This window comes from Fringilla coelebs (assembly GCF_963513975.1).
Source record: "Fringilla coelebs genome assembly, chromosome: 9".
Classification (NCBI taxonomy): domain Eukaryota; kingdom Metazoa; phylum Chordata; class Aves; order Passeriformes; family Fringillidae; genus Fringilla; species Fringilla coelebs.
This window is the reverse complement of record NC_140067.1, coordinates 6,535,923-6,663,543: the sequence shown is the minus strand read 5'-3', so window position 1 is coordinate 6,663,543 and position 127,621 is coordinate 6,535,923. Positions and strand designations below refer to the sequence as shown.

The 127,621-nt window shown below is 41.3% G+C and overlaps 1 protein-coding gene across 3 annotated transcripts; it reads left to right on the top strand.

The window, feature by feature from the left end:
• Positions 1–11,212: 11,212 nt before the first annotated feature.
• ELAVL4 (ELAV like RNA binding protein 4) lies at positions 11,213–72,419 on the top strand (the record flags this gene model as incomplete). 3 transcript variants are annotated; one of them, XM_084211800.1, is made up of 7 exons in its annotated part: positions 11,213–11,329; positions 33,026–33,266; positions 55,632–55,735; positions 65,701–65,854; positions 66,215–66,440; positions 67,840–67,878; positions 72,092–72,419. In XM_084211800.1, 7 exons carry the CDS (start codon positions 11,213–11,215, stop codon positions 72,417–72,419), a joined length of 1,209 nt encoding a protein of 402 aa, XP_084067926.1. The 3 variants fall into 3 exon arrangements, with proteins under 3 accessions (XP_084067926.1, XP_084067925.1, XP_084067927.1); XM_084211799.1 differs by having other exon boundaries at positions 72,071–72,419; XM_084211801.1 differs by lacking the exons at positions 11,213–11,329; positions 67,840–67,878 and having other exon boundaries at positions 33,032–33,266.
• Between the last annotated feature and the right edge of the window lie 55,202 nt (positions 72,420–127,621).

Below are 127,621 nucleotides of genomic sequence, written 5' to 3'. Positions count from 1 at the left end.
TTCTCTACCCTGCTTGTCTGTTGTTCATGTATTCCCTGCTTAATAGATTTCTAACCCACTGACAAGTCTTCAACAGATATCAGAAAGGTGGAATTTTCAAAGATGCTAAACTACCACTGTTTTTGCAAAACCAAACGTCCAAAAAGGGTCTTAATTTGCTCTCATCTCTTTGGGAATTGCACAGCAGCAAGACTGGATGCTGGAACCTTAGTAAAGCATTGTTTCCACAGGACAAGGTTCCTACTAGCAGCCTTAATGTGTGGGAGATTCTCTTGTCATCATGGCATGGCAGAAATAAAGCACTTTGTATACCCTTACTGGCATCCTAGGTAACATCTCATAATCCAGACAATTTACTTTTGCTTGAATTGAGATGCTTCTTGGTGTTCACAATACCAAGCTTTCTGTTAATGTACTCATTGCTGAATTCCACTGCTCTAAAGAAAACATCAGCTTTAATTATGTCTTGGAAGAGTTGTTCAAATTCTGTCACTCAGGGCTGCTCACTGTGGTTTGTACTGTGCTCACTGGGGCTCTTCTTGGTCTCTGAGCAGCATGAGCATGCAATAGCACCAGGATTGTTCTCTGCAGCTCTCCTTGGATGTGGCACCAGCCAGAAGAAGTTAATAAACACAACAGATGAAAGCAGGGAAGGAATCAAAGATGAAAAGAGATTGGTAGAGAAGGAAAAATGGCATTTTTGGAAGTAAGTAGCATATTAAGCAGATTGGGTCTGATTGGTTAATTTTGCTTTTTTTCTGTTCTGAGGAGGAGGCATGATATTTGTTGGCCAGAAAAGCAGATTCTGGAAGAAATGGCCTAGAAAGAGAGGACTAAACCTCAGCATGCTTAAAGATGGTTGCTGCCTGTTTCACTCAGGGATGGGATGTATCTTTACTGTCCTGTACTCCCTCTGTTCTGCATCAATTTTCTGTCTAGGTTTCTCCTGTAGGAGCCAGCTCAAGGATCTCAGACTTTTGTGCAGGTAGGAGGAGCCTCCTGGAATGTCCACCAGGCGGCTTGTCTTAGCAGATATGTGATACAGAGGAAGGAGCAAGAAGCAACAAATACTTGATATTTGGAATGTAATTCCATGTCATGCTGGGCACTTTTCAGTCCATCAGATAATTTACACTGACTGAATAATGTCAGGAGACTTCACTGTTTCACATGATTTGTGAAGCCTCTCTTTCCCAATACGTCAGAGTCCTGTGATATCTGAACTGGACTTACCCTGTCATAATAGGACAGCCAAATTTCCCATTTCACCAGTGGGACCTTAAGAAGAAGAGCAGTTGCCAGTTTGCATTTGCCACAGCTGGCAGAGTGACTGGAGAGGTGAGAAACTTCCTCTCCAGCCCAAATATCTTCCTCTGGCAGCAGTAAAGACAAACTGATGCCAGATTTCTCTCCACTTGTCCTCTGCTGGTATGTGGGGGAAGATATTAAGGTCAGCCCCAGGCTCCGTGTGCTGTGACAGCGTAGGTTGTTCCCTTTACACAGATGGTCTGGCTAATGAGAGTACATTGCTGAACAGTTCTGAATCAGGGTTATTAACACCCAGAACTAACTACACTTCATGGAACCACAGAGTTAAATCATCTCTAGTACTGGGATGCTCTGTGTGGTACAGACACTCTCTTTGTGTGTGCCTCTCCGTGCATCTTACTAGTCTTACCCTGCAAATGTCTGACTGATGAAAATCCCAACCTGAGATAAAGTATTGGAGATAAGAGCTGGAGCTAAGCTGCCTATTGCCTGTTTTTCCATCCACTTTCCCAATGGTAAAATGGTCTGCTTAGAAACTGAAAACTCAGTTTTGCCCTCTGTGCCCCAGCCCTGAGCTTAAATGGAGCACCTGGATTGGGGTGGTGGTGGAGGCTGCAGGTGGGACCCATCAGGGCACTCAGCCCTGGGAGTACATGGCAGTGCCATGCTCCCAGCTCTTCTTCCTTGCCTGACTCCCAGAATCTCATGTTGCTCTCTGCAGGTCACTCTACTGGAAACCTGTTTGAAATTTTGCCAGGTTACGTTGCTTTTTGTAGTGTTGAACAACACATTTGGGATCTTCTTGCAGTATGGGAATGTCATTGGCTGATGTGCTTTTTCTTTTCCTCCATCCTGTTAACCTGTCAGCTCTGATGCTCAGCAGTTGCCCTTCCACAGAATGGTGAGGCTGAGTTGGTGGGCAGGATAGGAAAATGCTGAAGAGCAAATTTGGTACACTGGAGCATCTGGCTTGTTCATCTTAATCTGAATCTTACAAGCAGTCTCTTGTGTATAAATTGTAAAGGGTTTTTTTCTGGATTCTTAAATAGATGAATCAAGTGAAGCCTCCATTAAGCTTGATTGCGGTGTTTTTAAAATTATTTCTATCTGGGTCTTGTGGAAGCATTTGGAACAAGATTTTACTGTATACACTTACATGTTTTTTTCCCAACATTCATTTTTAGTATCTGGTCTTATTTTGGTTTGCATAGTTGATGTGACTGTATCTGTGAGATGTTTTTTTCCTTCATTCATTACTTAAAAGCTTATGAAATGTGCAATAGCATCTAGTTTTGACAGATTTTTTTTTTATAAATTACTGTTATGATCCTAATGATACAGAAGGAGAGGTTGGCTCTGCTTTCCACATGGAACAGCAAGTTGATGAAATTCAGGGAGTTCATTACTGGAGGGAATTCTGCATCTGTCAGCAGCATGTGCAGAGCTGCAGTCCTTATCATGGCAGTGTTCATACCTGGTGCTGTGGGCACAGGCCCTGTGTATGGGGGAGCCTTGAACATACTAAGACCTGACTGATGCCAGTGGAAAGAGAAAACAATATCTTTGTGTGTGTCAAGTCATCCAGGTTGCTGAGGAATGTTCTTTGCTAGTAGGAGTTTCCTAAGCATCCAAGTCTTTGTGCCCATGTGGCAGCTGAGAAGTGACAACAGCAGGAATGGATAGAGCCATGTCATCATCCTCCAGCCTGGGATAGTCTCCCAGCCAGCTGAAGAGGGTGGCTTCCTGAACAGATGATCACTCCTAAATAATTGGCCTCATTTTCTATGTTGACAGTCTTCCAGTTAACAGTGAGGTCATTGGGAGTAATTGGTTAATAGCTTCATTGTGTCTTAAATTTAAATAGCACCATTAACCTCAAAGGTCACAAGCTGAAATTTCCACTACCAAACCACAGAATTTTATGGTGTGCACCTATACTGCCTTGTTACTTTGGCAGAAAGCACAAAAATTATGGAAGTAGTCTGGAGAAAGACACAGCACCAACATGCTGGAGGGATTTTGCAATTTGTTGCCAGCAGTTGAAATTCCTTGTCAAATGTTCCACAGCGTCACTGATGTCTGGCTTTCCTTTACCCACAGAAGTAGGACCCTCTACCACAGGAGAATAAAATCTTATCCTTTAACACCTTTAAAAAAAAGTAGACTTCTTTTTTTGCACACTAGGTCTATGTTGGTTATCTGTGCTTGCTTGGAACATTTTAAGTGAATTTTTTAGGCATGGGACTATGGAAAATGTTAAAAATAGAGGACTGTTTTGTTTATTATGTGATTTTAAAGTTCCTTCATTGTACGATGTCAGAAGAACAATTAAGTTTTATCTGAGCAGAGCAGGGTGTCCCTAGGTGCAGGTTACAACGCATCCAGTGATACTGTTAAAAGAAAGATTGTTTGTTGTTGCATTGGGGAATCCTTATAAAACATCAGGAAAACTGCCTGGAAGAATATAAATGTGTTCAGGCAATGGAGTGAAATATTCTTAAACTGCAGGGTGATGGCCTGTAGCTGGATAGGTTTTCAGAGCAGCTGTTTTCATGTGATTGTTGCTTTTCCCAACAGTCATAAATTGGATGTACTAGAACCCTTTTTTTTCTTAAGGCTTTGCTGTTCGGAGGTCCAGAATCAAAGCTTTTGTCATGAAAGTGAGATTATCTAGCCTAGAGTTCATGAAATAAACTTTGCTGGTTTTTTTTTTCCCTTTTGATGAGTTGTTTACATGCTTCCAAGGATGTTAGGCTTTTTCTGTGTACGTACCAATGTAGTCTTGCAGGATTTGCTTTGTGTAGCTGTTATGGGTGCATTTAGTGTTGGCCTTGGTGTGGGTCCGTGTCTGTGCTAAACTTGCCTTGCTTGAATTGCTACTCACTGAAGTACTTATTTGTCCTCGTGAACAGCTGTGCTGAGTTAAATGAAGGATTGCACTGTGGTTTAAGAGACCCTAGTGTGGCCCAAGTTCATTTAGGTGAGGGTCAGTTGGAGACCATCTGCTTTGGTCACCTGGTAAACCCATGGTGGGTTTGGGCTGACCAAAGGTGGACTTTCTGCTGGAGCAAGGCTCCCCTGGTGATCATTGGAGACCTCCTTATTGTGCAGCCAGTGAAGACGAGCTCGATTTATCTTCCTCTCAGAGACTTGTAGAGCAGGACAGATGAACTGTGCCTTGGAAGTGACCATTTCCTAGAGCCTCCTATACACAGGGCTGGAGACAGTCACTGCCCAGCAGATGGGTAACCTTGGGTGAGGTAAACTCATCCCCACTGGCTTCTAGGACTGGCAAAGCCCATCCTCTCACGTGCAGCTTTTCTCCTGACTGGAGAAACCACAAGCAGCCTGGCTGCTGCCTCATCTTCTACTTGCCTGTTCAATGAAAAAACAAATCAGCTGTGGCTGTGGAAGAGAGTTAAGCACAGAAGTAAACTCACTCTTGGGTGCCAACCTGCCAGCTTCTCCAGCTGGGCTGCACAAATCCCTTGAAGCCCTAGCACCTAATATCTAGTGCTAGGTAACTGTAACATAAAATTTATTAGGAAGGTTAGGCTGCAGAGCAACTTTTATACCTACTAGCATATTTTTATTTTTTTTAAGAAGGACAGTATTAAAAATACCCATTGTTCATCTGCCCTATTTTAAGGGAAGTTAAAAATCATCTGCTAAGGTATGTTGCACTTAGCAAAGACAAGTTTAAAGAAATCATAAATCTGCATGAAAATCTGAGACCTGGGTAGGAAAGCTAGAGTCATCCTGATCTCAAGAGATGAGCTCCAGGAACTCTAGAGGGCAAAAAGAAGAGCTACAGATGATTTCTTTCAGTTGTCTTTCTTTAGCCTCTCCCTGATTTTGTGTCAGTATGGAAAGTTCAGTGTTGGCATTGCTCTTCTCTTAAATACCACATCAGTTCTGGTTTTTATACCCATTACTGTCTCTGTATTTTACCTTATCTTCCTTATTATAAATTTGTCATTTCTGTAATCTAAATTGTATGCTAAAGACCTCTGTTAGCCATGTTCACGAGGGAGCTGTTTATCCCTGAGATTTGGGTACCTTGTTTAGGCAGCTTACTTAACCTTTATTTCTTAAGAGGCAGAAATAAAACAGATGTACTCAGGAAGCTTCTTGGAAGTCCTGGCACTTGTATATACAGGTGTAAGCTTAGTAAAGCCATTTTAAACTTTTTCTCCTTTCCAGCATCCTTGGCTTGGGGATAAGTTACATGAAATGGTTTACCCAGAAATTACTGAGGATTGGATTTTTTTAATGTATGAAATTGTAATACTTATTTGCCTTCTGCCTGCTGCTACTAAAATACTCTGTGTAAGTGCCAGCTGCTCTAACGAGAAGTAATTTGGACAATTAATAGCTCTTGATGCTTTTTGTTGTCTTCATTCTCTTTTGTATCTTCCCTGGTTCTGCATCCTTCCTGTGTAATTGCAAGTTGCAGGAGACATAACCCTTCTGCATGCTGCTCACAGGTCTCCTTTGATTCCTCCTGTACCTCTGTTCTGATCCAGCCACCTCGCACTCGTCTCCAGATCTCTTTCTGATCACTGTCTCAAAGCTTGGAAACATCAGCACATTAATCCCCTTTCAGGTTTTTATCTTTGTTCTTGTTATTGATATTATTTGGCCTGAGTGCAAGATGTATAGCACACTGTTTTACAGATGGGCTTAAAGCAAATCCATCAACTGTTCTAAAATTAGGCAATGCTGGTTGAAAGACCCTTTTCACATTTTTTATGAAGGTTTTTGTGCTTATACATAGGCACATTAAAAATGGCTGAACTCATGTAAATCTCCCTGGTAAGTCTGGAGTTCTTCAGTGTCTAGGTCCTTTCATTATTTACAAGTAAATACATTTTAAAAATGCAGTCATAAATCTTTGAAAACATCTTCATTTGTGCTCAGTTGAAACTTTGCTAACTGTATTATACGAAATTGACAGCAATGTAGAAATGTTTTAACTCTCCCTGTAGGTAGGATTGAGTTCTGCTTGTAGTGATAGGAAAGCAAGCTGTAGGATTTAGGATGTCTGTCGCATGCAACTTTTAGTATCTCTGAATTTAAAAGGAGGAAAACAAAATCAGGGGACTGAAGGCATTAAAATCTCTATTCCTGAGCCAAAAGTAAAAGAACTGGAAAGGGGAGAAAGAATTACTGGTATCTTACTGCTGTGTTAACATGTTTACCTGCAGTGTATGCTGCCTTTTGCTTTTCAGTCTTGCGGTGCTGACAGTGGGTTCTTTAAAATGTGCTGAAAATTGGCCAGGCAGGACATACTGGGACCGAGTAGATGCTCTGTGTTGCAGAGCAGCAGTTCAGAGCTGGGAGAGGAGTGTGGGGCCAAGGACATTGCTGGCCTTCAGACTAGCTGGGAAGGTGCTGAATCATCTTCTCCAAACCCTCCTTGCACTGCAGCAGAGCTGCTGGCCCTCTTCCCTGGCTGGCCTGTGCCCTGACAGTCACAGGAATCCTTTGCTGAGGTTATTCACTGGCACACATGCATGCCTAAATCTGTGTGGCTGCCCAGCTTCCAGTTGTGGCACTGAGGATGTGGTTCCTATCACTACTAAGGCTTACTCTCACCATCAGAGCTATTTACATCTATTCATTTTGTTACCTCTGTGCTCTGCTGTGCCCTGGAGAGTTTTGTTCCAGTCTCCTGGCGTTCAAACATAAGTATCCACAGTGGGGTTTGCAAATACACACATCTTTGGAAAATTGGCATGTGATACTTAGAGCAGCTATGCAGCATCCAAATTACACATCTCATAAGGCATGAAAAAGAAAGTGGGCAAGCAACATTAAATAGCATATTTGTGCAAAAGCAGCTGAAGTGTGATTTCTGTGGGAACTGTGACTACTTGCCTAAGCTTTGTGCATCTAAATTCCTCATTTAGGGTTGTAAGTATTTAGGAAGGCTTTCTGTCTTGTTTTGTATCTAGTGTCTAGCTCTTTAAGGAGTTAGAGCTCTGATTACTCTTGATTCTTCTCTGGGTTGGTGTTTTTTTTTTTTTCCCTTCTCTCTTTTCTGGGTTCAGATCCAAAAGGTGATAGTTTTTCTAGGTGGCCGTGTGTTATGCTTCATCTCCTTGGCATCAGGAGGCATTTCATTGCACCACACAGAACATTGCATCGGCAGCAGGGCTTGTGCAGCTTGTCAGTGGGCTCCACAGCAGGGGCAGGGTAGGAGGCAGGGACAGGTTCCTGTGTTGGAGTGGATCATCAAATAAAAGAAACTAATAAAAGCTCAGGACCATGTCAGTCATCTTTTTCAACTAGTGTTTTCTCAGAAATTGTATGGTGGTTTGTTTTTTCTTTATATGGCTAGTGTTCAGTTATCAGGACTTACATATTTTGCAGTGAAACCTTTAAAATTTGACTCTGCTTCATGAAATACATTAATTCACTAACCTTTAAGAGCCTGAAAAACATTTTCAATGTCATGCAAGGTTAGTCTCAATCACCCACTCCTGCTTGATTTCCACGGGGCAGTTAGTAAGGTGTTTTATTTTGCTGGTTCTTTTTTGAATTACTCAGTAGATAAACAAATTATATACATATACACTTAATTGTAAGCTATTCAAGTAACAGTGGAAAAAAACCCCTTGTTGTGTGAGTAAATAACCTGTTTAGCTATTGTTTCTCTGTCTACCCCCCAGTCCCTGCCACCTCCTGCACACATGTACAGCAAAGGGCAGTCAGCTTAATTGGGCTGGCTTCTTTTTTTCTTTCATGTTCTCTTAGCTGAAATCTGGCTTTGGGTTAGATGCCATCAACAATTCAGCTCTAGCTTTCTCCTCTGAGTTTGTGACTGTCAGCATCCTATGAATTACATGTTTAGCTTTTCAGTTTCTTCTAATTTCATGGAGTTTTTAAATTAGTTAATTTCTTCTCTCTGTGTATATTTATAAGGGGTTTGCACACCTTCGTGTTCCTGTTTTCTCCTAGTGCACTTTTTTAGTCAGTCATGCAGTGCATTTGCATGGGGTTATAGGTGTTGGAGGATATTTTAAATTATTATGAGATCTTCTGATGAAAACACTGTGTGAGCTCAGTGTTGCTGAAGACAGTGTTGATGTGGTATCTTGAACTGGAGGCTGTTTCCACAGAGGTTCTTGAATTACTGCATAGGACAAACCTGGGTGCTTGCATTGTGTAATGTCCTTTCCCTGCCCGTTATCTTTATTAAATCATTTTGTACACAAGATCCATCTCTTGCTCACACATGCCTCTCCTTGGTTCCTCATCTACCTGCACCCTCCCATCTGTCAAACAACAAAATAACTCTTTGATAAGAATTAAATATTAATTTTATGAGAGGAATGTCTTGAAAAAGAGTAAAACTGTTCCAGAGATAAATGCTTAGATCTCCAGAAGAGTAGAAAATGAGGTGATGGAAAATGCCAGGTTGTAGTTCACAGGCAGCAGCATTTAAATGGTTTGCTATAATCATATTAGGATAGAATTAAATTGAGTTCTTTATTTTGTGCTGCAGTGGAATAGGACTGTTACTGATCATTTTCTCCTCCCTCTTGCTTTGATGATTAGTGTGAAAACTCAAGCAGCAAAAATTACAGGAGTTCTGCAGCAGTGCAGGGAGACAGTGGTGTGAGGAGGTCTGACTTGGAGTGTGGTGTCCTTGCTCATGAGAGCTCTGGTGCTTCCCTAATAGACTGAAAATGAGACCACTGCTGCTTTATAAGAGGTCTGCTTCAGCCACATTGCTCTACAGTTTGGCAGATGGTGGCATGTGAATGGTTTCATATTGATTGGATGGATTTGCCTCGGGGTAATAGGAATATGGGTCCTTAAAGATGTAATTCTAGATAGTTTTTTCTTTTTATTTGAAAAACAAAAATCCAACAAAAATGTGCATTTGTAAAATCCTCTCTTTACATGAGAGGGGCATGTGGTAATCAAAGCACTGAAGTTACGTGGAAATAAAAAGTCCTTAAAAAGATTATCGCAAAGACCAAAAAGCCAAGAATACTTATTTACTAAGTGATTACGTTTTTACATTAGTAGAAAGTGACACTTTTAATTAGTGTTCAAGGCATATGGTGAACGAGAAAATAAGCTTATTTCATGCAAACAGAAATCGATGCAAATAACCTTTCTCATATAAAAAGGGATGACTTGAAACTCAATACATATTCAAGAAGGTTAAGTCATTACTGCATCACTTTAATATTAGTTAAAGGCCAGCAAAGAAAATCACTACTCTGCATATACTTACTCAGCATGGATTGCTATAAATGAAAGGAAATAGGTGATGGTGCTTTTTAGGTGGTAAATCTAAAGAAGCCCTTGTCCATCTAATGCATTTATTCTTTAACCTCAGCAAATAACCTTTTGGGTTCTGCCTTAGCACAGGTAGTTGCCAGATATGCTCTGGTTCCTCCAGCAGTTCTTCCCAGCTGGTAAAGACATTTTGTGATGCTCTTTTATTGTTCTTTCTCACACCTCTGCTTTGTGCTTTCAGTCTTGTAAATGTTGTTTGTAAATCCTTCGGTATGAAATGACTTTTCAAATGTGTTTGTACAGCACCTAACACAAAGATCCCAATCTCATTCATGCCTCTGGGTGTTGCTGTAGAGCGCTGAGTGAATTGGTATTTTTTATAGTAATGGAAGTATTTCTTGAGGTATTTGACCTTAAATAAAGTGGAGAAAAAATACTTAAATAGCTTGCAGACATGATGGAATAGGGACAGTTTGATACCTTGGGAGACTTAGGTGCTATTGAACACTGGATCCTTTCCGCGTATTTCAGTCTTGTGCTCTGATGCGTGCAACAGTGGTTTAGTAAATGAATTTAAGCCACAGTAAGTCATAGCAGTATCTTATCAAGTTGCCTTCAATTTGCTTGAAGGTATAGTTCATATTTTCTAGTAGAATTATTTAGATGCTGAATTTTATCTTCCCATGAAAGAACCCTCTTGTGAACATAATGCTGATTTTTCTTCTGCTGTAGTACCAACCAGTTAGTTGGGTGTGCTTTCCCTTTTAATTCTACTTTGTTCTCAGAACTGATTGGATTTTACCACTTTTGCTGAATGAAAAAGCTCCTGTATAAATTTTAAGGTCCCTTTAAAAAAAAAAAGTGTTAAAAGCTAAGTGACTTTAGGTTTTTGTTCATGGGCTTGATGCTGGGGAGGAAAGGGCATAAAACAGTGACAATTTTTTTTCCTCCTGCTTGATAAGTGTAGGGGGAATTTACGTTGTATATGACAACCAGCAGCTATTCCAAGAAAAATCTTTAAGATGGTTACTTGGATCTGTGTACACTGCCCACCTGGTGGTTATGGAGTGAACTGTTACTTTAAAGAATAGTTTAAACAACAGCCATGTTTGGGGCAGGCTAATCTTGCAAAGAGAGCAGTACATATAACAGGAGTCTACAGTGTGATAAGGGGAAAATTCAGCTCACTGACTAGATGTTTTAATGTGCGAACTCTAGGGAAATAACATATTGACTATTCTGTTGTGCGCAAGAAAATTGAAGAACCCTTTGCAGACAGAGGGCTTGCAAAGGATTCTTTCTGTTTCTCTTAACCAAAATCTGTGGCAAGATGTTTGAAATCAGCAGGACGCTTAATGCTGCTTTGTTAAATAATGAGGTAATATTTTGTCACTTTTTCTGGGCAGCATCTGTTTTTTCTCCTTTTTCATATGTTGAAGGATTCAGTTTAATCTTATGCAAGTAAGATTTTTTTTTTTTAAATCATTCTTCAATTTATTATTTTCCTTTTGATGCTTTTGGAGAATTGGGTTGTCTTTTATTTGCGGTTTCAATCGGCTGCTGTTGCCTAGGACATTATGCCACGTAAGGCTTCTAAACTGCACAGAGTAGGTAGTTATTAACGCTGAATTGGCTTCTGGTATAGTCCATCTGGGCTCTGTATGAGAGAGCTTGCTAGCGGCTACTGATGCTAAGATACCCGCAACCTTTGGGATGTATGCGTGGTGGAGAGGGGCTCAGTGATATGAGATCACTTCTTTTAAGGGAAACTGTCATTAATGAGTCAAGAAACTGCTCATTTATGGTAAGGAGAGGGAGGGGGGGGGGGCTGGGAAACAACCCTCTGATTTCATTTTGATATTGGATTAGCTGTTTTAAGACAAGTTTCTTTTTGTGGGGATGGAAGATTGCACTAAAAATATGCTTTGCTCAGGGGCTTGCTGGCTGATGCTGGAGAGACTGTATAGACAATCTGATGCTTTACAAATGTCACCACCGTGATGCGGTGGTCAGTCCCTTTCCCTGAAAGATAAATGATACTATTGGAAACACGAGAATAAGGTTGACTTTTTCAACAATAGGATTCTGCCTTTGTCTTTCCAGAGAGAGGCCTCTGAGGATGTTTGAGCATTTGTTTTAGTGTTTCTCGGAAAGGCTGCGTGTGTGGGGTGCTTTTTGGGAAAGCGGTCAGTGTGCAGAGTACCTGGATTTATAGATGGATAAGATTAGCTAATTTTTGAGAGGAGCAGCATGTGATTGTTTCAGAAAAATGGCTGAATCTTGATATGCACAACGAATTTATAGTAACAAAGTAGGCTGAAGTTGAAAAGACTTAAAAATAATTTCTGGATGCCTTCTCTGGTATTATTAACCCCTGAAAAGACCTTAAGTAAAAAATATGCATTACAGATCTAACTTTCATATTTGATGTATGCTTACACAGGAATCTGTGGTAATATACTAGCTGTTGTAGCATTTTGATGTCTGTGTGTTCAGTCTAATGGGTCACCTAAATTTGAGTTAGTAAATGTATCTTACAGGCTACTTTAATCTATGCTGGTTTTTACTAAGCTACAAATGTGCTCAGAGAGATGCGTGGTGAGAGAAATCCTCTGCAGCCTTTCACATTGTTCATATTTTAATTTAATTCAGTGCTCATTCCACGGATAGATTGTATGATGTTTTTTAAATGTGATTTTTCTCCTTGCTTGGTTTGTGTATTGCTGGATTTTATGAGCTTTACTACATTTCATACGTTTTATTGGTGTGTTTAGTCTCTGTGTGTGTTTGAGCGTATCTGTGGTTTAAAGAAATTTAAAACGTACTGAATGTCAGTCCCCAGCTTAGTAGTGTGGAGGGAATATTTATACTTTTTAAAAGATGAAACTTGTAGAACAATGATGTGATTTACGTGTTTTGAAAATGGTTTTGGTGGTTTGTAGTCAGGTTTTCTTTCTCTAGGAAAGAGCTAAGTGAGCTTATAATGTGGCCCATCCTAGCTTTCTCGGTTTTCAGCTCTTACATTTAAAAACGTTTTCAATGGTGCTGATTTTTTTTTTTTTAAGAAAAGTATTTCGTTGTTGAAATGAATCTGTGGATGGTAAAACTAAACCATCCTGTGTGTATTAGTAGGGTAATACTCGGTTGCTTTAGTTGAGATAAATGTAAATTCAAGGTTTGCTGTAATTACAGAGTGCTATGCCTTGTTACTTAGTACAGAACATGCTTTAGGAAAATACCTCTCAAGTAAAGAGAAAGCAATGAATGCTTCCTAACTTGTGAGAATTCTTACAGAACTTGCCGTGGTCGGAAGGGGGTAAAATATTGCTGTTTGGAAGTGAAGTTTTGTTAGTTTGTCACTGGCAGCGAGCGGAGGATTAATGAGTGTGCATTGTTAAGTTAAGCACGTTTCTCGAAGGCTGGAAAAGAAAATTCTTTTAAATGCCCAAAGTTCGCTGTTGTTTTATTTCCTGTCGAGCTGAAGAATAATGAAGCGAGGTGGCAAAATAATTCTGAAATACTACTGTCGTTCGGGGGGAGCGCTCGATAAAGAGGTGTCTGCTGTGCCTTAGACATTGTCAAGTGGCAGCAACATCAAATCCACTCCTTTAAAAATACGTATTTTAAAAAACCTCACCGGGCGGAAGGAAGGAGAGATGGGTTGATTATTAAAATCAATAGTACCTGAAAATAAATGCAGCTTTAAATGCACGTCAAAGTGCTTTTGTTGTGCCTTTAAGCCTAGAGGCAGATCATTAAATATGCATTTCTCCGGAAAGCAACTGTCGAAAAAGATAAGGTGGTTAAAATACGCCGGACCTGGGAGCGGGGCGCGCAGGAGGTAAGGAGATGTAGGCACTGGAGCATGGCCGAGGTATGGCACCGCCGGGCCCAGGGGTGGGAACGGGGGGAACCAAAAAAAAAAAAAAAAAAAAAATTAAGAAAAAAAATACGGGGCTGCGTGTTGTTTCTTCAACCGGGCCTTAATTACTAGACACAAGCAGCAGTTCAGAAATCTGGTCTCTGTTGTTGTAGAGGTCACCGCATCATTAACATTGTCAATCTGGCAGCGGCTAATTTCAATAGCACCTGATGTCGCAACGCCTCCCCCCCCACACACACCACACACACCCTCCCTCCCCCCTCCCGCCCGCCCCCCCGCGCGCGCGGCGCGCTCGGCCAATCAGCGCGCGGCGCCGCTGACAGATGGTCCCATAAATGGCGGTAAAGGGGCGACGGCGGCCGCCAGTCGCAGCAGGGCCCGCGCCGCTCCGCGCGCTCCGCTCCGCGCGTCCCGCCCCGCGCCGCTCCGCGCTCCGCCCGCCGCCGGCGCCGCCGCCCTCCCGCCGCAGCACCACACTGAGACAACGAGATAATATACTTAGCTATTATTATTATTATTATTTATTATTATTATCGCTGCCGCTATTATTATTTTTATTATCGATAATAATTTCTCGCTGCACAAACGTCTAGCAGTGTGCTTTGTGGCTCTTCAAAAAAAAAAAGAGAATAATAATAATAAAATAATTCCCTGAAACCTTAGCAAAACCGTTAGAAGAGTTGAAGCCTTTCAAGACACCCAATATTTGCCATTAAGAATGGTTATGGTAGGTATTAGTAGTTTTAAAATCTGATCGTAGCGGGTTTATATAGAGGTAGATATAGAAGCTAACATACAGGTTTTCCCCGAATCTGCATCATTCTCAGTCTGTGTTTTCCCATTAATTTAGTTTTCTGCTACTGATCTGTTTGTACATGATCTCTCCCTTCCCCCCCCCCTTCTCTTTCCCCCTCTCTCTCGCTCTCTCTCTTTCATATTTAATGTCTGCGTATCCTTTAATAAAGGATGTACTTTGTCATTTTAAGGTAATTGCGATTTCTCTCAGAATAAAGAGAAAAGCTCATTTCTAATGCAAGGCTGGTATGTGGTTAACTGAAATGCAAAAGGAAGAAGAGGCTTTTTTTTTTTAAGGGTGGGGGAGAGTTAATTTCCACATTGACATTTTGGAGATACAAATGCAGAGCAAAATCCTTTGGGGGGGGGGGGCAATGTTAAAAAAAAAAGCCTCGAGATTGGTAATTTTGTTTTTGGTGGACTGCGCAATAGGTATGGTAATTTTAAAAGAGGGTGATTTATATGAGCTTCAGTAAATGCTGCATATTGTATTTCAAAGAGTTTCCTGTCGTGACCTCATAAAAAGAGGAGGAGGCTTGTATGTGTTGCAGTGCCGAGTATATGTCGATTTTGTTGCATCGTTGGGCAGCAGCGCTGTAAGAAGGAATGTCAGCTTTTACATAACGCTCTTTTTGCTTTTGACTCTGTGAGGGGCTGTAAGGGTCCATCTTTGTGATCACAGATGGAGTGGAATGGCTTGAAAATGGTAAGTGAACGGGGAGAGCCTGCTCGTGGGGTTTTGTCTCGTTTCTCGTGTGCCTCGCGAATTTCTTTTGTTCAGGGCGGCGGATCGTGAGTCATAAAATAAAATTAGAGAGCCTTGTTTATTTTCTTTTTTTTTTTTCGGTGGGATATGTCTGCCTGTGTGTGTGCATATGTATCTGTACATCCATTTACCGTGCCTAGCTGCGATGGCACTCCACAGCGTTTCCATTGAACGTTGCGTTTCAGTTGAGCGCGGATGGTCTCTGCTGACAGTCACGGTGTCATGGTACCGCGTGTGCCTGGCGGAGCGGGCGGCCGATGATGCCTTTTAATCTCCGTTCCTATTACACCAGCCTTAAATACAAACCTAATAATCGCCTCTAAAAATCCAGGTATCGCGTTTCCCATGGAGCCGGTGCTCTCGAGGATGGATGGGTGGATGGATGGATGGAAGCAAGGGTGTGTTTTTTTGTGTCGGGGTGGGGGCTGGGGTTGGGGGGGTTGGGGGAGAGTCGTGTTGTTTTGTGCTTTTTTAAATGCCGGGAGAAGTCAAAGCCATTTATGTGAAAAATAGTATTTCTATTTTTAGCCCGTATTCTCCTGGCGGAGGAGCCCGGACGTGCTCATCTCGTCCCCTCTTTTGTGCTTTTCCTTACAGATTGTGCAAAATGGCATGATCAGACACACAACTGCGGGCACCGGGGCTGCGCGGAGCGGGGCGACCCGGGTGGGGGCTGGGGCCGCCCGCACAATACCCGGCCCTCCTGCCAGCCCCGGGATGGGGGGGCGCGGGGACCCCCCCCTTCCCCCTAATTTAACGTTTTGCAGACTTTTGCCGCGGATATTTATTATAACCGGGGAAACAAAGCGACGGTCTTTTCCCATTCTTACAGGATTGTCTTTGTCTAGCTGCTTGTTTTGATGGGTGTAAAACAAATAAGATTAGACTGAGCAGCCGAACTGAAAGCGATAGCTGGGAGGAAAAGCCAATGAAAGGTTGCCGGGGAAACGAGCATAGGGGAAGCTGAGTGGGGGAGCAGGTGGCAATCATGTGGGAATACTGCAAACAGTGTAAAAAAAAAAACTAAAAAAAAAAAAAAGCAGGGGCTACCTCGATTATCTCTGCTCTTCTTTGTGGCAGTCACAACTTTAATTATTCTTTATAAATAGGTGTTAATTACATTTCTGGCTCAGGCTTACAGTGATTTCTAGAAATCTGGTTTTAAGCATCTGTTCTTTCTCCTTTGCAAAAGAGGGTTATCTTTTTTTTTTCTTTCCCCCTCCCTGCTGTGAAATTGTACGTGCAAAAAATTGCAAGGAATCCTGTGAGGCAGTATAAAAAAAAATGTAAATTATATTGAATGAAGTTGACAGAGGTATAATAGTGAACTCCCACAGCTGATAGCTTCTGCAAATCATTTCTTAGAATTTTCCAGCAAATGTCCCTATGAGAACAGTAGGTAGAATGAATTTACCCTAAGCAGTGATTTTGTGTTAAGTGATATTGGTATTTTTACGAAATCAGATGGTTATATGGCAGAATAATCAGTTCAGGGGAGTTCACCATATTTTAGGGTTTAGGCACTGAGAGGAATTTACAGAAATACTGAAATTATTCTTCTCTTCATCTCCGGCCCCACCTTTAGCCACAGTCTGTTCTATATCTGCTGGAGCAATATCCACTTCCAATGTCGGGCTCCTTGTGGCAACTCCACTTTTTAAACCAAGGCTGAATATTTTGTTAATCGTGATGGTCTCTTAATTGTAGTGGCAAACAATAATGGGAAATAGCTGGTGGTGCTAGAAGTGTTAAAAAAGCGTAGTAGACTAGTAAGTGATAGACGGTAGCGTAAAAGATATAAAAATGTGGTTGCCCAGAAAACGTTCATCTATCACACATCAGGAGGCATAAGAAGCAAAGCAAGAATATAGAACACGCCTTTCTTTCTGTCTTCGGATTTGCAGATATTTTTACTTTATTCCTTTCTCTGGTGCAGGGTTACTTTGAATGCGAATTCAAGCAGGGATAGTAGTGCTTGGTTGAAGTAGGAATTTAAAAAATTAAATATCCTTTTTAATTTAAGTGTTGTCTTTGCTTCAGTCCTTTCTGTGAAAAAGTGATTGAATGGCCCTCTGAAAACTGCGCTGCTTTACAATGTAGAGGGGGAGAAAAAAAAATCTTGAGGGGGTGTGTGCGTGTGTAAAATTCGGTATTTTACAGTCTGTGCATGTGCAGAGATGCATTCTGACATGCATTGTAGTGGTACGTGAGAGTAAAATAATTTTTCTTCTGTCCAAAACAGAGATACTGTGTTCTAAATCTGTTAACTTAGTCATGACAATAAATAAGGGTGCCTTTTATTATACACAGCTGCATTGTTTGTTTTAAGAGTCATCAGCTAGTAGTTACATTTTCATTTTCTGTTTAGATTCGTGTTTCTACAAAGATTTTAAAATAATGAAATCCTTGTTTTACGGTGCACGTGTTCCTGCCCTGGTCTTCCTCTTTTCTTTGTTTTAAGATTATATTAATGAATACAGCCTGCATGTACATAGTGACATTTTCTTTCTGCGTGTAAAAGATTGCATTGTAAATCTTCCTATAGAAAAATAGCTATTAAGTTAGTGAAATAGAATTAAGATTGCTAGCAATACTAAATGATGAAAATGTAAAACCTTTCTGTTGAGACAGAAAGATGCAGAAAATGTAGTTGTCCTTAGACATGGCATTTTTCTTTTTTAAAAAACTGTTGTCTTGGTGCACTAGTCAGAAAGGAGGCAATCTTACAATTGGATATTGATGCAATGTGAATACCAGCCATCAGTTTAAAATCCTGTCCTCATGTACTCTGCTAATCAAGTTCCCATGTTAGATACAGGGATGCCTCTCCACTGGTGACTGGCTTGGTTGCCTCCTTTGCTTTCTTCCTCTTTATTAATTTTACCTTTTTGAGCTCTCTCAAAGTGAGCCCGAGCTGTTGTGACAAAGGATGGTTACAATGAGCTGGAAGGGGTATACTTAAAAATCCCATTTGAATGGGTTTGAAATAGTCTTCATCATCTTTATTTGGTCCTGTTAAATATTGTGACTCTATTGAAAGAAAATCTAGTTGCATTAATCTTACATATATTTAATAGATTTTTTTTTTAAATAATATCTTCTAACTTACAGGGAATGGTTTTTTTTCTCAGCCTTCCTATTTGGTATGCTGGGAGTGTGCTAATTAAATGCAGGTTATTTTCTGTGAGTGATTGTCATACTGTTGGTACATAACCTAGAGCCACTCTACACCCTGAGGTTTTTCAAAAGAAATAAGGTATGATTGCGTCCCAGATTCTAGCAGGGGAATTTGGTGTCTTCTTTGGGAGCTTGGACTTTGAAAATAATTCCAGCAAACAGCCCAGACAAGAAATGGACAGTGGCAGAGGATATTATGGAGAGAGAGATGCAGATAACTTGACAAATTCACTTGTCCGTTTTGGCCATCTGTGTCCTCTGGACACCTCATTTACATGCCTGGACACATTAAAATGTACATTTGTTTGTCTGTGGGACAGCTAACTGGATACACTCCGATGCACTGGCAAATACTGCAATGCAGTATTTTTTCAATGTCATTGGGGTTTTGGGGGAGAAGTGGGCACAGACAGTTTTATTGCAAGTGAGGTGATGTTATAAAGCATGGTACCTCTGTAAGGGATAGGCCAGTTTTGCAAAATTCGCTAATCTGTGATGGAAAGTCACCCTTCCCCCTTGCACTCTTCTTCTCTGCCTCTTTTCCTTTCTGTCTAGGGTGGAGGAAGAGATGGGTACATGTGTATTTGTGTGTGTGTGTTTGTGCATGTGTATCTTCCCTTCCCATTTGAATGGCTGTTAAGAAAAACGCTGGGATTTGGATGAGGAGGAAAAGGGCGTTTGTGGAATGTAACAGTTCCCAATTGTTTCTGTAAATGTCCAGTTACCAGCGGTGTAGGACTTGGAGCAACTTTAAAAGAAGGCACATTTTTAATTTTCTAAGGAACTTTGTGAAGAGGAGGGCAGCGTTGCAATTCAACAAGTATGATTGATAGATTAATCCTAATAAAACATGTTTAAAGGGTACCTGTACCTCGCCTTTGCCTTTGGGTATGTTTAACCGTTTGAGATAATGTAAAGGGAAGATGTTGGAGAAACAGATACTTTGAGTCTCCTTGCTTGCTTTCCCCCTCAAATGATCAGTCTTTACTTTTTTAAATACTGGAATATTTTAGGTGCAAGGGGCTTTTGTAGGTCACTGGCTTTACAGCAAGAAAGAAGAAAGGGGGGAGAAAAGGTCTCAATGTGTCAGAGGCAGTAATTGTATAAAATTAGCCATCTAGAAAAGGTAGGAAAGGCTTGGAGGAAAGAAGGAGGCACTAACATGTGAAACAGCACTGTGCTAGTCGGGGAGATAATGAGTGATAAATTTGAACTGGTGCAGTGGTGTGATGCCCATTAATTTCTCAGAACCTTGACTTTGCAGGTTTGTTACTCCGTTGTTCACACCTTTAATTATAACTAGTTTTGGATGATAGCTTGGGGCACTGAAGATGAGACCTTTTGTTTGTTGTTTACTCATTTCAATATTCAGAGTTTGCAATAGCATTGGAACATCAGTGTTAGAAATTACATACTCTAAGATGAGATTATAATAAGAATGCAGTTAATTCTTGGAACTGCCTAACATTGTCTTATTTGTAGCATTTACATTGCTTGCATGAATTCATTAAGAATTAGCACAGCAATATTAGGTTGAGTTTTATTTTCTGTAGTGAAAATCTGTGTGCCCTAATGGAGCTCTTGATGCATTATTGCTTATTTAGAGCCCCAAAAAGTGGGGAGGAAGTGGAAAGCCCGTCTTAGCTATTGTTCTACCCTTGACAGTGCCTTACATGAGGACTTTCACCTCAATGGCTAAGAAAATCTGTACAAGTCAGGAAGTGCTGAGAACCAGTTAGGAATTGTTAATTAAATGGGGAGAAAAGACAGAATATTAAGAAAATAATTAAAATGAAGGATAGCTAAACCTTTGTGTGTCCTCTCTGGAAATGAGATGTAGTTGCACAGTGTAAGATACAGACCTGGCTTTGACAATATTTAGAGGCATGATGTATAGAAAATGCTGTAGTACGCCTTCGTTGCTAAGGCACGCGCAGTTGCGTCAGCAATGCTGTCGTGATGGGAAATTATTCGTCCTTGAATTCGGGGGGAAAAATAAGCTTTCATTTATTTTATTCTTTTAAAATTAAACTTCTCTAATTGCTGTAAAATTCCGTATATGTTGCTGCTGGTAGTCTTCCAGTTTGGAGACGTGCGCCAGCATTTTTTCGGCGTCAGGGTGGTGACATTTGGTGGCTTTGGAGCACTGGGGACCCTTGGAGCTGAAGATGGCGCGATAATGTGTGTTTGTTTCAAAGCAGACGCCCGTGACTATGGGAAGTGGCTCTCGCTTGCAGTGCTTCGAGAAGGTTCCTCACGTAACGCGTCTGTGCCCACGTAAGTGATGTTGGTGTTGGCAGAGGGCAGCAGCGCCACTGGAGCCTTTCCAGTAGCTCCAGCCCTTCAGATCCAGCCGTTCCGCCGCGCACCTGGCGGCGCTCGCCGAGCCGCGCGAGGAAACCCAAACCGCTTCCCCGGGTTTTCGCTTCCTGAGGGACGCTTGGTGAGAAGGTCCCACCTGATCTCCATGTAGAGGCCCCTAAAGGTTGCTGCTGGAGCAGGTAACTGTGCCCCAGTCCTACCTGTTGGCCTGTAGTTGCATGCACTCCCCTTTGGAGAGGCTGAGTGGTTGCCTGAGCACTTCCAAGTATTTTCTCCCAGGCTGAGTGCTGTTGAAAAGCCTTTGTAGAGACATGAGGGATGAAGGACGCATGTCCTCCTTGCTTTTCTTCTTTTTAAGAATCTCTCATGGTTGCATTCTAGAAAACTAGCAAAGACAACAATTTACTCACAATTTATAAGTGAAGGAGAACTGCCTCCTCTTGTAATGTTATGTCTAATTGCCCAGCAAGGACATGGAATTTCTGCTACTGCTGGTCAGGACAGTTGCCGGAAGTCCTTGTTTCCCTACTGTTATTAACAGCAGAACTGATGTTTGTGAGTTAGAGAATTACTGTTGCTAGACTGAACTTCATTGGAAGGTTTGACAATGAGGATTTTTTTGTTTAATACATGGATTAATTAAGACTCTTGATGTCTATGAAGCGCTTGGTGTGTGTGGAAGTCAACCTGGTTCTAGTATTCTGATTAGAGAGGGTCATAAGCTACATGGGCAAAATACTAACAAACCTTTTTAAAGAGTTAAATGCTAATGTGGCGGGGAGGCCAGGCCTTTTTTCAGTCCCCTTCAGCTGATATGTAGACGCCCGTAGTCAGCAGCAGTTTAATGTTAGATAACGTGAAATTTATGACTCAACGGCATGAAATAACCCATATTTAAGTCACTACACTGTGGTGGAGTGTTAACGCTTTCTGCTTTGGGGATCAGAGGTATTTGGGGTATTTGGCTTTTCTGCCTGCTTGAAGGGTTTATAAATGTGACTGTTAATTGCAGTACTTGTATTAATCTTCTCTTGGTCCTTCTTAATCTTTTAATGGTGGTTGGTGACTTTTTCCTTTACTATGTGCAGAAGATCTTGTGGGCAAAGATGTTATTTCTGTAAAGCAGAAGGCACAGTCACGACTCCGTAGAAGTAATAATGTATGTAAATAAATGCTTCTTAAATAAAAATAGTTCTAATATATCTTTGTTCCAAATGAAGTTACTGGCAGTAGATGAGTAGGGGGAAGTTGATTTTTAGCAGAAAGCATGAATGCTGGAAATTCTTCCTAATATGCCTGTGCCAGCTATACTGTGACAATGTTGCTGTCGATTCCCTTCCTGTGAGAGCAGCTGTTCAGGGAATTAAACTCTTTGCTTGATGTGGAGGGTCCTAAAAAATTCAGTGTGCAGCTACGGTGGTGGCTGTGGCCATTTTTAGTGTGGCCGTTGATAGGAACTAACTCTGTGATCCAGCACAGTAGCATATTGTTCTTTAGCCTAACTGGGCCAGGACAGAATTATCATTCTGTATTTCGTGTGCTCTGTGAGAGATTCCGGAGAGCACTTCAGAATTTGACATTGTGTTTGATAATTTATAGAGCACAGTTTATATTTAACTGTAGACATACTAATCCAGGGAAAAAGAGTAGTATATTTTTAGAATCCTTTTTTTATTGTCTGTGCTTGTCATCACCCAACTACTGAAAGAAGTGCTCGCAAATGTAAATGCTCAGATAGAAATTGAGTTTAATTTCCATCGTTAGTCTTTGCTAAGTGCAAAAGTGAATATTACTCGTGTGATGTTCTCTGTGGTGATCAAGGAGCTTTGCAGCCGTACGTAGATGATGTAGCTGCTGGAAGAGCCACGTTCTGCTCCAGCATTTCAGCACCAGGCTGGACCAGGACACTTGGGCTGAGTGCCTCCATGGCCAGGGTGCTTAGGTGATGTAGTAGTTTCAGTAGTGACAGTGTGACGTCTGTCACCAGCCTGTTTGAGGTGAAATGGATGGAAATGGATCCAGCTCCAGGTTTAAAGCACCTGCCTATGGCTGCTGTGAGTTGCAAGGAAAGCATAGCCAGTAGAGGATGGTAACTTGGCTCCTTTGACTTTTTTAATACTCAAGCATTAGTTCATGTGTGTTTAGGCTCTTAGGACATTTCCTCCTGCTGATCTCTAATAGTGGATGTTCTATTTCCAGCTGCCTTTTTACATCTAAGTGAAATGTCATTTGTGGGGCTTGGAGTCAGGACAGCCCGGGTGGTCTGTGTTCCCCCTGTCCCCAAGCACCTGAACCTGAACAGGGACTGAGCTTGACAGGGCTCCCACTGGGTGCTTGAGCAGAATTGTTTTAACCAAGGGATTGTTATCCATGAGGTCTGCTCACCTTTTTAAGAGGAGTTTTTTAACATTGTACATTTCTTGCTGTTGAGGGTGTGTTTGTTAATTTACATTTATTAAGGAAGGTGTTTGGTTTGGCCCGTGGCATGCTTCTCTTCTGTAGTACAGAGATTATTAGTTTGTCTAGGATAGAACATAAGGATCTGTTAGCCCAATCTATGACAGATATGTACTTGATATTTGTCCTTTATTGATGAAGAATATGTTCCTAATCTCTAATAAATCTTTGAGTTTAGCACAGATGCTTTCATGCATGAGATTATTTGAATTTATGCATTACTGAGATATTTATCCCATGCAGTACTTTAAAACTTAGGCTTGTTTAAGCCATTTTGTAGGTGGTCTTGTGAGACCATCTGAGTAAACAGCTGCCTCTGTTCTCTCAAAGGTGATTTCTTATTATTTTGCTCCCAGAAGCTTCTCAAACTTAATTTCTATTATCTGCTCGCTGTCTTTAAGATGGTGATGGCATATTATTTTCAGTAATTTTGTAACTTTGTCTGCCATAGGTATGTTACAGAAGTAAGAATGCTTATGTTTTATGAGAAGGTTATTTCCATAAGCAGTGTTAGTGTAATACAGAGCTGTAGACTAGCAGGTCAGTTGTGGAAAAGATGTAAATTTATTTTTTATTTTTGATCTAGTAGAGTTTTAAGAGAAGTACTGATAGCTTGCAGCAGGCAAACATTTCTAATGATGGAGATAGGACTTAGCTGAACATCATAGTTTCTATTTTGGGGTCTGTCTCGCTTAGACCTGCAAGCTGCAGTATCCATAGAGATGCTGTTGCCAGCAGTTGAGATGTACACATGTTGATTAGTGTTTCCTAATTGCATTTAGCAGTGTGTCTTCATTAACATCCTGTTGAGGACAGAGCCTTAAAACATCTTGGTTGGGCCGTGTGTTTCACTAAGCCATCCATTCCTGCCTAATATAAGCCTGGCTTTGCATGAAAAATATATGGGCAACATTTTCAGAAGAGCTTATGGCTTAGGAGCTGAAATCCTATTGCAGTGAACTTTAATGAATATTAATTGCTTAAGGGCTTCTGAAAATTGTAGCTTTTTGTTTCTAGAACTTCAGTAGAAATAACAGCAGTGGGGGGTTGGATGTTCCTAGGCTTCATGGAGAGCCTGCACTGTCCTTGCTTTGCTTTGCCTTCTGGTAAGTAGATGTTCTTAGGTTTCAGTATGGCTCATAACACAGGTTTCACTGACTAAACTCTGGGGTTGCAGATGATTCTAGATTATTTTCTTAAAGGGAGGAAAACATTAAAGTGGAATTGTGACAGGTCTACAGCAGCTGAAGACTTGCAGCTGTCTGCTTCTTTCATGAACATGTACGTCCCCGTGGGAATCTGTGCGTCAGTACACAGTGCTACATGCATATTCCCAAGTCAGTAATAGAATTCAGTTACAGATTAGCAATATATAACTCAGTAATAGTCAGTAAACCAAACAAGTAAGTAGTGATTAGGAAACAAAACTGAGCTAAAAATAAAATTCAGAAAGTAACCAGAAATATAAAAAGACTCTCAATTTCCTTTGCTTTCATTTCAGTGTATTTTTAGGCTGCATGTCCTTTAGACTGAGAATCTGTCTTAAGTGTTGATCTGTACCATGTTCTTACTGTCTAATATGTAGGCTTTTGAGAGACCCTCTTCAGTATTTCAGAGTTTTCCTCACATCCTTAATGTTTTTGGTGGTATATCTGTTTTTTTATCACCCTGTTAACACAGATTTCAAACATGGTTTCTCTTAGTGACAGTCTCTTTTTTCCAAGAGGGACAATGTAGTCACTGGGAGACCCCTTGCCTTTGTGGTATCTAATAAACTCTGCAGCCCATGGAGAAAGAAGATGGTTTCATCAAATCTTGGCTTGGAGTGTCAATCAAAGAGCTCTTTTTGCTGAGACTTGATTTTTAATTTTTTTTGATTCCTTTAGCCTTCGTATGCATCTTGAGAGAGCAAGTAGTAGCCTCAGTGAAAAGACAGGAGGGAATAAGAAGCAATCTGGAATGATGAAATTACAAAAATAAAGCCCTTGTAAAATTTTAGGCACAGGGTTGCCTGGTATGAATTTGGCAGAAGTTGAAGTGTGATTGAAGAAGAAATAGATGTTCCTTCAGAAGTGAAAGTCTGACCGTGTTGTCTTTATTTCAGTCCAAAAATAGTGCAGCCCTTTGAGCAGAGGCGGCGGGTGACCCCCGGAGACGCGGGTGGGCAGGAGCCATCGGCGGCCCTGTCCCAGGACAGAAGTAGGACACATCCCTGCCACCAGCCTCTGTTGCAGTCCGTGGCATCCAATTGGTTGTAGGGCTTTTTAACCTGAGCTGCTTGGGTCCCCCATCTAATAGGCTGGACACATCTATTTTCCTCTCCCGGTGTTTTTGGTGATGCCTTTCTCCAAAGCTGAGTTCCAGAGTGGTGTTTGAAATCTGTGAAATCAAGGCAGTGTTTTCTCATCTCTTCATATATGAATTGTGTTTAATGGTAGAAATTATCATAAACTCTGGTGAAGCCATTCTAAATAAAGTAGGGGATAACTAGCTGGCATTTCAAAAGTCAGTTTGTCTTAAGGAAAAGGACAACTCTGATCCAGAGACAGAAGGAAACTCCTGTGCCCATCACCTATTACACCACTTTATTCCCTACCATCTCAAGTGCTGTTGCTGTGGACTTCAGTAAAATACTGGGAGAACAATGAAGAATAGAGCCAAACACCTCTGAGGCTTCCAACAGGCATAGTTACTTGATAATCTTTGCAAGAGGCAAAGAAAAAGCTGGAAATAGTTGATGGTAAAGCTCAGAAGTTGATAAAGCATCTCACATTTTGTGAGCTGAGGTAATACACAACACAGAATTGTAACTATATTTTGCTTCTGGACAAACATTGTTGTCCTTATAAATGTGCCACGCTTCCCAGAGACTGCTGTGCATGGAGTGCTTGTCTGTGCACCTGCTCCTTAGTCCTGTGTGCTTCCTCTGAGCTTTGCAGAGTGCTGAGCTGTATGAATGATAATTGTAGTTCTCCTCCTCCAATTTCTTACCCCCAGAGTACCTGCAGGAAGAGTAAGAGATTATGCAAAGTATGTGATATGGTGCCTTTGTTCCTATCTTTAGTGTAGTTATTGGATGTGTAGTTCCAAGAGTGTTTTCCCCCTACTGCTCAACTAGTAGCTATTGATGTTGAAATAGTTGCAACTTATTTTGGTGTCTGCTTTTTGCTCCCTACTCATTCCCTTTTGTTCTTAAAATCAAATACAAAACTGTAGAGCCCATACTTTGTGGGAACAGAAGACATTTGTCTGAAACTCTCAAAAAACCTGCAGTTTGGTGCATCATTATTATACTGGTTTTCTTTTTGAAAAGGTTGCTAAGAGTTGTACCTTATCAGGGGGTCAGGTTTGAGGGTAGGGTGGTGCATTACAGGGCTGTCTCAGCTTCCTGTGTAACTTCAGCACTTTGCGTAGATACTTTCATCTGGTTTGACTTTTTTTATTTCACTTCTGTGAAATCTGGAATAAAAAGTAACAGGTTTTGCCTGCTTTTTTTCACTGTGTTGGTAGAGCAGCAATCCCTACCTTACTGCCCATTTGTACAGCACAACTTGGTGCTGCCATGGGTTATGTCCTCCTGTGATAACAAGTAATATTGCCAGTAAACTTTGCATTCATTTCACTGCAAATTGGCACAGAATATTTTAGTTTAGCATATTTATGCAGAAGCCTATAATGGACTGGTTCAGGATAAATTTAGCTATTAAAGAAAATAATTTTCTCCTTTATTTGAACTGAGGCTTGCATCTTAAAATGAACGCATTTGTTGTCTTCTCCATTTGGATCACTTTTGTGCTCTGCACAATTATTGTGGCACCCATAAATGTGAATTTGCTGAAAATGTTTGAATGCCATTTCAACCTGAGTGCAGCACACTCTGAAAGCAAGTTAAGACAGCCATATCTGTGCCATGAGAGCCAGAGATTGCCAGTTTTCTGAGCTGAGACTTTCAGCTGTTTCTATATTTAAAATATTAAATGTGACTTTTACTCCAAGGAAGGTAAAGATTGTAGCATGTAGAAGTGTGTGTGAGTGGGGAACATGTCAAAGTACAGAGGGTTAGATAATGATTTGTTTCTGGGGTATTGGATTTGCCTCCAGGCAGATAGACTAAAAAGCTTCGTTTTCCTCCTTTATTTCATGTTCATGATGTATTTATTAGGTAAATAATAGCAAAGTCTAGTTGTGCAGTACGTAAGCTTTAATAAAAATGTAATTGACAGTGAAATTTGACAGTTGTTATAGTTAAGAGAACCTGTACTGGAACTGCGCACAGAGCATCGTTTGCTGCTCCCGAGGTCACTTCAGAAAGCAGCCCACATGTGTCCAGGTGCACCTGCTTCTTGCTCTTGCTGCAGTTGTGGTTTTGAATCAGGGAAGGCTTAAAATCACTTTATGTTCTTTTCCTTTAACACTGATGGGAAGGTGGCATGATGTGTCCTGAACATTCTGTGATCCAGTGCCTCCTTCTGCAAAAATGTGCTAAATCCCCATGGAGCAAGTAACCAAGTAACAGTTTGGTGCATTTTAAACTGGGGTGGGGTTCCTGGGCTGGAGCAGGGCTGAGGGACCTGGATGTGTTTGTGTGTTCTGCTCCATGCCCATGGACCAACCTCCTGGCTTTGGCATGGCTATTCATGGCTCAGCAGATGGCAGGGCTGTGCATGGACTGGTCAGGCAGCCCCTGTAAATGGGGTTTTTCTCACCTACAGAAAAGTTCTAGGGGAACAGACTTGTACTATGCTGACTTCCATTGAAAAGAGCAGATATGCAGGGAGTTAAAGCCTGTTCTCATTGTATGAGGGAAACCTTTGTGAATCTACATTTATTTTCCTTGAGAGGTTTTGTTTGTTTCTTCTTTTGTCATCATTTTTCACGAGATGGCTGTGGGACCTCTGCCATGGCACCATTTGTTTTCACTTGTAAAAGCAAACAACTTGCAATGCTAATTAAAGAGCTTTTTTAGATAAAGTAAGAGCTTTGCATTATTTATCTAAACTCTTTTTTATGGGAGAATGTTCTGAGTTTGTTCATTAATGAACACTTAGAAATAATATAAAATTAGACCTCATGAATTCTTCATGAGGTGTAATTTGCCATGATCTTTTTTCTTGGCATTTAGGTGCTGTGAACAGTTCATTATTCATAGCTAACTTTTTTGACTTCTGAGTCCTCAAAATGGATATGTCTGCATGAATTTTCTAGGGTTTAGAATTTTTTTCAGATTTTGATTTTAGGAGAAGATTGTTTCTGGTGTGTTTAGAAACACTTCTCTTTAGTGCCTATAAATAACACTTAGTCTTAAGATTCTTAATTGTGATTTTTTTTTAATACATACCAAATTAGTTTCTGTTTATTGTGGACTGTGGTCAGTGGATTATAGATAATTCAGATAGCAGGAATTGGTGCTGACTATTTGCTGAATGCAAGCTCCTTTTGCTTTACATAGGTGTCAGCCTCAGTTCAACATTGCAGACCTTCTTTTAGACTGTTGAGAACGAATTTTGTAAATATAAAAAATGTATATTTACATTTACCGAGCCATTGGCTATTGCTTATGCATGCAATAGGGAGATAAGGCTGTCTTAGTCTGTGGGTAGTTTTCCAAATGATTCATTAACTGTGCTTTGTAATGGTAGATGGATGTCACACATTTACTGTAATAAGTGAAGATTAGTGTCAGTTACTCTGGCTTGTAATAGTTGGTAATTGTAATAGTTCTGTTTATACATACAGGTATTTTTGTGTTATTGTTGGAGCTAATATTTTAGCAGGAATAAATTGAAATTAGTTGAATTAATTGAAAAAACAATGAAGATGTGATGGAAGTATTTCTGAAACATTAGTAATGTAGGAGTAGCTTTAATGGGTATTTGTGGCAGATACTCTGTGGGAGAGGTTTATAGCAAGCCTTTTGGTAAGCAATGTTTTGCAAAACACTGGCAAAGCTTGTGTTGTCTTCCCCAAAGCATTTATTTGTGAAATTTGTCAAACTAAAATGCCTCATACTTTGCAGATACATTACCATAGTGAGAAAAGTAGTACACCAGGAAATGGTCATTTTTTTTTAAGCAGCAGTCTGATGAAATATATGCACAATTTGAAACATGTAACTTACAATTTCAGTGTTGAAATTCTATCACAGATAGTATTTGTCAGCGTTAGAATATTCAGATTATTGGTGGGTAAATGATCAAATGTGTATTAGCAATAACTGCAGTTTATTCATCAAAGATGCTATTACCCTATATATAGAGTATCATATTGCAGTATTGGGAGTTTGGCAAGTTATTGCCCCCCAAAAAATAAAATGCCTCTTTATACCAGTAGCATGTGAATGTCATCACACATGACATTTGCACTGTAATATTTCAGGACTGGTAGTAACTGCCTAAATTGGGTCAGAAAAGGTCTACAAAAAGTGATGCTGCTCAGAGCAGAGATATTGCTAGATTTACTTGCTTATGGAGGTTTAAGAATACCTTCAGGGATAACAGTATATTTTGTTTTTAAAAAATTAACGTAGGTGTTAAGTCACTCTCGAATTTTCAACATTTGTTTTGCCTATATCCAGATAAGCCCTTGATGAGTTAGGCAGAGCTGGAGATTTCTTTGATATTTTGGTAGAATTTAATTGCAGCCCAGTACTTTTCTGTATTTAAAAAAAGTTATTACCAGTAATTAAAACACAGAAAGTTAACTGTGTACCCTAGAAACTGGAGTACTGATTTTAAAAATATTCATATTGTGATACAGGAATTGAATTAAAAATTTAAATCTTAGTGTTGTGGATAGAGGAAAAAAAAACATACAGCAACTGTCATGTTGAAGTCTATTTGAATAAATAATATTCCTCTTATGTAATGTGCTGACTGATGTGGAATCAACTTAATATTAAAAACAGTGCTTGACAATAAACATCCCAGTGCATGCACACTGAACTCTGCCCGAGGTTTGAGCTTCAGGCGTGTCAGGGACAGGACCAAATGTCTGGGAAGGAGAGCCAGGGCTTACCTTTTGGTTCCCATTAATAATGTGAGTTTCTGCTCGTGGCAGGAGTCAGTATGCACACCTAAAGTGTTATTCCTCTGTGCCCGTGAGAGCTTCGAATGCAAGCTCTGCTACAGAACTGCTTTTGCACAGAAATCACTCTGTAAATGGAGAATTAAAGTTATGCAGTAAAAAAAGAAATAAAAATCTGAAGTCCTTTATCAGAAATGCTTTTTAAAATTCTTCAACATTTCTCTCTATCCATTATCTTTTTTTTTTTACTATGTATATAGCAAATGGATTTTCAGTAACCTATGACTTGGCAATAATTTGAAGGGCGAATAAGTGCCTTGGTTTTCTGTTCTCCCATTAAAAAATCAAGAAAACCTAATTGGAGCTGAGAGTAACTAGGAAGAAAACCTGGCACCTGGTGCAAAATTAGTTTATGCCAAGACACTTTGAAGTATATGAGGAAATGTACTTGTTCAGGAACAGATTTTTTACCAAGCAGCTTACTCTTAATGTTCTGAATATGTTAAATGTCTTGGGTTGAATTCTGTTCCTTTGCTTGGTGGGGAAGGTATGAATGCTGAAAATTTAAAAAGCATTTGCAAAATGCCTAAGTAGGACACCAACCAGTTAGGAATTTTGCTTTCTTTCACAGATTTTAAAAGATCCAGGGTTATTGTCTACCGCGGGGAACTATACATAGCTTTTGAGTCTGTTGCTAATAATAGATGATGTACCTTCCTCGGTGTGTTGTGCTGAAGTCCTGCTTCTGCTGAAACTGAAACCAGAGGTGTGGTATCCCTGCCGGCTCCAGGGGTCAGGATCAGTCCCTAAAACCGCAGCTTGTCTTGTGGGTTTTTACATTGGGAAGAATATGGTCCAGTGATGTAAAGGCGGGCGGGAAGCTGCCGTTAACCATGTCAGCTGCTTCACTCATCGTCTGACTGTGCCTGAGCGTCAGAACTGGGATTTTTTTCCCCCAAATTTCAGCCGGGTGGCTGCGGGTGCAGCCCGTAGGAGCAGGCTGCGCTGAGCGGGAGCGCGGCCGCCTTGGGGTGCCAACCCCAGCCCCGCAGCAGCTGCTGGCAGAGCTCGGAGCTGTGGGGTCGCGGAGGTGCGGAGATCAAAGGATGATCTTCCAGCTGGAATCCCGAGCTAAACAGATTTAGCAGCATCTGAAGCGTTTAAGTAGTACGTGTGAGTAAATACATGGATGGAATTAGCTTGGAGAAGGGAAGGAAGTATGGCCGATGCCGGGTAGAAGGGGGAATCTTGAAGGAAGAGTGTGTGGGGCTGGCACAGCTTGGCCAAGGATGCCAGCAGTACTTGGTGCCACGTGGCTGGTAAAATTGGCAGGGGGATTCTGGTTTGGATGTGCCCATGTCTTTCAAGAAGTGACTATTTTTGTGCAGTTTATTTTCAAAATGATTCTGCTGTGTGGTTTTAAGGCATTTCTGTTAAGCACAATGTGGCAGGGCTTCTTTTTATTTAAAAGCTGTTAAACCAAGTAGCTATTCCTGGGCTTGATAATAAAAATAATGGTAATTCAAAACTTATTTCCATTGATAAAAAAGAGGTTTATTTTCTAAATGAGGCATTAAACTAACACTGAAGCGTTTCAATTAAAAAAAAATGGCATGACCAGAATATAACCTATTTAGACTTTGAGCCACCCTCATGCAGTTAATTTTAGAATAGACACCCCTTTTCTGGTGTATGTGTGTCCCCATCCTCCTGAATTACGGGCCTAATTTGTCACAATATATACCTCCCTGGATTTAAAAAAGATAGCAAATTAAGTCTTGAGTAATTATAATAATTACGGGATCGGCAGAATACCAGGTTCAGAGTGTGTGGTGCCTTAGCCCTCTGTTCTCCCGTGTTTGTCACTGTCCCTGGGCAGTGGCATCTCCTGCCTGGGGCAGCAGTTTGCATCACTGACTCTCTGGTGGAGGGAAGCTGAGCCCATCTGAGGGATGATCTTCGATTCCAGTGAAGCTGCACATCACAAACCTCACAGTAGGCAGCAGAAGCCACCATTTGTGTTGCTTTAATTTATCCAGAATTGAGGCTAAGCTGTCCCTTCTTTTGGCAGCAGTGGGTACAGTGAAGACTGGCTAGAACCCACAGTAGTGACAAATTATGTGGAAAAAGCTCAGGTTTTTCTGCTTCCTTCTGCTTCCTGCCTGTGCAGTTTTGGGATGAAAACTTGTGTTCTGCAGATAAACATGCAGGCAGCTTTGCTCACGTGACGGGTGACACTGGTGACAATGGGGCTACTGTCCTGCAACACACTTTGCTAAGCTGGATTCTTATTTGTTGCTTTTTGGAAAGGTCTGTTTAAGTCTCTTCCGTGAAAACTGGAGATTTGTGTTTCAAGATAGATGTGCTTGTTATAATTGCAGCCTTCACCTGTGCCTGATAAGCCTTTCTTTGATTAAACCTTTTTGAGTCTAGTAAATATCTGAAGACCTTTGTATCTGTGAAGATTGCAAATCCAGGGCTTTATTATTTAAAGAGGTGTCAGTTTATTAGTGGAAAATATAGGCGGAGAATATAGGTCATCACTGGAACCAGTCAGTGGTATGTCTTGGGACACCAAGTTTATTAATTGAAAGCAAGCTGAGTGACGACATGGTGCAGATTGACTGTGCCTGGTTAATGTTGTTGTCATTGCACTCTGTGATACAGTTATTAAATAGGTAAAATATTTTACCTTTTCATATAGAGCCATACACTTACTTCATCTGATTTAATGGAACTATAATTTTAATTATGATTATTACCTTAAATTATAATTAAATTTATGTGGTTTAAATTTACATTTGTGAAAATGGCTGCGTGATGAAAGCAGAAATCAGCTTCGCATTAACAAAAAAAGGTTTTTTTTAACTGCATCTTAGTATATGCTCACAGCCAAAGACTAGCATGACCTACTTTGCAACAATAACAGAGGAATCAAGCCGGGTTTTTTTGTTGAAGTATCTAAATTGGCCATGAATGCTACCTACTCATTCGTTTGTGAGTATCTTTAAAAATAGCTATTGTATCTATGAAACTTAAGGGTGGTTTTTTTTCCCCTTTCTCTTATTTTGCTGTAGATAATTAGCACCATGGAGCCTCAGGTGTCGAATGGCCCTACTTCCAATACAACCAATGGACCCTCCAGCAACAGTAGAAACTGCCCTTCCCCCATGCAGACAGGGGCTGCTACAGATGACAGCAAAACCAACCTCATAGTCAACTATTTACCCCAGAACATGACCCAGGAGGAGTTCAGGAGTCTCTTCGGGAGCATTGGTGAAATCGAATCCTGCAAGCTCGTGAGAGACAAAATCACAGGTAAGCACTTTGTGTTGTGGGTTTTGCCTGGTGAGGGTCAGCCTGTGTTTGGGGTCAGCAGAACCTTGGTGCTGCTGTATCACAAGTGCCAACACAGGGAATGCAGCAGATGCAGTGCTTAACTTCAGGGGCATGCCTTTCGTTTTCAGTGCTGCACGCTGGATCTAGAACAGCTGAGAGGCCCCTTGTCTATCAGCCCCTACAGATCTGGGGGAGAAGCCAGTCTGCATGTGTGTAACACACTGTGCAGCTTCTTGCAGGAGAGCTTAGGGGCCTTGCTTTCCTCTTCATTCTCATTTTTATTTAACATGGATTTCTCTGAATGGCTTGAGCTGACTGATGGATCCCAATTCTGATTCTGCCATTTGAGCTTCACCAAACCTTCATTGAATTTCTGCCTGTTTAAGAACACTCCAAAGTGAGGTGGTTCTGCGTGTCCATCACAGCTTATTGGCCATGGTGTTCTGGAACAGCAGTGGGCTGTACTTGAGACACTGCTCTGGATTTCATTGAGACATCTGTAGATAATAGTTAATTAACATGGTCCCCAAAAACATTTTAGTTTGCAGGGATCCTTTTTCATATGAAGTAGCAAATGTTGGTAGGTGCCTTCAGAATAAAAGCCTCCCATGGCAGATGCTGCCTGAACAAGGAGAGGTCTGCACTGTCACTAGAGGAGGTGTGGATGGGTGCGGATGCACCTGACCTAATCCACATCCTTGCTGCTGCAGCCAGCAATCCACTGGTGCACAAGATGGGATGAACAATCAGCTTTTATAGGTTAGTTTTCTAGGTTGTGTGTCTACTCGCACTGTAGGTGGGAGCAGCTGAAATTTCACTGCTGTTCAGTGCATCACCAGTGCTGTTATGTTTAGCACAGAGAGCAGCAGCCTTGGGAGGGAAAGGGTTCCAAAAAAGGAGTCAGCTCCCCTCAGAGGCTCTCCTGGCAACTTGGGGGTGTGCTCTGTGGGAAGAGGCACCATGGGAAGATGAGGAATTAAAATGCAAATCTTCGTACCTGCTTCTATAACATCCTGGCAGCCATTGTACTGGCAGCATTAGCATGATCTGCTTAGTGCTTTTCAACATGCAATGTTTCTTTTTTGTTTACTTCCCAACACACAGCAATGCTCTGGTTGAACACAAGGCACATAACAAATGGCAGTAGCTGCAGGGCAGCTTGAGTCCTCACAAGTGTAGTCTAGCAGAGCCTTCTTTAGCACGTTGACCATGATGTATCTATTGCAGTAAATCTTCTGATTTGGCCACAGCTTCGGGTGTTCTGAAGAGAAGATTGAAAAATGGAATTGACTTTTATTTACTTTGGTTTTTTTCTGCAGGCCTTTGTTTTTCTTCTAGGCTGAAAATAATCTGAAAAATGTAACTGCAGGTTAGTTCAGTTATTTCACGCAGAAGTGAAACCTTCATCTACAGGAGTCTAGGGTGCCTAGCTTGAATTTTCATCTTGTGTTTCATGAGCTTTTACCACTTAGTCTATTGCTCAAATTCACGATGATGTTCTTACAATATATTTTCAAGACTTAAGATATTCAGTATTGTTTTCATAGGGAATGCCTTTGGACAGAGAGCCATTACTTCATCAGCAAGGAACAGTATTCTTTTTGTTTCATTCCATCTCCAGGCTTTTGTCTTTCTGTTTGAAGATATGAGAAATTTGCTATATGATCTTCTGACACATTCTTGGGTAATTTTTTTGCCTATGCTTTTTTTTTCCATACAAGGTGCATAAATCTTTGATCACTAAAATACTTTAAAGGAACCATTCTTAAAAAAAAACTTGTGCAGATGCCTTGAGGACATCACCCCTACATGTTGTTTTAAGAGGTGATACAAGTACAGAAGAGCCATATTTGCAAAAAAAATAATTGTGCTCCAAATTATCTGTGCTGATTTTGAAAACAATTTAATCTGCCAAGGTTTTCAGGCCTGTTATCAAGGCATTGTGCAACATTGCTGAATTTGAGGATGCATATTCATTCCTCACATTGAATTCAGAGTTAGTAAATCAAATGCAGTCCTCTGCCAGAAGCAGTTCATGTTTTTAAGGTTCTTAGAACATGGAGAGTAACAAAATGGAAATGCACTGAGGTCATACCCAGCTCATCTTTCTGGATCATCCTGTAAGCGTGTTCATTAGGCCCCTGGACTGGTTTTTTGGGAGGGGAGGGGTGGAGGTATGCCAGTAGGCTGCCAGAGGAATGACTGGCTTTTCAGGGGTTCTTTGCTTTTTCCTTATTAAAAATCAATAGAAGTATTTTTTCTGACAGTGAAAGCTGTATTGAAAAAAAAAAAAACCCAGTGAATTCTTAAGCTATTGCTTTAGCAGTGAAGATGTGAAACAGTTTAGATTTTGCCTGCTTTTAGGCTTTTCATTGTTTCTGTTGAAAACTTTGGGGCTTTAATAAATCTAAGCTAAGCATGCTCTGTTTGTTATGCCTTTAAACAAATGTGCTGCTCTTTCTGTTAAAAGTCTGGTTTGTCTTCATATATTGTAAGTTTGCTTCCTTCTTGCTGGGCTGAATTATCAGGCAAATCAAAAAAAAGTCAGAATAAAAAGCTGTAGAGAGCTTGCTTCAAGAAAAATAGAAAAGGTCATAAACCAAATCATGATTAAATAGTTCTCCTGGCAAAACCATAGTAGAAAATCTCAAATGTATTTCTGAAGCTAGGTAGCATTGAATTGGCTCATGTAAAAGATTCTATTTCCCTTGTCAAGGAGCTGCAAAGTTTTTTTTTTTTTAGGATAATGTTGAGCCTTCTGAAATGTTTTTTTCAAGGAGATAAAAGGTATAGAAAGTCTTTTTAAACATTCTGGATCTCTCCAATAAAATTCATGACCTGAACTCTTTTATTCATTTTAAATTTGGTTAAACAATGACAGGAATAGTCATCTGCTCCAAGTCTTTTTGCAGTCTTAGAACAGTAGTAGGAGTTTTATTAAAATTGGTTTATGAAGTTGCCCCCTCGCTTTGGGAAGGCACATGTTAAAACAAGCATATTCCTTTACTAAAAACCTATGCTAATTTGGTAGTACACTGCACTGAGTTGAATAGGAATGACAGCTTCGAAGACAGCCTTTAATTTGGTATTCAAAACCAAAATCGTAAACTTGGGTTTTGTTTGGTAGCTTCTCAGAACAGGCAGGATATACAGTAGCATTTTTTAAAGATGCTAATGACTTGAGAGAGGAGATGGAAGTCAGGCATACATTTTAATTATGGGGGAGGGGTTGCAATAGCAAAAATGGTTTGGTTTTTCTTTTTTTCCACTGCAGAGATTTTAAGGGTATGAGACAAGGAAAAACAGACTGAAGATAGTTGCCTTCATTTGGCAGGGGTGTTTAATAAAAGCAGAACTTGTGGTTGTAAAGTGTGCTTATTAAATTCTTCATTTACACTACCTAATTAATTCTAGCATTTTAAATTAACAGTGAAACTGGTCCCTGCTGTACCATTTCATAGCTACAGCATATTTCGTCCAACAACCCAGTTGTTCAGGTTTAATCAGCTGCGCTCAAAAAATGAGAAGGAACTTGGGTTAAAAAAAACCAGCTAAGTGGCATAAACATTTTAGAACAGCATTAGATGAGAGGAGGTGACTTCAGGGAGGAAACCTAAGGCTTCAGATGGATGTGAGTGAGGCTCAGCACTAACCAGAAATGCTAAGCTAGAGAGTATTGCAATGCTCTTTATTTCTTATTTTGTCTGAAGAAAACCAGTGACAAATCTTCATCGCTTGAGGGAGAGGGCTTGAATTCATGGGAATTTTCAGAGAAGAAATGCTGAACTTGTTTTGTCCTGTGTTTGCAAACAAAAGATCCAGTCAGTGTAGTGTCCGTCAGATACTGTAAGTGCTGCTGACCCTCTGAGTTGTCCTTGTTGACATAGTTTGTGTGTGGGAGAAGGGCATGTTTGTTACTAATTTTTTAATTCATTCGGTAGCTTTTTTTTCCCTTTTTCTTTTTGTTTCTCTGTAACTTACCCAGGAACTTACCTCTGAGTCTTCAGATGACTGGTATCCAAAAATCTTTGGCTTGCAAATCTTTTGCATCTTCACATGATCCAGGAACACTGTAAAGCAGAATATTTATTGATACAAGATTCCTGTGCATCCCTTAAGTTATGGCAGGGTTTGCATAATTCTAGTGTGTGGTACAATTTGATGTTCTTTGCATGAATAATCAGAAACTTTGTTGTTCCTCTCCCCAGAATGTCACTCTGTTGGTTTGGGGGTTTTTTAATTGTTCTTTGTTTAATTTTCAATTCCTTTAAGATTATGTACAAAGATTAAAGCCTTTCACTTTAGTTTCAGGAATTTATAATATTACTGATGCAGGTTTAGATTAAAACTGCCGTTCAGAAATAATAATGGCATTGTAAGTATAATTTAAATATCAATGAGTGAAAAGGAGAGAAAGAAACACTGACGGCTTTACCTGTAGCCTTCTCTAGGAGGTGTGGATTGTCTACTCCTTGAAGGTCCACTCCTTCAAGCATATGATCCAAGAACCAAAACCTACTAAAATGGCAGAATCAGAAATCATGCAGTATTAGGAGAGTACAGGAAGGTATTTTTGACATGAGTGTGCAGTGCTTATTCCTCTCTGGAAACCAGTAAATTGTTGACCCGGGAAGGCTGTTCTGCTCCTTCAATCCAGAAGTTTGTCCACACTGAGTTGGTATTGTGTGCCGTCTAGAAAAAATTTTTCCAACTTTCCTGTAAAATAAGAAGCCCGTATTGAAAAGCTGCTGCAAAAAGCAAAGACCCAGATTTTATTTAACTAAATGATGGGGAGCTAGTGTGTTTCTATCTAGAACATGCTGTTCAGAGCTGCATGTTTGCAGTTTGCTGAAATTTGGAGCTTAATTAAGCAGCTTTAATTTCAGCATCTGCATTTGGAAAGCAAGGGATGGAGATGGTCTGTATCCTCAGGAGCAGAAGCCATTAATGGCACACTGGTGATGCCCAGGGAGGCAGGAGAGAAGGCAGGCAGGAAGGGTAGTGTTCTCCAGGAGGGAATTTCTGGGGTCTAATGGCAGATGGGCAGTAGCAGGAAAACACTGAAGCTTTCCCTGTTAAGCAGACATCACCCAGCATTGACCCAGTGTTGGCAGCAGCCAGGTTTTATGTGTTTTAATCGGAGGTTTTGAGGCATGATAGAGTAGATAACCAGGAGGTCCCAGTGGGTCCATCTGGGTTGGAGTCAAGGAGGATTCTGGAATCTCATCATAATGTAAAGAGACAAAGCAAAAATGGGACTAATGGTTAAATTTAGTTCTATGGAACACGCCTTTGGTAAGGCAGTTTGTGACAACAGGTAACTATTGCGTGGTTAAGTCTGCAGGTGAAACACTTGAGCTGGAAATTGCAGAGATATTAGTGAAATTGGGCTGCTTTGTCAAGGGGAGAAAAGATTTATTTTTATTTAAGGGAAATAGTTCATAGCTATTTATGCTTAGAAGCTGCAGATAGAACATGTATTCACTGGAAAATTCACATACAAAGGCTGGCAGTGTTTCATCTATCTTTTCTTTAATACTTTTTTAAATGGTGTGCCAGAAGTGTCCTGTGGAAAGGAAAAAAAAAAACTCCATATGCAGAATGATATAGTTTACAGTGAAACCCAGCATTAAGGTACCTAATCTGAGCTAAGTGGAAGTCTAACCTGAGCATAAACTACTTCTGCATTTGATGTCCAATTCACTGATTGTGCTCTGGAAGTGCCTTCCATTTTGAGATATTACTGGTTCCAGCGGTTTTCCCCACGTAAAATGCATTAAACAGATAGGATTATAGAATGCAAGGATTATGTTAGATAAGACTTCTAAACTCTTTAGAAAGTATGTAAACACTCATGCCTCATAGCATAAGCCCACCTAATAACAGGGTTTAGGAGAAAAATACCTTGTAGAGGTAGTTTATTCCCTTGTTGACTTGGAAGGGGGTTTTAGTAATTCTCTGTAAAGCAGTGGTAACTAGTCACTGATCTCTGATCATTTATTTGGCACCGATCTTGTTGGACTGAGTGTTAGCGGCAATTTCATTGCTCTGGTAGAAGAGCATTAATACAGTCCTTCAGAACAGGGGGAAAAATGCTTTCATGCAGTGGTGTTCACCAGAAATTGAATATATATTTCTGGCATTTGGCTTGATTGCATTTAAAGGCCATATTTAGTAGTGCCCCTCAAATTGACTGTATAGGGAATCTCAATAAGAAGCAGTGGAGTTCTTGCATTTGACTTCCTTGAAAGCAAAAGACTTGGTATTTGCTGAAATAGGAAAAATATTTATACAGCAATATACTCAGCTAGGGTTCTTTTGTCTGAAAAAATAATACCAAATTAAATGAATTGCCTTATGTTTTTCAGGAAGTGACTGGCCCCACTGTATTTATTAGGTAAAGGAGATTTGTATGGAAGTTACTTCATTTTGTTGAATGCACAGAGAAATGCAGTGAGGAAAGAATGGTCAGAGAAGTGTTAGTGCAGCTGAAAGTCAAGTGCCCAGAGAAGCAGAAGTCTAAGATAATGTAGTTTGGAACTGAAAAGAAAAAATTCTTTCTGCTGATCAGATGAAATACAGACTATGCTTTATTTTTTCATTTTTTGCAGAGAATGAAATATTAAAAGATATGGAAAACCAGACATGTTTCAGAGTCTTTTAAATTTGAAATCTAGAATTATTTTTAAAGGACTAAATATATGGCTCTGAATGTTATTAAAGACCTTTGATAAATTGATCTTAATTTCATAGCCTAGTTATTTTTACAGCTTATTTCCTGAAGTATATTCTGTTCTGGAGCAGAGATAAACGTAATTTCCATGTTGCATATCCTATTTTAAGGGCTGCAGATTCAAGACAATCCCCAAATATTGATTATTTTAATGAACATTTGCATTAAGTATCTGAACTTAGCACTGTGGGGGAGGAGACACAGAAATGGTAGTGAGTGTCTCAGTGCTGGATCTCTAAAATGTTTTTTGTGTGGTTTGATGTCTGTGCTGAACGCTGAGGAAAATGGTCAAATTAGCATCCAGCATTTTCTTTATCACTTCTCTGCAGTCGCCTGGTGCAGACTCTGTGCCGGCGAACAAAAGAATTTTGATTTCTTGATTATTGGAAAAAAGCAATTGAAATGAGTGCTGGGGCAAATGGGCAGAGAGCAAGCAGGCATATGGCCCTTGTGCTGCAAAAGAGCTTTCTAATTAACTTCACTGGTTTCAGTCCTGAGGTGCATCTGCAGTGTATTAAATGTCTCTAATGCAAATGTAGAGTATCCTACGGTTTTTGCTGCTTGGTTTCAGTAAATACCATCACCTTCCCATCAAGCCCAGTGTGGAAGGATTACCTGGGTGATTTTCCTCAACGCCACAAGCATGCCTGCATCTCTGAGCTCATGACCTCCTGATACAGGGTTACTTGTGAGGCTTTCCAGTGTGTGTGCTGACCTTCTGCTCTGAGCCTTTCTTCCATCCCTCCTATCACCTGTGTTGAGGAGAAGCTGTCTGCCAGGGAGCAGCCAGTGAAATGGCTCTGGTGCAACCCTCTGTTGGTGGCACTCCATCCTTCACTTCTAGTGTTCTCTCTCCTTTTTGGATCACTCTGCCCTCTCCTCCAGAAGCCCCAGACCCTGTGCTTCAGCACTTGTGCACAGCTGCTTCTCTCCATAACTTTTTCTCTTCTTTCCTTTTAGCCCAAGGAGAAAGGGGAGGAAAAGAATATGAGTGCCAGAAAATCTCTGGGAGACTGTCAGCCACTAGCAAGGCACTCCCAGCTGAGGCAGGGTCCTGTGGGGCAGCAGCAGACAGCACACCCAGATACCTGTCAGGGCTCCAAGGCTGACTTTTCCCAGTGCTTCTCCATTCCCTGCTGCTCGAGGAGTTCTGTCCTCCAGCCACACCTATGAGCAGCACAGCAGTACTGTGGCTGTCACCTCTGCCTGGTTCCCCTGTGGTTTTGCTACACAGCTTGTCCTGAACAGAACTGACCTGTGTAAAAGCAGTCCAAATGCTTTGGAAAGTGATCTGCCTCCTGCTCTCCCTTTTCACAAAGCTAATTTTCACCAACACTGCAATTGGAGTTTCTTCTTGACTTTCGGAGGGTGTTCAGTAAACTCGTGACTGGGGTTACTTGACCTGCCTGCAGTAGCTCATTCTCTGAATCAGTGAGCCAGGGAGTCCTTGTCCCTTCTGTCTTGCAGAGCTGATCCATCATCAGTTGACTTCCTCCTAGCAAGCTGTTTGTTTTCTCTTCAGCCAAAAGAGTTTTGCCAAGGTGATCTTTACCTTGGCTTCTGGGAATGGTCAACGTGAGACCTTCAGACCAGTAATGGGATCTGCTGCTCCTAGGAGTGTGAATGTCTTCAGCATCCCTGCCTCTTGTCTGTTTTCTACCACATCAGTTCATGTGCAGTCCCTAAACTGATCAAAGTCATCATTCAGTTTCCATCCCCTCAGAATATACCCTTCAGATTTTTGCTTTTGGGGTTACTCTGTGACTTGAGGACAGACCCATTTACATGATCAAGCCAACCTCTTTTCTATCTGTTTGTCAAATGAGATGCAATTTGTCAAGGGCAAAATTCCTTTTGAGATATTTACTGCATGGAGGTCTTGCCTGGCCTTAAATCCTTTTTTTTCTCCTTTGTTTCCAGAAAACTTCAGAAGTTCAATCTCACTGCTTGGAAACTTAGGCCACTATTTTTAACTGACCTACAGTTAAAACTTCTTAACTTCTAATTTTACTGTTAAACACAAGGATATATGGAGAGGGTGTTTTCTACATCCTTAACACTGCTCACCACCTCTTTTCTCCTGCTTCTCCTGCATGGTTTCTCTTGCTGCCTGAGCTGGGAGCCCAGCAGCCTGTGTGCAGCTCCCTGGCAGTCCTGTGCTTAGAGTCAGCACAGATAACCATCTCGGGAATCTGGGCTATTGGAAGTTGCTCTGATGCACAATCTTTGCCAACAAATCTCTGGATTGCATCAGCATTCTCTTCATGTCCTGTGCTTCATTCCTGGAATAGTCATTGATAGGTTACTGCAGCCTCTAACTTTTCAAACAATTTGTGATACAGCCTGAGTTTTCTTCTGGATCTCTCCACATCTATTAAGAAAGGTTTTGCTCAGGTACCATGTTTCCCATTTCTGTGATGCCACAATCTCATGGTCACTCTTCACTCTCACTCCTGCAAAATTCTCATTCTATGAAAAGAGAAGAGAGAAAGCATCATGGCCAGTCCATTTATTTGGCTTTGCTCACTGGCACTGCTTTGGCTGACTCACTGCTGCATGTTGTTGAATTCCTGAGCAGGATCCATCGCTGACTTTGCAGATGTTGCTGCTTGTCCCTGCTAGGAATTTTGAGTGCAAGTAACTGACTTGCAGGTGCTGCTGGAGGCAGGATATTGGACCAGGCAGACCTCTGCTTTGACACAGTACTGCTGTTCTTATGACTCTCTCAGCATCTTTTTAATCAGTGGAATATATCAGCTTGAGGGGGAAAAAACTGGACACTTATTAATTTTATTCATAAGAGCCTAAGCTGCCTTTTTTTTCCAGTTAGATGGTTTTCAAGGGGTGTTGCAAAAGCAGATGGACAAAAAGCTGCGTCATACTCACCTGCAAGCAAACAAATGGCAGCATTGCCAGTGTGATTAATTGTTGCTGTACTAGAGGGACTGCTGTTCCTGCAGTACAGGCTCTAATCTCCCTGCTGCCCTGTTCAGATAATTGTGCTCACACACATTTGAAAGCACCTTAAGTTGGGTATCAACAGGATTCCTTCTGCTTGCTGCAGAATTCTAGGACCCAAAAAATGAGGCTGCCTCCTCCTTCCCTGAGAAGCTGTTGGCTGGATGGAGGGGGTGTATTGACTTTCCTGGCTGTGAGGATGGTAGGTAGGGCATGAGAAGATAGGACATGTAACAAGAAGTATTCTCCAGCAGTTCCTTTTTTAGACTCCTCTGTTCTCCTACTTGCTTTATCTGTGTCATTTCTATTTACCAGTGCATATCTTTGCCCAGTTCTCTGTTTCTTTAAACATTTTCCTGCTCTGGAACCTACTTTGTGTTAACAAAAAAAAAAAAAGAGAAAAACCAAAAACCCAGCCCCAAACATGAACAGCTTGGGAGCTTGACTGGTAACATATTTTTCCCTTATGCTCTCTGCTGCTTTGGAATAGCTGCTCTGGTGCCTTCATTTTGGTTGTTGGTAGTATTGTGGTACTCACTTGCTCCAGGTTAGATATTTTGCCAAACTGGAAACAAAAGGAACAAGTTTATTGACCACCTACTTGTTTGACACTGTGAAAAGCCTTTTATTAAAGTTTTGTATCACAGAAACTGCACTGGTTTTAGTGGTAGTCAGCCAACAATGGCAGAAATCTGCCATCTTGAAAAGGACAGAATTTTTATGCTGGAGAAAATTTACTGAGGAGCATATTCATACTAATATTCTTCTCCAAAAAATTACCAAGATTAATTGATAGAACTAAGTAGTATGTGCGCACAAAGTCATAATATTTTCTCCTTGAAGCGTTTTTCATTACTTTTGTTACCTGCAGGTACCTAAAAAGAATGTTATAAACATTTGAAAACCAACTTAAATTCCTGCTCTTGCTTTAAAAGTCTTGGAAGTTCGGTCTTAAAGCTGAAACAAATTTATGGAGAGGCTCCATGCAGTCTATATATCAGTGCATAGCAAAATTTTTATAGGTAGCATGTTTTGGAATATGATGTAGCTTTTCCTTTCTCAGCATCTTTCCAGATGCTGTGTAAAGTCATCTATGTAAATCTAACTATTACAGATTAACCTTCTTAGCTGTCAGGTTGCAGCTTTTATTTATGTTTCTGCTGATCAGATTAAAAATGCTGCAGTCACGAGTTGTGTTGTTAATATTAAATTTTGTGTTTCAGTCTGTAATAAATTACTTTCCTCTGTGCATTGGAAAAAGTGGTTAGTAGAGCTCAGAGTTTAATTAGTAGGCTGTTGATGAGACAGAACAGGTATTGAGAGTCATTGTTCTGAATTACTGTGAAATTTGTTAGTATTGTTGTGGCTTTTGTTTTTTGCTGTTTGACAGAGGCTGAGGTACAAAACCTTAAATGTTGCTGAATTAAATCATTTAATGACAAAATTACCAGGGCTTTTTGAGTTTGCAGTCAAACAGGTTTCAGATATTGATGTTGCAGTATAATATTATGTCCTGCTTAATATGCTTGTTTTGCAAAACATACTCTTGTTTTTTCTCCAGTCCTGTGCACCTCTGCCATTTCCTTTAGACTGGAAGCCTTACTGCCACCATTTCTACATGAAATTATTCCAAGTTTGCTGATGCACTGGCTTTTCCAGATTTTGGCTGTGTCTTTCCCATGTTCTCTGCTTGTTTCCCTCTTATTGATAGAGTATGTTTTTGGCCTTTTAATAAAAATCTCTAGCCTATGAACCAAGATGTTTGTTGAGCCAGGACTCTTTCCACTCTGCAGTTCTGACATTTCATGAAAGTAAGAACCTTGGTCTGTGTGCGGGCTCTGTCCTGGTTCTGTCCTTTTGCCTTTCTTCTACCACTCACTGCCATCACTTTCTAGTGGAACTTCTCATAAGCTTTGACTCTGGGTGTCTGGCATTGCCCTTTTTCATACAAGTGTGGTACATTTTGCACCAAAACTGTGTATGTGGTATGGCATGGGCTCACTGTACTCGGAACTTACTGTGCCTTTGGTTGAAGCCTAATTATTGAGCAGTGAATAATCACTCTTTCCTTTGGTTTGCTTTCAGCTTCTGGTCCATTGTTCAGTATTAAATGTCTAGTTGCATTCTACTTTCATCTAAATTTCAGAAGTGCCAGCATTTGGGATGATATGCAGGAGGGAAGATACGTCTGCTATAATGAAGCGTGTGCCTCTTCTGTGACCTGCTGGCTTGTGCTCTTGGAGTGCCTTTTCTCTTTGGTTCCAGACAATGATTCTTTCTACCCTCTTGTAATTTCATCTTTTCTTTTTTTGAATAACAATATTAAAAGCAGCACACTTCTAATATTTTGTCTTCAGTCATAGTCTTTACACATTTGAAATATCTATAGGCTTTTTTATCTCATTTTGGTCAGATTTCATCAAAGGATACCATATTTTAGTGTTTTAGCACTGAACACTTCTAAGCTTGTATCTTAAGTCACTCTTGAGCCTTAGGTCTTATTTTTAAAATGTCGTGACTGCAGAAATTTGCCTTCAGTTCGTTGCCTTCCTTTTTTCTGATACATACATTCCTTGTTGGAGTTGTGTGGTCTTTACCATTCTTTTTGTACTGCTTGTCCAGTGATGCTGTGTCCTTTCTCCCCAGTGTGACATCCCCTGTTTGGGATGAGGACTGCTTCCCACAGCGTAGTGCATGCTTAGTATATAATGCAGTGACTTTTTAAATTCCTTTTGCAGGTTTTTTTTCCACACTGCTAATAACCATTTTTATGTGCTGCTACATCTTTCAGGGGTTTTTTTCCTGGTTCCGTTTGTTTTCACTTTTTCTCACTGAATCTTGTTTTCACTTAGCCTGTTTGTTTCTAAAGTCTGCATTCTTGTGTTTAAGTCGTCTCTTCAGCATTGAATTTACTGTTCAGGATAGACAAGTCATGGCTGTTTCTTGTCCATTCATGCCTGTCCCCAGAACACTGGATTTTTATAGTACAGTCCCTGTTCTGTTCTGGGACAAAGCAGGGAGGAGTGCAGCCTTGCTCTTCTCGGAACAGCTGCTAATTCAGAGGCTGTGTGCTCCTTGAAGGAAGGGGGAGGAGAAGATGAAAAGAAGGGGAAGCAAGAGATGTCAACTGAGGGGAGCAAAATCCAAATATTTGTTCAGAAATGGAACTTGCTTGTCTTGTGTATGTCAGGAGCAGTAGCTTTTCAAAACCTATTTAATCAGTTGCTTGCAGTAGTACGAACACACCCATGCTGAAAATCCAGTTTTGCATTTAAAGAAACTTGATAAAAGCAAGCAAACAAAAAAGAAAAAGGACGATAATATATTCTACAGAACATGAAATGTGTGTGTTGTTTACAAGATATCTCTTGCCCAGCACAACTCTCAATGGACCAATGATAAGGTTCCAATCTTAGAGGGGGGGAGCTGCAGTTTTTAGCTCCCTTTTATAGTGGTTGTGTTACTCTGTCCAAGTTCACCCTGGAAATTGTGATGCCTTTCAGTTTTTTCTTCTCCATAACAGGAATAAAAGTGCTTTCCACAGTGGTGTTTGTGAAGAAAGGTGTGTTTGAGGTAAAATGCTTCCATGCTATGGTTATGGGAACCACAGAAGACTCCAACCAAGTCAGCAGCATCTGTCTCAAAGTGCCACTTGCATCTGTCTCAAAGTGCCACTTAAGCTTTGCAGGCAGATTAGTCCATGTCCTCAAGCACAGCAGTGGCACAGCTGATTTGGTTGGACTCTGTAGTCTGCAGGTAAGAGCAAAGCCTTGTTTCAGGTGAGATGCAGAACATCTGAAACGATAGAAGCCTTTAGGAGATTGTAAGGCACGATTTTCAAGAGGAGGTGTGTCTTACCTTGCTGGTGTGGTCAGTTATAAAATGGTGTAGTTGCATGGTTTTGGAACCCTCTGGAAGTTTCTGTGGGGGTAGGATTTTTGGCAGGATTTGGTGGTGCTGGGCAGCAGCAGGCTGTCAAAGGGTTGTTCTGTGTTGGGAGTTGGATAGATGGGGCCATTCTAAAGTGAAAATAATTTCTGTATCTAATTTTGAAAAACAGCAGTTACTGTCAATTGGTATTTAACTTAGACAAGAACTGCTACTGCTTCAGCATCTCTGAAAATCAAGACATTGTTATACCATCTTGCATTAAGAGAGATATGTCAGAAATACAGAAGACAAAACTCAGGTAATCTCCTCTGGCATTGCCTGGCAAATTCAAGCTTTCTGACTAAAGGTGCTGGGTGAATGATATTTCTTTCTCTTGTGGGGAACTTGCAGATGAGTCTGGGGAGTCTTGCCTTGATTTTTGAGGTCACTGTGTCCTGGTCTTCATGGCTCCCTTCCAGGGACATGTGAAGGTCCAGGGCTTGCAGTTACCTCACCAGCACTAATAATATGCTTTAGCTACATTTATAGGATTTGTTTCACATTTTGGGCAACGCTTCTTTTTATTCCCCTTTTATTTTTCTAGGCTTGTTGTCATGGTATCTGGCACTTCCCATTCAGATATTAAAATTGAGTGAGTGGTGTCTGTATGTCTGGTTCATTTTCCCTCTCTTATCCTCTCCCCGAGGGAGAGTTTTACGTGGGATGTAGCACACTGTTTGCAAGGGCTTCCTTTGGGGGATTTTTTAATCACGTAGCAGCGTCTCTGTTGGGGAAGGCCTGGTGCAAAGGAGCCCCTTCCACTTGTGCTGGAGTTTATTAAATCCTGTGTGCGCAGGGCTCCCGTGAGACCTCATTGTGCAACTCGTGTCTCCCCTCGAGCTCCCCAAAAAAGGCTTCACTCCTGCATGAATGAGCTTTTAGCTGAGTCTCTCTGGCATTAAGGCAGTGATAGGAATTTTCTCTGTGCAGATACCTGATGGGGAGGGGCATTGCTGTTTGGGTATCAGGGCTCTGATGTCTTGGGAGGAGAGTTTGCTTGGGGGATCTTACCCCATCTGAGGATCTTTGTGTCATTGTGTAGCCTTTGCAGGTGCTCTAGCTGTGGATCATAGAGGATTTTTCCCAGAGGTTTGGGGTTAGCTTTACCTTTTTATTTTTTTGTGAAGCTATAGTCATGTTTCTCAGGAGGGGATCTGTTAATCATGCATTTTACTATTAGTCTGCAACATGGCTTTGCTCTCCAGTAGTATTTTAAGGACTCAGATAATGGTGGTGGCTGCTTTTAACTGAGGACAAATCATGCTTCTTAATTGTAGGTGCACTATAGAATCACAGCATATCTGGTGCTCTAGATTGGATTGCATTTAAATACAGCTGACCTTTCCTAATGTATGGGGTGGGATCTTCTCAAAAGAACTAAGGATAATTCAAATATAGTAATTTGATGGAAGATTCTGAAACAAAGCTTGTACCCAGACACCTTCCTGCAAAAAGCAAAAAAACAAGTGATTTATCACTTATGCTTGTCTGGTTTTTGCTTTGAGAAAGATTGTGCATTTTTCCCTAAATTCTTACAAAAGTGAGAGTTAATAGGGGGAGAATGTTTTCTTGCTGTTTGTGGACATGTATTGAATGAATCCTAGTTTGTACAAACATAAGGAGTCTGTATTGTAAATAAGCTATAGACTAAATGGGTGCTGTGATAGAGCTGCACTAAGCACAGAACAAGTCACCCTTCATAGATGGGTTGCAGTGAATTGTGACAGTGACAGCCTTAGCTTAATTGTTTGGTCCTAGGAGCACTGTGTGCAGAAGATGCTTCCCTTCTGGTTTGGTTCTCCTGAGACTGCAGTGTGCATTGCTGGGGTGACAGCAGGTGATTCTCCTTGGTAAAGAGGTGGAGGATGAATGAGACTGACATTACTGGTATAAAAAAGTGTCAGACAAGGAGCAGGTTTTGAACTGGGCTCATGATCAGATCTCATTTTCTCTTGATCTGAATTTTCTCTCTATAGCTTACCTTCTTTTTAAGGTGAACAGCTCTATTTGTTGGTGACTGTTGTGGAACAACAAGAAAAAAAAATGAAAGTCATTTCACTTGACCCTCTTTGCACATTATGAATATATCACCTCAAGGATATTTATGTAAGCTTCTCCAAAATCCTCTACTTCATACAGCTTTTCATATGAGTTGCAGTCATTCCTTTTCATCCCAGGAATGTGTTTAAAAGACTTTTGAATTGGTTTGAAGGCTCACAGGGTGGTGTTCTGAAATGGACCTGTCTGCTGGAGCAGGGACTGCCTTGAACGTCAGAATTCTCTTTGGTTTCTTTTGCTTAAAAGACAGAAAGCAATCTCCCTGCCATCCATCCCTAGGTTCTATTTATTACAAACATATCAGTCTTGAGAAACACTGGGAAAAGTGGAAGGGTTATGTGCAGGTTTGCTTGGAAGAGCCACAGGTGGACAGCAAGTTGCGCTGAGCTTCTGCAATACAGAGAAGCTCACCCCATTAGTTCCTTCCCTAAATTTCACCGAGGTTTGAACAGGCACAAATGGATTTGGGGAGATGTGGAGAATTCATGGTGAGCATTATTTATCTTTTGGTCCCAAAGGCAGAGTGACTGAAGGCTGTTGCTGTCTGCCTCCTGCCTGGCTGATGCGAGATGAGCTGTCAGACGTGCCCTACTTCCCAAGGGAGGGATGGTGTCGGCGCTCGCGGTACGCCTGTTGGGAGGGCAGCTTTAATTAGGTTTTACATTTGGGCAGGGGACAGCAAAACCACAATTTGAGGCAGTTCAGATCACTGCTGTCCCATTCTGTGCTTGTTCTCATGAGTGACTCCTTATTGTGTGGACAGTAGTTCTTTAATTCCACAGTAATTTATTTCCAAATAAAAAAGATGGTTTTAACCATATTTTAACTTACCTGGTCACAGGTAATTGTGACACACAATTAAAAGTTGTAGTCATCTTGAAGTTGCTGTTAGAATAGTTTTCTGCAATAGGAAGGCTTCAGACTTTCTCAGAAAGTTGTTTGCTTCTGCTTTGCTTGTGGCAATGATTGTTCTTCATAGAACCAGCAGGAAGAGTGTATTTGTGGAGCTTCAGAGTAGAAGAGATTATAGAGCACTTAACACATCCTGCCAAAGCGTTCCCTGGATTAATTTCCGCTTGAGCTAGAGCGTAGCTTTCAGAAAAAAAATCAAGCCTTCAGAATTTCCATTGGTAGAACAAAATGGTTGGTAGGTACTTAAATTTTTGTTACCTTCCATGTCAAAAACACAGAGCAAATGGCTTCCACAGGAAAGCAGCATTTGCTCTATTGTTTCTAGTCTGGTTTCACTTGCCAAGCATTGGGATTTGGGATATATAACTCCGTGATCAAACATTAGTAAGAAAACAAAAAAAATTTCTACCTCAAGCGAATACTATGTAGTAGTGTTCAGGTTCAGCTTCATTCAAATCACTATCACTACTTTTTTGATCAGATAGGCAGATTGACCCCCTTATCTCACCTGAATGAGTTCTTATGTAGTCAATTCTCATGGCCCCGTCACCAAGGCATCAGTGTCTTGCTTGGAGCACATGCACCAGGACTGGGCTCTTCCTCCGCAAAGCACAGGTAGATCAGAAGTAGCAGTTTTTCTTTCCCTTTCTGATTCTGTGACTTTTATGGCAGGAATAGTTTTAACTCTTGTGTCAATGTTGCAAGCTTGATGTAGCCTGTGTCATTCTTTCATTGCGGTGTTCCTAAAGCATGCTGCAATTAACTTGGTTTGTCAGGATGTAATCTTTGTGCTGTGCAAATGTGTGTATTTGTGGTTTACTGAGGAACTTAAATTGCTTTGTGCTTTCCCTCTGTCCTCTTTGTACTTATCCTCTCCTCCTCCTGTCTTTCTGCAGTCAATTTTCTCAAGCAAGGAGTTTGGGTTTTTTCCACTTACTGGTGGAAATAAACAATTTAGGGCCAAGATCTGTTTCCTGAGATAGATGCTTTCCTACAGGTCTTTCTTGTGATTTCCTGTTCACAATTCCCAGTAAGAGATCTGTTGGCTTTTTTAATCCGTTTAATGTGTGCCCTGTTAATTTTGTTTTAGTCAATTAATAAGCAGTACCAAATCAAGTCCTTTAGAGAAGACCAAGTATATCAATGTTGATTAAATGTCATTCTTAAAATTTATAGGTCAAACTTGTAATCTCATCAAGAAGGTTGTCAGTTTGGTTTGACAGAATCTGTTTTCCATAGACTTAATTTGATTGACATTGATTTTATTACCCCTCACTAATTCTTTAATAATAAAGTCCAGTATTGAATATTCTGTAAATTTGCCTTGCTCAGCATTAGACTGCTGGACCTGTAAGTACTTGAGCTGTCCAGTCCTCCCTCTTTGAATTCCAGTGCAAACATTTTTCTTCCAGGCTTCTGGAATTTGTTGATCACAAAAGAGACCCATTAGCCCCTTTTTTTTGGAGTCTGCTCTCTGCAAGTAATCCAGATCATTTCATTTAAACATATATAACTTCAGGAGCTCCTGTTTAGCATTCACCTGGGTATATCTTCACATTCTTCTCCAGGTGTACATAATGCCTCTTGTTTCTGTACTGTTAGTATCTCCTGGTGAGTCAGAATGAGTGTTAAGGGATCTTTTTTCAGTAACCTAAAAAAAAAAGTTTTGTTATTCCAACCTTTACTAGAGGGGTTTTATGCCCTTTTTTTTTAATTGGTTTTCTATGATATTTCTGTTGTAACTTAGAGGGTTTTTCTGTGTGTTTTCCCTTTATCTCTTAACATAAATATGGAATTGGCCAATGTAGACTGGCTTACAGAGGAGTAAAGGAAGGTACAGGTCTTTAACACTGCCTTTTTCACAGTTGCAGGTTTTTGGATGTACGGATAAAAATGATAGAGGGTGAATTGATTTTTTTTTCCCCCTATCTTCTTTCTCCTTACTTGTTTTAAGCATAATTTTCAGCTCTGAGATGGAACTTTGTCAAATGCAAAACATGTACATTTCCAGTTTGGGTTTGGCTTTGCCTGTTTTGGTTTTTTTTAGGACTGTCAAGTTCTTGATAACTTCTAACCCTGTTACTGCTCATTTTTAGACCTATTCCTTACCAGATTCTGGGAGGTCCACTATCCATTTTCTGCTGCTAGAGAAAACATTCGGAAAGAGCAGTGGGAATAGCAAGATAACAAGGTGTTGTTTTAGGATCATCTAGAAATATCTCTTGCCTGACCTACTGAATCACAGCATGTGATGAACTATTGGATTCCAAATCACAGAAAATATTTACTATTTACAGTACTGTTCCTGGGAAGTGTAGCATGGGAATGAACTACAGTGTCTGTATGGGATCCCACTGAGAGGTCCAGCTGCTTGCTTTGTGCTGCCAGATTGTGTCCAAAGAAGTGTTACCCTTTTGGAGAACATGCAGGAAGAGCACATGATGAAGAAAATAGGGAATTTCATACCGTTTACTGTATTTTGCAAGAAATTCTTTCCTTTCTTCACCTGTAAAAATTTTTAGTTCTTTCATATATGGAGTCTGTTTTGTCTGACATAAGGTACATTGCTTTTGAGAGGAATTTGAAACTCATGTTTTTAGCTGCATATATAATTTTTTTGGCTTCTTAACTGTAAATGTTTAGCACAGTAAAAACTTTGACGTTTTCCACAGTCATCATAAAGCTCTTCACAGACAAAAAACTAATCTGAGTTTTTCTTTTCACTTTTTTGAGACTGGGGTGTTTCAGTTTTCGAATACATGATAATATTCAGTTGAAATGGTTGAAAATACAAAGTAACCAAACAGAATATACCCCTGAAGTGGAAAGCTTTTAACGGGAAGTTTTTTTTCCCCTTCAGCTTCACTGGTACAGTGAGGTCTATGCCAGGATGCAGCAGAAGGAATTTGCTGATGGAAACAACTGCACTGAGCTTTCAATGGGCTGTGAAGGGTGTGGATTTTGAGGGTTTTTAAGATAAAAGGGGTATTCATTGAATTAACCGAAATTCAGTGCTCAAAATTCTGAGCAGTCACCCTTTTTTGTGAGAGTACAGTACAGCTAATATAGCAATCAGTGGGATATGAATTCATAACCAAATGCATCTGAGTAACAGGCCTGCAATCCTGTTACAAATCTCGTATATTTCTTGATGTCCAGGAGTATATACACTAACAAGAAGAAATCTTGTTTCTGAAGATGTGTTATTCGAAAGAAAAATGGTATGATAGTGTAATAGTTTTCATTAAGCCAGGTTCTGCAGCCCTGCATGCAGACAAGACCAGCTTTGTTTTGGTATTTGTTATCCTTCACTTTGGAGAAAATATATTTATCCATTGCCACTTGGTAATGAGAATGAGAGATGATGGCATCTAAATAATTTGAAAGTTACTGGGGGACTCAAAAAAAAAATGTCGTGTAATTGTGATCTTATTATTTTCTTGTATTGCCATTAATTTCCCCTTCCTACTGCTATTGCTATCTGTGGGTTTGCTGTCCATGGTCTCTCTTGTGTAAGTACTTACAGAAGTGAGAATACCTCTATGGGAGATTGTTGAAGAGCAGTGTATATGTTGTAGAGGTTGGTCAGTCCATGTGCCTTGAGAAATAGCAGTGGCTGGACATGGAAGCCCAGGATCAGACATTGGCCATAAATCCCAGTCTCACATCAGCTTCTCCTGCTTTCCATGTACCTTTGAAGCCCAGAGATGATTAATAGGGAAGGAATACAAACACAGGTTATCCAGGCTCTGATCCTTGAGTCTCCTTCCCCACATAAAAACATATTTGTTTCCTAGGGAATGGCTTTCCTCTCCCTAGGATTGTTTAGGATTAAATGTATTAAAGATTTTATGTGTTCAGAGGCAGAGGGATTGGGGCTTTATAAAATACCTCAGGTAGGCAAGCAGAAGAAGGGATGGCAGGGAAAGTATCTTTACAGTATTTTTGCTCCAGGCTTTGTGCTCAGCCAGACTTCAGGTCATTCTTGGTTAATGTCATGTAACTTGGGTAAGAATATTTTTGCTGAGATTACTTCAGCTCTCCAGGAAGACCAAGTATGTTTTTATACTTTTTTTCTGGAGTTAAATTGGTGGGACAGAATTGCTCCCTGGCTGTATTGTATGTTAAAACAGCCATTTCTTCTCCTTCGCCTGCATGTGGGCATTTCAGGCATGAACTGCAGTGTTTCCATAGATTTTTCAAGTCTTCCATTGCATAGTTAGCAGCTTTTAGGGCTTTGATCTGATTTCGTAAGACAGAAGCGCTCCCTGTATTTGTGTTACAGCAAAAGCTGTATTTTTGGTGGTGTCTGACTTTGAGAAACACACAGATGCTTTTTTGTAGTCCAGGAGACAAAGAAACAAAGCTTTGTGCTGGGAGGCAGGATCTGTGCCTCCAGGGGACATCAAGGCACTTGGTGTGCAGCTGCCTTCCCAACCTCCCCTTCCTCCTGGTGAGCAGGAGCTGGGTCGCTGCTTGCTGCTCCCGTGGCTAGAAATCTCCACAAATGCTGCTTCTCTCCTGGGGAGGGATTTTCACATGTTTCCTTTCTCACTGCCTGTGAGCCAGGAGCATTTTGATCCCCTGCACATCAGTGCCGAGGGACAGGTGGTTTTTTGCCTTGCTGTGCCCCAGATACACAGAAGGGTGTATGAGAGGGAGCCTGACAGGATGGTTCACCTGCCTGCTTGGGCTTACTGATTCTTGAAATGTGATTATCTGTGTGTGTCTCTGAGTTCATGTGCCTAAAAAATAAAAAAGCTGTGTTTTTCAAACATGCAAAATAAGTTCAGTAGGATGCTGGAAGGAAGGGATCTGGAAGCGGCTGTCTGTCACGTTGCATTAATAGGATTGGTGCTGCAAAGCTGCTGCTTGGGAATTGGGAGAAGATCCCTGTGGAGCAGGTTCTCCCAGCCCTGTGCAGCCCCACAGCCCTGTGTGTGTCTGTGATCCCTGCAGTGTCCCCAGCACGGCCTCACCAGCCCCGTGTCACTTAGCCCACTTATTAACCGGGTCTGTTCCTGCTGCAGACACACACACAGGCGGGTCTGGCTGGGCAGGCAGAAGTGTTGAAAGGCTTTTGGCTGCTGCAGTGGCCTCCTGCCATCCCGTGCACAGCAGCAGTTGTTGCACTGTTTGGATTTGCTGTCATCTCGAATGCTCCGAGGGGAGCTCTAATGTGGTCCCTCGCCCAGCTGCAATTTGGGCTGTCCCTTCTCCTGTTTATTGGCTGCTCACTGAGCAGTAAAAAGAGATGTAAAGGGGTTTTCTGTTCCTCAGCTCCTTCAAGGTTAGTGTAAAAATGCAGTTTCCTAATTTTGCGGTTTAAATACTTCAAGATTGTTTATAAACAGCGGCAAAATTATATGTGTGTGTTTATTTAATTTTAATAAGTGGCCTTGTTACTGGCAGGTCGGCCAGTTATATTTATTAGGAGCTCAGCACAAAACTATTACACAGTTCTGTTGCTGTCAAGCCTCATACATGCTTTGCAGTAAACTCCTGGGGGAGGCAGGGTGAGGAGTTGCTGCTTCTCCTTCTTACAGAAGGATCTTGAGAGCAGCAGTTTAAAGTTCTGTTGGCTCCCCCTGTATTAAGGAGATAAAGAAATGGTGAAAAACAGCATAGTGTCCGTAAGGGAAAGCAGGGATGAAATGAACAGTTTAAGAATATTTTGCTTCCGCTCTTGGAAGTTGTTCCTGTGCTGAAAAATACTGAGTCCTTTTTTTTCTTTATTTCTTGTGTTTCAACAGGGCAGAGTTTAGGTTATGGATTCGTTAACTACATTGATCCAAAGGATGCAGAGAAAGCCATTAACACTTTAAATGGACTCAGACTCCAGACCAAAACCATAAAGGTAAGACAATATAAAATGCCTTTTGCTCAATTCAGGAGCAGGAGAAAGTAGTTGGAACTCTTTCTGGCAATTTCATCACTATTTTATTCTCCATTGTAAGGGGGTTAACGAGCTCCTCCTTGGAACAATGAGCAGACATGCAGAAGATGAAATCTCTCTTCTCGGAAATTGCTGCTATTGTTAAAGAGAGGGGAAAGTAACAGGAAGCTCTTTAAAGCATGACAGTGAGGCTAAAATGTAGAATAGAACAGCCAAAGTGATACCATTATCCATAAACAGGTGAAGTACCTGATGGTGTATTCACAAGTTACATGTTTCCTTATGTTTTCATGGGAAATACTTTGTTCTCCTTTAGTGACGCTCCTGTCATTATCATGTGTTGAAAGCATGTTTCTCTCAAGTTAGAATGTCATTCTCAGAAAAAAATTTTTTCTCAATTTCCACATCCTTAATTTGATTTATTTTTTTAAAAGCTGGAGGCTTCCCACCGAAGTCTCTTATTTCATTGTTTGTAATAGACCATTAGTTATTCAATGACCTTCTTAAGTGGTCTCACAAGAAAAGCAAGCTTCTACACTGTCACTGTTTTTGCTGCGTGGCTGATAAAGCTGTTCTGGAACAGCTCACAGAAGATTTCCACATCCCAAATTCTGACAAATAATACAGCTTAAGGGATGTGAATCAAAAAATTGAACAGGAGCAAACAGTAGATCAGATTCAAATTATCTGAAACTGCTTTGATCATTTTTTTTGAATGCTGGCTTTTGATTTGCACCATTTTCTTAATTTTTCTTCTGTAGTTAATTTGTATTTCAAAGCTAAAAATGTTAATATAAAAATAGAATTTTTACTGCACTGAATATTGTACAAGTAATGTCAGTGATGTTGTATCTTGCAAAAAAAAAAAAATACACTGTAATGTAGCCAATACTGTAGGTTTTGGCAGTCTGGCTAAAGATTGTGGTTTGGACAAAATGGTATTCCCTGAAGCAAAAATATTTCTTGGATTCTGGTGTATTTCTAAGGATTGTTTCAAGCAAGTTTTTCCCCTGATGTTTGATCAGTGAAGAGCAGAAGTGCTGAGCTGAGGGTTATGAAAGTGGTGGAGCAGCTGCATGGATTTCATAGAATAGGCTGCTTCCAAACCTCCCTCGGACCATCCAGATTCCATCCCACAGATAGGCATGTGGGCCATACATCAAAATGCTCACAGCATGGTTTTGTAGAGCTAATGGAAACACTTAACAGGAATATGTAAGGCAAGGCAGCAAAATCTACCATCTTATCAACTGCTGCAGGTGGAAATGCAGGCTTGGACTCAGCAGTTTCCACTTACAGTGAAAAGTTGCTCTCCAAATTGCTTTTAAAGGCACATTATCGGGGAAAAAATATTTTGAAAATGCTTATTAAGAATTCAGTAGAACTTGAAAAATCTAGATCAGTTTTTCATGCAGCACATGTGCATTTTGAACATTATTCAGCTGTAGGAAAGAACTGCATTTCTTGTCCCTAAGTACCTCAGCTGCTTTGCCTCTGTTTTTCTTTTTTGTGAACCAGAGCAATGCTATTACATTGATAATATTTCAAGGTTACAGGAAACTCATGCAGTAAAAGGCCTCCAGAAACTGGAACCCACACCAATTATTATTATACATTTCTCACATGCAAAATTAAACCATTATGCTTTTTTTATCATCTGTAGTAAGACTTTAGTTATATGGGAACTTCCTATGTAAAATCGTATTTGTGGTATGTTTTTTTAATTCAGTATAAATTTTAGAAATTCAGTGGTTTGTTTTGGGGTTTGCATGTTCATTAATAGCTTGTAGACTAGCATAGAATAAAAGGACTTTGTGGGGGGGGGCTCTTGAAAGCTGTTAAAATTTAATAATAAGCAAAGAGATTGATCTAATCTACTACACAGGAGCTGCATAAGTTCTTCTATGGCTGGGAGGACGCATAGGGTTTGGGATTTTTTAAATAAAGCTGGGTTTATGCAGTTGCCTAAAACAAACCCAAGGGAGCCTTCTATCCCAACAGCCAAAGTTTTGGCCCCAGGGACATCTAATCAGTAGTTTCCAACCCAGTTTCTCATTGCAGAATCGCATGTGATTACCTTACCTTTACCCCTTGTTTTTTTAATATTTGTAAATATGTTTTTCTTCTTGAAATCCTGATAAATTAGGTCTGCTTTCCCTAGTACTGTGCAGTGGGGTTGGAGCTTTCCCAGTGTTCCTGCTGAGGGATAAAGATAAATCAGGTGTGTTTAGTGCTGCCAGTGGCATTTGTGATGCTGGAGGTATCTCTGGTTTCCAAAGGGTTTCAAGGTGATGAGGAGCAGTTCTCAGCACTGCTGAACCTCCTCACTTGCCCATTGCCCCCTCGTGCTGCTTTCCAGCATCTCGCTGTCGTTCTTTGTAAGGCTGAAGTATTTAAACTTGTAGAAATACTATATTTAATTATCAGACCCAATTACTTTAGCTACAGATGCCCTTTACAGTTACTAAAAATGCACCATTGGTGCATTAAAAAAACCTCTCTCAAGAGAACATCTAGAAATGAATTTGGTAGCACACAGTTTTGTAGACGAAAAAATATTTAGTAGAACAACATTGAGCTGGAAAAGTACTGAAGATTGCTTTGTTCTGCTTTCTTCATGAGTGTGGCTGGGTTTTTGCTTCAGAATCAATCTGTAAATATCTTATTGATGGATGGGCTGAACCTTGGCCCCTGTCCATGTATGTTGGGTAGCTGCAGTCCTCCAGGTGGAATTTCTCTGGCTGCCTTTTGGAAGCTGTTTTGATGGAAAGTAAGTTGAAATGGGTAATCTGTGAAAGCCTTTTACAGTGGCAAATTACTTCTGCTGGCCAAGGTCACTGTGGTCCTGCTGGCTTTGTCCCATCTGTGTCGTGGGCTCTGCTGTTCCTTGCACCTAGACTGAACATGAGGTGGCTCTGGGGAGTTGTATTTGCACTCATTTTTTGACCCCACAAGGCTTAATTCCTGTTTAAAAATATGTATTTTATGCATGTGGCCCAAGATGCTGTCCTTTTCACTCCTGTAACATTTTTGTGGCAGCTTAATGTTCTCTCTCTCCTGATGCCTTGCAAAACAGCCATGCAGTCACAGGAGGAACTGGCTTAATAGCAGGATCAGCAGAACAGCCAGGCACAGTCAGCTCTGATGTGTGGACTAAAATAACTGAAGAAATGTTCTTTTTATTCTGTCATTGTTATGATAAATAATCCCTTTTCACTCTAGCAGCTAAAATATTTATGTGCATTTTATTTAAGTCAATGATGCCCTTTCAAGTCAAAGTTGAGAGGTGACGATTTACAGAATATCTGTTGGGGAAAAGCATTGGAGGGAATTGTGTTTGGTGGTAATAGGTTATACACATTTTGTTCCTCCTCAGCTGATCATAGTGCATATTTTATTTACACCATTTCATAGCAGCATCATCTTCTTGTGAGAGAGAAAAGCTTCACTTTATTTTAACAGCTAAAGCTTGACAGAATTCTGCAAAACAGTTTAGAGTGAGGGAAGAGACAGTGTGTGTTGAAATAAATATATATTCCAGAAATTGAATCTATTTTTAGAAATTAAATTTGCCCATCCATAAAAGCATATGAAACGTCACTGCTGCTGTTGAAGATTGCCTGGCAATTCAGTTGCATCAAATATCAGATGGAAAATAAGATGTGTGGTGCATGGGGTACAGATTGTTTAAACTGCTGCTTTGCCCTGAAAAAAGGACAACGCCTGAAAGGATGCGAAGGAAGCATTTCACAATTTACTTGGGGATTCAGGTGACCTGGCCTCATTGGAACAAGGGCAGAACAGTTTTGAAAGGAAGTTTGAAATCTAAAAAGAGCCAGTGACCCCCTGAAGTGCAGTCTTGTGCACCCCTCTCTTCCTTTTTCTCTGTTGCTGAGAAATAGGTTTGCTTCTTCCTTCCCTCACAGGAGCAGGTACATGCTGTGACACTGCTGGAGCAAAGGGAGATGTCCCCAGAGAGGGGAGAAGGAATCTGGGTTCTCTGAGCCCTGGATAACCTCCAGTTTCTCAATCCATCATATTTATCTGATGGTAAAATACTGAACGGATAAGATGATTCCTCTGTGCTCAGAGGCTTTTTCTAGTTATTTTAATTTGCAGTTAAATTGAATAAATAGCATGAAATTCTGTATTTCTGCTTTACTCTCCTGTTTTGATCAATAGGTCTGGATGGTCCTAGTTTAAAATGCAGCAAATAAGGCTGTGGGAGAAAGTAATGCTGCTTTTTCTGAAAATAAAGTAGTAGCATTACTGCTGAAAGATCTTCCTATTTATCTTGGTTTCTGTGGCATTTTTCAAAATGCCAGCTATTTCCACAAAACTCAGGCTCTAAATCTGTCCATGTTAATTCTTGTAATTGTCCACAAAACTACAAACCATCCTGTCACTGTAGGGTAACCAAATAACAGCAGCCTCAGACTTCTCTGTCCTACAAATTCATTTGTCAAAAAGATTGCCTTCCAGCCGTGCTCGGCAGAGGAGGAGGAATTGCAGCAGGGAGTGCTGGGGAAGAGCCTGCATCTCCTGCACCCCATCCTAGCCTCCTGGGGAGGTGTGGGGGCAGCTCAGCACCATTTGGGTGGCAGCCAGAAAGTGCTGGGCTGCTGACAGTGGTGGTAGCAGAGCTCTGGTGTTGGGTACCCTTGGTGCAGTGCTTGGCCAACACCCCGTATTTTCCAACCTTGTACTTACACAGCCTCTCCAGGGCCACTGAGCCTGCTGGGCACTGCCTGCAGCCTCCTTTCCCTCTGAAGAAATGGGATGTGCAAGGCTGGGTGGTAAGGAGAGGGTGTACAGAGAGATCAGGGCAAAGCACAGGAGGAGCTTGGATGCTCTGCAAGGAGGAAGAGATGGAAGGTTGGGGTGTTGGAAGGTGCTGGGAATAACTGAGTATGTTGGACTGCAGCAAGGAGGGATTGGCATTTTTGAGTGTCTTGTGTGTGTTGGACCCCTTTTTTTCCTCTTTCCTGAAAATTCACATTAGAGGCACAAACTGCAGATTTGGGATGTAGCTGTTTTATAGCTCCGTATAAAATTACCTGCTTGTTTTCTTTTATGGTAGCTCACAGTTAGTCAAAGAGGGGTCATTTCCTGTGGCTGCTGCTCCCCAAGATAAAGCCTTGAACCACAAACTTGAAAGATGCTGCAGACCTGGAAAGCCTCAGCTAAGTTGACTCCTGTTTTGCTCTTTAGGAGCTTCTGTCAGTGTAACTCTTCGGACTTCGTAGTGCTTGTTAACAAACCCTCCTCCATTCTTTGTGCCTGCAATGATACTGGTGCTCAGAAGACCTTTCAATGCTGCGTTTGAAGATTCGGCTTTGGTTCTGCTGCTTTCAGCAGGCACCAGAGTCTTTGCTTCTTAATTTCATGCATCTTCTCTTAATTGGGATTTCTCATTTTACTGCCTCGGTTTTGCCAGTGAGTCCTTTTCACTCCACAGAGCCAGAGCAATTATTTCTCTTAGCCTTGCTCTTGATGCAGCCAAGAGTGTTCCTAGGTTATTATCTATGGATGTCTTTCCTGAAATGATGGGATAGACCATTGTACCTGCAATTATAATTAATCTCTGTAAAATGGCATTGAATCGCTCAACAGTAAAGTGCATCGTCACTCCCCTCCATCCCCCAGCCAAGGGCTTAGTGAAGAGAAAGGACAGAGCAGTGCAAGCATCAGATGTGAAAGTATTCCAGATCCTGGTCTTCAGCCTCTGGAGCAGAGGGCTTTTGTGTTTGCTTGTTCTGACAAAGCCCAGAGCTTTCACAGGATGGTGTCTCAAATCTAGTTTTGCACAAAATTAGGACACAGTTGAGGGTCTGGAAGTGGCTGTGGGAAAGTGTCTCTTTCTGCCATAGCCCGTTCACTGGTGCTAAGCAGATTTTGCTTCTCGTTCTGGAGGTGCATTAAACAAGTGAGACTGTGCTTTATTTACATTTGTGAGGCTTTTGAGTGGTTGTTTTAAAGCTCTTCCAGTTTGTACTAGTGGGATAAGGGGCAGCAAGTGAGGGAAGGGTTGTCCCCATTTTTAACTGGACTTCAGGCAGAAAAAAGCCAAGTGACTCACCCCAAAAATCACACAAGAAATCCTGTGTCTCAGGGAGTCACAAAAGGACAAAGCAAAGTCTCTGTATTAAGGTCACCAAAAGGTCTGGTTTTTTTGAGTGTTACAAAAACTTTCTGAAAGCTGCCCAGGGAGTCACTTAACACTGACTGCCCCTTAGCTGCTGGTGGCTGCAGAGGTGTCCTGCGTGGGTGACCTGGTGGTCCTTGGGTGCCTGTGCTGCACCCTGGTTCAAGGCTCCTGCATGGTTTCCATTCTCCAGGTGAGAAATGGTAGATGCAGAGAGACACATCTCGAAGAAGGTTGGTATCTGCAGAACTAGCTGCTTGGTTGCTGATCAGATGTGTCCAGAGCAGGGTGGCTGTGCTGGCAGAGCATATCGTTCAAGGAGAGGATGATGCAGTTCCTCTTCATAGCAGACCAGAGTTAAATTTTACAAGGAGGCTTCTAGAAATGGACTTGGATGTTTGGGAAGTCCAGGATTAGCACAGGAGTTGAATGCTTCTCTTACAGGGAGCAGCAGCAGAGTGGTTAAGTGGCAGTGTTCAAATGGCTGCTGTTGCTTGTTCCAGAAGATAAATGGGATGTGTTCATGCCTCTGGGTGCCTTTGCTGTGGGCTCTGGCTTGGGAAGGCCAGACCACTTCAATTTATGTTCTGAAGCGTCTCGACGTTAGTAATTCTTTAAAAAGTTTTCTATATGGGAAAGAAGGTAGGAAATCAATAGGGAAGATAATTACTTGGAGATGTTTTCTGTGCACCTGAAGAAAAATGTGCTTTGCCACAGAAGATATGAAATGCTGGACTTTCTGATGCTGCAGTGGTGTTGGGAAACAGTGGTGCAGCCTCTGGAGATAGCTGTTTATTATGAAGAGAAGCCCTTACACAGGCTAATGCTCAATGTCAGATGAGAAATGTCCTATTAAATGTTTTTCATAGTTATTATATATGTATTTATAGAAAATAACATCTGAGGCCAGCAAGCCATTAAATGAATTGTCCAATATTTTATTATCTTCTTTGCAAATTTGACCGCAGAACTCCTAAATGATCTTACGCAGTGAAATCCAACACCACGGTTCGACCTTCAACCGTTGCACAAGCGGACAAACATTTAATGCTGAGAAATGCCTGGGTCAAACAGTAGTTTGGTGTTCTCTAGCTCATTATTTGGAATCCTAGCCAACACAAGGAATTCATACTCTTTTCTTTTTCAACGTTCTGTTTCATTACAGGGTGCTAACACTGCCGTGAGCAAAGGAAAGGGAAAAAAAAAATCATTTTTGAGTGTGAATATAAAGAATTAATGCAGCGTCCTCACGCAGCGCTTTGCGGTTTGCAGGGATAAAATGGGAGCTGGTTTTTGCTCCCATTTTAACTCACACAGCATAAGGAGCTTCTGGTGTGATGGAGGGTCAGGGTGGGCGATTTCTTCCTTTGATAGCTCACACACGGGAAGACATCCCGTCCTCAGCACTAACTGAATAATAGCTTGAAAGCAGGATGGCACACTCTAACCGATCGATTTGTCATTGGCTGACCTCAGAGGGAAGATGAAAAAGATTCAAAAGCAGATAAATAATTGACATTACTAGCCTTGAGTCCATTCAGCTCCGCAACCTTTTCTCCTTGATATTAAAGACGGCTGAGTTGCTTTTGGCAGCTTCTTTCTTTGGCTCAGGCTCCCCTGCAGCCTGAATGTTTGATTGCAGGAGGAAATAAAAACTAGACCTGAGCAGCAATAGGTGTTCACATGTGCTGTGAGTGGAGGGTTTGGGAGTGTGAGCAGCCTCTCCTTCCTCTGCCTGCCTGCGAGGCCCACGAGAGCAGAGAGCCTTCTGTAAGTAGAAGTGTATATATATATAAAATGTCAGGCACTCATTGCTCTGGGAAGTAGTGTTTTTTTGCATATCCCAATACTTTTCATCTTCCCTGTAACGTGGCATTTGGTTAATGAATGTGCCAGAGTGAGAAACCCAAAGGAAACCCCTGGCTGTTTGCCCAGGAACTTTATTCATTTTGCTGCTCTCAGTTTTGAGGAATAGGTAAGATCCCTACCCTCACTCCAGAGAGGCTCTTAAACGTTTTTTAAGCTGTTATTTCTAAAGTAGGTTAAACTGTAGATGACTGAACTCTTACAGTGCCCTCTCAAGGTGAGGCATTTGTGGAGTGGGGAGGGAGAGTCTGCCTTTCCAAATGCCCCAGCACCAAACCAAGCTGTAGGCAAAAGCACCGTGATTATCCCTGGTGTCCCCAGGGTCTGGATTGAGCCTTGTTACATAAAAGCCAAGTGGTGCCATCCATGTGTGTTCTGGTCCTGGGTCCATCAGAGGGGTGCTCGGGACCAGCAGGGAAGTGATGGAAATGCTGCACCCCATCAGGAGCTCGTGGGCTGTGGCACAAAATCGTTTCTACCCCAATATCCTTCTTCCTTTTAGCCCCTGAAGGTTTCTCCTCTTCTCATGTCTGCTTGAGCCTTTGTGCTGTGTGCCGGAGCTTGCCTCCATTGATGCAAATGTTTTATCAAGCCTCTATTTCATATTTCATTCCCTGAATTTTCCACCTCCTCTCCCCAGCCTTCTCTGTAAATGTTAGACTTAAAAGGTTATGGACAAACATGTAAGTTATAAAGAAATTGCCAAAAACCTTAAAAATCTAGCATCTTTAGAGTTTGTCTGCTATTATGCAGAGAAGATTGTGGAAGCAAATATTAGTCATTAACATAATTTTCTGTGTTGAGTCAACATCTATTTTTAGGTGTGGAGCGCATAAAGACAACTCTTTGACACATAAAACACATAGACATCCATTTGACATCATCTGTGTTCAGGCTGAGGCTCGGAAAGAGGGGAAGACAATTACTGAATGTATTGTATTTGTGATGGGAACCCCCCCACTTCCTTCCTAGACACATTTTAAGACATAAAGCAGGAGAGTACTGATCTGTTTATATTGAAATAAATCAAAATGAAATGCAGAATATTCAGCTTGGGTTCCAATGCTTTTTCAGACGTGCTGCAAAGTAATTCATGATCTGTGTTGAATATTTGCCATTAGACTTTATCCAGGAAGTGTTTTTATTATGTTAAATGTGTTTATTCTAAATGTATATATTATTTTAAAAGTGCAGAAGGCTTTTTATGCACCTATTATAATTATAAATCTGATTCATAGGTAGAAGAGCAGTTAAGAGGCTTGAATTAGTAATTTTCCAACAGCACACATGCAGAGCCACAGCTAGATTTTCTTGTTTGCTTGGTCATAATATTTTATGGTCTGATTCTGGGCTTTATAATGCAAGGGAACTTCTCGTGATAAATTGCAGATCCGACAATGAGTGTCAGTCTACAGCTCCCTGAGCAGATGTTCATTTAGTCTAATTTCACCAGTACTTTACTGTTCATCCAGAACAGATCTTGCCAGCTCAGGATGCAAACACAAAGAGAGAGAGCACAAAAGATCGCTCCGCAAATAACCTGATCTGTTTCAGACACTTGGAGGGGGAAAAGAAAAACATGCAGGAACTTCAGCGTGCGGGGCTGGCTACGGCAAATCATCCTCACACCCACAGCCGTGGGGGCAAATTCCCAGAGCCGTGCGTGGGAAGGTGCACGTTAATCCACCTCTGAACAATGGGTGTTTTATCGCTGCGCTTCTGAACCCTTGTGTCTGTTTTAAGGTCTCTGCAGTTCTTCCTTTGTTCCTCCAGCCTTTCCTGGCTCTGCTGCTTTTGCAGAACAGGTCCTGTCTGAACTGCAGGGTTATGTCTTGTGAAAGAGCAGAACCTTATCTGTCCAAAATGCCCAGGGTGGCTGTAGCTCACTAACACTCCTCTCCTTTTCTCTCCGTAGGTGTCGTATGCCCGTCCAAGTTCAGCCTCCATCCGGGATGCGAACTTGTATGTCAGCGGCCTTCCCAAAACCATGACCCAGAAAGAATTAGAGCAGTTATTCTCACAATATGGGCGCATCATCACCTCACGGATTCTGGTTGATCAAGTCACAGGTTAAAAGAAAACTTTTCTTGATAAGTGCATGGGTTTGGTTTTTTTTTTTTTTGGGAAGCGGCAAAATTGCAAATGTCTGCAGCTGGGTTTTTTTGACTTCTCGTGTAAAATGCAGTGCCTGTTTGCTTATAAATGTAACTAGAGGTATAACTGCTGCCTCTTTAATGAGGGGCTATCAAAATACAGAATATTGTTTACTTAAAATCATTGGGATTGGAAAGAGGATTTTTCTTTACAGGACTTTTCTTAATTTGCAAACCACCTATTGTGTGAAGTCGAACCCAGCGTTCAGTTTGTTCGTTGCATAAATGAGGCTGTTCCTACGAATATTCATCTCTTCACATGTTCTTACTTCCCAGGGGTTTCTCGAGGTGTGGGATTTATCCGTTTTGATAAGAGAATAGAGGCAGAAGAAGCCATAAAGGGACTAAATGGCCAGAAGCCTAGTGGTGCTACAGAACCAATTACTGTGAAGTTTGCCAATAACCCCAGCCAGAAAACAAGCCAGGCACTCCTTTCACAGCTGTATCAGTCTCCCAACAGACGCTACCCTGGACCACTTCACCACCAGGCTCAGAGATTCAGGTAATTACCTGGAAAAGAACTGAAGTTCCACCAGCAACAACAATGTGGGGCAGGTGCTGTGCAGGAAAATATGCTTTAGTTGCGTAGGCTGACCTGATTTTGTTTGTAAAATTAAATATTCTTTCCTGGAGAATGAGGAGGAAAATCTGCTGACAGCAGTAGTCATGTTGTATTTACTAAAACAGCTGAAGTACTGTACAATCAGATCTCATGAAGGCTCATAGAAAAAGGGAGGACAGAATAGAGTTACTCTGGTAATCAAATGAGCAGTGACTGTCCTGTTCTTTCTCTCTTTTTGGGTAATGCTTTTATTTTCTGCTATATTACTACAGTTTTGATGCAGCTTAGACTTTGATGTTAATGACAGTGGATTGGTAGCAGCAAAAAAGCTGAGTCTGTCCCAGTCAGCAGGAGTATCATTAAATTTATTAGCCTGAGATATCTGCTCTTAGTATAAAGAGCCCTTGTATTAGTCTTTGGTGTGAGGCTTCAGATGCTTTTGGGGATGTTTTATGCTTTGCATTCTGAATATACTGTTTCCATCTGATGCATAAGGCAGAGTTAGCAATATGTGATGTTCCTATTACTTTCATACTTAATAGTTCTCAGGCAACCCAGCTTTCAAATAAAAAAGTCTGCCTTCAAGAAAGAAAACTTGGACATATTTGCATAACTGAGTTGCACACTGGCTTTAGAGAATTATTCAGAAGTAATTTTAGTGTGGCAGGGATGAAAAGTACTAATGAATTAAAGATCATAAAAAGTCAGTCATTGGATACATTAAATTTACACTTGTTTTTGTGTCTTTGGCATGCAGCTGTGTCCATTGAGGTTATCACTGAATCATTCCATGGACAGAAGGACTTTATTGTGCTGCCATGGAAAGCAGATGATTATATTCTACAAAATTTGGTGGTCAATTTAGATTGACATCTCATGAAGGATTAACGCTAAATATATATAATAAAATGGGGAGAATGTATTATACTAAAGCAGATTATCAAGAAGTTTTCCAGTTCCAGCAGTTTTGGACTTAATATTTTATTTTTAAATTAACTGTAAATATTAAGGGGAGCAGTTGAATTACCAAAAAAAGGTTGAATTATTAAAAAAAAAAACAAACACAAATTCTAAGTGCATTTTTTAAAACCCAGCTCTGGAGGTTAAGCTTTTCTCTAGACTGTAGACAAGTTTAAAAAAGGCTTTTAAATGCTGTGGTGGAAATTTAAGCACAACCTCAGACTTAACAAAGCCGGCCGGGAGTTGTTAGGCTCCTTAGATGTGTGGGAAACTTGTTGAACGTTTCTTCTTTGAAAATGGAACACTATTAATAATAGTTCCATTGAGCGATCTTGCCATCTGTGAGACATTAACCCAAAGACCCTCCTTCTCTTTTCAGGCTGGACAATTTGCTTAATATGGCCTATGGCGTAAAGAGGTAATTAGAATTCCACAGATTGCCAGATGTCCGTGTTGGCACAGATTGGTGCTACAATTTATTTTTTTTTAATTCACTAACTTTATTTTTTTTATCCCTTCTTTTCTTCCACCAGCATGTCAAATTCTTTTTAAGTTTGGACTTCAGTTGGTTTTGTTACTTTAAAGGCCTCACATACAAGTTCTGTGGGGTTTTTCAACCTTTTTTTATTTACAGGTGGGCTTCTGAAATGGTTTAGGTGCCACAGCTACAAGCATTGAAATTGCAGTTGCTCTGCTAAGTGGTGCTTTTTCCAGAATCAAAACTATTAACTTGAGTTTTCAACAAATCTCTGATCTGATAATGGAAAATTTAAGTCAAAAATCAGAATTAGGCTGCTGTTGTCTCTCACAACTAAAACCATCTTTCTCCCGCATCTGACATCGTAAGTTTGACTTGAAAATACAGCTGTGTGCACCTCAATCAGCCCAAAGTTTCTTTTGTTACAGGTTTAATACTTTGAAATTTTTTTTCAGTCCTTGAAATTTATTTTTTTGTTTGTTTAAAATAGCTGTGTGTTTGTATGTGCACGCATGTGTGAAAGCTCAGCTGATCTGTCAACATTTCTGCTGTTCCATGAGTATGTTTGGTAGCTAAAATGAGATGATGTGTTGTTAGTGTTTCTTTTAATGGCAACATCAGCATAAGCGATCCTTGCAGCAAAACAAAGGTGTAGTCTTATTCCTGATGTTGCCCTAAAATGTCCAGATTAAGATGAGAAAGTACTCCTTAATCTTCTGAAATGGTCTGCTCACCACACTTGAAAATTACTTGAGCTTTTTTTTTTTGAAGCTCATCCTCTAAAAAGGTATGGTAAGTATATCTTTACAGTAGCTAGTAGCAGACAGTAAGGTGGGCTTTAACCCCTCAGTAACTCAGTACAGCTCTGAACTCTTGAGTACTCCCAAGAGGAAAGTCAAACCAGAGCTTCTCCCCAGCAGCAGCAGTGCTGGTGTTCATGGGCACGTTGGCTGTGTCGGGATATCCGTAGTGGTGATGGGGATGCAGTGAGTCAGCACCCCCTGCCTGATTTTACCACCCAGCCCTCCTCCTGTGCTCTCCCACTTTATTTGTTCCTTGATATCTTGTCAGAAACATGGAAAGACTCCCAGCTGAGTGTCTGTCCAAGTGCAGGTCAGTGTCAGAAGGATGGGTTTGTTCTGGGAGGCTTCCCTGGGTTTTTGCTGCTGCTGCTCCTTTGCTGGAATTGGGCTGGCGTGTGGTGCAGGACAGGCTTAGCCTGAGCAGAGGAAAAGAGCAATTACCTGCATTTATAGGTTATACATCTGCTTTCTCAACATTGTCTGCGGTGTTACTCTAAAAACACAGCAGTGTTCAAAGTCATTTTGCAGGCATCTTAAATTAGTTCTTATCTCCTCTCAGCAAACCTTGTCAATTGTACCTGCACTCGCAAAACCTGAATTTATAGGTGCAGGGTCACAAAAAATACCACACTGATAATTTCTGAAGCTGCTTCAGAAACAGGAGATTGGCTCTCCCTGTGCTAACTGTGTGGTACTGATGGAAAACGAGGCATGCTGATATGGAAAAAAGATTTCATTGAAGCTAATTTCAGATCACTTGCTAGAAGCAAAGCTCCTTATGTGATAGGTGATCTTGTATTTGTGTCAATACAGTTGCACCAGTTTCGTGCGTGTTTTGTTGGATTTACAGCAGCTGCTGTGCTCATGGCACATAAATAGTTGAAAGCTGCATAGCTCCTAAAGGTTTCCAGGGAAAAGCTGCTCTCCAGTGAACTGTAGGAAACTTTAACCCTTTGCATCAGGGCAGCATTTCTTTAAAATGCAAAGCCTTATAATGCATTGTGACACACATGGCTTTGCATTGTATGGGTTTTATTTCCCTTACTTAGAGCATGGTGTGTCCCTCAGTGTTGTATTTCACATTAAATTTAAACATTCCAGAAAGGCAGTGTTTGCTGGCTTACGTGTGTTACTGGCACAGTCAGCACTGGCCAGCAATGGGCTTGAAGTCCCATCTTCCAGATTTCAAAATGAGCTGAATCTGTTGGCTTGTACAAGCCCTGGCTGTGCCTTATTTCCAATCCTTACTTCCACCTGCACTGGAAGGAGCAGTAGAAATTGGCCTTGTCCAGCCTTTCTGTGCTGAACTGTTCTGATAATGTCACTGGTTTCACTGTGAAGGAGAGAAACTAAAATGTGTCGAGATAAGGATTTGAAAAAGTGAAGATGAGTTGGAAAATTGCCATGGATTTTTAATAAACTGTCTGCAAACCTTCCTGAGGATCTGATGCTGTGAGCATTTGTGAGCTGCTCATTTACAGCACAGCTACACCCCAGTGATGATCCTCAGCTTAAGATGTATATTCCAAGTGTCTTCTTTTTCCCTGAATATACATAAAAAGTGCTGTCAGGCGTCAACAGAACAGTGAGCAACCATCAAGTGTGTAGTTTCCTTTATGGTTATTTAATATACACTGCATAATATTGTGCAGACTGTGAAACGTGGAAATTATTACAAGTGTAAAAAGTTTTGGAGAGCACAAGAACTCGCTCAGCAACAGAGTGTCTCCCTCTGCTCCCTCAATCATCGCTCAGAAAATCCTGAGGAATTATTATTCCATTCTGGTATTGAAACTCATCATATTGAAGGTACACGTGAAACTGGATTTTTAAGACGTTTCCTCTGTGCGGTTGTTATTTTAAAACATATCCCAAAGTGTAGCTTCAGAAAGCATGTCAATTTTTTTTCCACACTGATGAAAGGAAAATTATGTTGATCCTGAGGGCTGATACTGCTTAACATCTTCATTAATAACCTGAGTCATGGGCTGCGCTGCGCCCTCCTCGCATTAGCGGGTGACACTGAATTGGTGAGGAGCAGGGGCTGTCACTGCTGCTGGCCGTGGCTGCCACTGGGGAGACCTTGGAAAGCTGCAGGAACACGCTGAAATTTGGGAAAGGCAAATGTAGAGTTTAGCCCCTGACTGCCGCCTTCAGCTGCCTACAAGGGGCTTTAGGAAGAGGGTGAAGCCAAGTTTTTAGCAGAGGTCAGAAAGAGGAGGACAAGAATCAGCAGTGACAGGCTGCAGCAGGGGAAATTCCACTTGAGGATAAGGGAAACTCATTTGCGGTGAGGATGGAGCCCTGCAGCAGGGGCTGCAGGAGTGGAGTTCCTGTCCTTGGAGATTTCCTAAGCTTTCCTCTGCAGGGCCATGAGCAGCAGGTCTCATTTGGGAAGTTTGCCTTGCTTGGAGCAGGAGGCTGATCAGATGATCTCCATAGATCCTGCCCAGCCTTTGTTATCCCATGACTGGATCTGTGTTCGTAAACACCCGGCTTTCTCTGCTCTCTTGGGATATTTGAAGTAAAGTCCCAAGGGACAGAGAGGGAGAAACAGTAGGGTGCTCTATTGAATTCTGGGAATTAGTCCCTACATTGACTTTTTGAAGGACCTAAAGCCTGTCTTGGAAATGAAGCCTCACAGTATGAAGGTATCAGTGATGTGCTCATTAATTGTATTTATGTTCTACTTATTCTACAATTGCTGCATAAACCTTCTTTCATATGTGGCTGTCTTTAGTACTCTTTGTTACCTGGATTTTTTCCCCAGTGTATGTCAATTAAGGACCATGTTAGGAGGAGAAATAAAACCTACCACTTAGAGACATCTCTAATAGTATTTTTAGCTGAAGAAGCTACCGTTACAGCTGAATCCTGATAAAGGCATTTCTTATTAATCTTTAAAGTAGGTCTTGAAGTTTGCTTGGGATTTTTCGCAGCAGACTAGTAGGAGATAAATCACTAGATCTCTGTTGTCCTGAAACTTATATCAGTGCTGGAAGTAAGTGGCAAATTTCTACAGGCCCTTTTTACACGAGCTGTTGTTTATCACAGTGTGTGCAGGCCCTCTCTGACTCAGATTGTCCTCAAGCATTTCTTTTCTGAGGTCTTTGTACACATCTAAGCACGGCTTATCCTCGGAGGGAGATGCGTTTATGCCCAGATCTGCCGATTTTATTTAGCACAGCTCCCCTCCGCTTGAGCAGGAGTTAGAGAGCAAGGGTGGCTCATCTTCCAGGGACAGGATCCAGAACCTTCAGTACCATTGGCTTATTTACTTGAAAGTCTTGGAGCCCTATAGCTCGTGCCAAGAGATATATTTAGAATAGACCCCTCTTTTTGCTCGGTAGGTTTTCTCCGATCACAATTGATGGTATGACGAGCCTTGTGGGAATGAATATCCCTGGTCACACCGGGACTGGATGGTGCATCTTCGTCTACAACTTGTCCCCCGACTCGGATGAGAGCGTGCTGTGGCAGTTGTTTGGTCCCTTTGGAGCGGTCAATAATGTCAAGGTGATCCGTGATTTCAACACCAACAAGTGCAAGGGATTTGGCTTTGTCACCATGACCAACTACGATGAAGCTGCCATGGCCATTGCCAGCCTTAATGGATACCGTTTAGGAGACAGAGTATTGCAAGTTTCCTTTAAAACCAATAAAACCCACAAATCCTGAATTTCATATCCTTACTTACTAAAATATATATATATAAATATATATACGAACAAAACAAAACAAAAAAAAAAACTCTTCAAGGCTTATATTCAACCATGGACTTTATAAGCCAGTGTTGCCTAAGTATTAAAACATTGGATATCCTGTGAGGAACAGGAAAGGATTTTATAATGCTTAGAAAAAAAAAAAACCTTTGATGCATTGAATGTTCTTTCATAGCTGTCGTTGTTGAATATAATATACATAGATAACAATGTGCAGGGATTTTTACCCGGCCAGCTAGTTTTACTACCTTCCTTGAAGGTGGGTCTTTTTAAGATGACCATTCACTCATTTGAAAAAATAATAAAACAAAAAACAATTTTTACGAACTAATGGGATTAAAAGCGAGAAAAAAAAAAGATTTTTGTTTTCTTTTCTGTTTTTTCAAAACATTGATTGAATCAGATTGGTAAACCCCCCACACAAATTAAAGAGGAACAATAAAAATTGCAAAAAGAAGAACATAATTTTGCAACTTTTTTTATTTTTCCTTTTTTCTTTTGTATCATGTGAACTAAACAGTCTTCTGTTAGGGAATGGGGTAACGGGGGATACCTGATGACATAACAATTTAAATAACATTAACAATGTTGCCAAAGAGGTGGTCTCTTTGCTGAAAATGGGTTTCAAGAAAAATCTATTTTTATAAAATATAAAGAATTTTTACAAGAGAATCTGGATTTGAGAAAAAATATTTTGACTGGCTAATTTAGGGGAAATTGACAACTTTGTCATGTTCATACTGCACTGGTAACTTTTTAGAGATCAAGATGTGTGTTTTAAACTGGATTAGTAGATTGTTTTTTGAAGGATGGGCTACAAACAGATGATCTTCGTATCTTTTCATAGCATGTAATAAAAATATTAAATACAGTACGGGAGAGTGTTCTTCCCAGGCACGCAGTTACCCACAGTCAAAACCCAAAAGCAAGGAGATGAGTTGCAAGACGGTTTTTCTTTAAGTCATCAGTATGGGATATCAGCAGAACAAAAGTTAAAAAAATTAATTTTTTGATCAAAAACTTCCTTGGTTTGAGCAGTAGGTGCTACAAAATTATTTACATATCTTAGTATCATAGTTAAATGTAATGTGTTTAGAAAAAAATACATTTGCTTTAAATTTGTTAAGAATTTTCAAATTCACTTTATAGCCCAAGCTAATATAATTGGGCTGTGTTGGCACATTTGGAACACTGTTTATGTTGCTTGAAACACTTATTTATTTAATTGCCGATGTGATGCATATGGCCAAAATCAAATATAGCTAGTTTGGCTAGTCTACTTATTTGTTTACTTAAACTATGGGAAGAAGCATATTATTGTGTCATTTTGTTGTGTGTGTATGTGTATATATAATATAAATATATATATATATAAAGTTATTTTTTCTTTTGGTTAATTTATTATAAGTTGTAACACTTTGCTAGTTTTGTTTGTATATGTCTTAAAATGTTTTCTTATGATACTTAAGTGACAGAGGTATCAAGGTAACTTGTGTAGAAATATTGTTTGATATATTGTCATGTTTGTTGTGAATATTTTTTCTTACTGCACAGTAGAAAAGAAAACAACTGGGTCTTTATTTTAATGTAATTCAGATTGGGGAAAACAGAGCTAAGGGAACAAAATGACTGAGGGGGTGCTCTCCCATGTCCAGTGCACTGATCATTTTAGTATGTTTGTGCTTTGTACGGTTATATATTTAAAACAAAAAAGGGTCATGCTCTTCCCTGAGTACTAGAAACAGTTACTCGCTATGCATAATCTAGTTGATAGTTAAATTTGCTATTGCTTTTCTTGTCTTGTTATATAAAATCTTTTCAATACAAGTTTAGTCTTAATGGTAATAAAACGTTATGGTTATTTATAACTTGTGCTTATTTTGTGCATTTTTTCCATGCTATACCCACTAACTGCATGTAGACTAAGTATTGTTTTTTCACACTGAAGAGGCAAACTTTTGTAGTAGACAAATAACTAAAAGCAAAGGCTGCATCATAATTTTATCAGTTTTTTACTTTAACAATGTTAGATTTTAGTTTAAAGGAACACTCATTCAATGTTCAGGGAAACCTTTATACATCATCTGCTATGAATGAGCGCAGTTTGCTGGGAAAGTTTTGATGCATTTGCTAAGCATTAGTGGGGAAGGCATGTCAGAATCTTTTCTCTACGATGTGTTTTACTATCTGAATAATAATAATAATTTAAAAAATCTTTCTTAGGACCAGGCAGTTGTATACTTTAGTTATAATGAATGACTTCATGTTAACCTTGCTAGTTTAGATCATTTCTGAGGGAAAGTATTGTAAATGTTTTTTTCATAACCTTGTTGTGTTTGAATTATTTGTACTTTAATTGTCCAGACAATAAATGAAAGTGTGTAGAATGGCTATGGACTTTCCACCTTTTTAAGTGTGTTCAGATGTTTTAGTGTTCCCAGCCGCACCTCAGCCGAGGTAGAGGTTTAGTCTCTGATTCCAGAAGCAAGGTCTTCAAGAGAGAAACGTTCTAGTCAAACCAGATTGAGCATATTCATGATTTGTTTTTCCTTCCAAAGGCCAGAAAGAATCGGCCGTTTAATTTAAGATGTTGAACACCAAATACCAAACTGTAACTTTCATTTATTTGAATGTGGAAGATGCTGAAGGGTTTCTACTATATACAGTATTTTTACACAATGAAAATATTAACTCAGTCAATATCAACACTTTAAATCATAGTGAGCAAATTTCAGTGATAACAGTTTTTAAGCCATCATTTAGTTTGACTTTTCTATGAATATGCTATGAATGTCATGCAATATGAAACAGTGTACATATTGTCTGATGTACAACAGTATATATGATCACATTCCAAATTTGATTCTTTTCACCATGTGTTATAATTAGAGTTGATACTTCTTTCAGTTGACTTGTTTGAATCTCATTAATACAAATATTCATTCATGTTTATGTTCTGTAACATTCACTAATTGAGAATATGTACCTTGTAAAACTGCAGCATTGAATTTCGTAACTGAGATTAGGAAACTATCAGAGGGCTGGATGGACTGTGTGGTTCTTCAGCTCCTTCACCTATTAATAAACTCGTGTTTTTGTGAGATTAAGTTACCATGTTGGTTATAATAATTAATTTCAAGCCACAGAATGAGTTTGTTCTTAAATTTACAGCTCGCTTAATTCATCCTTAAATCCACCTCACCATGCCATAGCAAAAAGCAGAAGTGGTTAATTTGGTCTTTTAAAGGACTTGGCTCTGAACATCATCCTTCCATCTACCTATATATGTATATACACATATTTTGATCATATACATATATATACACTTTACAACATGCATCAGCCCACTTAAAAAAAACCCTGCACTTTCCATTTAAGAAAGTGATATTTCATAGCCAGCACTATTTACTATGGTTCTATCTGCTTTATAGCATTTGTTAGGGCTGTCACCTAATTTTTCTGCTAGTCCTTTCTTCAGAAAGTAGTGAGACCAAAACCACTGTATGGTGTGGATGCTCTTGAGACAGAACACAGCTGGCACTGGGGCCAGTTTTGTTTATCTCCACACTTCCCCTTAAGGGTTGGCTCCTTGTCTTTACATCTCCCACGGAACCTGTTTCTCTATTCAGCAGCTGGGTGAGCTCCTGTGAGCCGAAGCACACCAGTAACATGAGAGAAAGGACTCTGCTACCTTTAGGGATCTGGGATGCAAAGTTCAGTCCCCTTTTTGAGGGTATCACAAAAGGGAACAAGATAAAAACACTCTCAGACAGGTTCTCCGTGCTGCTCCTATGGGAGCGTTTTCAGAAAGTTTTACTGAAACACAGTTTCTGCCCAGCTGGGATCAGAACCACATTTCACTAACACACATTCAAAGTAATCAAGGTTTATATTTCCTTCTTGAAAGGGTAATCACTCTTTCTGCAATTAGTGAGCCTGCTGCATAAATGGAAAACCACCTGGGGGAGGGTGTTTCAAGTGCATTCACTTTGTGTTCCACTTCAGCTTACCTTAGGCACGGAGCTGGGCTTAGAGCACGCTGAGAGAGGAGCATGTGTTGGGAAATGATGGCTGACAGTGCCAAGGGAGCAATGAGCTACCCTTAAATTCATTGAGGCCATTCAGCTTTCCTGGTGCCCCTGGGCTTGTAGCAGCCAAACACACAAGCACTCTGGTGCCCCTTTCCAGGGGGAAGGGTGGGTAGGGGGTCTGGATGCACTGTGTCAGGCAGAGGTGGCTGCCTGGGTACTTGGGTCAGCCTCAGGATCACTGAGGGGAGAGGCACACCCAGGGCTCTTCCAGGGAAGCCTTTCTCCATCTCCAGAAGCCAGGCAAGGCTGTTACCTTGCACATCTCACCTACATGGCTACAGAGAGATGAGGTCAGAGGGTGGTGACAGCAAAGATTTGCTCCCTGCCCCGGAGATCTTGCAGACTGGGCTCCCTGCACAGAAGTAATTCATTGTGCATGCAGAGCAAAATGAAAGGAGATCAAATCCAGCATAACTTGACGAAAGCTCTGACATCTCAGAATAATACGGTATCCCTCTTCTAAAAATACCTGACTTCCTAAACCCAGGAGATGGGATGGAGCCACTCCAGCTGAGCCCCAGTAGCTCACAAAGGACACATCCACCACCTGGGCCCAAACAGGGACTGCTGCAGGAGGGAAACACAAGGCACCAGCCACACACAGACACAAATCCTGTGGGATGCTGCACCGGGGCATTGCTGCAGTGCAGCCCCATGCTCAGCACAGTGCCTTCATCCCAGGTGCTTTGGGGGTACCTTCAGTGCCATGGGGAGTGGTGGTGCTGGTGCAAGAGGCATTTCTGAGGCCTCTCCAAGAAACACTGTGTGCCACTGGTGTGCTCGAGAAATTCCAGTGGGATCACGTGGCACCAGGGTGATCAGGAGAACAGAAGCTCTGAAGAGTCACCCAGCTTGAATTGTTTCTACCCCCCATAAACACAAAACCTGTCTTTTAGAAAGCCTGTTCCTGTAAGTCTTCCCAGAGCTGAGCATTTGAAAGGGCTGTAAGAAGAAAAGTTCCCAAAAGGAGGGCTCATACAAAGGCACTTTGATTTAACTCACCCACAGCTAAAGACAAGAAATAAGACTGGTTCTTCCAGATTAGCAATTTTCTGAAATACTCTTTCTACTCACAGTAGAAATAACTGGGAAGATGGATACACACACACACGCAACAGCTGCTTTTCAGACACAGTTGGAAGTTTTGCTTGCCACACTCCTAAGGTATCACTGATATTTTTAAATACCAGTCCAGCATATTTTAAAATATTTCATCTAAAATTTCACTGAGATTTTAAATATTACAGAGCTGCACATTTTTTCTTGTGCAGTAGCAAAAAATAAAATCCTAAACCCTCTATTCTATTCATTCCACAATAAACCTCCTGTCTCACATCACTGGGGTTTGGAGCTGCCAGCAAGCAAGACCCAGCTACTGCTGCTTACAGGCAAACACCATCTTCAGCAGGTTCATATTCCTTGTCCCAGAGAGCAAGCTAACCCATGTGCTAAGTGGAGCATTGCTCTGCCAGGAAGTCCAGAAGCTCGTTTTTGTCACCAGAACCACGTGTCTTGTCCCCAGGCCCTCCAGCCAAGCCACCAGCCTCATGCTGCTGAGACCCCCGGGCCCTTGTCAGGTGTGACATCCTCATCCTGCCACTGGGGCTTCCTTGGGGTGAGCCCAGCCTTGCTCTGGAGGTTGAAGGACAGAGGGGACAGGATTTGCTTCTCTGTCAATCCGCCCCATGGCACAGGGTCCCTTGCCCTGGGGACTCTCCCTGCTGTCCCTGACCCACAGCACCCACTGCATGACTGAAAATAACCAAATTCCCTAAATTCCATTTCTGATAAGCCAGCCACAGTGGGCCAGCAGCCATCACTCAGGAGGAGGAGCAGGTGACCCACCAGCTCTGGCCTTACTTGGTCCATCCTGAACACCTGCTTAACACCACAGCCATTCAGGCCCTGGCCTCCCCCCTTTCCAAGGCCACCAGTGTGACCCTGTCCTAGACAAAGCCACATTTTTGGTGCCACCCAAGGTTGCCCAAGCACATGGTGCCATGGGGCTGCTGAGTGCCTGACCTCCCCTGAAATGCTCCAAGTTCTCTTTCTCCTCCAAAACCAGGCAGGAGCCTGAGATGCTGCATGGCCAGAGCACGGGTGTTTCATAATGACACAAGAGTTTGTCAAATTAGAGGAAACAAAAATCCCCTAAACTATGAAAATTAACATAAGCAATGCCATTGGAAGAACATTTATTTACAAATAAATCCCTGCTAAGGAAAATGCCCTGCCAAAGGAAAAGGGGTTGAGTTTGGAGCCTTGGCTGTGCAGGGGTATCTGTGTGTGTCACTGAGTGTGGCTGAACTGCCCCAGAAACCTTCCCAAGCATCTAGGCCACCTGACAGTCCCAAAATGCTAAATTTTATTTAGTGACTTTTAAACACACACAGTCATTACCTCCTCAGTCTGAACATCAGGACTGACTAGAGTTGCCACAAGCCATTTGTTTTAAAGCAGCACTTAGACTTTGCTTCCTTGCATTTTGTTGGAATTGCACAGGTCCCAACAATATGATATGCAAGAATTAGCTTTTTATGAACAATACAATTCTGGTTTTAAATCAGCACATGAGACAATTAATTTTGTAAGATAAGGAATCTGTTGCAAATATACAGCAGTACACCCACACATCACCATCTGCTGTGGAGAATTAAATGTACAACTCACAAATTAAATCCTGCAAAGTTGGTGCAAAAAGGTCCTTGCCTTGAATTTAAACAAGGCTGTGGAAACCTGCAAACACATTGCAAAAGATCATGAAAACAATAACAAATTTGTCCATCTGTGAGTCAGTTCTAGCAGGGTTGGGGTTTTGTTTTGTTTTTTTATATTGGTGCATTTGCAATAAATGTTGCAGCTCAAAATGCAAGTTGTGTAAACTATATTTGAGCTCTCCTGGCCAGGAAAAGTCACTCTTGGAGATGCTCCTTACAGGTCCCATAATTTTACCCCGGGTCTTCTATTCTTACAGGGAGGAAAAACAAAACAAAACAAAACAGAAAACAAGATTCCTCTTTTTTTTCATGCTCAGTTTATTGAAGAAAAAAAAAAATTGGCAAATCTGGCAATTGTTGTAGATGTTTTATTATTAGATTTATTAACAAACACTGTTCCACTGAAGTGAGGAAAAATAAATATCAACAATTACTGCTGCCATGAAAAAATTCTGACAAGCACAAATATCTGCATCCCTTTGACTCCCCTGGAGCCAAGCCTTCATTCTCTGATTTTGCCTCCCATGTTCTTCTAACACATTGCTCTTCATTTTTCTTACACCTGGCAGAACCACCTGAGACTAAGTCACATTTCCTGGTCTCCTGCACTGAGGAAATGGCTATGAAACCTTGCTGGCCAAGAAAGGCAGTGAAGCCTCTGGAAACATCAGTAAAACACAGGGGTGGGTGTGAGGAGGAGGCTGGAGCAGCCTGGAAACCAAACTCTTTGCACCTCTGCCTTTTTTGTGTTTGGCTTTGACCCCCAGGTCTGCTGGGCACTCGCTGGCAGCCACGGGCTCTAAATGAGCCTGGGACCTGCTGCTCACACTCACCAGCTGTGCACCTCAAAAAAAGCTGTCTTTTGCAGCATTAGGATGACCAAAGCTGTGCCCATGATGTCTGAAATGTAGATGCCCTTCTCTTTTCTTTTTTAATGGGATGCTGGGAAAGCACACTGGCATTTTCCCTGGTTACTCCTTGATTGTATCAATAAAAGAGCTATAAACGCTGTCTCAAAGCACACACTTATGCCACCAAGCCCATCAGCATCTGGAGTTCTACCTGCACATCCCCAAACCATGGGGCAGGAAATACAAGATACAGCATTCCCCTGCCACAGACAAAAATTGCTCTGGGTTGGTGTTCTCAGGGATTTTAGCAGGCTGGGGTGTTTTTTTTTGAAAATGAAAAGATTTCCTAAACCTTTTCTGAGATGCATGTGCTGCTTCAACACACACTTATCCTCTCACACACCTGGGAAGTGCTCTCAGTACACACACCCCGAGTATAATTTATGCTGAGGGGCCTGCTACATGTTTAACTCAGATAAAGTGTATCCATAATTAAGAACTGCAGCATCAGAGGTGCAAGGCGCGGGGAAATTCGCGGAAAGGATCCTATCAACGGAACGAACGCTGCCGAGGACTATTTAAAACCACCAGCTAATCAGAATACTACGCCTCTCTGTATATTTATATCAATATCACCAACCCTTTGACATCCCCAGCACTGCTAACACTCTGCCTGGAAGCCGACTTATCGCAGCTGCCTTGGGCACACTCGCATGCATAAAAAATCGAGCGACTTGATTAATCAGGGGAAGTTGCTGAATCATGGGCTTGCAGCCCTGCCTGCCTAGCCCTGGCTATCGATGGGAAACTGGCAGCCTGGGACTGGGATTAATCCCTATCAGCTGGTCCACAGACCTGTGTGGCCTTTTGCCAGCATTTTTGTGAGAAATAGAATCTTAAATATTTCAGGCCTGAAAAATAGCCGTGTCAAAGGGGTGGGAGTGTGTGCAGGAGAAGAGGCTCCAACTGCAAGTGGCAAAAGGGAAGTGGAGCTCAGGAGAAGAGAGGAAAGCTGTGAGCAAGGAAATCCTGACTCCACCTGAAAGCACAGCCAGAGGCAGCAGTGCAGTTGTATCCCAGCTCAAGCAAACCCGGTCTGAAATTCAGCAGTCCCGCCAAGGGAAGAGCAGGAAGAAGTGAGGGAAGTGTGAAATGGGTGGGGATGGAAGGCAAAAGTAGCCAGGCTGTAGCACCAGTGCAACCATACCAAGAAAATGGGAGCACTTCTGGGTCTCCTGGGCATGAACTGCCTTGCCTTGGGTTTTCAGAAGTCAGAGAGGCTGGGGGAAAAAAAATTCCTTAACACATAAAGAGTAATATGTCCAGAAGTAAAAAAGATAAATGTCCTGGGGATATGTTTTATTTGACACTCCTTGTGGAGGCTCCTTGCAAATCTTACCCTGCCCAGTGTCTAGCAAGGTTCACCTGCTCTCAGGATGGCTGGAGGCTTTGGGAAAAGGAGCTTCCTTTCTGTGCCAGCCTGTGTCTGGGGAAAAAAAAAAAGATAAAAAAAAACCTTGGAAACAATTCACTGAGCCCTACAGGGACCGTGTGCAACAGCCCTGCTGTCTGGCCATTTCAGATGGGAATGGTGCTTTTTGTCTTGGAGTTCAAACCCTCCCATCCAAAGACATTATCCCTTGGTTGAATCTTCAGGTGAGACAAAAAGCCACTGCTCCTCTGAAGGACCCTGCCCCAGCTGCTTTCTGCTAGGAAATCAAGAAACTTTTTGTTTAAAGAAACACATTTGCCAAATCTTTACTGCCGGGCAGCTGGTCGAGGCTTTTGCTTTGCTTTTCAGAGGGTGAGTTAAGTGTCCTTGAATGAGTGTCTAGAATAAAAGGAAAAGGAGGGCAAGCACCCTTTGTGCCAAACCTCTTATGCTTCCTCCAGTGTGACTCTGCTGCACTTGTGAATAATCATATTAACATATATTAGAAGCACTGTGTGCCAGTAATGGAAGAGATTGTGAAACCACAGTACCTTATCTATTAAAATAGCCAGAGCAATAATATCATGTCAGCTGAATTAAAAAGCAGAGAAGACACCAGTCAGGTTGATCACTACCTAAACCCAGTGTATCTTTGGCTACACACATATATATTTCAATATGAACTGACTCTGTGTGTATTTTCAATATTAAGAGATAAAATACTGCTCTTTGCCATGTTATAAACCAAGTTTGTGCAATGGAACAGATTTTTAAAGCTAAGTCAAAACCTCTTGAGACTAAAGGGTTTATAATGGAAATGCTGACAGACTCTTAACTGGAGCACTGGGATCTCTCTTGCTATTATGACCAGATAAACCAACAAGGTAATTCAATGTAGTGTTCCAGCTCCAAGACACTAACACACTCCTTCTGGTCCCAGGTGCTGAGGGGAAGTTAAATATAAAACTTAATGAAACTGCTGTGACTGACTACAGGGCTGGCTAGTTGCCCCTGCACCAGGGAAAGGTGAATTTCCCTCCTGGGAAGGTGTCTGAAAGGCAGGCAGCCACTGGCTGGTTCAAGTGCAAGCTCTGGCTGGAGCCTTCTAAACTGCACAGAAGTCAAATGGCTTTCTAAAGCCTAATGGGTGGCTAAAGTTGGAAAGCTGTGAGAATCAAACCCAGCCTCTGCACACACACCAGACCAAGAACTGACTGGAAGAACAGAGCAGGTCCAACACTCCCCCAACACACCACACAACGGTGCTGGGGGCAGGATCTCTGCTCACAGGGGCTGGGGCACACAGACCTGCCCTCCCTCCCTGCAAAACTACCCCAGAAGCCTTCAATTTAGTAACTCAGATGCCAGGGACTCCAGCTCTGCTCTCAAAGCACAGCTTCAGGGAAGCTGGGGTGTGCATGGGTGCCACCCCTGGCCCCAGAGGCAGGAGATAGCAGTGGTGTTGTGCTAAGCTGGCACAGCAGCTCTCCAGCTTCTGTCCAAACAGGCAGCAAAGCTGCCAGCATCAGGAATGCCGTTCATGCCACGCTTTGACACCCAGAAACTTCGCTACTCCTTTTTGTGCCACTTATAATATCACCAAGACTACTGGGAGGTGCACACGCTGCCTCTACCTACACATGAAACCCTGAGCAAACGTCCTGAGGTTGGAGGGCTGGTAGCACTGCCTACTGTCAAGACCGTCTGACATTTCCAATTACAAGTCTCTATTTTCAGCTGCTTATAACTGTCATATTTTGACCAGTAACTTGTCATTTTTCCATCCTGGGCATCTGCCGCAGGCTGAATTTTTTTTGAAAGCTTCAGCCAAAACAATATAGCTATTCCCAAGGGCAAGGCCAGGGAACAATGCACTGTTTTGTAATTGTAAAAGAGAAAAAGAACTGACATCTTCTTCTTTAAGATGCACCACGAGGCCTCACAGTTTGGATAGGGGAGTAGAAATTTAGTCGATCTGTGACCTTTGTATTAAGGATGTGCCTTTTTGTTACTGCCATGAAAATCTATGCAAGTGTGGCCAAGTGAAAGCATTTGGAAAAATTCCAACCTGACTTCTTCAGCAAACACTTTTCTTTCACTGAGAATCCTAAAAGCTCTGAGGATCTTTCTGCTGGATTCATCTTGCCCTCCAGCTTGTGCAGAAGGGAGTAGCTCCATCCCAAAGGCAAAGAGATGGGGAGAGAAAAGGCAGAACTGGAACAAGGAGGAGATGGAGGGGAGCAGGCAGAGTGATTTGCACCCACCAGAGCTGCTGGCTTTCCAGGCCTGGGAATGGGATCCAGGATCCTGAGTCTCAGCATCAGGAAGCTGCCAGGAAGCGCTGTGAGATCCCACTGTGCCCGCTCGGAAGCGGCAGCTTTTACAGCTCTGAGCTCGGCGTGGCTTCTCCTGGGTTCACAGCCCACCAGCAGGAACTGCAGCTGGAAGTGCTCCACACTCTGGAAATCAGGTGCCAAAATGAGCAGCAAACATTTAGCAACCCCATGCAAGAGGCTGGGTTAAACGCCCTTCCCAGGCCCACAGAGCTTTTGGCAGGTCCATTCCGGCAGCTGAACGGGGACAGCCTCCCGTGCCCAGCTGCATTCCCACAGCCCTCCCAACCTCCACAGCAAACAAAGCAGTGGGAAAAGCATCCCTGACTCACCTGTGCTCCCAAAGCCATCCTGGGCACCAGCCTCTCCTGCACCCAGGGTGGCAGAGGGAACGTGTGACACCAAAACCACACACAGGTGGTGCAGGCAGCTTCTGTTCGTGGATTCCCTAAATGTTTAGTCCAGGAATGCAATCCTTCATTATGCCCTTTGAAAATGGAAATCCAGGAGAGAGAAAATGGAGGGTGCTTTCTTTCTTGAGAGTTGTCTTTGAGTGGCACGTCCTTCCTTTACAGAAAGCTGATGTTTACTACTGCAATGTATTTATTTTGAAACTCAGTTCATCTGCTGTAAGAAATTACTCAGACCATTAATTTTGGAAGCCAATGCTGAGAGATCACGAATGTTAAGAATTCTAATTATGTTTGGTCTGGAAAATTTAATGAATAAAAGAGACTTTTCATAAGAATCTCAAGCTATAATATTTTAATGCTATTGGCATTAATTAAAATATCTGGAATTTTTAAAGGAGCTCTCTCCTTCTCCCTTTAAATATTTTACTCCTACCATTAGAACAGAAACAGAATTTTGCTAAAGCCACAAAAAAAAGTGTTCTCTCTGGCTGATCATCTCATTTATAATCGTGTCATGGCGGGAACAACCTTTCGCTGAAATTTTGTTTATGCTTCAAAAAATTTTCTCCTAATAACATCTTCCCCACCCCCCTTCCCAAGCACTAGCAGGCCTGGATTTGTCTTCTGTGCAGGACTAGCAAGATAAAAGTCCAGATGATTTGGCATCCTACAAGGGACTGAACTCCCAGTGCCTGATTAATGATACTATCCATCTCAGAAGGTAGTGATTCCCTCCCTTAGAGCTTAGGGGCAAAAAATAGCCTCACCTTTGAATTCATGCTTCATCATCTTCCTCTGGCATTTGTGGCTTTCTGCAGGTCACAGGGCTCAGTGCTGCCCTGCTCCCCACACCAACCAGCACAGCAAGCACCTGGGAAAGAGGGGGCACCTGCTCCTCTGCTGCTGTTTTGCAGGCACCCTGCCTTCCCTGGGTTTGGTGCCGTGTCCTGGGTGCAGAGCAAAAGGAAATTTCATGGGGAGCCCTTGCACTGCAGGGTAGGCACTTTGTGACTGCCAAGGTCTCTGCTGCTTGTGCTGTGAGCAGTGGCAGCAGTGCTGAATGCAGAGGTTAGAGACAGCTCTGGCTCTGAGGTCTTGGGAAGTGGGCTCATTCCCTGACTTGAGAGCTCAAATGAGCTCAGAAAGATAAAAGGGGTTTTTTTTTGTCTCTGATCTTAAGCTCACAGGTTTTTACTTGGATTTTTCTAAGTATCTAAATATACAGTCACTTGCTAGTTAGTAATAGTGGGACCTCACCTTGTTTGATGGTGTTCTCAGTTTTTAGAGTGTCTAATTAAAGGAAGGACATAGGAACTGCCAGTGCTCAGCCATTGAGAAAATGGAGCCAGTGGGTTTTCCAGGCACTGAACATGCCTGGAACTGCCTCAGACGGAGCCAGCCCTGTGCCATTGCCTGGGCAAGGCAGGGGCAGGTGAATAGAACATCAGGGGCAGTGAGGAAGCTGCAATGCCCTCAGACACATTTAAAAAGACATTTTCTCTTGAAAAGGCCACAACTGTATTTGTGAAATTTGAAAAGTGAAAACAATCAAACAGCATTTTGCAGGGGATCGGGGGAAGCAATTTCCACAAGAACAGGAAACAACAGAAGGAGGAGGTTGAGCTTTATTTCTACCAAACTGGGCACAGCCTCCTCTGTCCCAGAGGTGCTTGGCACACGATAAGGCTGCTCCTGTTGGGACACTGCACACCATCACTGCAGAGAGGCAGGTCACTGCTTCCTGGCAGCACTTTCTCCTCCAGCACAAACATGCGGATTCAGCAGCCTGCCAAGCCTGCCTGTGCTTATTTCTGTGCTGGGCACAGCCAGGTGTCACACAGGTGAGGTTGCACACAGACATGCAGGAGGCCCAGAGGGCTTTTATCTATTTTCTCCATGTGGCTGAGAGAGCACTCAAAGGCACCTGCTGATTTTGTATGTTCGGTGCTGCAGAGAGGAAAATCGATGTGGGAGCTACAGATGGCTTCGGTGGTACAGGCTATTCCAGCCTGCTTTTCTGATGGAAACAGAACTGATTTACTCTCAGTGCCTTAGCTTCACTGACCAGTATATTTCGTTTCATTATTCAAAGGCAAACACTGGAGAAACATGTTGTGAACATGCCTGGTTCTTTCAGGTGGAAGGAGGTGAGAAGCATTTGTGCTGAAGCATTTCAGAGACTTGTTTTAGTGACTTCACGTGGTTTCAGGAAGCTTTTCTTCTAATATTGAGCTGCCTTTCGCAGGTGTTTTTTTCCCTACACCTTGGGATCCAGTATCATTTCCTTGTTTTTTCTGCACTCCAGTGCTATCAGCCATCCTCAAGTGTTTGTCTCATCACTTTCAAGACTGCACCCCTACCCAGGAAAACAGTGAGGGACAAACTTTCTGCTCTCTGCAGGCATTTCTCCCAATAAGCTGGAAAATAATGTTTGTTTGGCTCATATTCTTAGCTAGCTGCGGACTCCCCACTGATACCCCCTGCCCTGTCAATTGCTAACTAATCGTGCCTGCAGTAAAAGTAATCCAAACTGGGGAGTTATTCAGCAGCAGCAGAAGGATCCATTAAAACAGATTATGCTCTGTGCTCCATTTCTGTCCTCATCCTCCGGGATCACCCTGCCTGGGCTCTGCCCCAGGGCACACCCACGCTCTGCAAAGTCACCCTGGAGCGTCCCTTCAAAGGGCTGCGAGGCTCATCTCGAAGGGACAGGGCAAATCCGGCCAGGGGGGCTGTCCCTGAGGGACCTGGCTGCTAGGGATCTTCACAGCAGGCTCTCCAGGAATGCCCAGGGGCAGGAAGCTGTCCAGGGGGCTGCTGCCATGGTTCTTCAGCTTTCTTCTCCTTGACAGGCAGCAGAGCAGCTCTGTGTTTGGTTTGACTGAGGCTTCAAGGGGTGCAAACCCCTGTGGTATTGAGTAGTGCACAGCAGTGATGTCCTGGAGCCCGTTCAGCCCTGACACTCAGTGGCTGCCTGGCAGCAGGAGAGAGCCCGGCCTGGAGGGTTTCTGAAGGCCTTCGGAACAGGCCTGTGGTACTTCACAAAGTCAAAAACTCACTGAACAGTTTGGGTCGGAAAGGACCGTGGAAATCACCTCATTCCACCCCCTGCCGTGGGCAGGGACACCTTCCACTGTCCCAGGTTGCTCAGAGCCACATCCAGCCTGGCCTTGGACACTTCATGGATGGCGCAGCCACAGCTCCTCGGGCAGCCTGTGCCTGGGCCTGCCCACCTCGCAGGGAGCAGTTCTTCCTAACAGCTCATCTAGACTTGCTCTCCACCAGTTCAAAGCCTCAATCCATATTTCCATCCCTTCCCCTGAGAGTGGATTGGTTACAAGGCCTTTATGTCTGTCTGTCCCTGTGGGTTTTGTGAAGATCAGCTCGGGTTCAGCCTTGCTCCCAGCATTGCCTTCCTGGAGATCCTGCTGTGCCGAGTAACAAACACACTCCTGTTACACCCACCAGCTCAATTCAGGCACACCCAGCTGGGATATAACCACTGCCAGCAACACCTGAGGTGCCCTGTGGGGTCGGGAGGCTCTGGAGCTGGGCGGTGAGGGACCCTGATGAAATGGAGTCACCCCAGCTGGGCCCTCCATCGGCCGCCACCGCGGCTCCGGAGAGCGCCGCGCGCACGGCTGGGCCTTGCCGGGCCTCCTCTCCCCGCCCTGCTTAATTGTGTGGCATTAAAGCTGCCCCTGAGCCAGCAGGACAGGCGTGTGCAGAATGTACCTATTTACCTTGCAGGTTTTTAAATTCAAATGGGTTATGTAAAGCAGCACAGTCTACACAATTTAAATTGGCCTGACTTCTGAAAGCTGCAGGTTCCAGGACCTGAAAGAAAGCCTGCAGCTAGGCTGAGTATCCAAGGGAGGTCCTCTTGGCATACAAAGATCAAGCACAATCTGAAATTCAAACATACCTTTACGCTTAGTTTTTTATCTTATTTCAGTTTCGCGCAAAATAATGTTGCCCTAGAAATGAAATTTCCCCCCATGTCTGGCACAGCCCTACAATGGCCATTTAGTGGAGCAGTAAAGCAAAGCACCAGGTACTTGACAGCTCTTTTTGTGTCACTCCCACCATGCCTCCTAATTCCGGAGAGCTGCTGCCATGTACTCCAACAGGGTTTCTTTGCTTTCCCGAAGCAGTTACATGACTTAAGAGTTTGGTCATCTTTCCTGCTAATAGGAATTGGGGAATTGTACATAGGAAGGGCACACGGGTAGAAAGCCCTGCGCATTAAAATCAAGCTTGCTCAGGACACCACTAGTATCATCCACACAGCTCTGCAAAAGGAATTTTTATTATTTTCCCAGCTTAACATGCTAGCATTAATATTTCATTACTAGATTTCACTATGATTTTGGTCCTGTTACTGTCTCAACCAATTTATTGCTTGAGAAGGTTATTTTTAATCTTCAGCAGTAACTGAGAATATACCCTCAGAAAACCTTTCCCAATGTGGAATTTCTTTGCTGTTTCATTATAATTGAGGTGATGCTGTATCCAACAGCTCTTTATGAGAACAAAATGTATTTTAAGAGAAGAGGGAGGTTTATCAGTTTCTAGCTGAAAGTCTGCATTGCCCACTTGTCTTAATTTGTAATTATAGAATTTCAGACATTACGAATGAGGAGAATGAGCTAAAAAGATGTGATTTGATGCAGAAAGGCTGGGTTTAGCACTGAGCACTCAGGCAACTGCCTTCTGAGGTGCTCCAGCAGTTTCCCTTTGAAAAATGAAGGTGTTTTTTTGGGTTCTGATTCAAATAAGGCCGAGGCTGTAAGAACACAGGCAGCATTAGGCCAGGTTTGCTCCTCTCTAGGTTTGTGATTTAGGACCATGTCTCAGAGGCAGTCCTGGCAGCCAGAGAATGAGAAAGGACCAAAGACTGCACAGAGAGTCTGGTCCTCACCCCGTCTCCCACCAGCCTCGAGGGTTTAGCCCACAGGCTGTGCACTAACTGTAAGAGGAAAAAAACAGGTCTCAAAAAAAGGTCTCTCAAAATCTGCTTCAGAGTTACAAAATGTTTCTCAGTGTCAAACACAAGCAATTAGTGTTATTTATTCATCCCCTTAAAACATCTCACTCCCCAGTTCCAATTCCCTCCAGCCAGGTACTGCCAGTGATATTGCACCTCCCCTTAATTCCAGCCTGATGGATTTAGGACAGGATGTGCCATTTTGGTCCCTTATCCTACCCTGGGGAGTCTGCTCTCTCTGCTTTGTGGACAACTTCTTTGTCCTAAGTGCAGGGTTATTTTCCCAGCTGTTGTGGGGATGGGGCAGGGATGCAGGCAGTTCTCTACCAATCACTGACATAAAGAATTACTGACCCTTCACCAGCCAGGAAATTCAGACTATTCCCAAAGGTACACAGAAAGGCACAGGGATGCTGGCCTAGCATCAAGCAGATGATTTTCCTTTTTCCATAAGCTCAGAATGTCCCCTTGTATGTTGTGACATCTCCTATGGGGATCTTCCCTCCTCAGGTGCACAAACCCTCCCCTAAATCCTACCTGGGGTAACACCACCCTCCATGTGTACCAACCCAGCCATGCAGGGGCTCCCCTGGGCTGCCTTGTACCCCTCCAGAGTGCATCCCCAGCAGTTCAGTCCAAAGGAAAATGTGGATCTGTGCCTGTCTGTGCAGCCTGGGGCAGCATTAACCTCCATGGGCACCTGAAAGGGTCACTGAGGTACAAATCCCCACAGCAGCCCCACATCCCAGGGCAGTCTGTTCAGGGATAGTGACACATCAACAGCTCTCCAGCAGACCTCATGTACCTGCATTTCAAGGGGTTTCACTGCTCAAGTGCTCATTCTAAAACCTCTTCTGGGGTAATCATAGCATAATCATCTAATTTGGGGAACTTAAAACCAATTCAGAGCAGAACCAAAGGACACAAATTTTTCACTCTGAGTTTTTATGGTTCTCAAAGCCTGCTGGTGAGTGGCCCAAACAGAAGACATTAAATGAGTTCATCAGTACTTGGACAAGTAGGTTTTGGGGAGAAACCAGGAGGTGGGCTCATACTTATCCCTTTAACAGACTCCAGGAATGAAGCTAATCCAAATCAAATGGTCTGTCTTTGACAAAGCACCAAGCAACTCATAAAAGCCTTCCTGGATTCTAAATATTGGGTACATTCTTCACAGGGAAGATGAGCAGCAGACCACATTTTCCATTGAAAACATTTTCTTCTGTAATTTTTCCTGATCTGAGAATTGTAACAAGTGCACGGAAATTACAAGCTGCTATAAAAATTACAGAGACTAAAACTACAATTTTATCCTCCTGCATTAGAACAATTTTAACATTGTTAGAGGAATATATCTCTGCAATTTTAAAATTATTTCAGTCATGACAGAAAGACTCACAACTGCAATATTTATCTTTCAGATTCATCTTAGGATGTTCCTGAAGACTTGTGAGATGACACATTATATAGCATTTTGTGGGGACTGGAGAATGTCACTTTGACAAGCAACACATGTAAATTGGAGCCATTGATTATGGGGAATTTAATTTTATCTATTCTGTATTCATGGTACAATAAATAAAAATACTTCAGTGGTCACTGTAGGACTGCAACAACTTCTACAGAAATGCAATTTATAGTTGCATATTTTTAACAGCGAGCTTCGGCGTACATTTGATTAAATTCTGCTTTCCAGTGCACTTAATGAGAATTCTAATTCTCTAGAGATTTCTATAGGCATGCCAGGTAAAGAGGAGTCTATCAAGTCAGAGCTGTGGTTGTTAGTACAAGGAGCTGGTTCCTTTGAAGAGAAATAAAATTCATAAGCATGCATGCATATATTTTAATATTGCCAAGATACATATTGGCAGAGCAATAAATAGTCAGAAGATTTATTACCCACTCTATTTCCCAATGTATACAAATGCAAGTGATACTTGTGAGGTATAACATCTTTTGGGCATGTGTTTGAACTGAGAGGCTGGAGCGAAGCATATTTATTTTGGGTGCTCAGAAAAATTGAGGTTGATTCAGTCTCTGAATTTCTTCAAGTTATCCCATTGATTTCCTTGCCTGCCTGACAAGGAAGGTGAAGGACTTCCTCTAAGGGATGCAATGTCAAGCCCTGACTGAGGGCCATCCTCTTCTCTAAATAAACAGGGTCAAAAAATAAAAAAACTTTTTCTTACCTGCTCCTATTTGATATCTCTCTGCTCCAGCTCTCAGATCACAATCATTTTTAGAAGGACTATCTCACTACCACAATCATCTTCTTACAGCAACTTGGAAAACACATTTACCCCTCCTGGCAGGAACCTTGGGGGTGTCCAGAGAGGACAGCTCCTTCCTATCTCAATCTGTAGCCACAACCTCACCTCAGGTAAATTCTACAAGAGATGGTTTCATTTTGGCAACTGTTTTTCCCTTGGCTGCAGAGCTGGGAGAAGGACAAGCCCTGCTGAACATGAGGATGAGTTTGCCTTGTTCCAGTCTGCCTTGTTTGAGCCTGGGTTCTGGAGGGTGTGAGTGAAAGCCTGGACACATTCACCTCAGTGGCAAAACCCCTGCCAAAGGAATGGGACCAGGAATTCTTCCATGAAGGGATGGGTGCATCTGCCAGGTCTGGAAAATTATAATGGCTGCTTGTCTCCAGACTTGTTCTGGATTCTCTGCAGAGTTTATTGATTACTGGGTCATTTTTTGGTGTGAGAGTATGAACAAGAGTATCTAGCCTTATTTTTAATATGCATCTTTCAAATTAACTGAGGAGCTCAGTAAATTTGCACTCACCTTTCTGATGGGGACCCAGTGAGTTGCTCTTCAGGAGAGCAGAAGAGGAACACTGGCAAGACAGGGAGAGAGCAGAGATTGTGAAGCTGTGCTCCACACTGCAGTCATCAGGTCACAATGTGTCCTGGAATTAAACTAAAATCGGTCTCTCCTAAAAAATATAAAAGAATATAATAAGCCTTACTTTTGGTCCTCTCAGCTGTCACACTCTGAACCAGTGGGTTATTGTAATACTGACCAACGCTCAATTTCTAATTCTTACACTGGAATTTAAAAAAATAAACACGTTGGGAGAAAAAAAAAAGACAATCCACCAAAAAACAACCAAACCCAAACCACAAGAAAAGAACAAATTAAATATAGCTTGTGCTTATGCTGATTTTCAGAAATAGGTTAATAAACATTGCTTAGATGAAAGGAGCTTCAAGCGTTAAAGAAAGAAATCAGAAGGTCTCACTTAAGTGATTTTTTGGCAGGAATCAAATTAACGAATATAATATGGATTGCTGACAAGGTGCTTGATCATTCTCAGCAGCAAGGAATTTTTTTATGTATATATTATATTTATTTATATAGATATATATGCATGAGTTTATGTTTGAGTTGATTCCGTTAACACTTCATTTGATAATGATAAATAGCATTTTTACTGAAAAGGAAAATATCATGAAGTCCTGATTTGCAAGAGCAAGTTAGAATGTATGACATTATTATGTCCTACTGCTTTTTCTTCTTCTTCTTTAAAAAGCACAAGCCTTCAATGCTAGCACAAAAGAATGCAAACGTTTTATTTAGTGCATAGACAATTTCCCTCTAATTCAATCTGCAAATAACAGAAAGTACTTTTTTTGTAAGAGGGTGGAGGATAAACCAGAAAGGGAGACATAAAAGAGACTTAATTAGATCATGGAACTCTTTCTTAAGCAGTTCAGCATCTTAATTTCTGGTAAATTCAAGCAACATCCATCTGGGGGTTGATTCTGTCAGTCTGTATCTGTGTCTGTCTGCCTTTATCCATCTCTCTAGGCATCCATGGCTGTGCTCCGGAGCAGCACCGAGCATCCCGAGCTGTGCACGCAGCGAGCTGCAGGATCCAGCCCCTCTTTGACAATGATTGCGGCTGACACTGACAAGCACTTACACCCCATTCTCGGGCTCTTTTTGTTTGGCCTCACATACACGTGTTGTCTGGCAAAAGTTAAAAATAAAACATTTAGGGCTAGGCTGTGGTCAGTTTTTCCTGTGCCTCCGCAGTGCGAGGGGGAGGAAGGGGAGGGGAGGCTCCGCGTTCTGCACCACTCGCATCAAGGTCAGGCAGAACTGCTGCGAGAGCAGAGCCGGAGCCACACGGAGCACGTGGTGTGCTAGAAAAGAGCTTTTCCTCCGAGAAAATCACCTAAAAATTTCCTCCTAATCACCTGCGGGTCCGGAGGGGCTGAGAGATGCTCAGGCGTCGCCCCCACTGATTCAGGCAGCAGATTTAGCTGGCCACACCCCGATGCAAGCAGCTCCCGAGCCTCAGGGCTCTTTGAAAATTTTCCATCAAAACTTTCAGGGGAAGTATGTGATTTCCTTGAAAATGTCAGCATGTTTTTATTTCATTCTGCTAGACAAATTAAATATGGACAATGGAAAAGATATTAACAGAAACCCAGAAAGCCTAATGGCAGGGGAAGGGGACAGTATGCATTTTGTCAATGAGAAGCTGATATTTCCAGCTGAACATTTTGGATTAAAATGGTGATGGCCTGACTAGGCAAAATAATAACTGGACAAACCTACATCTTATTTATGAGGAGCTCTATTTCAGATATTTATGCAGTAAAGTTGACTGCTTCCCACCCTCCCAGCTCCCACATTTCTCACTGTCAAAGAGGTGGATACAGGCAGAACATTTTCCTTTCCCCAGTTTCCCAAGGCTGTAGAATCTCCCTGCTCCCCCTGTGTGCCAAAGCTGCAGAGCTGCTGTAACCCTGCTGTGTACCAGGGGTGCTGGGGCTCATCTGAGGCAATTCAGGGGTAAAAGTTGATTTCTGGATTTCTGTGAGTATGGGACCAGAAAGAATGAGGAGGATGGGACAGAGTGCACTGGTCACAGAGCCCAGTGTGCTGCTGCAGCAGACAGACATCTGCTGCATCCTCCAAACACACACCCATCTCCCTCACTGAAACACTGACAGGGGGTCTCCCCACCTGCTGCTGTGGAAGGCTTTTCCAGAAACTCCCATATTTCATTAGAGACCTTCTTCTAAAATACAGGATCACTTACTGATGACTAGTTTACAGTTATTTATGTATCAATATTGTCTAATCTTAAAACAATCCCCTTCATCCCTATCATGTTTATGGATGATTCTCTGCAGGCTTTAGTCTGCGAAGGCACAATCCCTCTTCTCCCATTGAACTACTCATCATTCTCTGCTCCTCCCCTAGGATGAATTTCTTTCTTTTGAACACAGGTGGTTACAACTGGTCACTACATTCCTGAAAAAGTCTTACTATGGCCTTCTAAAGGGTATTCATTTTTTCCCAGCTTGACTGGAAATGCTTCTTTTGATATAGTGCCAAATATATGCCCCATTCTCTTGTATCTGTCCAACCAACAAGCCTTACCTTATATTAAAAATTGCCATTAGTTCCCAGCTACCTGACCTTGCCATTTGAACTGTTCAGTGTAATCCCATTTATATCTTCCTGGTCCCTGAGGATATTCTGTTTTTCTGTATGCTGTCAGCCTCCTTGCTACTGACAAACCCTCCCACCTCCAGCCATCAGCACATTTCTCTAGCAGGTTCTTTTTGTACCTAGTTGATTAATGAAAATATTAAGTGATATAAGTCCCCAGACTGTGCCTTCAGAAACTCCACTTTTAGCTCTCTCCAGCCTGGTACTTCCTCTTTCAGCATCATCTGTTATTATCTCCTTTAGCCAGTTTCTATTTATTTTACAATCCTGGGCCTAATCTTCATCATTCCCAATCAAACAATTCCCCATGTAGCTCTGTGTCAGATGTTTCTATCACAGTGTATACACATCACATCTATTGCCATTTTCTTTGTCTAAAAAGATCAGGATAATCTAAAGATTATCAAGTTAATCTCGTAAATCTGCTTTCAGTAAACCTATTCTGTGTGTTATCCTACTTCTGTCATTTGCTATGCTCTCTATTCCTCTGCTTTCCAAAAGCACTCTAATGCCTTGTGTACTACTGATGTCATGTTAATATGCCTACATTTAACTAGAACACAGTTTTTTCCTATTTGGAATACAGGAATCATATTTGAAATTTCTCTTGCCACTCTTACTTTAACACAGTTCTAAACACCCTTTAAGCAGAAGTGCAGTTTTGAATGCCAGTTCCTTCAGACAGCTGGGACACAGATGCTTGGAAACCACTCCTTGAATTTTACTTCTACCTCAAAGGCATCGTTCTCACCCTTCCAAACTCATTCCCATAAAGCCAGTTTCCTCCCATCCAAGCTCAGAGCCTTTGTCCAAATTGAACACGGAGCCACAAAAGCATCTCAGTTTTGGAAAGCAACTGTGCCAACCTTAAACCCATCCTCCCTCAAGCCAACCTCACTGTTATTTTCCTTACTGTCATCTAATTTTGATGGCTGAAAACCCCACTGTTTTTTTTTTTAATTTTCTTTTGCTGCTTTCGAGTTGACTTCAATTCCCATTTTACCTCTGTGATTCTGGATCTTAGACTTCCTGTTGATCGCTGTTTCCATTCCTGAGAGACTTTACCACTTTGAAATTTCATAATTTCCTCTCAGTAAAAATACCTGCAATGGAACAATATCAGAAGAACATTATATTCTAAGGCATTGCCAAAATTTGTTATTATCCTTTTTACAGTGTAACACAATTTCTTTAAATTTATTGACTTCAATAATGTCCTATATTTGAAAGCTCCACACATTCAGAACAGCAGATTCACTCAAGCTGAATGTCTGATTGGAAAGGAAACTTCTGGTGCTGTGAGCAGTTGGACCAGGGCTCTGTATGGCCCATCCATCAAGCTAAACCTACCCATGCAGAGTGTCATTGCAGCTGGAAATGTCCCCCCATCAGAACAAGGCTCCTGGATTTAATCTTTCTCTGACTCTGTGTAAAGTTTGCAAGTCAAAAGAGGGTTTCTCTAATGTCACCTTTGAAATGTCACTTTCAGGTCTGCAGTCAAACCTTGACTTTATTTCCTCCTCCCTAATCACCAGCACCAGGCTGCATGATTAGCAAAGGAAGGACAGCTCAGGACCCACTGCGAAGCCCAAAGTGCGAGCTTGTTTAAGGATCAGGCCCTTTAATTGGAACTGCAGAAGGGATATGGCAATCCATCCACTTCTGCATGGTAATCTTGACTTTGTAGGGCTTTGAGCTTAAAACTGAATTGTGGAGTCCAATGAAGGTTGTGTTGACAGAGGGGAAAACAGCTCTCTAGAATATGTACTTGTCAGACTTCCAGGTTAAACACAAGGCTCCACATTTGCAGAGCCCTTTTTCTGGGCTAGGCACCACCAGCAAGGTGCACAGGAGGAGTTTTGCAGGTTTGGGGAATGGAAATGCCTCTGCAATGCACAAAGAACCACGTTGCTGTTCCCACCACACAGTTTAGTCTCCAAAGCAACCCCATAAATCCATAGCTGTTTCTATCAAATCAAAAGCTAGAATAAAAATTTTCAAGTGCTCTTGGCCACAGAAGTGATCTTGTTTCATAGAGAAGCAGATGTATTTCAAATATTTTTTTTGTAATATTCCTAGTGTTTAGTATCTTAGATATGCTCAGGAATGCTTGATTGTAACTGTTAGCACCTTCTGGCAGGTTTCATGTATAGGAATGGAAGCATACAGATTCAAAGATTATCTAATGACAGGACTGAGATATTGCTTCCAAGTCAAAACTGAATCCACCATTTCAGCCTCATGCACATGGTCAGCTCACTTTAATGTGAGATATGTCTGTAACTCATTTCAAAACTAACTGAAATCCTACCCTGCTTCATAAATCAGATTATCGTTTCTCTGTGAAGTAGGAATTAATTATTAAACATGGCTCCAATCTTAATTTTAAGTATCTCCTATTAGTACACAGCTATATCCTGGACTTGGTACCACTGAAAAGACTATGCTTGTGTAACATCTAAAAAAGATGATTAATGTCCTATACCTCTGGTCCTGTGGTATTGATTTGCTGCCCTACTTAACAGAAATATGTTGCTAAGGTAAGTGACTTATTTCTATCCCTTTCTTTATTGAATTGTCCTCTAAGTGAAGAAAGCTGGCTCCCCTGTAATGAAAATTATCTTGCTTCCATTAACAAGATGGCAAAAAATAATATATTATTTCATGCTTCAACATTTCAAGTAAAAGTTTCCCTTTTGTTCACTGGCACACAAGGAAGAATATTTATTCAGATAACCACAAGGCCATATATAATAAATGGATAATGTGACTTTTAGCAGTAACTTTTTTCTATCATGAATTTTGCTTTGATACTTGTCTTCTGTTTCATTTATAATTCCCAGCCCTTCATTATTAAATTATAGCCTACAAACTATTAAAATTTACCAATTAGAACTGACAGATACTTGTTTCAAAGTGAAGACTTAAGTGTTGATTTATTGCAAGAAAATATTCACATCCTTCATGCACAAGCAGCATTTGCCCAGCTTGCTCACAGTAGCTGCTGGATTTACCAGCCCAGGCTCCCCCATGATTGCAGGTGAAAGGAAGGGAAAGAGGGGTGAACAGTTTAACATGGAAAAAAACCTTAGACAGAAAAAAAAATCTCTGCTACAGATGGTTGTTGGCACTAAAGCAAAAAGTATAAATGGGATAACTTAAGGAGAAGGTTTCTAATCATAAGAGAGAAGTTGTTCTAGAAGTGACTTCCATAAGAGTAGTGCAACAAAAGAAAGCCCAACTACCTGCAAGATGGAACTCAATATAAATGTACAGGATTATGTGATTTGAGCACCAGTAACAACTGGGGGTTTGACTTCCCGCTTGTTTCCATTGTGAATTAACAATGCAACAATCAGACTTTTGCTTGAACTGTATTATCAATAACAATGTGTAATTTTATGGTTTGTGTATTGCTGGAGCTCAGGTCATCTTCCAAACTCCCCAAAGGAAATGCAATGAGTGCTAAAGCAGCTAACGAGCTGGTGAGTTTGAAAATGTGGTTGAAGTGGAATGTGTTAAAAAGGAATGAGGTGGAAAGTGACTGGATCACAGCTTAGTCCAGATCCAGGTCCAGGTCCAAACTTGTCTGGAAAAGCAAAGGTGGCAAACTACAGCAAAGCAAAATCTGAGAGGTAAAGAGAGCAAAGAAAACTGTCCTCACACATAACCAAGAAAGAAGACAGAGAGCCCTCCAGAGGAACCATCCCAGAACTGGGCTCAGAAGAAGGGAGGTCCCTGGTCACAAAACACTGCTCTGCAGGTCAAGGCCACAAGTAAAATCAGGTACCTGAGAGGGAGAAGGGGAGGTGAAGGAATTGTGAAATTAGATTTATTTCTATAACTTACTATAGGTTTGCAAGCTGAGGGAGAATGGAAGCGAGAGTTTTAACATCTAGTTCCTTGCTGGGGGCTCTGTAATTTGGGTAGCAGCACAGTCACCTAAACACAAGTGGGGCTTTGAAGAGTAAGCACATGATAACTCTGAAAAGGAGTCAGCACCTGTATTTACCTTCAAAATTTACTGCTGAATCTTTTGAAACCCTGAAAGTGACCCATTAGATCCTTCTAGTTCTAACCTTATTTCTATGATAAGATTCTTTTGACATGTTCTGAAACCTAGATGCAAGTGACTAAATATATTTCCATACAATTTAACACCTGGTTGCATTAATCTACATCCTCACCATTTTAAATAATAATTTTCAACACTTTTAAAAATATAATTTCTAAGTGAAAGGTGTCACAAATCAATATTCTTTTCAGTGTTACATGGAGGGCTACAGTTACCTAAATCCATGGAAAAGACACTGCTTCTGTCATTATATAGGTATGGAAAATAAGGAAGTTTGTCACTGAGATAATTAGGAGAGCTGTATGGTTGTGACAGCCTCATGGTAGTGATCACCATCATCTGCCATTGTTGATCACACCCAAAATTCAAAAGTGGATTGGAAATTCAGCCAATAAGACTGCCAGATGCTTCTAGCTCCTTATTCCTGTGATCAAGCTTCATATCCATCCTGGTATCAAATCAAAGGAGTCTGTTTTTAGGTCTTTCACATATCCATGGCATTTTGTTTTCCCTAGAAAACTGTGTCTGATGTCAGTCTCTGCATTTAGTGTAAATGCAAAGCCATTTTCTAGGGGAAGGTCACTTCTGTAGACATGTCCATGCAGGAATTAAAAGTTTCAGACAGGTATTGCAGCCCACCTAACAACTACAACCAGAGAAGCCTTCTAGGTCAGTCAAATCTTGGCAAAATTTCCAGCTATAAGCTTCTTGGGAATTAATTATTTTGAGAATGTTTATTAGGAAAAATTAGAATCCATATATAAAATCATCTTATGCCAGGTGTGAATTTTGTAACTAAAAGTGGCAATCCTCATACTCCACAAAATGTGCACAGAGGTAATAAATCCAGCATTAAATAATAATTTCACAATGCCTTTGGCTATACAATGGTTTCAACTGCTTTTCTATTCCACATTATAACCAGTCACTGATATTCATTCTTTAGATCCATAATGATGGCAAAGAGTTAAATTCAGGAGTGGTTCTTCACGACACTTTTTTTGACCAGAAGAACAGCATAAGGAAACTTATCTTGCATTTCACTGTGACAATGTTTTCCTATCATTTCACTCAAATTATCATTCGTGTACAGTATTTATTTTTAATTTAAAATTAAAACGCTGAATAATTAAGTACCATGGAGAATACTGATGTGTGGAACAAAGTGGGACAAATAGACTCTGTCTACAAGATTTCTATGATCCTCTCTCCATTAACATAAGCATGAGTTCTACTGGGTATTTACATATTAGATTTGGCAAGCAATAATACAATGAGAAGTAATTTCTGCATTAATATTTTTCTTTCAAGTAAGACAAGTTCCTGAACTTGTCAAACATAAATGCAAAATTATGAAAAACAATCCTAACCAAAAACTCTTGTTATTAAAATGCATGGCAACTAATTATTGATCTGATGCTATTCTGCATAAAGAAGACATGCTTGACTGAACAAAAATATTTTTAAATCATTAATATACATGTGTTTATTTTACTGAGTCTAAATTGGAAGTGGTAGATTATTCTTATTGTCTAACGAATTAGGAAGTGTGACAATACTGCTCTACAGCACTGATGTATGATATCTTTCTCCTTAAACTTATTAATTTCTGTCAAATTAAAACTAAAACACTACTGCAAACCTTGAACAGCCACAGTATGAAAATCAAATGTGAATTGCTATTAGAAAAGCCATAGTACCTTAGATTGCTCCAGGCAAACACACAGAGATACAATACTAAACACTGTCTTTGTATAAGAAAGGAAAGGAAAAGATCTCTTGTGGGACGTGCTGCCAGTTGAAGCTGAAGCCCTGTCAAAACTGCAGTTCTTCTGTGGGAACATGGTGAAATCGAAAATCTTTGTGCAGCTGGGGTTTCTCTTCCCTACAGTTTTCCACTTGAAACAAAAACCTAAGTGAAATTCAGTTCACTGCAGATTTGCCAATGCATCATTTCACTCTAAGGACAGATTAATAATTTCTGAACTTATTTCAACTGAATTTCATGGTCAAGATATCCTGTAATTTTACACCTCCCCACAATGACCTTTATACTGTACTTATTTTACAAAATACCACTGGTAACGTTTTTTCCATTCCAACAAGCTTCAGGATACATACATCTTGATATTACTTTGCAATTACTGTGGTGTGGAGAGCTCTGTAAATAATCAATGACAAGTAGCTCGTTCACTATACAATTCTGAGGAGCATAGAACTGAAGACTGTTCATCTTTAATGCATTTTTACAAGTCAAAGTTAACCTTTGTGGAAGGTACAAGCTCATTTCAATGGATTCCTAAATCAGCCCTGCTAATCTAACTCTGGATAACCAGAAATGTATAATATAACAATAGCAACACACCTGCTGCACAGTGTGACTTCCCCACAGAAAGTGCTGTGACAGAACAACTCCATAGCCTGAACATCCCAAAAAGCTCTTTGATAATTTCTCTAAAAGCAGGTTCTGACACCCTTGGCATATTTCCTTTCTGTTATTCATGGGGGCAAAGTAGCAAATGCTGCTGTCACAGCTGAAAGTTTCTCTGAGTGTATATCCCAGTTACTGCCAGAACACACAAAGCACCCAAATGGTACGTGATGCACCCAGAGGCATCAAGTAGGTAAACAAATCCCCCAGAGCCTTCTCTTCCAGGGAATATTAACACATTGATACACTGCCTGCATGTAGATATCCTATCTGAAAGTGCAGTGGTAAATTTCTGTAAAAAGATTCTGACTCCTGTGCGTCCCTGATTTTAGGAAGAACTGGTTACCACATGGGAGTAGTCGTTGTACAGCACTGCTGGGGACAATTAGGAAAGTTTTTCTAGAAGGTGAAATGCACTCTAGGTTGTTCTGGTGATCCAGGGACAGCTGGGTGAAGGACTGTCCACTGAGCCCTTGACTTCCAAGCCTTTCCTTTGCCAGCATGAGGTGCTGCCCTGGAAAACACGAGCAACCCTACAGAAAACATACAGCTGATATAATTCATTAACTCCTGCTTTAACAACTCTTTTGGCATGGTATTAATTGCTCTAGATTTGTCTTCTCTTTGCAGTCAGGCCTCTTACCCTTCCCTGTGCCCTGCTCCTGCTCTGTTGGTGCTGGGTGTGGGACATTGTGCTGCTATGATCCACTGCTCCTCACCAAGCTTCCTGCTGCCCAAAGCTCTCCTGGCAGGGGCAAATTGCTCTTGAATTGCTCTTGCTGTCCTTCTGTCCTTCTGTTTTATTGCTTCTGCAGAAATTGATCTGCTTTTGGAAACGTTGGAACCAAAAATCTCTTTCCATGAAAATGTCCAAGAGAAGAATTTCTTCAGGAATTATAAACTCCAAAACTATTCTCTGACAAACTCCCTGTAAGCCATGGTTTTCAGAAGCACAGGAATGACTCGTGTGGAACAGGCTACCAATAAAGACTGGAACAAACCATAGTTGCTCACTATGACATGCTATGAAAAGGGATATTCAGAGTTCTAAACCAATATCTTCACAGCCTGGAGCCTCTAGGCTATCTCTGGGACTGGTATCTCCCATCTGCTCTCTGACAGGAAAGCTCTATTAGAGTGGAGGTGTGACAGGCAGTACAGTGATTGTGTTATTTTGGTGAAGTCACTTTGCCATGTCAAACATAAAATCAGATTTCCCTGAAAACTGCTCACTAGATCTGAGTACAATTTTCCAACTTTCAGTTTAGCAGGAGACTCAATGCAATAGGAAACACCATTTTGAAGGGAATTGTTTCATTTCATTTACAAAATAAAACTGCACTAAGATTTTCCTGCTATTTACTCAGTAGAATATACTTTTGATTTTGGCAAATACAGTTCCTTCCAACTGCATCAAAACTCCATTACAAATACAAAGTAATCAACAAAAAAGGGCTGATGCAAGCACATCACCACAGTACTGAGGATTTGGGTAAACAATTCTCCCAACCCTTTGCCTGCCTTCCCCCCTGTACAGTTATTCCTTCACCTTTATTACCTGCCACTGCTAGATGAGAAAAGCAAGAGTTTTATTTGTGTTGTGGTGGCACATAAGAGCTCATCTCTTAAATGGACCCCACTGTTTTATGTTATATAAACCTCACAGTAACACATTATTTCTACAAATGAACACAGTTAAAATTCTAACAATTGGTCTCACATTGATCTACTCCTTCATCTCAACCTTTCCCATCACCGAAAATTGACTAGGATATAAACATGCAAAAGCAGAAATAAAGATTTTTAATAGGTCAGATCCCTAAGAACTGAAATAGCTTGGGGGAGGTCAATAGAGTTGTACTGATTTACAGCAGCTGAATATGCATCTGCCATGGCATACTGGCCCCATATGTATGTATGGGAAAAAATTTCTACAAAAGAAAAGGAAAAAAAAATCAGCAATACTTTTAAAATGTTTTCCATGGATCCCTAATGTAAGCAGCTCAATAAATGTTTTGAATCTCTACTGTAAGAATATAATGAATAGTGAAAATTGTGGTGTTCTTTTGATGTAGTAAGCTGAGAGCTTTTAGTGAATCAACTTTAATTCTTTCAGATACTGATAGTTTACTTACCAAGGAACTTAGCTTGATTTTGAAATAAATGTGGTAATTTAAAACTACTTTGGTAAAAAAAGTTTAATGACAGCTGAAAACTGAAAAGTATAAAAGATGGAGGTTCAATGAATAAAGCATTTGCTCCTTCTGCTTTCTAGGTTTAGCTGATGGCTAAACAAGTGCTGTTTTCCAGGACTATTAGTTATTATCCCATAACAAATTGGTTGAGTTCAGCTCCTCATATGGTGGAAAGAAAAACTACATAAAAACCCCCGAATAAACTCTGGCTGTGATGAAAGTGGTGGCAGAGCTCCATTATTTCCCATGTTCTCAGCTTGCTTCCAATCTTCATAAACTCCCTATAATGGCAAAAAGTGAGCAACAGAAATGGTGGTGAACTGTGTACTGCCGATTCTCTGTTATCTCATGTCCTAAAGTCACACAAAACTGCACTATTCACTCCTGATGTCTAAAATTATCAGCAACAGGAACACAATACAATGTGAGAGATGAGGACAAGCAAAGGATTATTTTCAGAGGTTTGGATTTGGTCATCAGTGAAAAACTGTTCACATGACCACCAACAATCTAATCTTATTTTCTCAACACATGAGGAAATGATTCATTATCTAATCTTATTTACATCATGAGCATCCAAGTCATTCTCTTACTCTCTTTTTTAATCCTTAAATCCCAGCTAAATGGATTATGCCAGTACAATTTGTGTTTTGAAATCCTACCTCTGATTGCCTTCTGGGTAGAAATAAATGCCATCATATGTGTTCAGTCTAAACTCTGGAGTCAAGTCCTTGTGTGAGCTAAATTAGCAGAGCTTTGTCAGATGTATAGCTAGTTGCATCTACTTTATTTGTTTACACCTATTGAAATATTGGCTCTTTGTGTAGTCAGAGAGAAATTCAGGACTCCTCAGATATTTTCTTTACCACCTGAATGTATTTAAGCATCATATTTCAACAATTTGTTCAACTATTAAATATCTATAACAATTTAAATCTATAACAATTAAATGTACATTAAAAACAGCCCTCAATGGCACCCTGTTGGTACCCAGGTTGAAATAAAGACAGAATGTGAGGTCTGAACAGCTGAAAGGAGTAGAGGAGGACTCTAGATAGTTACTGAAAAACTCTATATCTTCTCTATTTTTCTAAGTAACCAAGTTATCCAAACTACCTGCAATATTTCCAGTCAAAAGACATACTTTCTCCTGAAAGTCTTCATAGTAGCTTTGTTCTCAGAAGACACAGAATATTTTTTCAGAATACAATGTCTAGTTACAATAGAAAACCTCCAGGGAATTCTGGCCCATGTTTTTAGCCCTTGTAAATCCCCTTCATACTTTTCTGGCTGCACTTGTTTACAAGGATTCATGAGAAATATGGAAGTCACATTTTTTTACCAGTAAGTGCAGGAGGCAAACTGGTTTAATGATGTGGAGGCAAACTGGTTTAATGATGTGGAGGCAAACTGGTTTAATGATGTGGTGGCTGCTCCAGAAATCACCTCTGTCCTTCCCTCCAGCTAATTTAAACCCAGGCAGGTCTCCTGGCCACGTCTCAGGATTTGGTCATCAGCAACTTAAGTCTAATTGCTGCATAAAAGCATTGCCCTTGCTTCCAGGAAAATGGGATTACAACTAGTTTGTCATCTGAGCCCTTCATTTTGTTCTATGGTCTCTATGAACGTGGTATCCAGTGCACTCAGCATTTACAGGGAACCTGTCATCAGGGAGAAACTGAGGCAAAGATAAATTACATGACTTGCCCTGAAACTGAACTCAATTGAACTCAAACTGAACTCAAATTTCCTAAGTCCCAACCTGACAACTACTGGAATCATCTGTCACTAAAATAATATGAAATTTAGGAGAAAATGGTATGCTCTACCCATCTTCCTCTCTCCTTACCTACTATGGTGTTTGATTCTGTTTCTTTACTCTGGATCAGTATCTTATAAATTTTTAAGAACAAAGTATCTCAATTTTTGATAAGGTTCATAATTCTGAATCTGTCTAAATGCAAGGTTCCATGAAATCCTAGGAAGATTACATGACAAAATGTTTGAGGGAAGAAAATTAGGCTTGGCTCTGTCCAGAAAATAGGATCATCCATATTTACCTGGACAGAAACTTTGCCCATATTACACATGAATTGTGGGGGTTGTTGGTTGGTTGGTTTGGGTTTTTTGCTAGTATTTTCTTTGGGTATTTTAGGAAAAATAAGAGAAAATCAGACCAACAATTTAGTCAGGATTTTTAACATTCCCTATATCCCTACTCTGCTGTTCTCAGACTGCCCCTTTCAATAATTTTCTCTGTATTTATTAAATAATACAAATGATGCTAAATAGGGGTGGTCATTGGAACTCTGAGAGATTTATTTTTATAGAATAGCTTTGAGAGTGCTAATGTAGATGTGAAGGGCATAAAGGAAGCATGAAATATAAAGCAGAAGAAAAGACAAATTCCAATTAAATCATCCAGGTTTTAAAAAAAAAAATTCACTGATTAGTTTCAGTATCTCACTTCCTATTACAATGTCCTCTTCTTTTCTCTTCACAGAAAACTAGTGCATACACAGTAAATAATGCTGGTATTAACAGGGGTGCACTAAACTAAAAAAGGATGAGTTGGTAATGAATTAGTTAGCATGAAGAGGAAAAAATGTCAATAATGTTGGTATTAAGAGAGTTGCACTAAATTTAAAAAAAGGAGTAGCTGGTAATGAAGTAGTTAACATGAAGAGGAAAAAGCCCTGACTAAATTTGGCTGATCCAGCTCATGCTCTCAGTTCAATAGGCAGCAGCAGTGAAGGTTGGTAAGATGCTAGCACACATAAAGAAAGAGGTATATCTGTAAAAAAGCCAGTAAAATTACACCTTTACTATGTAAGACCCTGTGGTGGTAGACCAAATCTGGAATATAATGTCCAATTTTGGTCATGAGAGTGGAAGACAGATGTAAATAAAATGGAGAAAGTACAGCAGAGGGCAACCAACATGATTAATGTACTGGAGAATGCTGGCAGAGTAGCTGAGAGAATGATGAAATGGGAATTATTTCGCCTCAAGGAAAGGTGATTAGGAGGTGAACTGACTGAAATATTTAAACTACCTGTGGGTTATTACAAAATTAAGCTTGAAGGTGAATTTGAAATTTTTTGACAGACCAGAAATAAGGGAGGCAGGATTAAATACACATTAAATTAACGTCCTCACAGGCCACTGGGGTACACAGGAGATGCCAACATGTGGAAACTGCAGCTCAGGCTTTGTGCTCCAGCATGTGGGCACACAGGGCCTTTCCACAACCTGGCATTACTGGTGGGAGCTGAAGGCTCAGTCAGTGACAGCATCAGCAGCAAACTCCCTTCTGGGCAGTGAGATTGCTCAGTGCAGACCCTGTGCACGTGGAGTGGGGCTGCCTGCTCATTTGCACACCTGCAGGGGGTTAAAAGCCTGAATCCCAAATGGAGCAGCCAGTTCCCTGCCAGCAGGACTGGTTTATGGGGTGACACATTCTGCATTGTTGGATGCCAAGCTCTGAACCTGAGGGGGGGATTCATCCCAGCCACCTTTGGCCACCCAAGGTGGGACAAGGCACTGACTTTGAGCTGGTCACCTGAGCTCCCACTGCAGGCACTGAGAGAGAAACAACTGAGGGGATGGGAGCACAAGCCCTGTGAGGAACCACTGAGGGAGCTGGGGGTGCTCAGCCTGGAGAAAAGGAGACTCAGGGCTGCCCTCATCACTCTCACAGCTCCTGAAAGGTGCCTGTGCTCAGCTGGGGTTGGGCTCTTTCTCCAGGCAGCACTGACAGAACCAGAGGACACAGACTCAAGCTGCACCAAGAGAAACAGAGGATGGATATTAGGAGAAGGTTTTTCACAGAAAGAGTGACAACATTCTGGAATGGCTGCCCAGGGAGGTGGTGGAGTCACCATCCCTGTGTGTGTTTAACAAAGCCTGGATGTGGCACTGGGTGCCAGGGTTTAGGTGAGGTGTTGGGGCTGGGTTGGACTCAATGATCTTGAAGGTCTCTTCCAGCCCTGTGATTCTGTGATTCTGTGATTCTGTGATTCTGTGAATTCTGTGAACTGCCAGTGCAGAGCTTCCTGCCTGACCTAAGGCAGGTGCCTAAGATAGGTAGCATTAATTGCTCTCTGGAGGTGTCTTTCTCTTTCCATTGTCTCTGCTGGCAGCCTCACATGGAACCAGGCTGGAATCCCAGTGCTAGGTCCTTTTTTGGCAGCCACTACCATGATCCCTCTGAGCTGACACGAAGAGGAGACTCCATGAGCACACAGAAAAAACAGAGACTACTGAGAAGTGGGGGCCAGAATTTAGGTAAATGGCATTGAAAACAAGATTTAAGTCCCCAGGGAGAAGTGAGGGAGATGATGAGGAGAGGTAAAGAGTTCAAGCTCACTTATAGTCATTCAGGAATCTGGGAGTTAAGCAAAAATTTTTGATGAACCAACAGTTCAGTTTGTCACTGATGGATGAAGGCTCTGGATCTGCATTGAGGCAGTCCTGACATGGTACTTAAACAATGCAGACTAAGAAAAATAAACTGCACATGAACAAAGAAATGAAGAGGACACAGTGGCTATTAGCAGTGAAATATGGTGTTTTTAATTAGCAAATGCTAATTGTAGGACTTGATATACAGTGGAATGGAAACATTGAATCTCAGGTGGAAGTAGGTGATAGCAAAATACTATTAATCTGAAAAGGTATAATGAGAAAAACAAAGTAAGAGAAAATGGAAAGGCTGATTGTTCCTTCCAGCAAGAAAATGTTATTATCAATAAAAAAATTAAGTGAAGCCTATTTTTTTCTGTATTGGAACAAATTTTATATAGTATGTATAATGCTTGAATTATTTTTTTTTGCAGTAAGAAGCCTAAAAATGGATAATATTAATTTCAAAAATAATATAGACTTGGGTAAATCATGGAAATCCAGGATTACAGAAAAAAAATTCTGTAGATTTCACAGCAGTGGTATAAGCAGGAGAAGGGGAACATAAGAAGGAAGAGCTAGAAAGGGAGTTATATGTATAAGTAAATCTTCAAAACAGAACATAAATGTGTAGACAGATTTAAAGATAACAAAAAAAAATGTATCAAGCAGGATTATCAATTTTCACCATTTGAAAACTCTGTTAGCAATAACTGGGAGGGGAAAAAAACAGTGGCAAAACCATAATTTCTGATGGACTCTCTCTATTTCAGACTCTGTTGGGTTTATACCCCACCTGCATGGGATGCAAGGGGATCATAATTGCCCTGGGCTTTGTTTCCAAAAATGAACAAAGCTGAGCAATAAAACACACAATTAAAATTCAGTGATCATACATTTGGCCTGAAACATTTGTAAGGAAAAGGCAGTGTCATCATGTAATGCTGTTATTACAGTCAGACTCTAAAAGAACATAGAATAAATTTTAAAATGTCTTGAACAAAGTGTTGGACAGAAAAGAGATTACAGTGTACTGGTAAATATTTAAGAGCAGGTAAAGGTGATAAAATCAAAATTAATTCCATCAGAGCCCACCAGATTGCAGCTGAAGAGTTTGGAAGCTGCATACAGTTTTGCTGAAGCATAAAATCACAGATAAACAGGAGTAGTCACAAATACTGGGAAAAAACATTAACATTAGTGTCTGCACCATACCAAATCTATTGATTTTTTTAAGGTAACATAAACTGGTTTTATTTTACTGGGTGGAAACATAAACTGAATGTGAAGAGAAATTGCAGATATTGGAACTATTTACACTAAAAAAAAGACTGAGAGGTTATGATAAAAGTCAAAAAAGCAGTTTAACAGCCCTGCTCAGTTCCTTGTGATTGTTTTTGTCCTTCCAGAAGTACAAGGAAAACACAGTGAGACTGAGCAGTTGCAAATTCAAAACATTAACTTGATAACTCTGGTTCTGCTACCTCACCAAGACTCTGAAGGTAAACGGCAGCAAATAGGCAGTAGGCACAAGATAATTCTTTTTTTCCCCTTCTTTTAAATGGTTTTGAAGGCCTTTGTTGCAGAATCTGCACCATCCTTCACCTCTCAGGACTGGTAGGAAAGGATGATGGCCACAGTTATCCCATAATTGCACCTCTGCCTGCAGGAACTGTCACGGTTTGTTGTTAAAAGATTGGACAATGCAAATCCTTGTGAGTCAAATTGGGCAGTCAAATCTTCTTTGTGTGTGTTTTTTAGAAGAGAATAAAGGACATCTTAGAGAAGAGGGAAAGAATCCATCCATATTTCAAGCTCTAAAATTGCACTTCTGCATGTGTTTGTACAATATATGCACATTTAAGAAACCCCTGGGTTTTGCTGTGGAAACATAATTTTTATGAACTTAAAAACATCTAGACAGAAAGGTATGACTCCTATACTTACTTTCACCTTCCTATCAGAGAAGAAGGATGGTGAACTGGCTCCTTCTAATAGCTCCAGAAAAATGGCAGCATGTTTCTGCTCACACACTGACAGGGAAGGACTTGACTGCTGGAAAAAATAGTGGTTGCCAGCTGTGCTCTGAGGAAAACTAGGGTTGGTCTGATAAAACTGCCAGTCCAAGTGCAATATAGGAAAGGAAGCCTTGGCAATATCGTGTAAGGAGAGGCTGAAGATTATTTCATGTATTTTATCAGAACTGAACTCTGAATATGGTAGGTGTGTGCAAAGAGTGGAGGATAATAACAGAACGCCCCAAACGCACGGCGAGGACATAACGCTGGGATGGCAGCTAAGGAAGGGCCAGTGGGTACTGAAGTGTGGCTTTGTCAGTTTAATAAGCTGCTGCTCTTGCAAAAATGGCTGCAGCCTCTAAACTTAACCCCTGAGAACTTCAATTATTTTATCTACCAATCTTTTGGATTACTGACACCCTCTAAGGGAAAAGCTGTTGTCTTGGATTAGCCAAAGCAGCTACAATGCTGTCTTCCTCAGAGACGGAGGATGACTTAGCTGTCTTATCCTTGGAAAATCTATATAATCCAAAGATTAATCCAGAAGACCCTGATCTCTTTGCAGCAAAAGGCCATTCCTAACAAACTGCTTTCTCTCTAGTAAAGCTAGCTCTCCACTTTCTCTTTCAGCCTAGAGTAAAAAGAGCTGTAATTGTCCTAATAAAAGCATTTTAGTGTCATGGATAGCAACTGTCATAATACAATTTCTTGCCTAGATAAAATTTATCCAGAGAATAAAATGGTTCCTACATTGCTTGCTATGAAAAAAAAAAAGAGAGAGTTAATTGCTATCAGTTAAATGAAAGCATGGAGGAAACTGGATGAACAGCTTTCCCTTGGATCTCCTACAGGTGTCTTAGGCTACAAAATACGTGGTATTGTATGTGTGTTGACTTTAAAATCATTGTGGGATACAAAATAATGCACATTGCCTCTCTGAGCTGCTTCATTAGTCTGATTTACCTCCAAAGTTCCTGTTTCAGGCAAGTCTGCTAGTCTTGCATACAAAAGGATCAGCCACAGAACTCTGCAGCGTGAGCCGAGCCTTTTGTCCTTCCAAGAGGGGAAAAAAAGTACAAAACAAAAACAAACCTTCCCTGCAAAAGTAGCCTGTCAAATTAGCAGGGCATTTCAAATACAAAGATCCTCAAATCCTCACTTCTGCTCTATTTAAGAGACAGAGGAGAAAAGCCTTATTTAGCAACAAAACACAGTCCTTGAGACACACGGCTTTTAAAATACCGAATCGATCAATCTCTCCCTTCCTCTGTCCTTCCTTTAAGAGAGAAGATTGAATGTAGTTTGAAAAGAAATGTCCAAGAAAGCTCATCTGTGTGACAAAGCGAAAGCCAGACCTAAAGCAAACAGTAAAAGCTGAAAATATCTCTGCTCCTCTGGAAAATGTAGGAAAAGAGGCAGAGTCCTGGGGCAGGGTGTGGGAGCTCCACGGGCTGTCGAGGTGCACTGCAAATGAAGCCACATAAAGTATCTCACCTGCCCCTACCAGTGACTGTGGGACATTTCAGAGTGTGACCTTTTGAAATGTACATAAAATACTGTGGATCGTCTCCTCTCCTGAGGGCATCTGTAGCATGAAACTGAAGGTGGCCTCACAGTTGGCAGAAAGTGTGTGGGGCTTTCTGTTTACATTTATTTGTGTACAGACACTGGCTTGTTTGCTGCTTTTTTTCTAAATTACTGCCCTCTGCATTTCCTTCATTTTACATGCACTGCTGTTAAATCACTTTTTCTGATAAATATGGAAACATGATGAGTTGAAAAAAACCCTTCCATGTCAATTCTGCAGTTCATATTCATGCTGAGATTGTATCTAATTTTGAAAATCTTCACACTTGTGCCCTGCCATCATGTGTAATCTTTTATGCATGGCTACCTCCACTGCTGCTGAAGCAGTTGCTATGCGACAGATGAACCTGCTCCGTGGGGCCCTGACATTAGTAAAAGCAAATTGACCACAGGAGCACTAATCTAGCATGAAAAGCAGTTGGTGCCGTGCATTTCCTAGTGAAGGATTACCTAATCAACAAGCAAAACCTCCTTTTAAACGTGAGCTGAATTACCTGGGTCTGGATTTCCCCGTTTCGCACCTTTTTGCTACACCAAATCATCCTGAAGAGCGAAGCCTGCAAAGGTGCCTCACTCAAGAGGAGCAGGGACTCACCTCGGATCAGATTCTTCAGCTCTCACCCTGGCCTGCTGGCAGATTTGTCACCTGGGCTGATAGCTCCTGTAACTTCTTTCTCCAAGGTTACCAAAAACTGGTAATGAAGACAAATAAAGACAAAAAATGGTCAGACTGCAGTGGATGTCACCCTCTTATCACCTGGCTGATAAACCACACGAGCTTTAAAGGGTTAGATGAGAAAGTGGTCACCTAATCCACATGGAACCCAGGGTATAATGCCTGCTCAAAAACCACCACAGCACGCTGCTGCCATTTCTTGAGAAAGTGATCTCAAGGGAATTAGACTTTGCCAGCCAGATCACTGCTAACATCATTATTAGTGATTTAACCCTGCAAGTACCGGCCAATTTTCTTTGAATCCATCACCAAACATATGATTATATTAGAGAAAATGAGTCCTGACTCACATAAAGGTTCAGCTGACCTCTATCTGGATGTTTCTGAGAAGGATAAGGCTGATAATCTACTGTTTTCTCCTAGAGGTAGAAAGGCTTTTTAACCTTTATCTTGCCACAGGAGAACAGAGCTGTTGGAAAACTTGACTTCAAAAGCCACTTTTGAAGAGGCAAAGGTTTTATAATGTGAATCATTTTCAGGACAATTTCAGGCCCTCCTGGAGGATCCTCCGGATTCGAGGGATCCAAATTTGCCCAACTGAGGTGTCGGCAGCTTCACTACATCCCAGTGAGATATGATTTTTTGCACAGAAGAGCTTCCCCCTGCCCTCCTGTTTCTATTGTGGTGCACCACAAAGAAATCCAACAATCCAGTGTGCAATGCTCCAACGTGTCAGAATTGTGTGCCTGGATACTGCAGAAACAGCATCTCAGGTGGAAGACTTGGGAATGCTACAGCCAGGGTTAAAATCCTGTCTTGACTGCATTTCAGCTACACCCAGTTTGTACCAACAGCTCAACATGCTTACCTCTAAGTGCAGATAAAGAGAGAATTTGGTGACATCTTCATGGGGATAATACTGAAAACTGTTGCATCATAAGGCTCAGAAAAGGATGGCAGATAGGAAAACAGAAATCACTTCTTACAAAATCTTGATCTCTTCCTTAACTCTTTGTTTTCCTCAGTTTCTGAATACAACAGCAACTACAATACTTGCTGCTCTTAAATTAATAGTTTCATTTTGCTCACCAAATGAGTTTTATTTCTAGTGCTGCTACTCCTTGTGGCTAACTCTTGTTAGGGCTCATGGTACAAGGGTTCCTGACTATTCACTGAGTGACATGAAGGGACTTAGTGGTACAACTTCCATTAACCTTGATGGGATCCACACAGCTAAATCCCCACCCTGAATATTTCACCTCCATGGTCTCTGTCTCTCCTGGTCTGTATAAATTGCCTTGAAGAGGGAAATAAATAAATGCATCTATGCTGCCTTCGGTGCAGTTTTAGCACATGGAGCAGAGATTCAACACACCTGAACTGTGCTTGGGTGGGTCCTGCCCTGCAGCCCCTCACTCCACGCACACACCAGCACAAGAGAGAATTCTTCCTACCTGCTGAGCTTCTCTTCTGTGCAATGCTAGCAGCCCCTGTGCAGGGCTGGCTCGTGCCACAGGCAAGGAGCCAGCATGTTCTGTGTTGTAGGAGCTTCATTTAGACCCAAATTAATCAGGATCAGGTGTAGGACCAGTGAGAGCCTGGGAGGTGGGAGGTCAGCTCACATTCATGCAGGAGTTATTTAGTTCATACCAAACCAGTGCTCCAGCACAGAGCAGCAGACATCAGCCAGTGGGAGCATCGTGCACTGGAAGAGTCCAGCAAAGAATTTCACACTGTGCTTTTTGCCACATACATTGACTGTGAAGCAACCTCTGTACCCCAGAACCCCAACCTGCTGACTGCAACTTGGTCTCCAAAACACTCTGCAGTTTGAGGCAAATCTTCCCTTCCCATGTCCAGACTTTTCTGAGGTTATCATGTGCTGTAAATCTGCTGCCACCCAAGTTCTCATCCACAGGGGGCTGAGAAACTTCAGCTGGTAATTCTGTGGTGTCCTTTAACTTGCTAGTCAAGGCAACAAACATCTCCTATGAACCAGGTTCAATATTCCTAATGAAAAGCCAAACTGCTCCTCTGCCACTTGGAGCTCCTACTGTTTTCATGACCAGTTTGAGTACATCTTTTCTTGCCTCACGTTTAACCAGTCCTTTTCTTCCTTCACTCCTCCTTCCCACAGTAAGCACGGACACAATTTAGGGCCTATCCTTATGTCTTGACTTGAGCAGGCTCAGCAAGAATTTAGGCTGGGTGTTGTGGCCTAAGGAGAAGAGCTGTGCGAGCCAACTCCAGTTCTAGAAAGCTGTAAAGGTGCTTCAGCACATCATTCCACCTGAGCAAAGTATTTATGCACTGCAGGGAGCTTCAGTGGAGCTTCAGGGCTACACTGAGGCTGCTATTTGCAGATTTGAGTGCACCATCTGGATGGAGGAGCTTGGGCAGGTGCTAGCTCAAGGCTTTCTTTGCTGTACTTCAATACACAGAATAGACACATCCCCACTCGTCAGGCAGGCTCTCCCCCTTGTCACCCTCTGTCCTTTCCAGCACCTGTTTCAGCTTGACTTTGTTTTCCTTGAAGGAAAATGATGAGAATTATAAGGGTGAGATTGTCCTGAACTCATCAGTGTTTCGTACAATGGTCCTAATAGCTCCCTCTTTCTCCTGGAAATACCTGTCTTAATGGATCCTGTGACCACATATGGGGCTTCTGCCCATTCATGTTAATTTAATCTCTCCCATTGTTCATCAGAGCTTTTTTTCCTGCCCTAACAGCCACTTCTTTTTTTGGAGCAGTGACACAAATTATCATTAAGCAGGGCAATGCTCAAACCCTCAAGGGCTACAATTAGGTTTCAGGGTTCCGTGTGGGAGGACTGCACCAGAATACTATAATCCTTTCTTTATTCTTTAATGATCATTACACTCTCTATGTATTAATAAAACTCATTTCCTATCCTTCTGGATATGCAAGACAAAAGTAATTAAAACAAAAATTAAGAAGCTCTTGTTGTATATAATAACAACAAGGGTCCAAGCTCAGTTTTCAGCAGAGCTCCTGCAGCTTGATTCTGTGCCCAAAAATGTCATTGAAAAATCTCATACAATCACAGAATGCTTTGGGTTGGAATGGACCTTAAAGATAATTTTGTTCCAACCCCTCTGCTCCATGTAGGGGCACCTTCCACTAGACCAGGCTGCTGAAATCCCCATCCAGCCTGGCAGTGAATATTTCCAGGGATGGGAAATCCACAGCTTCTCTGGCAACCTGTGCCAGGGCCTCCCCCCTCTCACAGGGAAGAATTTATTCCCAATATCTAATGCAAGTCTAACATTTTCAATTTAGAGCCATTGCCACTTGTCTTGTCTCTCCAGACCTTTCTCCAAAGCCCCTCTCCAGGTCTCTTGTAGCCACTTTAGGCACAGCAAGGAGCTCAAAGATCTCCCTGGAGCTTTCTCTTCTCTGGAGTGAGCAATCCCAACTCAGCCTGTCTCCATAGGAGAGGTGCTCCAGCCCTCTGGTGATCTTTGTGGCCTCCTCTGGACTCACTCCAGCAGGTCCATGTCCTTCTGTGACCTTCTCTCATGTTTTGGTGCCTCTGAGTTAAATTTCTATACAGTTCACCAAGGGCTGGCAACAGAAATGCATGAACTTCAAAGTCAAAGATGGGAGGAGAGGAGTGTCCTAAAAAATTTGAAGCCCAAACTTATATGTTTCCTGTGATGAAAACTAATTATAAAATCAGAATGCATTACCATAATTGTTTATATCTGTGTTTTAAGGAATTTGCTGTCTTCTGAATCTAATAAACGAAGGAACTGAAGCTTGACTGCTACAACAGTTTTTAATCTGTTTGGAAATTAATCCGAACAATGAAGAAATGCTTTCCAGTACTACAAGAAAACGTTACAGTAAGGAAAGAAAATGGAAGGGAAAGAGAAACCTTTAAAGAAAGAAAAAAAAAAAGGAAGGAACTGACAAAACATTTAATTATCATCTGGGGATAATTAGGGGCAGAGTGTTCCTGCTTCTCCCGGAGTGCAGGGTGGGAAACAAGGGCACAGGAAGCATTGCCTTTGGCTCTCTGACCCCACTCATCCCTAGCAGATGCCACACATTGCTCCCCAAGGAAGGGGGGAGCCAGGGGCCCTTGTGCACTGGCCAGGAGGGGTTGGCAGGTCACAGATGGGGGATTGTGATCCCACCCCTCTGAAAGACTTGTGAGCTCCACTGCATCCCTGAGGTTCAGCTCCAAATGAGTATGGTACACTCCTGGCAAGCTAAATGTGAAATATCTGTCAAATATCACCATCTCTGTGTTTGCAGCCCTCTCAGCAAGGTATTCTTCAAGCACCTGCTCATACCTCTGCAGCTGAAGCAGATGAATTTAAAGGATAAAACATCAGATAGAGAATAATTGCTTAAGAGCAGCCAAAGCAGACAGAGTTTTAGTACAACTATGTTTAGAATTAGCACGGCTCCTTCATCCTATTCTTGGCCATAAAAGAGAAATTAGTCTATTTCCCACATCTCTCACTTGTACAGCTGTTCACCTCATCACATCGTGCGCAGAGTTGTTAGAGCTGCCGAAGACTAAACTAGTTTTTGGCAAAGATTGCAAGGTAGGCAGTTTTCTGTCAGATGGGGAGGACTGTGTAGGAGGTTAATAATACCAGGCACACCCAATGAGAGCAGTCATGGCACAGAGGCCAATAAAAGCCCTAAAATCAACAGCACTTTTGAAATTCATCTCAACCCAATTTTTCACAGACATGGTCAGGAGGCTTTCGTTTGCTTCCTCATGAGAGCCTGTTCATATCACCTGAGCTCAGCTAATTTCTGTAGTTCAGGGTCAGCAAAGTCTCCAAGATCTGAATGAGCAAAGAGAGCCAATAAATGGTGTTTTTATCCTGCTCATGACCTTCCAGGTGCACACACAAATGCAGCAGTGGAGAGAAGCAGGCCAGTTGTTAGTGTTGTTACCTGTGTTACACCTGTACAGGGCATCAAAAGCCAGCTTTGGTTCCAATCTTTCCAAGCAGGCACATCTTCCAGCAGGAGCAAGCCTGCTAATTTCATGGTGCATCTCCTCTGCCTAAAGCTGAGTGTCAGTGATGCCATGCATGGATGCTGGGCTCTCAATCCAGTATTAACACCCACTTAATCACCAGCCAAAAACAGTAAACTCAGCAGCTCCACACTGTAACATTGCAGGGAGTGCTCCAGAAAACTCCCTAAACAAAAGTTCTATCTCTGACTCAGAAACAAATCCTCTGACATTTTGTCTGCAGAGGCCAGCCAAAAATATCCTTTTAATCATGATTTGGCCAAAATAATCTCTAGCAAGGGTGAAAAGTGAGTGTCCAAGCCTTGCTGCAGAATGAATGTGTCAGAAGTGCAGCTGGGTGCCCAGCTGAGGCAGGGCTGGGTGCTGAAGGCAGAGCTCAGCTGGTTATCCACAAGGGAAGGTACAGTGGGGCGAATTTCTCACATTTTCTCAGCCAGTGTAAAGTTCTCTCCCTCTTCTCTTTTTGAGGATGAAAGTAGCATTTGTGTCTTGCTAAAAAAAAAAAAAAAAAAAAAAAAAAGAGAGAAAATGAAGCTTGCTGGAGAACATTCTATTTCTAATCCAGCTTGCGTGCATCTCCCACATGTTCCTGAATTTTCTGTGTCAATAGGTGTTTGCTGTACTCCTGTATGGAATCTTAAATAGCTTTATAACACCATCTCCTCAGATGTCTCATTACTCCTAAAAACAATGTTGTGTTAGAAGTGTTTGCTTTCTTTCATTTTTGTCTCAAGATTTCAAAAGGCAGCTGCTAGAGATTGATTTTCAGTTTTTATATTACTCCACTCCTAAATAATACAGCATCATGCGCCTCTCAGATGGAGATCACAGTTTGGCTGCACGCTTAACCAAGCTGCTTTCCTTGGGAAAATATCACAGCTGGGATGTGACCTGCTTCAAATCCCATGCTATGGATCTAGACTTGGATTTCATTTCTGCAGGAAAGCAGTCCACCTCAGTTTGTTAGCCCTTTGAGCAGGATTTACGTGTTACTCGCTCAGGCCAAGCACAGTGTTAGCCCTCAATACTAATAATGAGTTGTGAAAAGAGTTCATAACTGCATGTATGAGATAAAGAATATTTGAAGAGCAAAGGTTGACAATATTCTCAGGGATAATGGCATTATTTCAGGGAATCTCTCTAAGCAGCATGTCTGAGAGGAATTTGTCCCCCACAGACCACAGTGCCAGCCTGCACCTACTTTAGTTTCCCAGCCATTATCAAACCAGCATTTCTTCTTCAAACCCTTTGGAGCCATAGACCTTTTGAAAACACAAAATCCCAGGAGGAGTTTAGCACTCCAAATAAAATAAAGTAATTAAGCATAATAAAATAAAATATGAAGGCAACAAAGCCAGAGACTGATTAGCAATACCTACACAGACCTTGCTATTTGGAAAGTGCTACAGATTTTCTTGTGCATTCTTCCTGCTAGGACAAGTGCTTGGTAAGTAATCACAATTTTGCTGCCTCAGAGAATGTGATTTCAGCTGCTTCCTGCTCAATAAAGCGAACATCCGAATCACAGTGAAAAAAAATTTCAATCAGAAATCTCTCAATATTCACAGATTTCTTCCAGGTGTTTGTATTCTGCACGCTTTGATGAACTGTTTGTTGTTGCTACAACAGGAAGCACTGGTGTGAGGAAATGAACTCCCTGGCATGGGAAGCAGTACTCTTCTGATCTCTTGCAGCCTCTCCATTTTTGTATTCTCACCAAAAGATTTGCACACTGAAATCAACATGCACAAACTCGACGTGTTTGAATCCTACGTAGACATCAGCTTTTTTCCTCCCCCCCATTTTCTTTTGTATATCTTCCTGTGCCTGTGAATGCCCAGAAAAACTGTAGAGTATATCCTTTTGGGTCCCAATTAAGATTCTGAACTGCTGTTCTCTGTATGATAACAACCTGAAGTGCTGACAACACGCTACCTGTCAACAGGCAAATGAAGGCCAACCATCTGTTCTACTATAAATTGTCTCCATTACTCTCAACTTGAAAATCTGCTTTAAAGACTCCCCAATTATCTAGTAACCTGAGCCAAAGATGCAGTGTTATTTTAACTAAAATCGTCATTGTATACAAGAAAAATAAACATAAAAAGCTCTGAACAAAGAAAGATTTTTGAAAAGTTGGTTTATATTTGATTTTGTGTGTACAGCTCTGATGTTTGTGCTGGAGCAGCTCAGAGTTGCAGAAGCAAAAAGTATCAGATTGCTGCTGGTTGAAATCCTGAATTTCAATGGATAGGGAGCTGGCTACACTCTCCTACTCAGAAGCTTTCTTCTCAAACAGGTTTGGTTTGATTTTATTTCAGTTAAGTTGGGCTTGCATCTAGTCCCAGAATCTTCTTGTGCAAAAGTAAAGATCAGCAAAACCAAGCACTAAAGCAAGGGTTCAGCTTCTTCCTGCTTACCTGTCCATAGAACATTCCCTATTCCTCAGGCTCTCCTTGTATTGTTAGCTGGCTTCTTTCTTGGGGACATTCCCTGCTTGTTAAAACTCTGAAACCTCGATGGAAAGTTAAAATGGGACCCAGTGCAGAATTTATATTGTTATAAATTAACAGATGCACTGGGCTGATAATCTAACCCAGATTTCCCCTATTCAGTAACCAAACACTTGCATCAGCAGCTGGGGCAAGCAAGCTGGCCAGTCTTAAATGCAACAGCAGCACTCAGATTTTGAACACAGGACCCATTTACAGGATCCATTTTACTCACAGAGCCAGAAAGCTCAGTAGACTTCCTATGAACAAAGAAAATATATTTTAAAAATGTCCATGGTTTTTAATGTCTAGAGGTTACAGATAGCAAAGATATCATTGACTGAATGAGAAATTATAGAAAAGTACATGGGCTTAGGTTGCAGATGCAAGAATTAGGATATGGGATTCCACTGGCAAACCTGCAGGCATCTTCAGAACCATCTTAGGGTGCAGGTGGTGAATTGAAGATTCAAAGACAGCAAAGAAATCCAAAGCAGGGAGACAGAGGCATGTAAATGTTTTTGTCATTGAGGTGACTTTTACAAGGCCATTCACCTGTATAAGGCCCTATTGACAAGAAAATGGTTGCAATTTGCAGTACTTAAATGACACAGAAACACTCCAAAATACTTAGCAACGAAACAACAGTACTTGATCCCATGCTATGGACCCAGCAACATGAAATAACTGCTTTTTATAAAGCCTTGTGTTGGAATAACACTTTGTGCTCCATGGTATTTACTAGGGAAGTTAAACACAGAGAAAAATAAGATGACACTGTTGCCTTCATTATGAATGGCTTTTTGAAAGTTCATATTTCTTCATTCATACAAAAGAAAGGCAGGAACTTATAGACTGTACTAGGTATTTCCAAGAAATTCAGAAAATGAGGCAAAGGTAAAAAACTGAATAAATGACTCCGAGTCATCAGCGTAACCATTGTAACACATAAATTAATGGATCATTCAACACAAGGTGCAGCCTTCACCAGGGGTACAAATCTGTGCCTCTGTCATGACCCTTGAGATATTGTTTTCCATTTATGGACTTTATTTTTCCTCCTACAGATTTCTGTGTAAAGGAAAGTCTGCCTCCTCTTTTGACATACTAAATTGTTTTGGGTTTTGCTGGCTGGCTGACCTGATGGGAGTTTAGGTTTTTGGTTAGGTTTGTCATTCTCCTTTACCAAATCTGCAGCCAAGATTTTGATCCAGGGCAGTTGTGTTTGCCTTTGCACCAGCTCCAGCCTGCACTTGCTGCTGGCACTTACAACTTTCCACTGGCTCAAGTAGTCCTAGGAATTAACACACCCAAGTATTTCCAAGGTGCAGAACACAGAACTGTTTGCATTGCTGCCAGCTACCTGTGGTACATAATCTGAAAATACACAGATTGCTTCCATTTAGTTACCCACTCTGGCAGCCATACCCAGCCTGTATTCCATGAGTTTTGTCACACCCAGTGCAGTGCAGGATCTGTGCACACACACCTGGGCCCCTGAGCACCTCCCTGCAGTCTGGAAATCCTCAGGGAACGGCCAGTCAGTACAAGCTCCCTAAGCAGGTGACTCACTGAAGAGCTGATCCACCTCCAAATAAATGCTGTTACTAACTTGAGCCAAATTGGAACAATATCACATTATCTTAAATTTAGAATTACATCTGAAACAAATCTGGAGATAACACAGGAAATCTATCTAATTAAGTTTGTACCAAAGTCCCAAACCAAGGACTATTTTACATTATGGAAGAGAAGGCATGTGAAGAGCACCATTTCTCAATGTCTCAAACCAAAATAATGATAAATCAGGCACCAAATGTAGCCCAGGTTAGATCTCACAGCCAGACCTCTGTGCTATTCCACACCAACACTCAATACTCACATCTCTAGGCATCAACTATTTGGAGATTTGGGACAGGGGGAGGATCTCCAAAGATAAAAGTCTAAACAAATAAAGCCAAGAACTTGTTTGCATCGCACAATTGCTCATTCTGTGAACTGCAACTTCCTCATTTCTTCTTGCTTCAGTCAGGAACAGTTCACAAAGGACCTGGGTACCACCTTCTAAACAAGCATGTCAAAACAGCAATCCAGCAAAAAGTGGAATACCTGATATATAAATACCTATTAGCTGATGTAATGTACAGTAAGGGGAAGGAGGAAATGTATATTCAACTATGTGACAGGTATTTCAAAGCACCACATAATTAGCTTTGTTTAGTTATTTTAATTTTGTTTTTATTGGCAAGATGCAGCATAAAAAATCCACTAATTAGATAGGAAGTTCCCCTAAAGACATCTATCAACGGTTTCTATTAATACAGGCAACTGTGAGTAAGTAGGTAGGATGGAAAAACATTCTAAACCAACTTTTAGTTAATTAAATTGAAGTCTGGATGCAAAATACTTTTCCCCCATCAACAAATGTTCAGTCGCATTTCTTAGAAAATTGGTGTGAAAAATAATCCTAAATCTGAGGAACCTGTCAGAATTTTGATTTCCCTCTACTTTGTTTCTCATCACTTTAACACAGTAACACCAAGTATAATATCTACAGCTTGCTGAGCTCCACAGAGAAATCCACTGTCCCCAGCAGTAAGAGCTGTGTATTCACCAATTAATGTTGGGTTTTGTTGTGGTTTTTTTTAATTTTTGTTGAGGTTGGGATACCAGGTATTTGAGATGATCACTTGTGTTAAGGTTTAGATGTTTAATTTTTTTATTTATGTCATAGTTTTACAGTAATGAGTTTTGTAGTTTTTTATTAACAAGGTATAAAATGGTTAACTATATTTTGTTATAAGGTTTTTTAAGGTTAAACTATTTAATTTTAAAATGATACTTAAATTATTTTTAGTTTTAATTTTAATAATTAATTATTCAAAGTCCGCAATGAGGACTATAAGCAAGATTGAAATGAAAGCAAGCTTTGAGATCCCTTAGTTACAGAACAACTGGAAAACAATGGTGTGGCTGGCTGAAGGTGATCCCCTTTGGATGAAACAGTACCGTCTGCTTGCAGACAGGTCCAAGGGTCAGAGCAGACCCTGCAGGCTTGGCAGAAGGGGTCCCAAGAGGAGTTTTCAGGGTTTAAAATGTAGCACAGTATGGTAATGTAGTGATTTCTATAGGCTGTATGTAAATGCTATAGGATTTGTATGTTGCACTGGATTGGTTAGTGAGAATCAGAATATTCAACACAGAAGACGATTTATTGTATTGTAACGGGAACTTTGCGCTCTTACGCTCGCTCTCACTCTTACGCTTGCTCTCTTACTCTTTACTCTTCTATGCTCTCAGCTCTCAGCTCTTGCCTTTTACATTCTCACCCTCTCATCCTCTCTACCCCTCTCTTCTCTCCGAGCTGCAGCTAGCAGCTCCCAGCAGGGCCCTGCACCCACACCCTCTGCAATAAACCCCAAGTTCCACGCCTGGCTTCAGACATCTCCCGTCTCCGTCCATCCCAACCGTGCCACCCCCGTCCCGCCTACACCTCCAGCCTTGCAGCCAGGCTCTGGGTGAGCAGGCAGCCCAGCATGGAGTCTGGATCCATGTGGAAACCTGGGCAGTGCCTCCTTCCCACAGGAGCCAGGCGGAGTCCGGCTGCTCGGGAGGGGAAGGATGCGGAGCCACTTGGAGAGATCGACAAGGCAAGGTCTGCTGAAGGACAGCCGGGCAGAGCCTGTTCTCCCTGCAGATCTGGTACCAAGAGGGGCAGGGGGATGTCCAAGCTAGAGAAGAAGCCCTGCTTCTTCTTTAATTCCTGCTGTACATAATGCAGGTAGTGAATTTGCTGAACAGATTCAGCACGCGGTGCTCTGTGTAGCCTTCCTCCTCACATTGAGAAAATAACTACATCTCATGCTTATTTTCCTTCCCTTCTCTATATCTAAATTCATATTCTTTACCACCTGCGTGCGCAGAATGGAATAAATAATGATTACCACTGTGATAGAGAGCTACTGCTAAAATCCCAGTAAGTCATCAAATGGTTGTTACGTACAAAGATAATGCAGTCAATAGTGAGGCTTTTTCAGCAGGGTTAGGCAGCAACACTATATGTGCATGTTTTATTAGTTACAAAAATGGGTATTTCAGTATAAGCACCACATGTAGATCAAACTGACAGACTCCTTTGGGATTAAGCCCCATCGCCTTCTGAATGCAAGACAAGCATAAAACCACTGCAGCAACGGGGAAAAAAAAAAATCAGCTTGAAAATAATTAAACAGCAAGGCAGCCACCCATAATGATATTCAGCAGAACACATTAGGGACAGTTTGCTGGGAATGCACAAGAGCACTCCAGTTGTTTAATTAACATTGAAACGGCGGTTCCACAAGAACTAAAAATCCTGTTAATTTATGTGTCTCTTAATGATGCTCATTTAAATACTGTCAACTTTTCTCCAGTTTAATATTCATGATTTTTAGTCATTAAAACACCACTCTCAGCTTGTGGATTCACCGAGAAACACAAATTGTTTGATGATGATGTCAGTTCTTTAAAAAGTTCTTTTCCCCTTAAAGTGTAAATCTCTCAATGCTCATCACGAGGGTCATTGTAGTCTGGTCTATAAATACCATTTTTATCATTCCCATAATATAATAAACCACAATGTTCTCTCTCACCTTCAAAGACGAGCCCTGCTTGCACAGTCAGGAGTTATTTATGTAAAGGTAGTTATCTTTTTATGACGGAGCATCTCAGCTGGTTAATGTAATGGCTTTATATATTGGGATACTGGGCTCAAGTCCCACTTTAGATTATAAAAACTATTTTCATCCAGGGTAGGAAACATTACATTAAAGATAATTTTAGTGCTGGAAAGACGCTTGCAGCTGGATATTAAAAAGATACTGCCAATGTAGGCAGAAGTCAAATTTTGACCTCCCCAGAATCAGTAAATCCATGGTCTGAATGAACACTTGACTCCATGGAACCTTTGTTTACCCTGTCCTTTCCCTGTGTTGGCAAGTTCAGGTAGTCTCCAACGCTGCCTCTTTGGCAGAAACTATGATGGAGCCTCCTGTGACTGGGACTTCTCCAGAAAAATGCTATATATTGATCTCCTATGGTCAGAGGGAGTCCATTAAGGCTTTTATAAATTGAAAGAATATGGCTTATTTGTACAGTTTATCTTTTCATTGCATAATGAGAATTTAGATTTCAAGGAAAAGATGAACATTTTCAGCAAGACAGAGAGCAGGACATTTGGAACAGAAGTACAGACAGCTACAGATGGACATTTCTTCCCTTACAAGGGCGTTTCTTCCTACTATTTTTGTTCTAAGTACAGCCCTTAACATCTTCTTCATTCCTTCCTCTGATGATGCCATGCTTTCCAAGGCAAGATATATTATTCCTTTTATTCTTATTTTTAATACCCAAACAATTGGAAGTGCCTCTTATTAGATACTTTATTTTTTCTCTAAGTGGATTGTAAAAAATATTAATAAAAGACACAGGTTCAGGCTTAAAAGAGGTCATATACAAAGAGCAGATGAAATCTTGTTAGCACTCCAATTCCCACTGCATAGTTTTAAGACCTAGCTGAGTTCCCTGTCTCAGGGTTTTTTTTATTATTCCTGTCAGATTTCCAGTACACATTGAAATGCAACAGTGCCATATAATTTTTCAGAAAGACAGTTTGTTTGGCATTTTAGACAGACATCCAACACAACAAAATGTACTTTATTATACAGAGAGAAAAATATTCTGTGAACCAGGCAGCGCAGAACTTACACTACCTGATTAGTAGCAAAGCCAATATTTATCACCTACTTCTGCTCATTTCAGTTTTTGCATTTTATTCTTTTCCTGTTGTTTCATATTTACAATCTGCACTTCATAACTAAATATCTTAATGTGGTTTACCTCTGAAAAAAACAGTCATAACTAGATGGTCTAGACATAATCTTAATTACAAAAATGCTATCCCCTGTCTGAAGTGCTTTTTATGCAGTTACTGTTGCTATTTTCCTCCAGAAGCATTTCAATTAAGCAAGTAATCTGTATTAACTTATTGTGTACACATTTTAATGTGATATACATTATTTTCAGCATCATTCATCCCTGAAGAGATCTTTCTATTTATTTTAGTAGTCTAAATGTTCTTTTTTTCAGGAAAGGATTCTTTTTTCATTATACCTTATGATGGCCTAATTATTAAATGCAATTCCTTGGGACCATAATTTTGGGATAAAGCCTGCTACATAGTTCTAGCATGAAATATATGGCCATCTTTATTCTGCTTTAATCCGTAATAGATTTCCTCCAGAAAAAAATGTATTATAGCTCCAGATTGATCTATGCAATTCCAGTGACCCCATTGTTTTTCATGTTGATCACAGAAAAAAAATATTAACAGCTTAATTTTTAATTTTTTTTTAACTAAAAGAAGAGGCAAGTCCTACGTTAAAATATGGCAAGTTCATCTGTTTGCATCATTACAGATAAATTTGAGAACGTAAACCTAACATGATAACTTACACAACTCTTCCATTTTGGTATTTATACTTCCATATCCAACCCTTTTGACATTGCTTTCAGGAGGCACTTGAAACTTAGGCATTGCCTGCAAACTGGTTCCCATGTGAAGGTTTCCATTACATTAAATTGGTATTTTGTATAGCCAGCATGAAGCAATCAGCATATGATATCTATTCCCAGTACATTTATTTACTAAACTTCTTCAGTGTCCCTAATCTTTGGCACTAATGGTTCAATAATTAAACAAATTATAATGAACAGTCTTCTCTTGTTCCTTGTTTTTGAAGCACTTGAACCCAATGCACAAGGAAAGTCGTTTCACATGCTAATTCAATTCTGAAAGCATTTTTCATGTTTCTCCAACAACCCAATTAAACACAGAGATCCTACCAAGAAAATCAGAACACTTTCTCTGGACCTATATATTGGAAAAAAGCCTCGTTTTCAGAATCTGTGATGTGCTAAATGTCTCACAAGAATTTCTTGCACTTACCTAAGGGAATTCTTTTCCTAAAACACAGATTGGTTTGCATCAGCAGAAACTTCTTGTCTCTATTTCCACCAAGACTTAGTGGAAAACCTTAGGCTCAGGAGGGAGGTCAGTTAGGTTCATCCTGGTCTGGAAGGAGTTTCTAAACTATTTTTAAGGGGGGAAAGTTGTCAGCTAAGTATTCCATTCAAGAACAGAGCCCTCTGTAAGAAGGAAGGTACTTGTGTCCCAAATATTTCAGAGGCATCCAGTATAGATCATGACTCTTCCCTATTTTTAATGTACCCACATCACGTTCTTCAGATGTTTTGAAACCCTGCAATAGATCAGCTGACCCTCCATGTTTCCATATTTATTAATATGCATTTGTGCAGAGTTATGACACCTGCATTTTACTAATCTCTTCATTTTGCTTGACCTTGTTTCTGAGCACTCCTTCTTCTTGTAGCTGTCTTAGATCATCTATTAAAATAAAATCTGGCTGCTCATGCGTCTAACTTCTTCCCCATGGAAAAGAAAAAATGCCAAAGGCTACTGGTTTGCAAATAGAAGTTCTTTCTGGGTTTTGGCTCTTGTTTATGGCAGTAGTGGCTCTGTCTGAGAATGGATGCTTCACTTTTTTCCTCTCATGAAAATCTTTCTCATTATGGCTCCTGCAAAGCACGAACTTGTGGCTCTAAGCCTACGTGTTTTTGTCTATCTCATGTTTTTCCTAAATCCACTATGCAAGCAAACATATATCCCTTTATAATTGCTTTAAAGGCCCCTTCCTAGGATTCTGAAGATAAATTCTGTCAGAGATTGCCCAGCATATAATTATTGTGCGATTTTCTGGTTTATTCACACTTTCTTTCAGTGCTACTTAATCTCCCTCTTTTCCTCTGACATGGACTTTATTTTTATGAATACCAATGCACAGTCAGAGATACTGCTGTTCTTATTCTAATACTGAGAATCTCACATAATAGACTTCTT